The sequence below is a fragment of the Notolabrus celidotus genome, chromosome 16 (genome assembly GCF_009762535.1).
Source record: "Notolabrus celidotus isolate fNotCel1 chromosome 16, fNotCel1.pri, whole genome shotgun sequence".
Lineage (NCBI taxonomy): Eukaryota > Metazoa > Chordata > Actinopteri > Labriformes > Labridae > Notolabrus > Notolabrus celidotus.
Window position 1 is genome coordinate 28,845,984 of NC_048287.1, and position 140,771 is coordinate 28,986,754.

The window sequence follows — 140,771 nt, forward strand, 5'->3', positions numbered from 1 at the left end:
AAATATGGAGAACATAAAAGGTGCCCTCTGGATGCCCCTCAAATATGGAGAACATAAAAAGTGCCCTCTGGATGCCCCTCAAATATGGAGAACATAAAAGGTGCCCTCTGGATGCCCCTCACATGTATATAAAACATAAAAAAAGTGCACTCTGGATGCCCCTCACATGTATATAAAACATAAAAAAAAGTGCCCTCTGGATGCCCCTCACATGTATATAAAACATAAAAAAAGGTGCCCTCTGGATGCCCCTCAAATATGGAGAACATAAAAAGTGCCCTCTGGATGCCCCTCAAATATGGAGAACATAAAAGGTGCCCTCTGGATGCCCCTCACATGTATATAAAACATAAAAAAAGTGCACTCTGGATGCCCCTCACATGTATATAAAACATAAAAAAAAGTGCCCTCTGGATGCCCCTCACATGTATATAAAACATAAAAAAAGTGCACTCTGGATGCCCCTCACATGTATATAAAACATAAAAAAAGTGCCTTCTGGATGCCCCTCACATGTATATAAAACAAAAAAAGTGCACTCTGGATGCCCCTCACATGTATATAAAACATTTAAAAAAGGTGCACTCTGGATGCCCCTCAAATATAGAGAACATAAAAAGGTGCCCTCTGGATGCCTTTGTAGTTAATGATGTTATGTTATGTTAATTATGTCAAGGGTTCCCAAAGTGGGGGTTTAACCCCCTGGGGGTCACAAATGGGGGGTCGTGAGATGTCTTCCAGAATGTTTTTTTTTAAGTTATCTAAAATAGTACCTTTTACCCGTTATAGTAGAAAATATCTAAAGAAATAGTAGCTAACCTTGAAATAAAATCTTGAAAATAGAAAATGTGATGGGTTTTCTGCCATTCTTTTTGCAAGATGACTCTATGACAGTCATCTGGCAAAAGAATACCTATATGACATTCTCATATAGGTAGGTTAATTTTCTGCAGACCTGCTAAATGAAGCCACATTAAAACATTCTGAGGGACAGTGGGTGACGCGAGTCTTTGGCACCTGAATTCTGGGAGTCGTGGGTTGAAAGTTTGGGAACCCCTGAATTATGTAATATAATCAATAATATAGAAATATTGTTTTTCCTTTTTCATAATTCAATTTCCAACAATTGGTCACAAAAATATTCACCACGATGCAGGGAATTAAGTGTTAGATGCTCAACATTTTCTGGGGGAGGACCTCCCTCTTGTTATCTCTGCATCAATACATTTAGATTCACCCTAAACTGAGGACCAGGGTTTTGAAATGAGGTGCCCCTTTTTTTTTCACCCCTGACCTTCAAACAGCCTGAGTACGCTACTGACCATTTGCATAAATTTATGACAACTTTTCCCATTTTAAATGTCAAAATGAGCTTAAAACTTGTTGTAAGATATGGAACTCAAACGTGTTAGGAAACTGCTACGTACTTTTAATCAACAAACTTGAAACACAGCATTTTGCCAACTTAGTTTATTTATCATTCAGCAGATGTCAGCACTGCGGTCGAACCATTTCCTTCACATTTTTCTTTGAGTTATCAAACAATAATTACAACCGCCGTGTGATTAGCTCTACCATCACATTAAAAAACACACAAAATACTAGTTCTAATATTTACATTCATTATTTTCTCTGTATTTACAACAACAGCCTTCTGTTTTGGAGTTTGGCCTGTGTCATAATATTGACGACTTAAATGTCCTGTATCATTTACAAATTTTTTTTATAATGCGTTACTTTAAACCAAAACACAAATATGGCCATTCAGACAGCTAAAAACATATTTGAGAGTGGTAAGAAATCATTATTGGTAAACTGGAGGTGATACTTCAATACTTCTTTAGACGTCTTCTTGCTCTTTACCAGTGTTTGAGACAATATACAACAACAAAGCATGAATCAAGGACTCCAGTATGTGATAATGGTTCTATTGCTTTTACAGTGGAGGCTGAAGGAATGATCACAACACATGTTTTGACCAATTAGAGGCCCTTTACAGAAAATGTTTCTCTTGCAGATTTGAAGTTTGTCTTCTCCTGAGCATCATTTCTATTTGTTTACATTAGAGTAAGCAACACATGATACAGAACTGTATGAGTACAAGCTGAAGAAATTTTCTTCCTGGAACTGTTCACAAAAAAACTCTTAAAAAACACTCACTGAAAAAAAAAAACACAGCATGCGGTAGAGGACAGTTACTTGCGAAACCCCATCCATGAAGAGCAGGTTTTATGGTTGACCAACGGTGGACTTCACTCTTCTTTACTTGTCTTTCTAGAAGTGGAGGAAGTGAACAGTTGTTCATACAAAGAGTCATGCCAACACCAAAGAGCAGGTAGGGAGTCATAAAACAGAAGTAGAAAAGTGGAACAGTTATGTAAACATCTCTAGAACTGCACAGCTTGTGTATTATGATCCAATAAAGTAACATTACCTTGTCTTGTTTATCGCCGCCATCTGAGCCTGTGTACAGGAAAATAAAAGACAGAGCAATAAACAAAGAAGTTAAATTGAGAGATCTTAGTGTAGTTCATTTTAAATACACAGTTTGAAGAAACAGCGCTCAAGCCACATTAAATTCATCTTCATCTCATTGTTCCAAATAATGACATAGGTTCAATGATTCTTGCAGGCTGAAATGAATTTAAATCAAGAATGTCAAATGATTATTACTACTCAGTATAACAGGAGCTATTTGAGTGTTAATGTTTCAGTATATTTGCTACCTGAGCTGATGAAGGTCCAAGAGACAAACTTGATGAGACCGTAGAGCACCAGCGCTACACCGACCATCGCCATCGAGTCCTCGATGGAGGGAGCACTGAACCCTGCAACAACATAAGACAGAATTGAGCTACCGTAATGTACCTTAATGAGTCCTTAATCCTAGTCACTCTATGGTCTACACGGCTTTCACACACTCAGGGATTGTCTGTATCCCAGTGTCATATTAACTCAACTGCAGGGGTGATATGATGTATGAAAAAACTCAACACAGGTAGCTCTGGACAAGTAAAGACACTGACTGTTGAATGTCTGTGGTAGTAAGAAAGGTCACACATTTAGAAAGTGGTATAACTGAAGTGTAATGCTGCCTTGAAACCCAGGAAAAGTGGTCTCATCTCGTATCGTGAGTCACCTTGTGATTCCCACTCCTAATAATGACACAATATTTTATAAAGACCAGAATCCCTATTATATCTGGTCTTATGTAGCATTATACTGACACATCTGTCTTTGGTAGTTCATCAGTTGTTAACTTGACATGGTCCTGATTTTTTTTCTTTCTTATCGGTGTAAAAGTTCATCACCTGCTGGCCTTCAAAGATCATTAACTCTTCTTAACTACATTATTGGTACCGTCACCAGAAGAGCTTGATAAATGACTTCAGCATCAATGTTCTTCCACCTTACCGATGACATTGAGAGTCGCGCTGGCCCGCCGTGTGCCTCCAAGATGAACAGCCACGCAGGTGACCTCCCCTCCTCTGCCCAGGTCCTGCTTAGCCGTGTCGAGCTCCAGCCGGGTGCTCTGGCCGAAGGTACCGTCCCACGCCTGCCTGTGGCCCGTTATGCTGCCTGATCCCAGAGACCTGGACTTCCCGTCTGCACCTTTAAACTCCCAGCTCAGTTCCAGGGAAAGAGGGGCAAAACCTGACGCCTCACACTGAACGACCAAAGTGTGGCCGGGAACAATGAGGGGCAGAGGTGAGGGGTAGATGGAGAGGGATGGCGGTTCTGGGTAGAAGGAGAAAAGACAACACATCAAAGTCACACTTAAGTAAAGGTTAACAGAGCATGGGTCCAAGGTGAAGAAAATAGTGATGAAAGTGAGATCTTTTCCCTCACCAACAATCTCAAGCTCCACCGTCACTTGAGCCATGAGGTACGGCAGAAACACGGTGCAGATGTACATCCCTGAGTGACGCACTTTAGCCTCCTGCAGGATCAGGGAGGCATTTCCCTTCTCGTGCACACCCTCAAAGTCCAGTGTGGCCCCCTCTTCTTGTGTATCAGCCAAGCGGTCTGTCTTGCCGTCGTATGCCAGAACCAGCCGTCCGTCTCCTCTGAACTGGTAGCGCCACTCTACGGCAAAACCAGACCCAGAGAGAGGCGAGGACGGGTCCACCCAGAAGCCACAGTCTAGCAGCACTGGTTCCCCGAGTCTGGACTTAACCGAGAGTGTTTTACTGGTCACACTGAGGATCACTGAGGAAACAGACAGAGACGAGGATGGAGTCAAACTGACACACATGACTGAGACAACATCATGTCCACTTCTCTTCAGTGTCAGATATCCTTACCGTTGTGCTCTTTGCTTGCAGTTGGAGCACGTGTGATACTGGAAATGGTCTGCTCTTGTTTGAAGTCCTGATGGGAGGTTGTAAACCAATCAGCTTGCAGGTATATGGGGCTCAGGGTGGATTCTGTGAGGGGAGCGACCCACCTGAGGTCAGAGGGCTGCGGCAGGAAGGGGTTGATCTCACACTGGGGCTTCTTGATCAAGCCTTTGGGAGGGGAGGGGAGGCAGAGAGTGCCAGCAGGGTCTGAGCAGAGGAGGAGACAGAGAGGGAAGATGTCATCACGATTCAAGAACTTGATAAAAGAAGGTTGAAAAAAAAAAGGAAATCAAAGAGCAACAAGTTTGGATTAAGTCAGGAGCCTAGTAAAGAAAACCCTGGTGCCCATTATGACCAATACACAGCAGATAGAGTGGACCCACTCTCATGCACACATGCAGAATATCACCTCATATAAGCAGAAATAAAAGTCTAAACGTACACTATCAAACATGTAGATTTCAGCGGGGTAATGTTGCACTCACCGCTAAAAAAATAGACTCTGTCGTCAGACGGAGCTCTCTGAGACTCTGCAGTGTGTCTGTGTTCGTCTGTGCTGATGTAAAGAAGGGTTTTTTCCTGGCTTGTGGCTGCAGTTAAACCTCCTCGACCCACCTTCTCCTGCACAAACCAGCACTCCACCACCGGACAGCTGCAGCTGCAGGCTTCAGGAGACAGATTTAATGACAAGTTGATAATAAATATTAAAAACATGGAAAACATCTGAAATGCAGCAATGGAAATACAAGCAATGAGTGTAAAGAACCAAGAAATTAAGACCTTAAGACCTTAAAGTCACACTTTAATTATGGTTCCCCTTTGGTGTAAAAATGTCATGGTTGACATTCCCTTTAGTTTACACACCTTTCTAAGTTCATTCTCCTGAGTTTTTATGAATGTTTGGGACTCTGAACTCAATTTCTGACCAAAAGAAGGAATTGGAAAACTAATCCCCCTCTCTTTCCTCTCTTTATACTTAGACTATTTTGTGTTGATTTCAGTTAACTCTATAAAATTACTCAGTCAACAAACACATTCATTCTGTTTCGATATCAGTTTCGGCCACAAGGGGGCGATATTGCACAGGACGCTTTACACCAAACTACATTTAGAAATATATCATGATTTAATGTTTCACTCTTAAATAAGATGTATCTGATAAATAGCAAATAAAATCATACATTTTTATACATAACTGGACTAATTGTTAAAATCGGCCTGTAAGCTTCATGTTGAATCATGTCTAGTTTAGTAATAGCCCGAAATTTAAATGTAAAGTCGAAGTTAAAGTGGTTTTGAACACTACCCAGGCTGCAGCTTTACAAAATGCACCACTTAAGTCTGTTTTGTACAGTTTATGAGTTTTACTCGTGTATATCAAAGCAGCTCTCCTCGGCATATCATAAAATCGACATAATACCCTAACAATAAGCACATTACCTTGGACTAGGTAGATCACAGCCACCAGGCTCAGCTTGTAGATTGTGGAAAAGTTAGTCATGTTGGTGTGTCTTCTCTTTGCCCTCAGCTCCTGCTCTGTGTTGATATCTCTCGGAGAAAGTAGAGTTTAGGTGGATGGTTTTCCCCTTCAACTCCGACTGCATGTTAGTTTCGCTTTCACCTATAAACTGGTCCGTCAAGGTCTTCATCTTAAAACAGGCACATTCCGGTCCTGCTTTCACAAGAAAGTTTCAATAACCAACTTTGGTGATTATATATGTGGGTGAACCAGAGAGAAGACTACCTGAAAACAGAGAGACAAACCATTTAGCAGAAATATAATTTATATTCTGACAAATTAACTTCAAACAGCAGAATGAGAAGTTCTAAACTCCACAGGTAGATGGAGCTCTCTGCCAAGAAATAATCCAACAGCATTCAGACTGGATTAGTCTCTCTGCATTCTCATGCTGCTGTCTTTGCTTCAGTGGTCTCTTTGAGAGTACCAACCTACCAGGGAATGTTCTCACCTCATTGGCTAACATTCCCATAAGTTCTGATCATGTTTCAAGACAAGGTTTGAGTGTAATATTCAAAGAACATCTTAAGGATGTTTATCAATTTAAGAAATGTTCCTTTTTTTAATTAAGTATTAATGGAAGAAGAAAATGTTGTCTTTAACATTCAGATGATGTTTTTATTATATTCTTTAGGTACTCCATTCCAACTCCATTCGATCTGCAGAGTCCCTCTCTACTTTCATAAGACAGCTAAAGACCCAGCTCTTTAGGAAGCACTATGCACTTAGCTAGACTGTTCTCCACTGTTGTCCCCAGTGGCAGATCATGTCTTCCAGCTACAGTTGACTCACACTGTCCTGATCTACTCTGGGAATCTGTGTTCAGCTCTTGAGTGACCCAGCACTTGGTACTTTGGTCATTATTGTGGTGATGTTAATTGTTGATGATGATAATGGAAGGTCTTAAATGGCTTGGTTGCTTCATTGTAGATGTTCCTTATTAAAAAAAAAATAATTCTTATTTACTTTTTGCATTGCCTCTACACTGCTTGGCAGTACCTGCACCCAAATTGACTTGAAGCACTTTGTTACCCGTACTGATCTTGTTTCCTCTTGTCTAGATCTTTGCTTGTGTTGTTCTTGTTCTCATATGTACGTCGCTTTGGATAAAAGCGTCTGCTAAATGACATTGTAACATTGTAACATTGTAACATTGTAAGGTAACAGACAAGGTTTTGAGTGTAATATTCAAAGAACATCTTAAGGATGTTTATCGATTTAAATAATGTTCCTTTATTGTTAACTATGAATGAAATTAGAACATTTTGTCTTTAACATTCAGATGATGTTTTTATAATATTCTTTAGGTAAAAGATTAATGTTTTCTATGAAATGGTACATAATGTTACTTAATAACAAAGAAGCAACATTCTCAAAGCAACAAGTGTTTTATTTAAGAATATTCAGGTGATACATTAAAACACAGACAGAACGTTTTATCTTTAACATTCAAAGGGTGTATTGATAACATTCTTTGGGTCACAGATTACTGAATGTTTTTTAGAATACATTATCTGAGAACATTTTGTGAACATAAAGAAAACTTCCCGCTGAGAACGTTTCAAGAACATTAGGGCATAATATTAAAGCACTGTTGTCACTTAACATTTTATTAAGGTTTTTAGAGAATGTTATCCAAGACATTCTTTGAACACAAAGCAAACTTCCTGCTGAAAGCGTTAAAGTAACATTCTCTGTAACATTAACAGAACGTTTTTAGAATAAAAAAATGCTAGCTGTGTAGTCGAGACTTATCATTAAGTGGATTTCTAGAGAGACCAAACAATACAGCTGTGAGGGAAAACCCAGTCTAAGAAATGGGGATCATTTAAAAGCTGTTAAGGTCAGATGAATACAATATTGACAAAATATCAACACATACAACCTTTTTTTTTATCTACTGCTTTGAAAGATGAGCATCATCACTCCAGCCAGTATGATCTGTCTTTTGTAAACACATCTATACGGACACTAAGGACCTACGTGCAGATCAAATAGTTTCACATTATTAATAAAATCTTGTTTATCTAGAAGCCAAAGATCCCCGGTTACCCAGTTCAGATCTGGCATTCTTCCTCTGGCCATTGATGTTGGTCGTTTCAAAGATATTCCAGAAGAAAACAGACTTTGTGAGTTGTGTGATTTGGATGAAGTGGAAAATGCTTCCCATTTCTTGTTGCATTGTACAAACAATGATGATCTAAGTGAGATATTGTTTTGTTAATCAAAACCCTGAAATGTTGTGGTGACCAGATACGCAAAGAAAAGAAGATAGTACTCTGCTCAATTAGTTTTTTCTTCCATTTTCTTCTTCTGTTCTATGACATTAAATAGACCTACTATGCACTCTGACCCTGGACTGCTTACATGCATGGTGTCATGTAAGCCCTTCATGCAAGCTGATGATATGAATATATATAGCACAATAAAAGATACAAACCTTTAACTTCCTCTGTGTTAACATTTTCTAAACTAATAAAACTAAATTGGTTGTTTAATTTTGACGTTTTTAAACTTGCTAATTTTGTATCAAAAGCCTGGAAAAGAAGACAAGATAGTCTTTTAAAGTAGTGTGCATTTTTATTTGTATTATTTTATTTTATCCTGTTATAACTTTCTCCCTCAGTTTCCTTACAAGGAATGATCGTGCTGTGCGCTCTGACCCTGGACTGTACAAATTCATGGTGTCTTGTAAGCCCATGTGGACTGGGCATATGATTGTATGCGTGACACAATAATAAAATAAAAACTTCAAACTTCAAAACTTCAAACTTCTAAAAGTAGATGTAACACATGAAATAAATGACCCTCATCTGGGATATCTATATCAGAGCTGCATGTTTTCATGTGTTTATTTCATGTAAAGTTTTTGTTGTGATAAGCAAAACTTATTTCTCTTCAATGTGGCTACATAATGTGATATTCTCCTTTCTATGGAGCAGTTTCTAAAGATTAAAGACCAGATTTACACAATTTATTTGATTTTCTCTCTTTTTAAAAGTATTTTATTTATAGTTTTCTAATTTAAGTGGCAATATATTTTTACAGAAGTTAAAAACTATACAAACAGAGTAAGGTGAATGCAAACAGAACAAACAAACATAATAAAACAAGCAAAAACAAGGTCAAAAGAAACAGGGCTGCCTGTTTATGCAGTTTGTTATCACGGTCACATGGATAGGTGACATAGATACAGTATGTGGTGGAAAAAGTTTCCTGCCGAACATTAGACCCACTCCAGTAACCAGGTTAGTTGCAATTGTTCATTCTCATCATTTAAGCTTTAATGATGTTCCATTCTGATTACCTTTCACCAGAAAGTATTTATATCAGTACCACAGGAATGTGGTGAAGCAGGAAGAACAACAGGGTCAGATGAGGTGATAAAATGCTCCCCTTTCTTCCCTCCAAAATTACAAGTCATGCCATTTCTTGGTGTCGCACTCAAACACCAAAATGAAACCAAACACACACATCAGGTGATTTCCCAGAAACAGCACAGAGGTGTTGTGCTGTTTTTGTCCAGTGGAGGAGCTCGAAGACTGTACATGAAGACTGCCATCATTACTGCTCAGCTGTAGTTTGTATCCTCCATATTTGTAGTTTATATCAGGTTTACTTTGTTAGTCTTTCTCATGACTGCATTCGGTGCAGTAGATTTTGGCACAGAGACAGAAGGGGGAAGTTTACCAAATTGCATTCTGGGTATGATCAGTGTGACTCAGCTTCCTGCTTGCTCCACATTATTCTAACTTGCTGGAGTCTGAATAGTTTCATTTCTGCACAATTGAAGTGAATATGATCCCCAAGTTGATACATAATGTAGGCTGAAAACATTTGTTATCATCTGTATTTTATCTGTACTGTAAAAAACAAACAAACTGTGAGTGCCTGGATTTTGATATCAACGACATGTGTGCCCTGCAGTGACCGCCCACACGGAAAGTATGTGTGTCTGCCATTTCAAAGCAAACAGACACACAAAATGGCAACAAGCGCTCTCACAGTGATGGGTGTGGCAACATGAACTACTGTGCAGCAACACTGTGTGCATCATAACCCAACTTTGCTTTTGTGTAACTTTTCAGTGCAACAAAAGGACTTATCTGTTGACACTCTTTTTTTATGTATGATTATTTTCAGACAGAATTTGTTCAGTTTAAGAAGCTACATTCACAAACTGAGAACTTATGTTAAATAATTGTGCTCATGGTCACTCGTTCCAGGGATTGTTGTACCCATATGTGTGTCAAAGCCATTTAAACGTTTCAGTTTTGCTGACTTTTAAACCCTACCTTCCATATTTTGCTTTGCTTCATAATAACTGAAATTGAAAGCTACATGTTAGCTGGTGTCGGGAAACTCCACTCTTTTCTTTTAAGGTATCTCATTGTGATATTATGTGGTTAACTGTAAGTAAGTTGTACTTGAGAACTGTAATCAAGTGACATTTTTTGAGTGTCTGTACTTTAATTGAGTATTTTTGTTTGGGGAAACTTATTACTTTTATTCTGCTACATTTGAAAGACAAATATCAAACTTTTGACTCCCCTACAATTCTATGAATGTCCTCTTTAGTCACTGCTTTGTCTCTGAAGTCAGAGGATTAATTTTCTTTTCTGTAATACTATATACTGTTCGTGTTGTCCTGCATGTGATTTGTCTAAGTGGTGTTGCCGTACCTTTCGGTCATACGTCTCCATGGTTGAACGGAGAGCAAACGCAGAACAAACATCATCAGATCAGTTCATTTAGTTTTGGAACAGCAGAGAAGGATGACGATTTGAAGTTTTTGAATTGGAGAAGAATCTGAATCATTTTTAATATTCGCTCTCTTTAATTTGCACAAACTTTATCACGGCCTACAAAAATGTTGTCGTCTAACCGGAGAAAGCGTGTTGAGCGATAACGTTGTTTTATTCCAGTTGAACATTTTAAAGGCCTTATAATCTCGATTTCTAAGTAATCACCCAGCAGTGTCAAATACTTGATTCTAATTGGTCGAAACCCCTTGACAACAGTCATTTATTCTGAACAGCAAAGGTGACGCTTTTAGGGACAGCCTGATTACGTACACCACACATATCGAACAATCCACAGAGAGGAGTTATGGCACATCTTGTGTACTGTGTATGATTTCGCCTCTTCCTGTTTCTACAAGCAACACAAATAATGTTTTTTTAGATTATTTTACATTTAATTGGAGAACACAAAACTTTAGATTGATGGTTAATGGCTGAAAGTCTCACCCTGCTGTGAAACTATTTTGCATAACCAACAACTATAACTATAAATCTTACTTGTCCCTTGTTTTAACTTGGTTGCAGTTTTATTTCTGTGGTTGGTTGCTCATATTATTTTGGTGCTGGAAATTGATACTTTATTGATACCTTCCTATCTTAGCTCATTTTAACCCACTTTAAATTAAAATTTTAATGTAATTTTTAATATATTCTAATTTTCCTTTTCTTTTCTGTTTTATCATATTTGTCATTTTAATTATGTTCTTTTATGCCTGTCTGAATGTCTCCAATGCTTTTAATGTTTTAATGTAAAGCACATTGAGTTGCCCTCATGTATGAAATGCGCTATACAAATAAAGCTGCCTTGCCTTGCCTTTATTTATCCCCATATGGGGAAATTTGTTCGTTCCAGCAGCTTACAACACGGGACAGGAGGATACAACAATGTGCATAGAGTCAAAAACAAATCAAATAAAAATAAAGTATAATAATAATAATTCTACACTTCTATCTTATGAATCGATTGTAAGGTATGTAATTGCACAGATAAAATTGCACCAGGTTTCTATGAGCATACACAGTATGAAAAGCACACACAGAGCAAATTAAATCTGTATAATGTGAGTTTAAAAACTGTCAATAATGTCTTCTAAATAAACATAACGTAGCAGAGTGTACGCCCATGTATTCTTGACTGCATTCATGCATTGTGAAGATACAATAATTTTGAGATTTTTTTTAAAAGCAAGTAATATTCAGACTGAGCAACTTTCACTTGTATTGGAGTAATATTTGACCAGGAGTGTCTTTGACTCCAGTAATGAAGTTGTGTATTTTCTCCACCACAAAGCAAATCCTGTACACTCAAAGTTTCTGTTGATATGTGAATAACACTGAGCCTTCTCCTAGCTTTAACTCAGACTGTATTCCCCCTAAATCTTGTTTTGCATATTTGATGCTGTTAAGTTTTCTATAAATGATCTATTTAATATGTAATCATCTACATATCTGCTGCTTGAATCTAGTTTTGAATCTATTGGTGGCCTCTGTGATGTTTTAGTTGATTTTCTGATCCAGTAAAGAGTAACTCCTTGTCTTTGTATCAACACCAAATATTGTCCACTGGTGATGTTAAATCTGTGTGCCTCTTCTTATCACTTAAATCTCTATCAAATACTAAATCATATGACGTTTGTGTGAGGTCTGCAGTTACATGGTGCTAAAACTAAAGCAAAATGAAAACGGCATCAGGTGTCAACACATCAACAAAAGTGTCACATTTCTCTTGTTGTAGCAGTTTTTAGCGTGCAAAGCTTCAAATTATTACAGGGGCATTTAATCTCTCTTACTGCTTCCACTTTACTGCTTTGGTTGTGGTTTTCAAATTAGAATAGTGATTAAAAATGTTGTTTGATTGTCCTGACAGTATAGGCCTTATCTGTGCTAAGACATATAGGCCTCCACTGACTTGTTAAACACAACACTTTAATTAAGTTTGGAATAAACTGATATGGACTTCCAAAAGATGTGAATGTTGTTATTTTGATACAAACATTTTATGGTATGATTGTGAACAAATGCATTTGAAATATAGGATAATAACAGACCACACTGAGTGCAGTCCATATTAATGTACATCACCTGCATGTTTCAACCTCTGGGGAGAGCAGCTCACCACAGAGGAAACTACACCTTGGATTATTTTCTATATTAGGATCAGGACTGCTTCCAATCCCATAATTTTGCAAATACTCTTGCATTAGAACAAATATTTGAGACAGGTTGGTAATCATAGGATCAAGAATGTATTCCCCTTTGTCAACAAGAGTGATACATGAATATTGCATTTCATTTGATCAGCTGAGGCTGAAATGCTCTTCTTATATATGAAGTGAACAACGATAAGAAACAAGAACAAGTCTGTTTGTTTATTTCTCTTTAGTTGTGTCCAGAGCACTAGAATATGATATATCTCTATACAGCTCTAGCTGTGTCATGTGGTGTTTTTTACTTTCACTTTCATTCATAACCTAAGTCAGTGAGTTTTACCAAGATACAAGTGACGTTGCTGCTCAGATTAATTTCCTATTGGCTGAGAAAGAGGCGAAGTAGTCGCTCCCTCCACTCCTCACCTCATTCCACCCCGAGAGCTCGAGTTGGAAGGAGGTTTACTCTCTGTCTCTGAAGAAATATAGAAAACGTTTTGATTTAATCGAACTTTAAGAAGACCAAGGTCACAATGAAGACTCTGATGATCCTGGCTGCCCTGGGATTAGTCCTACATGAGACGACGGCAGGTGAGTTAAGACAGAAAACAATGCTTCATGTGTTTATAAAGTGTACATATGAGGTCAAGATTCATTGGATAGTATTTGATGTTTATCTCCAGGACTTCATCTTATTGTAGAAATGTTATGAGTAAGCGTTTTATTTCAAGTCAGTAAATCTGTCTGTTCGTGTCGTTTCACCATCATAGTCACAAGACAAGTTCATTTCAGAGAAGGGCTTCAAAATGTGCATTTGTCTCTTTTATTCTAAAAGTCATCTTGAACCATTACTTAGGACAATTCATGGATTATTACAATGAAGGACATTTAATGCCACAAGGCAGCATAACTCAGCAGTGAAGCAGTGACACTCAGAGAAAGAAAGAAAATAGGAAGAAATGCATGAAACAAGCTTTTTTTTTATTATCCCAGACTATAAACAGAGCATTCAGTGTATAAGCTGTGAGGAGACATTCTATTATTAAAAACTGAGTTATTTTAAGTTAAAGTTGTTTAAAAATATATGTTGAAATACTCTGTTTTCTTTCTACTCAACTAATTTAAATATGTGCTCACAGAAACAGACAATAATCAATGTTCACCTCCTTATAATGTCATATTGTTCTTTAGTTCATACTTAGTTTGTTGGTTTGTTTCCATCACATGACTCAACAGTTATTACATTTAATCTATTTACAATATCAGACTGTTTAGTACATCTGTAAGGATTTATCTGCTGATATTAACTTAGAGCAGATATTTTGGTATCTGTGTTTGTTGGACTTAAAGAAACAGGACAGAAAACCAGGTTAGAAGTTCTTTAGAAACAGTGTGTCATTACAGAGTTTGTCCACCAGAGGGCAGTCACGAGTTTATTCTTCAACTGTAAAAAAAAAAACACAAAAACAAGTATTTTAATCTCTGAAGTGATTTGATCTTTGAAACTATCCACATCATTGTTGGCCTCTAAAATCCAGCATTAGCTTTAATTGTTGTTTTGATTAAAAAGGAGCAGATTTATTCCTGGAAGAGTTTCATTTTTGATGTGAGCAGTGCTGCAGATGGTTTTAAAGAGTAGTTTGAAAAAGAGAAAAATGATGAACATGTTCAGGAAGCAGAAAAACAGTTCAGGATTATAAAATGATCAGTGACTCTGCTGATACTTTTTTAAAAGATCTTAAATAAATGTTTTAAATTATGACTAAAATCAGTTCATGGTGTAGGCAATGATTTTAGACTTTATTATCAGTTTGCTTTTAATCCAACATATCAGTGATACTTACAGAAAATGTACTGCTTGAGAAATAGTTCTTAAAATTCAATAATTACACTTTTATAAAAGTACGATACACATTGGTCAAAATATGTCTGTGCTGTTTTATTAAAGATATAACTTGTATGCTAAAAAATGACACTCACAGTTCAATGACAGCAACATAAAAATATATATTTGCTAATAATCGACTTGACTTGAAGACAACAACAGCAATAGAAGAGGAAAACAACCCACCTTTGGTCAGAGGTTTCAAATCGTAAAATAATGAGAGTGTAAACTGTGAATGAATCATAACAACAAATAAAAACTCAACTAACAGGAAACTAAACTGGAGTTTATCTTCAGATTTATAAAATGATGAATTATAAGTGTTGGTAAAAATCTCTTCATGACAGTCAGGTGGAAAACTGCTCGACTGAAATATTTGACTTGTTTGATAATTCATGTCAGAAAAGAAAACTACATTTTCTAAAACACGTTCATCAGGAATATTAGAATAAAGAGGGTTTTTTAGATCTTTAAATGTTATTATTTACTGACTGCACAGAGGTTATAATGTTGTGTTGAAAGTGTGTAAGTCTTTGATTGTGTGTGCTGGATGATAACTTTGTTCAGTGATCAAAAAAGTGATGAATAAAAACTGATGAAAGTATTTTGTCCTTACAGGGACTCACTCTTTGAAGTATTTCTACACCGCGTCTTCTGGAGTCCCAGACTTCCCAGAGTTTGTGACTGTTGGGATGGTTGATGATGCTCAGATGATGTACTATGACAGTAACACCAAGAGAGCAGAACCCAAACTGGACTGGATGAGCAGAGTCTCAGAGGGTGATCCTCAGTACTGGCAGGGGGAGACTCAGATCTCTTTGGGTTCCCAGCAGTGGTTCAAAGCCAGCATTGAAATTGCAAAGCAGCGCTTCAACCAAACTGGAGGTTTGTTCATGTTTTAGTTTCTCCTGATTAAATGTTGTTCATATTTTCAGTCTGTATTTTAGTAAACAGAGTTGTTACCACACACACACACACAGGCACACACACACACACACACACACACACACACACACACAGTAAGTAGTGTGTTTTATTCCCGTAGTTTAAACAGTTTGCTGAAGTCTTTTCTGATCTGAAACAGACTCAACAGAAACATCACTGACACTCAGACTGCTGCCTGCTGCTGTACTGCACTGACTCAGTGTTTCTGTACATCCCATAATAACCTACAGAGATTATTAACCCTTAATCTCCACTTCATCATATCAGAGTAACTCCACTGAACCGCCCACAGTGAGTCGGTCCATGTTAACTCTCTTTTTAGAAAACCTGTTTATCACGGCAGCTCAACAACACACGGCTGATAGAGGAACATTACCGCCTGGTTTCTAAAACTAAGGAGCGGGACCGTAAACGGGACACAGGCTGCTTGTGCCGGGTCCGCACATGAGAGGAGGAGCGGCGTGTTTTAATAGAGCTGCTGACAGGACGACAGGACAAATATCACATTCACATCAGAGGTTTGAAAAGTTGAACAGCCAGACTCTGCTGAACTGACAACACTGTGTTCATGATGTATAACAACAGGACTACAGATTAGATTAGATGAACTTGACTACAGTGTTTCTGTGTCATAATAAACATTTTAAATGAATGTGTTCAGTGTTACTGAGACTAAAGAAGCACTTTAAAGAGTTCTTCTCAGCTGTTTGAGAAGTTGTGATGGACTTATTGAACAGTTGTATTGATATTTACTGGATTAAACCATGTATCAGTTCATTTAAAAACAGACATCACATGATCTATAATCACAAACATAATCAGTCTGAGCTCTAAATATGTGATATAAACATGTTTGATTACATTAACTCTACTGCACTGATATACTGTGTCCATCCCATAATATACATGTGTACATAAATACAGATTACATGAGATTAATTGGAGTTGAGCCCAGTGTTTGTTTGTCATAATGAACTCACAGTGCTGAAAATGAGTTGATCACAGAACATGTGTGGACGAGGATTTTGATCACTGAAGAATCATTTCTGTGTTTTTAATCAGAAATGTTAAACGATGTCTCGCTCCAGTTTGTTTAATCTGATAATAATCTGCTTTAATCTGTAAAGTAAAAAACCTTCAGTGTTATTATGAAGCAGTTTGAAAAGTTCCCCTCAGTCCGTCTTCACATTTTGAAATAAGTTCATGGTTAATCTCTAAACTTAGAAATAACTGGATGATGAAAACAGTCTTTAGTCTCAGCTCTTAATATACAGTAGACACACAGATTAGATTAGATTATCTCCACTGCTCTGTCCTCAGTGTTGGTTGGTCCTCTCAGGCAGCATCAATCAAACATCTGCAGGTGGAAACAGCTGTTGGTTGTGTGGAATGATTGACAGATGGATGGACCAATCAGGACTCACAGACTGCCTCCCAGTCTCCATGATGGTCCTGGTGGTCTCTGTCTTACTGTGAGCAGCTGTAGTAACACACTGCTGAACACTGAGGGCTGAGCAGGAGGAGTCTACACACTGATCCTGGACTCAGACTCTCCTTCAGGGGAAGTTTAAGTTTGTGTGCATGTGTGTCTCTGAGGTGAAGATGTTAAATCATCTGATAAAGTAAGATTGAGCTGTGACCTCACTCTGGTTTACTGAACTCTCTCTCTCTTCCTCTCTACTGCTCCCCTCTCTCTCTCCTTCCTTCTCCGTCTTCATCCCTCTCTTTCTCTCCCTCTCTCTCCCCTGTCTTTACCTCTCTTTCCCCCTCCCTCTAATTCCTTCTCTCTATCTTTCTCCCCCTACGTTTCTCTCTCCACTCTCTGTTTCTCTCATCTGTCTTTTTCTTCCTCCCTCTTCCCCCTCTCATTATCTCTCTGTTTCCCTCTCTCTGCCTTCTCTTTTTCTGTCACCCATCTCTCTCTCTGTCTCCCTCTGTTTCCCACTTTCACTACCTCTTTTTCCCTCTCTCTCTGTTTCCCTCTTTTTTCCTCTTTTTTCCCCTTGCTCGCTCTCTCTCTCTGTCTCTCTCCCTCCCTCTCCTCTATATCCCTCTCCCCCTCCCCCCCTCTCTCTCTCTTTACTTTCCCTCTCTACCTCTCTTTCCCCCTCCTGTCTCTCCTCTCCCTCTCTTTCTCCCCTCTTTTTTCTCCCATCTGTTTTTCTTTCCCTCCCTCCCTCTTCCCCCTCTCTCTCTCCCTCCCTTCCTGTCTCTCCCTCTCTCTTTCTTTTTCCACCGCTCTCTCTTTACCTCTCTCTCTCTCTCTCTCTCTCTCTCTCTCTCTCTCTCTCTCTCTCTCTCTCTCTCTCTCTCTCTCTCTCTCTCCCCTTCTCTCTCTTTCTCTCTCAGGTGTCCATATTCTCCAGTGGATGTACGGCTGTCAGTGGGATGATGAGACTAAAGAGATCAATGGTTTCAGACAGTTTGGTTATGATGGAGGAGACTTCCTAGTGTATGACATGAAGACAATGACTTGGATCGCTCCGAGTCAACAGGCGGTCATCACCAAACAGAAGTGGAATAATATCAAAGCTGATTTAGAGTATTATAAAAACTATATCACCAAGGAGTGTATTGACTGGCTGAAGAAGTATGTGGACTATGGAAAGACCTCTCTGATGAGAACAGGTAAGATCACGTGACCTGATTTTTTTATTATCACAATGTTTATTTAATTGTTTATATTTTTTTACTGTGATATTTCAAAAATGTATCCCATAATTCTCTTTTTCTTATTCTCTCTCTTCACCTGTCTGCTCCCTCTATCTTTTCCTACATTTAGTCTCTTTCTGTAATTTATCGTTTATTTTTATATCTCTGTCCTCTTCTTTCCTTTAGCATCTTTCTCAACCACATCGTCTCTCCAATTCTGTTTTCCCATCAGTTCTTTTTAAATCTAATTTTGTTAGGTTGATTTGCTTTGTTTACATACTGTATACTTTTATTGTGTACCTTCATTTAACAAATGACCATCAATCATGAATTTAACTGTAAAAAACAGGATATAAATGACAAAAACTCTAATCTCCCTCTTTTTGTTCTCCAGACCTCCCCTCAGTGTCTCTCCTCCAGAAGTCTCCTTCCTCTCCAGTCACCTGCCACGCTTCAGGTTTCTACCCAAACAGAGCCGTGATGTTCTGGAGGAAAGATGGAGAGGAGCTTCATGAGGACGTGGAACTTGGAGAGATCGTCCCCAACCCTGACGGATCCTTCCAGATGAGTGTTGACCTGCAGAAACTTCCATCTGGAGACTGGGGGAAGTACGAATGTGTGTTTCAGCTCTCTGGAGTGAAGGAGGACTTTGTCACCGTACTGGACAAAGATGTGATCAGGACCAACCATGGTAAGACTGGAATCAGAAGTGATGAATCCTTAAAATAATTTAAAATACTTTTCCTGATTTAAACTCAAAGTTGTGGTTTAAAGGGATTATTGATGCAGGAAATATTGTTGTCCTTCTTTTTTTTGATCAATACATTAAAACTATCAGTAAGAAAACATACAAAACATACATATACAGACCTCTTCTTTTGTTTACAACCTTTTAAACAGTTTTTAGAAGCATTTTTAGTATTCTAGTGTTTGAATCATCTCAGAAAATATTTCAAATGAAACAAAACTAAAGTGATATTTTTAATAAACCTTTTGAATGTTTAGAGATTCTGTGTTGACTTTTCTACTTTTAAGGACAAGAATACCGTTTTAAAATAACTGGACGGATGGATATATATCTGACAGTAAATCATTAATGATTAGTTTTATGTTCTCAGTTTTCTGGCAGTAAAAAGGAGTTTGATCATGTAGTCAAAGTGTCTCATAGTGCCAAACACTAACCTGGTAAAGAAACCAGCATTCAGCTAAACTCAAACAACACAGCTAGAAAATTAAATCAATCAATCAGTCAGACTTTATTTATAAAGTGCTTTTCATACAAGGACATTATAACACAAAGTGCTGTACATGAAAACAACTTAAAATAGGATACATTTTTAAAAAGCATATATATAAGTATAAAACTATAAGGACCTCCCAGATCCTAATCCTAACCCCAGCCCCGACCCCAAACCCACCCCACAATCCTAAGGTTAAGAACACAATATATGCAACAACAATAATAAGAAGAAGAACAAAATAAATAAATAAATGAAAAATAAAAATGAGTTGCTGAATGAACTGAGGAAACAGTTTCATGATATGTTAATGAGGAAACACTGGAGGAAACATAAGATGTTAAAACTCAACACCAGAAATGAAACTCACCAAAATAAAATACATTTCTAAGATAATAAAACACTAAAATATTAAACCATTTAAAGAAAATAATAAGCTATACTTAAAAAATAAGTAAATAAAATAAAAGTGACTAAAATTTGAACTAGATAAGAGATAAATGAAGTAAGGTGAAATAAAACTGTTATAAGAATAAAACTCAGCTTAAAGCGAGACTAAAAAGGTCGGTCTTGAGTTTCCTTTTAAAAATGTTGATGCTCTGTGCAGCCCTCAGATCTTCAGGTAGGGTGTTTCACAGACGTGGGCCAAAATCATAGATCCAGGTTTTATTCACAGACATGTAGAGATAAAAATAAACATCAACACATTAAAGTGACAGTGTTTATTTACAGGATGATACTCTGGTTTGTAGATGTTCTCCTCTGAACTGCTTCATCTCCACAGATTATAACTGTGTTTTTATTTCTGTTCAACAGTGAATTACACGCCCATGATCATCGGTATCATTGTTGCAGTGGTTCTTCTACTTCTCGCCCTCGCTGCTGTCGTTGGATTCAAGTATTGCAGAGGCAAAAAATGTGAGTCACAAACAGAAACTTTGTCTTGTGTGATTTTCTTCTTCAGACGTTGAGTTTCAGTTTTTATTCAGATTATTAAAGTGAAGCTTTAACAGTGTGTGTCACAATGTGTTCCTAACAGTGAACACTGCATTTGAAAACTCTGTCATAATGATATCATAAGATCACAAATTATCATTCACACGTTGATTATTATCAGATATGCTTCTATTGTTCATGTGGTCTGTTTTACACGTGTCTGCTTGTTAAATACATGTTCTTCTATGTTTGTTAGTGAGAACACACTCCTCAATTTAATGTCTCTGTAACTCTGACCAGCAGTTTACCTTTCATAAACACTCTGAGGTAGTTAGTTTATTGAGGTTAAAGAGTGACGTTTACTGTTTTCAAGCTGTGTTTTGGATAATAGTTTGAACTTCTGTTTGATTTTTGTTCAGGAGACAGTGAGCTGTGTTCGTAGAACAAGATACACGTGTCAATTTAAGATTTAATTTCTGTTAAATAAGTGACTAGAGGAGAGGAGAAAAGATACTCTGATGTTTTGAAGTATGTAAGAAGTAAAATGTCTTTGCTTTGTATTTCAGCCAACTGTGATACAGCTTCTGAAAACAGCTCGGAGCTCAACGAGAAACTGAACCCGGTGCCGACAGCATAAACACACCACCCTGCACTGTGAGTTTCTGTATATGGGACATAAAACGCTGCTTTAACTTTGTTCTCTCTGTTGTTTTTCACTGTCAAACTTCTGTGACACATTTTAGCTGTGAAGACAATCTATGAACGACCTCAACAGAAACAAAAAAGTGTCTTTTGTGAAGTTAATCGAGATCATTGAAGTCAGTAAATTCCTTCAGAAACCTTCACATAAGCAGGTCAGATGAAATGTTAGATTAAAAACTTAAAGCTCCTGTGAGGAACTTTTGACGTTGGCGCCCCCTGTGGACAACATGACACCTCTCATCTCTTGTCTGCTTTAGTCCTGTACATGAGAGAGTCGTGTTTTCAACCAATAAATCTCACCCTGCTTTATTTATCCGTCAAATTTATGACTGATCGACAATCACCTAACGCTGCCAGTGGTTTCGGACGTTAAAAATAACTCTATATAAATAATATATTTTTTGTTCTGATGGTCCTGTTTGCTCTTGTTTGTCATAAAGAGACTTCAGTATTAATTTTAGTCTGTTTCATAACCAGCTAAAAACTCCTCACAGAAGCTTTAATCAATAACCTATAAATAAACAGTGACACATACTCATTAAATAAAGATTAAAACGTCTTCAAGTTCAGGTGAAAGTTTAGTTTACAAAATGTTATCACTGAAATGACTGACTCAAACATATTTCAGGTAAACGTCTGTAAACATGTTGCTCTGTGGAATTAATCTCCAAACATTTATAAGGTTCATTATTTTCATTTTACCTTCTTTCTTTCTTTAGGTTTCTCTCGAGTGAGTGATTCAGTGAGTGAGTGAGTGAGTGAGTGAGTGAGTGAGTGAGTGAGTGAGTGTGCGTGTGAGTGAGTGAGTGAGTGAGTGAGTGAGTGAGTGTGAGTGTGAGTGAGTGAGTGAGTGAGTGAGTGAGTGTGCGTGTGAGTGAGTGAGTGAGTGAGTGAGTGAGTGAGTGAGTGTGTGAGTGAGTGAGTGAGTGAGTGAGTGAGTGTGTGAGTGAGTGAGTGAGTGAGTGAGTGTGTGTGTGTGTTTGTGTGTGTGTGTGTGTGTGTGAGTGAGTGTGAGTGTGTGTGTGTGTGTGTGTGTGTGTGTTTGTGTGTGATTACTGGAGTCCCCCTCTCCCACACTGCAGTTGCTGTAATTCTCAACAAGATGAGGCAGGAGGAAAAGGACGGATGAAGTTTTCATCACACTTGTGTTGATTTGTATAAAATACATTGGGACAAAAATTCAATCTGAGTATTTCACATCTATAAAAATCAAACACTTTGAAAACAGCAGCATCAATTCAAGATGTACCTCCCATCAGTGTAAATAGTCTGTAGTATATAATTGTGTTGGGTTTTGTTTTTAAACTGAAGCAAATAACATCTCATGTCCTTCAGTTGTTTTTGCTAACAAATCAAGAGTGTGTGTTTTAGTTTTATGATGTTTCTCTTTTAACGTGTTTGGAAACATTATCTTCTGATTTTGGCAGAAAGCCTTAAATGACTGTAGGACGTTTGAAACTTCTCATCAAGCGAATCTGAAATCTTGTTTTATAGTTCCTGCTTGTTTTCAGGAACAAGGGACGTTTCCTCTCTAAGTTATAGAAATTGAAGATTCTTTCTCAGAATCACTTCTCGGGTGTGGTAAAGTTAAGTTGTGGTGTTGATCTGCTGTTTCATACTCTTGTTCTGTACATTTTCTTTTTAAATAAAGTCCCTCTCACTCTGACAGTCTGTGTGTTTCTTCATTTCCCTCATTCATATAAACGCTGACACAGTTAAAACTACAGCTGTGTGAACACTGTGGCAACATTTTGTCCTTTCTGCCCTTTGTACTGTAAACTATGTGATCTGTAGTTATTCCTTTTATAAATGGATGACTCACATTGTTTGAAGAAGAGACTTAGAATGACCTCTCAGTAACACCTGCACTGTAATGATATCAAAATACAGAAATAACAGAGGGGTCTTTTTGAGCCTGGTTGAAGGAAACCCTGACTTAGCTGAAACAGTTTCTGAATGAACTCCATGTTCTGATAAATGTCACCTAATTTGTTGCTTCAGTATTTTGATCAATTGTTATCTTTTAGGTGAAGTGTAGAGAAATCAGAGCATAATTATTGTGACAGATTTGAGTTGTGTCTTCTGTTCTAGCTTTAATTTCTTCAGAACACTCAGAGGACAAAATCCACATTTTGCAGCGTTTATGTTTTTGTGTAATTGTAAATTAGACTCTATTTGTATTGCACTTTTCACATAATAACGTAGCACAAAGTGCTTGTCATGAACAAAAAATCATTAACAACAGTATGACCACCCCACCCTCCAATAATCCATATACAAGTTAAAATATGTCTCAAATTAAAGACTCAATAAGATACACATAAAAAGACTGAAATATAAAATAAGTGAGTAAATAGAGTTACTTTAAATAAAACTCAGTTAAAAGCCAGACTAAAAAGGTAGGTGTCAAAACATTGATACTCTGTGCAGCCCTCAGGTCTTCAGGTAGGCTGCTGTAAAGTGCCGGCACAAACACAGACATGATAAAAGTAAAATGAGTAAGATGTGGGATGTCTCCAAATTCATATAATGTCCCTGAAAAACTGTTTTCTCACTCTTCAATGGTAACATGTATTTAGAAACATGAACAGTCCTTTGTTGTGTTTTTGCAGATGTTAACAGGAGGTGAAATGACCTCTTCTGTTGGATTCATGAAGACTTGTTTAAATCTACTTCATTCTTTGTCTTATTGTTTTGTTGTCCAGTAAAACGTATAATTCTGTAGACATCTGGCCCTTTTTAGATCCACACAAGTGTTAACTATCTTTAGTAACAGTCCTGTGATTGTAACTTACACCTGTCTCTCAGAGCCTTCATGAAGGTGGTTCTGACCTGCAGATGTTAGATCATGAAGACAGGAGGGTAAAGGGAAACATCTGTATATAGACTCAAACACACATCATAATTTCTCTTGTTTACACACATCTGCCTCTCTGTGTGTCCTCTGCTGTCTCCCCTCTGTGAACTCTGTCCTTACCTGTCTCATCCTGCTCACCTCTGTCTTCATTCACTTTGGTTCAGTTCAAGTCAATAAGCCTCATCTCTGCTCTCCACACAGCTTCTACACTTTTTCAGGCAGCAGCTGTAAATATTCATTAATACTGCATGTTAGCTTTAACTTTGTCATCAATTCATCCTGCTATTAATGCTTTAGACACGATTGTTAATCATGATAACTCCTAAAATTCTGAATAGACTTTCAAAAGGCATGTGACATCCTCAGGTTATTTCCTGTCAACAGCTCAGGGGAAGACAGTTCTACATCACTATTGCCTCCTCAGCATCACACACAATATGAATCATTAATAACTAAGGTTTGACATTGGCCTCTGGAACTCTCTCCCCCAGGATGTACAAAATTCCACCTCTCCCAACACCTTCAAATCCCGCCTAAAAACTCACCTTTTTCGCCAAGCATACTCACTCCAATCTGTCTCTTTGGGACTGGAATGACTTCCCCTCCCCTTTCATTTTTCTAGTATTGTATCTTTATTCTAATGTATTTATGTATGTATTTACTGTTGAGTGTTGCTTTTATTATTGCTATGTTGTAAGGTGACCTTGGGTGTCCAGAAAGGCGCCTACAAATAAAATGAATGATTATTATTATTTGTATTATTGAGTCAGTAATGTAAGAAACGAGGACAGGACTACAGATTCTGATATCAACTTAAGAATTTCTCTCCCTCACTTTGTTGTTAAAGTATGTTTAAAAAATAATGTGGATGTAGCAGACTGTGTGTATACTGCTCCCGTACATTTAGCATAAACATAACTTTATTATGTGAGATAAATTAAGATTCATCCCATATAAAGTAGACATGGAGCTATGGAGACATAAAAAGTGTGTTGTATCAGGTAATTGTTTTTAATTCTGCTGCAAAGATGGACATTGAGATATTGAGCCTGATTGACTCACTTTTGGAGCCAGCCTCAAGTGGCCACTCAGGGAACTGCAGTTTTTGGCACAGTTGCATCAGCAGCTTGTTTTTTAATTTAACATTTGTTATCAGAAATACAACGTGTTAAAGGTTACAGGGTGTTAGGGTCCTGGCTCAGAGGGGAGACAACATTGAGGGATCAAAAGACCTTCAATCAGCAAATAAAGTTTTATTGTAAAATAATGTCAACAAACAAACAGCAAAGAAAGAGAAGTGACGGCTGCTGCCATGCTGTTGATCCTGACTGCAGTGAGAGAGAGAGAGAGAGAGAGAGAGAGAGAGAGAGAGTGAGAGAGTGATAGATAGAGAGAGAGAGAGAGAGAGAGAGAGGGAGAGAGGGAAAGAAAGAGAGAGGGAGGAGCTTGACACTGCTGTTTGTAGCCAGCCCACAGGTGACAGTGATCAGGAACTGAACAGGTGTGGAGGTCAGAGGTTGCTTCAGGGAGAAAGAAAAAATAAACGCTTTTGCACATAACAAATGTATTTCAATATTTCACCTTATCCTTTAAACCAGTGGTGTCCAAACTTTTTTCAAAGAGGGCCACTTTTGATGTTGTCAGACTGCCTCAGGGCCAGCGGCTCCTACCGAGACTTAGGAATGATAAAAGTTATATATGAAATCTCTATTTAATAACAATTATTTTAATTTTTTTCTCAATAAATCAGTAACTAGGTAGTCCTCAGTTCTCCACAAGCCATGTATACATTAGCAAACTTTATCTTCTGGAGGAAAATGGTCAGACAGTGTGAGAAAAATATTGTATTATTGTTTTTCTATGGCAGAATCACGATCTGGATTTCACCACACTTCTTTTTCATGTTGTTTTTAAGACTTTTCTGACCAGCAGACAACATTTTAAGAACAAAATAATTTTTTTCCTGAGTTTGTTTTAAGTTTAGTTTTATGCACCAAATTTTGCCTTTTCTGCACAATTTCATAATTTTGATCTTGTCTTGTGTCCTCTTTTGTGTCTTCTGAACTTTTAGTGTTCATCAAGAACATTTTCACATCATGACATTAATTTGAAAACCTGTCAACTTTAAGAGTTCTTGTGTTTCTTCTTTATTGCCGTCTTGCAGAATTCTCAGAGCTTTGCCTTCATACAAGTAGTCCATATGAAGCTTTGTGAGACATTTCTGGATTGACTTTAGTTTTGTGTGTGTTCTTGAAAGAAACTACAAATGTATAAATGATTCAGAATGGGATTCATTTTTGTGCTATAAATAACACATTTTAATATGGAAGCTTGGGGCCATAAATAAATGGACCTTGGGCCGCAATTGGCCCCCGGGCCGCACTTTGGACACCCCTGCTTTAAACCCTCATATAACATTGGACATAATTTTTGTAAATCTTCTTTTGACAGTTTTTCTGAGATGTCAGTGTGTCTCTGTTGTGTTGAATACAACATTTCTGTTCCAGACATGTTCTCCAGTCTGTGCGTCAGGTGTTCTGAGTGTTAAGAAGAAGCTGTTTTCATGTGATGAACTATTTTCTTCATGTAAATGTGATTTAAAGATGAAGATAGTTGGATAATCTGGAGCCTTAAATTGTATATTTTATTTCTTGTTTTCTCCCTCAGAATGTTTTTATTGTTCAATGTTCTGTCATCAGAGTCGGGTTGTTTGTAGTTTGGGTACCATTGAGGACATCACAGAGAAAAGCAACATCTTTTTTCAGAGTTTAGACCCTAACTCATAGAAAATAGAGATAAGATTGAGAACAGTCAAAATTCCCTTTTAAGAGTTTTTCAACAATTTAGTTTTTCTCTACATGTAGGTCAACTCTTGATTACAAAGAGCAGAGGGGCTGTTTATTTACACAACATACATATTAATGCCTTTTATGAAATTGAAATCATTCTTTATCTGGTGAATAAATATGAGTACGATTATTTAGGCCCAATATGATGTTCTGACATAAACAGGTGGTTTCCATTCAGCAATTCCATGACACATATTTAATCTGACCACTGGGGGGCGCTATGGTGTTACTAACTTTCCTGTAAAGTTAAACTGATACACCACAGTTGGTATAAAATATCTTTTGTTCCTGTTAAGCCAAAGTGACCATGTTTCAACTACAGAGTGTATAAGCGTCATTACATGTCTGTCCTGGTTGACATGTCACAGAGGTTGTGACTGACTCTAAAGCATAATCTGCCTCATGTCATTCTGCTCCTAATGTGTTCATATCTACAAAGCCTTTACACGAGTAATTCAGATCATGGAGTCATTGAGGGAAATGTTTAATTTGAGGTAACAAGTGAAGTGAGGAGTGGGCTCATTTTCATTAACACTTTCATTCAGTCAAGTCTTGTTTTTTTGCAACATTGGTGACTGACAAAGTGTTAAACTGGAGGTGGCTACATCCATGTCTCTCATACAGCCTGTTGCTTTATGATATTTGCTGATTGAAATAAAGCTTGTTGCACAAATTAAATAGTTCATCTCAAATGTCTCACCTTTGCAGTCCAGTTGTTCACCCTTATTTGAAAAACTGATTGGGGACCAGAGGAGGAGAGGAGAGGAGCTGCTATGTTTGAGTCTGATCCCCTCCTGAGATGACTTCCTGTCACTTTGGCAGCCTGCGTTTTTCATCAGGGCTTCAACCAGCAGGAGGTCAGCACACTTACTCCCACCCTTCCTTTACCTCTCCACCTAACACCACAGCATCCATCCTTCCACCATGACAGAAAGAAGACTTGTTTAACACACAGCTAACTTCAGTGACTAGCATTTGTACCTCTCTGTGGCCCTTCTCTGTCTTTCCATTAGCAGGAAATAAATAAACAACAAGGATGTCTTCTTGTTCTTCACATGTTAAACTTCATTCAGATTATCAGACACTTAATAAGTGACAAAACACCTTCACCACTCTGTGTCATTTCCACCAAGAATGCAGGTTTATGTCACTCCTGCAATCAGCTTCACTTTTAAAACACAGGCACTATGTCCACTTTTTATTTAAAGTCTGTGCAACTGAATCAGGCGTAGATCAGCAGTGAGCATGATGAGCTTCAGTCAGCCAGAGGTCAAGTCTCAGTGTGACAAAAACAACAATTTGACATCCAGATAAAAGAACAGCTGATGCTTTGATGCTGTAACAGGCTACTTTTCTGTAACTTTAAAGGTAGTATTTCAAATTGTTCAGGTGAAGAGTGAAAGAGAGTTTACACAGCACCAAAGCCAGAAAATGAAAAACAGCATCAGGTATTCAAACATCAACAGAGGTGTCATATTTCTCCTGTTCAGCAGCGTACATGACTTCACACATCTGATCAGGAGCATTTAACCTTTCAGACAGAGCGGACTTCATCTGATGTTTTTATTCTTCATTTAGACTATCTTTAGGTTTTATTATAGGCTACTAAATGTCTTGACAGCAGGTCTAATATGTGCTAAGACTGGAGTACTAATCTGTACTTAATAGTTGTACACAACACAGAATAAAGCATATTATAACATGATTTTGACTTTAAAACATACCCTCTTTCTGATTTAACATCTTTGAATGTTATGGCTGTGCACAGATTGTATCTAAAATATCAGATAATCACAGACCTGTTCAGGATGAACCTCTAGGGGGAGCACCTGAAACACACTTATTTTTCTGTGACATCTATGAAACTATACTTTGGATTGTTTTTTATTGTTAAGGCTGTTTTCAATCCCAGAACAAAAGCTCAATAAGACTCAACTATATCCTCACAAACTCCAAATTACCTGATCTGTATCTGACCATGACCTCTGACCTCCCACAAGAATTATAACATTTGTATACATTATATCACTAAGTCTAAAATATATAGAAGAAAATGTATCAGTGTAATGTTAGATATTACTTTATATGCAACAAAAGATGATACATTATAATAAAGTCAGCCGTGTCTCCCTGTGTTCTGTCATGTGAATAAACAGAGACACGAGCTGTTCTAAGTTTCACTTTCATTCATAACCTCAGTCAGTCAGTTTTACTGAGTTACTAGTGACGTTATGCTCAGACTAAATTCCTATTGGCCAGAGAGGCGATGACACCAGCTTTCTTGACTCTCCTTAATTCACTTCGACACTGGAGCTCGATCGAGAAGCAAGGCTTGTTCTTGCCTCCTTAAAAGTGAAGAATTATTCAAAGTTTAAGAAGACCAAGGTCACAATGAAGACTCTGATGATCCTGGCTGCCCTGGGATTAGTCCTACATGAGACGACGGCAGGTGAGTTAAGACAGAAAACAATTCTTCATGTGTTTATAAAGTGTACATATGAGGTCAAGATTCATTGGATAGTATTTGATGTTTATCTCCAGGACTTCATCTTATTGTAGAAATGTTATGAGTAAACGTTTTATTTCAAGTCAGTAAATCTGTCTGTTCGTGTCGTTTCACCATCATAGTCACAAGACAAGTTCATTTCAGAGAAGGGCTTCAAAATGTGCATTTGTCTCTTTTATTCTAAAAGTCATCTTGAACCATTACTTAGGACAATTCATGGATTATTACAATGAAGGACATTTAATGCCACAAGGCAGCATAACTCAGCAGTGAAGCAGTGACACTCAGAGAAAGAAAGAAAATAGGAAGAAATGCATGAAACAAGCTTTTATTATCCCAGACTATAAATAGAGCATTCAGTATATAAGCTGTGAGGAGACATTTTATTATTAAAAACTGAGTTATTTTAAGTTAAAGTTGTTTAAAAATATATGTGGAAATACTCTGTTTTCTTTCTACTCAACTAATTTAAATGTGCTCGCAGAAACAGACAATAATCAGTGTTCACCTCCTTATAATGTCATATTGTTCTTTAGTTCATACTCAGTTTGTTGGTTTGTTTCGATCACATGACTCAACAGTTATTACATTTAATCTATTTACAATATCAGACTGTTTAGTACATCTGTAAGGATTTATCTGCTGATATTAACTTAGAGCAGATATTTTGGTATCTGTGTTTGTTGGACTTAAAGAAACAGGAGACAGAAAACCAGGTTAGAAGTTCTTTAGAAACAGTGTGTCATTGCAGAGTTTGTCCACCAGAGGGCAGTCACGAGTTTATTCTTAAACTGTAATGTCAAAAACACAAAAACAAGTATTTTAATCTCTGAAGTGATTTGATCTTTGAAACTATCCACATCATTGTTGGCCTCTAAAATCCAGCATTAGCTATACTTGTTGTTTTAATTAAAAAGGAGCAGATTTATTCCTGGAAGAGTTTCATTTTTGATGTGAGCAGTGCTGCAGATTGTTTTAAAGAGTAGTTTGAAAAAGAGAAAAATGATGAACATGTTCAGGAAGCAGAAAAACAGTTCAGGATTATAAAATGATCAGTGACTCTGCTGATACTTTTTTAAAAGATCTTAAATAAATGTTTTAAATTATGACTAAAATCACATCATGGTGTAAGCAAATGATTTTAGATTTTATTAACCAATTTGCTTTTAATCCAACATATACAGTGATACTTACAGAAAATGTACTGCTTGAGAAATAGTTCTTAAGTTTCAATAATTACACTTTTATAAAAGTATGATACACATTGGTCAAAATATTTCTGTGCTGTTTTATTAAAGATATAACTTGTATGCTAAAAAATGCCACACAGTTCAATGACAGCAACATAAAAATATATATTTGATAATAATCGACTTGACTTGAAGACAACAACAGCAATAGAAGAGGAAAACAACCCACCTTTGGTCAGAGGTTTCAAATCATAAAATAATGAGAGTGTAAACTGTGAATGAATCATTACAACAAATAAAAACTCAACTAACAGGAAACTAAACTGGAGTTTATCTTCAGATTTATAAAATGATGAATTATAAGTGTTGGTAAAAATCTCTTCATGACAGTCAGGTGGAAAACTGCTCGACTGGAATATTTGACTTGTTTGATAATTCATGTCAGAAAAGAAAACTACATTTTCTAAAACACGTTCATCAGGAATATTAGAATAAAGAGGGTTTTTTAGATCTTTAAATGAATGTTATTATTTACTGACTGCACAGAGGTTATAATGTTGTGTTGAAAGTGTGTAAGTCTTTGATTGTGTGTGCTGGATGATAACTTTGTTCAGTGATCGAAAATGTGATGAATAAAAACTGATGAAAGTATTTTGTCCTTACAGGGACTCACTCTCTGAAGTATTTCTACACGGGGTCTTCTGGAGTCCCAGACTTCCCAGAGTTTGTGACTGTTGGGATGGTGGATGATACTCAGATAAATTACTTTGACAGTAACACCCAGAGAGACGTACCCAAACAGGACTGGGTGAAAAACGCGGTGGATCCTCAGTTCTGGGAGAGGAACACTCAGATCTCTTTGGGTGCCCAGCAGACCTTCAAAGTCAACATTGAAATTGCAAAGCAGCGCTTCAACCAAACTGGAGGTTTGTTCATGTTTTAGTTTCTCCTGATTAAATGTTGTTCATATTTTCAGTCTGTATTTTAGTAAACAGAGTTGTTACCACACACACACACACAGGCACACACACACACACACACACACACACACACACACACACACACACAGTAAGTAGTGTGTTTTATTCCCGTAGTTTAAACAGTTTGCTGAAGTCTTTTCTGATCTGAAACAGACTCAACAGAAACATCACTGACACTCAGACTGCTGCCTGCTGCTGTACTGCACTGATTCAGTGTTTCTGTCCATCCCATAATAACCTACAGAGATTATTAACCCTTAATCTCCACTTCATCATATCAGAGTAACTCCACTGAACCGCCCACAGTGAGTCGGTCCATATTAACTCTCTTTTTAGAAAACCTGTTTATCACGGCAGCTCAACAACACACGGCTGATAGAGGAACATTACCGCCTGGTTTCTAAAACTAAGGAGCGGGACCGTAAACGGGACACAGGCTGCTTGTGCCGGGTCCGCACATGAGAGGAGGAGCGGCGTGTTTTAATAGAGCTGCTGACAGGACGACAGGACAAATATCACATTCACATCAGAGGTTTGAAAAGTTGAACAGCCAGACTCTGCTGAACTGACAACACTGTGTTCATGATGTATAACAACAGGACTACAGGTTAGATTAGATGAACTTGACTACAGTGTTTCTGTGTCATAATAAACATTTTAAATGAATGTGTTCAGTGTTACTCAGACTAAAGAAGCACTTTAAAGAGTTCTCCTCAGCTGTTTGAGAAGTTGTGATGGACTTATTGAACAGTTGTATTGATATTTACCGGATTAAACCATGTATCAGTTCATTTAAAAACAGACATCACATGATCTATAACCACAAACATAATCAGTCTGAGCTCTAAATATGTGATATAAACATGTTAGATTACATTAACTCTACTGCACTGATATACTGTGTCCATCCCATAATATACATGTGTACATAAATACAGATTACATGAGATTAATTGGAGTTGAGCCCAGTGTTTGTTTGTCATAATGAACTCACAGTGCTGAAAATGAGTTGATCACAGAACATGTGTGGACGAGGATTTTGATCACTGAAGAATCATTTCTGTGTTTTTAATCAGAAATGTTAAACGATGTCTCGCTCCAGTTTGTTTAATCTGATAATAATCTGCTTTAATCTGTAAAGTAAAAAACCTTCAGTGTTATTATGAAGCAGTTTGAAAAGTTCCCCTCAGTCCGTCTTCACATTTTGAAATAAGTTCATGGTTAATCTCTAAACTTAGAAATAACTGGATGATGAAAACAGTCTTTAGTCTCAGCTCTTAATATACAGCAGACACACAGATTAGATTAGATTATCTCCACTGCTCTGTCCTCAGTGTTGGTTGGTCCTCTCAGGCAGCATCAATCAAACATCTGCAGGTGGAAACAGCTGTTGGTTGTGTGGAATGATTGACAGATGGATGGACCAATCAGGACTCACAGACTGCCTCCCAGTCTCCATGATGGTCCTGGTGGTCTCTGTCTTACTGTGAGCAGCTGTAGTGACACACTGCTGAACACTGAGGGCTGAGCAGGAGGAGTCTACACTGATCCTGGACTCAGACTCTCCTTCAGGGGAAGTTTAAGTTTGTGTGTGTGTGAGTGTGTGCGTGTGTTTGTGTGTGTGTGTGTGTGTGTGTGTGTTGCTCTCTGAGGTGAAGATGTAAAATCAGCTGATAAAGTAAGACTGAGACGTGACCTCACTCTGGTTTACTGAACTCTCTCTCTCTCCCTCTCCCTACTTCTCTCTCTCTTTTCTACTCTTCCTCTCTACTGCTCCCCTCTCTCTCTCCTTCCTTCTCCGTCTTTATCCCTCTCTTTCTCTCCCTCTCTCTCCCCTGTCTTGACCTCTCTTAACTCCCCTCCCTCTCATTCCTTCTCTCTATCTTTCTCCCCCTACCTTTCTCTCTCCCCTCTCTGTTTCTCTCATCCGACTTTCTTTCCCTCCCCCTCCCCTCTCTCTCAGGTGTTCACATTAACCAAAGGATGGTCGGCTGTCAGTGGGATGATGAGACTGAAGAGGTCCATGGATTTTTTCAGGATGGTTATGATGGAGAAGACTTCTTAGTGTTTGACATGAAGACATTGACTTGGATCGCTCCGAGTCAACAGGCGGTCATCACCAAACAGAAGTGGAATAATAACAAAGCTCAGTTAGAGTATTATAAGAACTACCTCACCAAGGTGTGTATTGACTGGCTGAAGAAGTATGTGGACTATGGAAAGACCTCTCTGATGAGAACAGGTAGGATCACATGACCTGATTTTTTTATTATGACAGTGTTCATTTACTTGTTTATATTTTTTTACTGTGATATTTCAAAAAATGTATCCCATAATTATCTATTTCTTATTCTCTCTCTTCACCTGTCTGCTCCCTCTATCTTTTCCTACATTTAGTCTCTTTCTTTAATTTATCGTTTATTTTTATATCTCTCTGTCCTCTTCTTTCCTTTCTAATCTTTCTCAACCCATCATCTCTCCTCTTCTGTTTTCCTCTCTGTCCATCAGTTCTTTTTAAATGTAGTTTTGTAAGGCTGATTTTCTTTGTTTACACACTGTATACCTTTATTGTTTACCTTCATTTAACAAATGATCATCATTTATGGATTTAACTGTAAAAAACAGGATAAAAATGACAAAAACTCTAATCTCTCTCTCTTTTTGTTCTCCAGACCTCCCCTCAGTGTCTTTCCTCCAGAAGTCTCCCTCCTCTCCAGTCACCTGCCACGCTTCAGGTTTCTACCCAAACAGAGCCGTGATGTTCTGGAGGAAAGATGGAGAGGAGCTTCATGAGGACGTGGAACTTGGAGAGATCGTCCCCAACCCCGACGGATCCTTCCAGATGAGTGTTGACCTGCAGAAACTTCCATCTGGAGACTGGGGGAAGTACGAATGTGTGTTTCAGCTCTCTGGAGTGAAGGAGGACTTTGTCACCGTACTGGATGAAAAGGCAATCAGGACCAACCATGGGAAGACTGGAATCAGAAGTGATGAAGGCAGGACATTTAAATCCTTCAAATCTTTTAAATACTTTTCCTGATTTAAACTCAAAGTTGTGGTTTAAAGGGATTATTGATGCAGGGAATATTGTTCTCCTTCTATTTTTTGATCAATACATTAAAACTATCAGTAAGAAAACATACAAAACACAATTATATAGACCTCTCCTTTCTTTACAACCTTTCAATCAGTTTTTCAAATGAAACAAAACTAACGTGTTATTTTTAATAAACCTTTTGAATGTTTAGAGATTCTGTGTTGACTTTTCTACTTTTAAGGACAAGAAAACCATTTTTAAAATAACTGGACGGATGGATATATCTGTCAGTAAATCATTAATGATTAGTTTTATGTTCTAAGTTTTCTGGCAGTAAAAAGGAGTTTGATCATGTAGTCAAAGTGTCTCATAGTGCCAAACACTAACCTGGTAAAGAAACCAGCATTCAGCTAAACTCAAACAACACAGCTAGAAAAGGAAATCAATCAATCAGTCAGACCTTATTTATAAAGTGCTTTTCATACAAGGACATTATAACACAAAGGGCTGTACATAAAAACAACTTAAAATAGGATACATTTTTAAAAAGCATATATATAAGTATAAAACTATAAGGACCTCCCAGATCCTAATCCTAACCCCAGCCCCGACCCCAAACCCACCCCACAATCCTAAGGTTAAGAACACAATATATGCAACAACAATAATAAGAAGAAGAACAAAATAAATAAATAAATGAAAAATAAAAATGAGTTGCTGAATGAACTGAGGAAACAGTTTCATGATATGTTAATGAGGAAACACTGGAGGAAACATAAGATGTTAAAACTCAACACCAGAAATGAAACTCACCAAAATAAAATACATTTCTAAGATAATAAAAAAATGTGATATTCAACCATTAAAAGAAAAGAATAAGCAATACTTAAAATAAATAAAATAAAATGAAAGTGACTATAATTTGAACTAGATAAGAGATAAATGAAGTAAGGTGAAATAAAACTGTTATAAGAATAAAACTCAGCTTAAAGTGAGACTAAAAAGGTCGGTCTTGAGTTTCCTTTTAAAAATGTTGATGCTCTGTGCAGCCCTCAGATCTTCAGGTAGGGTGTTTCACAGACGTGGGCCAAAATCATAGATCCAGGTTTTATTCAAAGACATGTAGAGATAAAAATAAACATCAACACATTAAAGTGACAGTGTTTATTTACAGGATGATACTCTGGTTGGTAGACGTTCTCCTCTGACATGCTTCACCTGAACAGATTATAACTGTGTTTTTATTTTTGTTCAACAGTGAATCACACGCCCATGATCATCGGTATCATTGCTGCAGTGGTTCTTCTACTTCTCGCCCTCGCTGCTTTTGTTCGATTCAAGTATTGCAGAGGCAAAAAATGTGAGTCACAAACAGAAACTTTGTCTTGTGTGATTTTCTTCTTCAGACTTTGAGTTTCAGTTTTTATTCAGATTATTAAAGTGAAGCTTTAACAGTGTGTGTCACAATGTGTTCCTAACAGTGAACACTGCATTTGAAACTCTTGTCATAATGATATCATAAGATCACAAATTATCATTCACACGTTGATTATTATCAGATATGCTTCTATTGTTCATGTGGTCTGTTTTACACGTGTCTGTTTGTTAAATACATGTTCTTCTATGTTTGTTAGTGAGAACACACTCCTCAATTTAATGTCTCTGTAACTCTGACCAGCAGTTTACCTTTCATAAACACTCTGAGGTAGTTAGTTTATTGAGGTTAAAGAGTGACGTTTACTGTTTTCAAGCTGTGTTTTGGATAATAGTTTGAACTTCTGTTTGATTTTTGTTCAGGAGACAAAGTGAGCTGTGTTCGTAGAACAAGATACACGTGTCAATTTAAGATTTCATTTCTGTTAAATAAGTGACTAGAGGAGAGGAGAAAAGATACTCTGATGTTTTGAAGTATGTAAGAAGTAAAATGTCTTTGCTTTGTATTTCAGCCAACTGTGATACAGCTTCTGAAAACAGCTCGGAGCTCAACGAGAAACTGAACCCGGTGCCGACAGCATAAACACACCACCCTGCACTGTGAGTTTCTTTATATGGGACATAAAACGCTGCTTTAACTTTGTTCTCTCTGTTGTTTTTCACTGTCAAACTTCTGTGACACATTTTAGCTGTGAAGAAAATCTATGAATGACCTCAACAGAAACAAAAAAGTGTCTTTTGTGAAGTTAATCGAGATCATTGAAGTCAGTAAATTCCTTCAGATGAAATGTAAGATTAAAAACTTAAAGCTCCTGTGAGGAACTTTTGACGTTGGCGCCCCCTGTGGACAACATGACACCTCTCATCTCTTGTCTGCTTTAGTCCTGTACATGAGTGAGTCGTGTAAGGGATGTTTCAGCAGCCTGCAGTTTGTCACTACAACTGGCACCTACCACCGCCAGTGGTTTCAGACGCTAAAAATAACTCTATATAAATAATATATTTTTTGTTCTGATGGTCCCGTTTGCTCTTGTTTGTCATAAAGAGACTTCAGTATTAATTTCAGTCCGTTTCATAACCAGCTAAAAACTCCTCACAGAAGCTTTAATCGATAACCTATAAATAAACAGTGACACTGATTCTTTAAATAAAGATTAAAACGTCTTCAAGTTCAGGTGAAAGTTTAGTTTACAAAATGTAATCACTGAAATGACTGACTCAAACATATTTCAGGTAAACGTCTTTAAACATGTTGCTCTGTGGAATTAATCTCCAAACATTTATAAGGTTCATTATTTTCATTTTACCTTCTTTCTTTCTTTAGGTTTCTCTCGAGTGAGTGATTCAGTGAGTGAGTGAGTGAGTGAGTGTGTGAGTGTGAGTGTGTGTGAGTGAGTGAGTGAGTGTGTGTGTGAGTGTGTGCGTGAGTGAGTGAGTGAGTGAGTGAGTGTGTGTGTGTGTGTGAGTGAGTGAGTGTGTGAGTGTGTGAGTGAGTGAGTGTGTGTGTGTGTGTGTGTGTGTGTGAGTATGAGTGAGTGAGTGAGTGAGTGAGTGTGTGTGTGTGTGTGTGTGTGTGTTTGTGTGTGTTTGTGTTTGTGTGTGTGATTACTGGAGTCCCCCTCTCCCACACTGCAGTTGCTGTAATTCTCAACAAGATGAGGCAGGAGGAAAAGGACGGATGCGGTTTTCATCACAGTTATGTTGATTGGGACAAAAATTCAATCTGGATATTTTAAATCTATAAAAATCAAACACTTTGAAAACAGCAGCATCAATTCAAGATGTACCTCCCATCAGTGTAAATAGCCTGTAGTATATAATTGTGTTGGGTTTGTTTTTAAACTGAAGCAAATAACATCTCATGTCCTTCAGTTGTTTTTTCTTACAAATCAAGAGTGTGTGTTTTAGTTTTATGATGTTTCTCTTTTAACGTGTTTGGAAACATTATCTTCTGATTTTGGCAGAAAGCCTTAAATGACTGTAGGACGTTTGAAACTTCTCATCAAGCGAATCTGAAATCTTGTTTTATAGTTCCTGCTTGTTTTCAGGAACAAGGGACGTTTCCTCTCTAAGTTATAGAAATTGAAGATTCTTTCTCAGAATCACTTCTCGGGTGTGGTAAAGTTAAGTTGTGGTGTTGATCTGCTGTTTCATACTCTTGTACTGTGCATTTTCTTTTTAAATAAAGTCCCTCTCACTCTGACAGTCTGTGTGTTTCTTCATTTCCCTCATTCATATAAACGCTGACACAGTTAAAGCTACAGCTGTGTGAACACTGTGGCAGCATTTTGTCTTTTCTGCCCTTTGTACTGTAAACTATGTGATCTGTAGTTATTCCTTTTATAAATGGATGACTCACATTGTTTGAAGAAGAGACTTAGAATGACCTCTCAGTAACATCTGCACTGTAATGATATCAAAATACAGAAATAACAGAGGGGTCTTTTTGAGCCTGGTTGAAGGAAACTCTGACTTAGCTGAAACAGTTTCTGAATGAACTCCATGTTCTGATAAATCTCACCTAATGTGTTGCTTCAGTATTTTGATCAGTTGTTATATTTTAGGTAAAGTGTAGAGAAATTAGAGCATAATTATTGTGACAGATTTGAGTTGTGTCTTTTGTTCTAGCTTTAATTTCTTCAGAACACTCAGAGGACGAAATCTACATTTTGCAGCTTTTATGTTTTCGTGTAATCGTAAAATTAGACTTTATTTGTATTGCACTTTTCACATAACGTAACAAAGTGCTTTACATAAACAAAAAATCATTAACAACAGTATGACCACCCCACCCTCCAATAATCCATATATAAGTTAAAATATGTCTCAAATTAAAGACTCAATAAGATACACATAAAAAGACTGAAATATAAAATAAGTGAGTAAATAGAGTTACTTTAAATAAAACTCAGTTAAAAGCCAGACTAAAAAGGTAGGTGTAAAAACATTGATACTCTGTGCTGCCCTCAGGTCTTCAGGTAGGCTGCTGTTAAGTGCTGGCACAAACACAGACATGATAAAAAATAAAATGAGTAAGATGTGGGATTTTCAGACCCGCAGATTTTAATAATAATAAAAATAATGCATTTTATTTAAAGGCGCCTTTCTCAGCACTCAAGGTCACCGTACAGGGCAGAGTCCAAAAAAAGAACAATATAGAAATTAGGCAGATAAAATCAACAAGGCATGATACAGTGTAATTAATAAATACAAACAAAAGTAACAGGATGAGATGTGGTGCAGTGAAGAGGTGTAATCAGAGTGAATATGACAGTTTAAAAAGGTGTGTTTTGAGATGTGATTTAAAAATGGAAAGAGAGTCGATGTTACGGATGTCTGGTGGGAGGGAGTTCCAGAGGCGTGGGGCAGACCGTCTCAAGGCTCTGGACCCCACGGTGGTTAAGCGGGCAGGTGGTGTAGTGAGGTATATAATGTCCCTGAAAAACTGTATTCTAGTATAGGAAATGGACTCAAACACACATCAGAGAATTAAGCTGAAGACTACACTTCATTCATTGCGATCACTGCATGCATGCTTACATTGACACACACATTTTAGATCCAGCTTTTGATTTTAATGCTCATTTTAACAAGGTCGTAGGTACTTCATTTTATCATCTTAGAAATATTGCAAAAATCAGACCTTTTTTAACGCAGAAAGATGCAGAAATTTTAATTCATGCTTTTATTACAAGCCGCATTGATTACTGTAACTCCCTTTTTACGGGCCTACCCAAAAAATCTCTCAGAAAGCTGCAGCTTGTTCAGAAACCTGCTGCCAGAGTTTTAATGAGGAGAAAGAAAACTGACCACATAACTCCTCTTTTAAAAACTCTGCACTGGCTCCCTGTTTCTTTTAGAATTGATTTTAAAGTCCTTTTACTTGTTTTTAAAGCTCTTAACAGCCTTGCTCCTCCATACATTACTGATCTCCTGTCATTTTATGTTCCAGCTCGACCACTGAGGTCCTCGAATGTTTCCCTTTGAAATGTTCCTTGTGTGTCTAACACATAGAGAGAGAGAGAGAGCTTTCTGTTTTTATGCCCCTAGGCTGTGGAACTCTTTGCCTCTGGCAAGCTCTCTGGGTGTTTTTAAAAGTAAAGTTAAGACTTACCTTTTTAATCTAACTTTTAATTTGGAGTAATTTATTTTAGCCCTGGACTGCATTATTATCATTATTATTATTTTTATTATTATTATTATTATTTTTTTTTTATTATTATATTATATGTGTTCATCTGATCTTGTTAACTCTACCTTATTTTTAACTTTTATTTCCACTCTTACTTATTTTATTAATTTTACTGTGTTGATTTTCTTTTCTTTTTTAAGTAATTCTTTTTTTAAATCATGCGTTCTATAATTTTACCATTGCTGTTGTTTTCTTACTGTCTGTTACTCTGTGAAGCACTTTTGGCTACATGTTTTTATGTATGAAAGGTGCTATATAAATAAAGTTGAGTTGAGTTGAGTTGAGATACTTGCACATGTTTCTATTTGTTTATGCATAAATGCATAAACAAATAGATACAAATAGATGAGGGGCGATTGTAGTGAATTGAAAGGAAATATTTGCCCTCTGGAAGCCCCTCAGTGGATGAAATGTGAAACACTGCCCTCTGGATGCCCTTAGCTAAATACATAAAGGGGCCATCAAGATGCCCTAAAATAGTGCCTCATGTACATGTTTACTTTATAGCAGATACAATCTTAAAAAGTGTCCTCTGTATGCCTGTAGATAAAATGTAGACAGGAAAAAAATAAAGTGCCCTCCAGTGAATTTAATGTTAAAAAGCTGATGTCTGAATGCCTTTTTAGAGAATAAAATGTAATAAAGTGCCCTATTGGTTACTTACCTTTATTTTACATATTAAGTTTTCATGCAAGGTTTGTGCATTAAGTTTAAAACCAAAGAACGTCTTTGTTCATTAAAGTGTTTAATCAGTTCATTTTACTATTTGACTTTTAATGAACTCCTAAGTTTTGAATTTAACTTGTGAGAAAAAACAGAAACAATTTTACTAAAGTGTGAGTTTCATGCAGGGAGATGAATTCCTGTTTTTGTTTATTTAACATAATCACTAATATAGTAAATTTAATAATTCAATTTCCAGCACAAATAGTCACAAAAATACTCATCACAATGCTGAGAATTAAGTGTTAGATACTCATTATTTCCCAGGGGAGGAATCCCCAGCCGTCCTTCTTGTTACCTCTGCCTCAGTATTTTGAAAATAAGCCTGAACTGTGAATATTGCATCACGCGTGTTAAAGTCAAGTTACTCTAACTAAAGTTAATCTTAACTTTAACTGACACACCAGACTGTATATGTTTTTTTTTTCTGTTTAGCCTAATAGACCATATTTCAACTACAGGGTGGATAAGCTTAGTAGCTGTGTCCCAAAGCATAACCAAGTCCCTGTAATTCTTCCTTTAATGGGACCATCTTTATAAAGCCTCAGATCATGAACTCATTAAAGGCAATGTTTTCTGAGTGAACAAATTAAATTAGTGGTGGGGTTGTTTTCATATCTGCTTTTATTCAGTCATGCAACCAGTGGAGAAGCCCTTTGTTGGCCATTGCAAATAACATAGGTTTTGAAATGCAGTGTCTGCATCTACGTCTTGTTTGAAGTCTATACAACTGATTCAAATTAACAGTGAGCATAATGAGCTTCTGTCAGCCAGAAGATGTGGGGAAATGTCTCAATGTGTTAACTGATCATCTGACCTCTGATCTCTCAAAAAGGTAGTTTACTATACTGATGCATTACTTAATATTAGCTTACAAAATAACAAAGAAGGGCCAGGGCTACGAAGTCTTCTCCATCGTAACCAAACTGTCTGTAACCACTGAGCTATTCAGTCTCATCATCCCACTGACAGCCGACCATCTGCTGGACAATGTGGACACCTGAGAGAGAGAGAGAGAGACAGAGACAGAGAGAGAGAGAGAGAGAGAGAGAGAGAGAGAGAGAGAGAGAGAGAGAGAGAGAGAGAGAAAGACAGAGAGAGAGAGAGAATGGGAAGGGGGAGAGGGAGGGAGGTAGAGAAAAGGGGAGAGGGGGGATGATGAAGAGCAACATGAAGACAATGACTTGGATCGCTCCTACACAACAGGCTGTCATCACCAAACAGAAGTGGGATAATGACAAAAGCTTTGATAGCACAGAATAAACAGTACCTCACCAAGGAGTGTATTGACTGGCTGAAGAAGTATGTGAACTATGGAAAGACCTCTCTGATGAGAACAGGTAGAAGAACCACATGACCTGTTCATAAGCTCCATTTATTTGTTATACTCTGACATTAAACTAACTGTTTCACACATTTCTCTTTTTCTCATACTCTCTCTTCATCACTATTCTTACCCTGACCCTTTAACACATTGTACATCTCTCTCTTTGTGCCTGATCTTTCTTAATGTTTCTCTTTCTTTTAAGTTCAGTTTCTCTCTGTCCTCTTCTTTTCTAATCTATCTCAACTCCCCCCACATATTATATCTGTTTTTCTACGCTGCCACTCGTTTTTTTTCAAAACAAGGTTCTAATAGTTTTAAGAATTATTTTTAATAAGGTTAATTTTTATCACCTACATAATACATGTTTATAGACTTGTATTAACCAAATAATTAAACAATCAACATCAACAGGACTTGTAATAATAAACAATAAAGTGTAATAAAAAATAATGATACACTGTCATTTATTTTTGTTCTCCAGACCTCCCCTCAGTGTCTCTCCTCCAGAAGTCTCCCTCCTCTCCAGTCACCTGCCACGCTTCAGGTTTCTACCCAAAAAGAGCCGTGATGTTCTGGAGGAAAGATGGAGAGGAGCTTCAGAGTCTAAAAGACTTATCCGGGAGGGAAATGGTGTCATTACAGTTGATCTGATACACAATAATATACTACTTTACATGCCAGCAAAGATGGGACATCAGAATAAAGTGGTTCTGGCATGTAATAAACAAGCTGTTCTAAGTTTCACTTTCGTTCATAACCTAAGTGAGTCAGTTTTACTGAGTTACTAGTGACGTTGATGCTCAGATTAAATTTAGATTGGCTGAGATGGAGGTTGAAGTCACCGCCTCTGTATTCTCCTCACTTCGCTTCACGCAGAGAGCTCGAGCAGGAAGAAGCGTTTTATAATTTGGGTTGTAAAAAAACAAAGTATACATTGAAAGTCTATCAAAGTTTAAGAAGACCAAGGTCACAATGAGGACTCTGATGATCCTGGCTGTCCTGGGATTAGTCCTACATGACACGACGGCAGGTGAGTGAAGATTAATTTAAGACGATTTATTGAAAAGAGAAAATGCGTCATGTGTTTCTAAACTTCTAGAATTTAAGGTTCATTTAATATTATTTGATGTCCAGTTTCGGGAATTTAGGACATTGTAGAACTGATATAAGTCGACGAATGTTCTTGTATGTTTGTTATTTATCTTAGTGTTCGTGTAATTCCTCTCACAAGTAAGTTAATAAAAAGGACACGGTGGTGTTGGCCACTAGGGCGTAGCTACCCACCGCAGCGTCAACACAGAAGTCCAAAGTAAGCATAAGAAGTCACAAGAAACGATTATTCAAAATACATTTGTCCTTTTTTTTTTAAAGATAACTCAAACCATTATTCAGAACATTTCATTAATTATTTCATCTTAGGGAGATGCTGTCAAAAACAGCAGCATAACTACTGAGCTCAAACCAGTGATAGAGAAATAAAGACAAAGGAATAAATTGGTTCAAACTGTGGTATTTTTTTTAAATCAAAAACTATACATAGGGCACTTAAAGTCTGTCTTTAGGTTGTTAAAGACAGTTTATTACTAAAAACTGTGATGTTATGTTAGTGCTATTAATCAAGGTTGTTATCCACATTACTTTAAATATTGAATATTATTTTAATATTTTAGTTAAACACAAGGTACTTGTGCTGAAAGAAAGTATCAAATCAACTTTATTTATATAGCACTTTACAAACAACACGGTTGATCCAAAGTGCTTTACAACAGAATATGAGGAAAACAAAGAGAAAATAAAATTAAAAACGACACAAACAGAGGAAGAGAGAGGGAAAGAAGAGTGGTAAGAGAGCAATATAATTAAAAATGAAATTCACAATGAAAACAACAGTAATGACTAGAAAAACAATTAACAGTGCAGTGAAGCATCTGAGCCAGTGTGGTTAGGGGCAGTTAAAAGCTAATGAATAAAAATGAGTTTTAAGACGACTTTTAAAAGTCTCAACAGAGGGGGAGAACTGGATGGTATGAGTGCTAAGTGAAGAAACCCACCCCACTATGCCCTCTGCTGATAAGTTTAGTAGCCTATCCCGGGGCCCCTCATGTCCCTCAAAGCCAGAGATAGAAAAGACATATGGGCAGCAGAGCCAGCACATCCCTGGGGTTATCACGTGGGCTCCTCCCTTCACTGATGTTTCCTTTAGTTCGGCCCACGACACCTCTGAGAGGCTAAACAGTTAACTCTGGCATCCCAGAGCAACCCCCCCTCCATGCCAGCTCGCACTTCCCATCATATCCACTACAGACCACCCCACTTTATTAACCCAACCCATACAGTATTGCCATGTTCAACAGACCCAGGCTCCGTACATGCAAGCTCCAGGTAGTGACAACACTGATACTACCTACTCTAGCACCTGGACCTGCAGCCCCCACCACCCAACACACAACAAGAAGAGTCAGCAGCTAGATATTAGAAGACAGGGGAGGCAGAGCCAAGATGAGAAGCCTGTATGGGCTAGAACTCATCCCCCCGATCTAGGCTGTTTGCTGTACCTCCCCCCTAATGAATATTTCCCTAATTCTGTTTTGGCCCTTTACTGATATTACTCCTCCTTATCCAGATCCACTGACTAGTGTTAACTGCTTCGTCTGACATTTCCTTTACCGTTGTTCTTTCCACGCACTCCCAGTTCTCCCAGTAGTGAGAGAGTTGATCGTGCTTCAAGCCCTCTATATCCAACTTTTACTGGACAGATCCTAACTCTCCAACCTGGCTGCTCTGTTTTTGTTGTCGACTATGTAAGCTTTTTCTTTTCATACGCCGCCTCCACAGAGTTCTCCAAAGGCACTGTCAGCTCTGTATTAAACCCCCTACTGACTGCTCTACCAGAGCACCATGTCAGGCCTCAGATTAGTGGAAACGATCTACTGTTGCACTACAAGTTTTCCTCCCAAGTCTACCTGCATCTCCCAATCCCTACTACCTTTTAGGTGACCTGACTCATGCATCTTAAAGAGTCTACCTCCCATACATTTCTCTCCTTCAAGGACAAACTGAATGGCTGCACTCTTTCTCTGATTACATCCTGAATTCACCTGTCGCTTCCTACTTTCAATCCCTGCCACTAAGCTCTTCTATGCCTGGTTATGTCTCCATGTATACCGACCTTGGGGCAGGCTAACCTTACAACCTGACATAATATGCCTTAATGTTGCTGTCCCTGCACATAATGGCTATGATTGGTCCCTCCAACCCAACATTTTGTGTTCTGGGGTGATGGACGTTGCCCCTGACAGGAATCTAATGCGGTTATCCTCCATGCACCACAGGTCCCTCTAGCTAAAATGGTACATGGACTTAAATATCACTTTTGTAGTCTTTCTCACCGCTCAAAGAACTTTTACACTAGTTGTCGCATTCAACCATTCACACACTCATGGCTGCTGTATTGTAGTATACATAGCTTAGACAGTAGAAAGGCAAATAATATGGACTTGTTGAAAAAGTCCTCGGTGAACTGCGGGAAGTTGGGGTAGACTGGAGCATCTTGGCAGGGGTCTGGCAGTGAGGTTACTTTAGACTTTATTAAACAATTTGCTTTTAATCCAACATATCAGGAATACTTGCAGAAAATGTACTGCTTGAAAAATAGTTCTTAAGTTTCAATAATTACACTTTTATAAAAGTACGATACACTTTGGCCAAAATATTTCTGTACTGTTTTATTAAAGATATAACTTGTATGCTAAAAAATGATGTTCACAGTTCAATGACAGCAACATAAAAATATATATTTGATAATAATCGACTTGACTTGAAGACAACAACAGCAATAGAAGAGGAAAACAACCCACCTTTGGTCAGAGGTTTCAAATCCTAAAATAATGAGAGTGTAAACTGTGAATGAATCATAACCACAAATAAAAACTCAACTAACAGGAAACTAAACTGGAGTTTATCTTCAGATTTATAAAATGAAGAATTATAAGTGTTGGTAAAAATCTCTTCATGACAGTCAGGTGGAAAACTGCTCGACTGAAATATTTGACTTGTTTGATAATTCATTTCAGAAAAGAAAACTACATTTTCTAAAACACGTTCATCAGGAATATTAGAATAAAGAGGGTTTTTTAGATCTTCAAATGTTATTATTTACTGACTGTACAGAGGTTATAATGTTGTGTTGAAAGTGTGTAAGTCTTTGATTGTGTGTGCTGGATGATAACTTTGTTCAGTGATCGAAAAGTGATGAATAAAAACTGATGAAAGTATTTTGTCCTTACAGGGACTCACTCTCTGAAGATTTTCTACACTGCGTCTTCTGGAGTCCCAGACTTCCCAGAGTTTGTGGCCCTTTCGTTGGTTGATGACGTTCAGATGAATTACTATGACAGTAACACCCAGAGAACAGTACCCAAACAGGACTGGATAAGCAAAGTCACAGAATACCAAGCGGACTACTGGCAGGGGGAGACTGAGAAGCGCAGAGGTACCCAGCAGTGGTTCAAAGCCAACATTGAAATTGCAAAGCAGCGCTTCAACCAAACTGGAGGTTTGTTCATGTTTTAGTTTCTCCTGATAAAATATTGTTCATATTTTCAGCCTGTATTTTAGTAAACAGAGTTGTTACCATACACACACACACACACACACACACACACACAGTAAGTAGTGTGTTTTATTCCCGTAGTTTAAACAGTTTGCTGAAGTCTTTTCTGATCTGAAACAGACTCAACAGAAACATCACTGACACTCAGACTGCTGCCTGCTGCTGTACTGCACTGACTCAGTGTTTCTGTCCATCCCATAATAACCTACAGAGATTATTAACCCTTAATCTCCACTTCATCAGATCAGAATAACTCCACTGAACCGCCCACAGTGAGTCGGTCCATGTTAACTCTCTTTTTAGAAAACCTGTTTATCACGGCAGCTCAACAACACACGGCTGATAGAGGAACATTACCGCCTGGTTTCTAAAACTAAGGAGCGGGACCGTAAACGGGACACAGGCTGCTTGTGCCAGGTCCGCACATGAGAGGAGGAGCGGCGTGTTTTAATAGAGCTGCTGACAGGACGACAGGACAAATATCACATTCACATCAGAGGTTTGAAAAGTTGAACAGCCAGACTCTGCTGAACTGACAACACTGTGTTCATGATGTATAACAACAGGACTACAGATTAGATTAGATGAACTTGACTACAGTGTTTCTGTGTCATAATAAACATTTTAAATGAATGTGTTCAGTGTTACTCAGACTAAAGAAGCACTTTAAAGAGTTCTCCTCAGCTGTTTGAGAAGTTGTGATGGACTTATTGAACAGTTGTATTGATATTTACTGGATTAAACCATGTATCAGTTCATTTAAAAACAGACATCACATGATCTATAACCACACACATAATCAGTCTGAGCTCTAAATATGTAATATAAACATGTTTGATTACATTAACTCTACTGCACTGATATACTGTGTCCATCCCATAATATACATGTGTACATAAATACAGATTACATGAGATCAATTGGAGTTGAGCACAGTGTTTGTTTGTCATAATGAACTCACAGTGCTGAAAATGAGTTGATCACAGAACATGTGTGGACGAGGATTTTGATCACTGAAGAATCATTTCTGTGTTTTTAATCAGAAATGTTAAACGATGTCTCGCTCCAGTTTGTTTAATCTGATAATAATCTGCTTTAATCTGTAAAGTAAAAAACCTTCAGTGTTATTATGAAGCAGTTTGAAAAGTTCCCCTCAGTCCGTCTTCACATTTTGAAATAAGTTCATGGTTAATCTCTAAACTTAGAAATAACTGGATGATGAAAACAGTCTTTAGTCTCAGCTCTTAATATACAGTAGACACACAGATTAGATTAGATTATCTCCACTGCTCTGTCCTCAGTGTTGGTTGGTCCTCTCAGGCAGCATCAATCAAACATCTGCAGGTGGAAACAGCTGTTGGTTGTGTGGAATGATTGACAGATGGATGGACCAATCAGGACTCACAGACTGCCTCCCAGTCTCCATGATGGTCCTGGTGGTCTCTGTCTTACTGTGAGCAGCTGTAGTAACACACTGCTGAACACTGAGGGCTGAGCAGGAGGAGTCTACACACTGATCCTGGACTCAGACTCTCCTTCAGGGGAAGTTTGAGTTTGTGTGTGTGAGTGTGTGCGTGTGTTAGTGTGTGTGTGTGAGTGCGTGCGTGTCTCTGAGGTGAAGATGTTAAATCAGCTGATAAAGTAAGATTGAGCCATGACCTCACTCTGGTTTACTGAACACTCTCTCTCTCTCTCTCTCTCTCCCTCTCCCTCTCCCTACTTCTCTCTCTCTTTTCTACTCTCCCTCTGTATTGCTCCCCCCTCTCTCTCTCTCCTTCCTTCTCCATCTTTATCCCCCTCTTTCTCTCCCTCTCTCTCCCCTGTCTTTACCTCTCTTTCCCCCTCCCTCTCATTCCATCTCTCTATCTTTCTCCCCCTACGTTTCTCTCTCCCCTCTCTGTTTCTCTCATCCGTCTTTTTCTCCCTCCCTCTTCCCCCTCTCATTATCTCTCTGTTTCCCTCTGTCTGCCTTCTCTTTTTCTGTCACCCATCTCTCTCTCTGTCTCCCTCTGTTTCCCACTTTCACTATCTCTTTTTCCCTCTCTCTCTCTGTTTCCCTCTTTTTCCCCTTGCTCGCTCTCTCTCTCTGTTTCTCTCTCTCTGTCTCTCTCCCTCCCTCTCCCTCTATATCCCTCTCCCCCTCCCCCCCTCTCTCTCTCTTTACTTTCCCTCTCTCTTTCCCCCTCCTGTCTCTCCTCTCCCTCTCTTTCTCCCCTCTTTGTTTCTCTCATCCGTCTTTCTTTCCCTCCCTCCCTCCCTCCCTCTCTCCCTCCCTTCCTGTCTCTCCATCTCTCTCTCTCTATCTCTCTCTCTATCTCTCTCTCTCTCTCTCTCTCTCTCTCTCTCTCTCTCTCTCTCTCTCTCTCTCTCTCTCTCTCAGGTGTCCATATTTTCCAGAAGATGTACGGCTGTCAGTGGGATGATGAGACTAAAGAGGTCAATGGTTTCAGACAGTTTGGTTATGATGGAGAAGACTTCATAGTGTTTGACATGAAGACAATGACTTGGATCGCTCCGAGTCAACAGGCGGTCATCAGCAAACAGAGGTGGAATAATAACAAAGCTGATTTAGAGTATAGGAAGAACTACCTCACCAAGGAGTGTATTGACTGGCTGAAGAAGTATGTGGACTATGGAAAGACCTCTCTGATGAGAACAGGTAGGATCACATGACCTGATTTTTTTATTATGACAGTGTTCATTTACTTGTTTATATTTTTTTACTGTGATATTTCAAAAAATGTATCCCATAATTATCTATTTCTTATTCTCTCTCTTCACCTGTCTGCTCCCTCTATCTTTTCCTACATTTAGTCTCTTTCTTTAATTTATCTTTTATTTTTATATCTCTCTGTCCTTTTCTTTCCTTTCTAATCTTTCTCAACCACATCATCTCTCCTCTTCTGTTTTCCTCTCTGTCCATCAGTTCTTTTTAAATGTAGTTTTGTAAGGCTGATTTTCTTTGTTTACACACTGTATACCTTTATTGTTTACCTTCATTTAACAAATGATCATCATTTATGGATTTAACTGTAAAAAACAGGATAAAAACAAATAAAACTCTAATCTCTCTCTCTTTTTGTTCTCCAGACCTCCCCTCAGTGTCTTTCCTCCAGAAGTCTCCCTCCTCTCCAGTCACCTGCCACGCTTCAGGTTTCTACCCAAACAGAGCCGTGATGTCCTGGAGGAAAGATGGAGAGGAGCTTCATGAGGACGTGGAACTTGGAGAGATCGTCCCCAACCCTGACGGATCCTTCCAGATGAGTGTTGACCTGCAGAAACTTCCATCTGGAGACTGGGGGAAGTACGAATGTGTGTTTCAGCTCTCTGGAGTGAAGGAGGACTTTGTCACCGTACTGGATGAAAAGGCAATCAGGACCAACCATGGGAAGACTGGAATCAGAAGTGATGAAGGCAGGACATTTAAATCCTTCAAATCTTTTAAATACTTTTCCTGATTTAAACTCAAAGTTGTGGTTTAAAGGGATTATTGATGCAGGGAATATTGTTCTCCTTCTATTTTTTGATCAATACATTAAAACTATCAGTAAGAAAACATACAAAACACAATTATATAGACCTCTCCTTTCTTTACAACCTTTCAATCAGTTTTTCAAATGAAACAAAACTAACTAACTAAACTATTTTTAATAAACCTTTTGAATGTTTAGAGATTCTGTGTTGACTTTTCTACTTTTAAGGACAAGAATACCGTTTTTAAAATAACTGGACGGATGGATATATCTGTCAGTAAATCATTAATGATTAGTTTTATGTTCTCAGTTTTCTGGCAGTAAAAAGGAGTTTGATCATGTAGTCAAAGTGTCTCATAGTGCCAAACACTAACCTGGTAAAGAAACCAGCATTCAGCTAAACTCAAACAACACAGCTAGAAAATGAAATCCATCAATCAGTCAGACTTTATTTATAAAGTGCTTTTCTTACAATGACATTATAACACAAAGTGCCGTACATAAAAACAACTTAAAATAGGATACATTTTTAAAAAGCATATATATAAGTATAAAACTATAAGGACCTCCCAGATCCTAATCCTAACCCCAGCCCCGACCCCAAACCCACCCCACAATCCTAAGGTTAAGAACACAATATATGCAACAACAATAATAAGAAGAAGAACAAAATAAATAAATAAATGAAAAATAAAAATGAGTTGCTGAATGAACTGAGGAAACAGTTTCATGATATGTTAATGAGGAAACACTGGAGGAAACATAAGATGTTAAAACTCAACACCAGAAATTAAACTCACCAAAATAAAATACATTTCTAAGATAATAAAACACTAAAATATTAAACCATTAAAAGAAAATAATAAGCTATACTTAAAAAATAAGTAAATAAAATAAAAGTGACTAAAATTTGAACTAGATAAGAGATAAATAAAGTAAGGTGAAATAAAACTGTTTAAGAATAAAACTCAGCTTAAAGCGAGACTAAAAAGGTCGGTCTTGAGTTTCCTTTTAAAAATGTTGATGCTCTGTGCAGCCCTCAGAACTTCAGGTAGGGTGTTTCACAGACGTGGGCCAAAATCATAGATCCAGGTTTTATTCACAGACATGTAGAGATAAAAATAAACATCAACACATTAAAGTGACAGTGTTTATTTACAGGATGATACTCTGGTTTGTAGATGTTCTCCTCTGAACTGCTTCATCTCCACAGATTATAACTGTGTTTTTGTTTCTGTTCAACAGTGGATTACACCATGATCATCGGTATCGTTATTGCAGTGGTTCTTCTGCTTCTCGCCCTCGCTCTCGCTGCTTTTGTTGGATTCAAGTTTTGCAAATGCAAAAAATGTGAGTCACAAACAGAAACTTTGTCTTGTGTGATTTTCTTCCTCAGACTTTGAGTTTCAGTTTTTATTCAGATTATTAAAGTGAAGCTTTAACAGTGTGTGTCTCAATGTGTTCCTAACAGTGAAAACTGCATTTGAAACTCTGTCATAATGATATCATAAGATCACAAATTATCATTCACACGTTGATTATTATCAGATATGCTTCTATTGTTCATGTGGTCTGTTTTACACGTGTCTGCTTGTTAAATACATGTTCTTCTATGTTTGTTAGTGAGAACACACTCCTCAATTTAATGTCTCTGTAACTCTGACCAGCAGTTTACCTTTCATAAACACTCTGAGGTAGTTAGTTTATTGAGGTTAAAGAGTGACGTTTACTGTTTTCAAGCTGTGTTTTGGATAATAGTTTGAACTTCTGTTTGATTTTTGTTCAGGAGACAAAGTGAGCTGTGTGCGTAGAACAAGATACACGTGTCAATTTAAGATTTCATTTCTGTTAAATAAGTGACTAGAGGAGAGGAGAAAAGATACTCTGATGTTTTGAAGTATGTAAGAAGTAAAATGTCTTTGCTTTGTATTTCAGCCAACTGTGATACAGCTTCTGAAAACAGCTCGGAGCTCAACGAGAAACTGAACCCGGTGCCGACAGCATAAACACACCACCCTGCACTGTGAGTTTCTTTATATGGGACATAAAACGCTGCTTTAACTTTGTTCTCTCTGTTGTTTTTCACTGTCGAACTTCTGTGACACATTTTAGCTGTGAAGACAATCTATGAACGACCTCAACGGAAACAAAAAAGTGTCTTTTGTGAAGTTAATCGAGATCATTGAAGTCAGTAAATTCCTTCAGATGAAATGTAAGATTAAAAACTTAAAGCTCCTGTGAGGAACTTTTGACGTTGGCGCCCCCTGTGGACAACATGACACCTCTCATCTCTTGTCTGCTTTAGTCCTGTAAATGAGTGAGTCGTGTAAGGGATGTTTCAGCAGCCTGCAGTTTGTCACTACAACTGGCACCTACCACCACCAGTGGTTTCAGACGCTAAAAATAACTCTATATAAATAATATATTTTTTGTTCTGATGGTCCCGTTTGCTCTTGTTTGTCATAAAGAGACTTCAGTATTAATTTCAGTCCGTTTCATAACCAGCTAAAAACTCCTCACAGAAGCTTTAATCGATAACCTATAAATAAACAGTGACACTGATTCATTAAATAAAGATTAAAACGTCTTCAAGTTCAGGTGAAAGTTTAGTTTACAAAATGTAATCACTGAAATGACTGACTCAAACATATTTCAGGTAAACGTCTTTAAACATGTTGCACTGTGGAATTAATCTCCAAACATTTATAAGGTTCATTATTTTCATTTTACCTTCTTTCTTTCTTTAGGTTTCTCTCGAGTGAGTGATTCAGTGAGTGAGTGAGTGAGTGAGTGTGTGAGTGTGAGTGTGTGTGAGTGAGTGAGTGAGTGTGTGTGTGAGTGTGTGCGTGAGTGAGTGAGTGAGTGAGTGTGTGTGTGTGTGAGTGAGTGAGTGTGTGAGTGTGTGAGTGAGTGAGTGTGTGTGTGTGTGTGTGTGAGTATGAGTGAGTGAGTGAGTGAGTGTGTGTGTGTGTGTGTGTGTGTTTGTGTGCGTTTGTGTTTGTGTGTGTGATTACTGGAGTCCCCCTCTCCCACACTGCAGTTGCTGTAATTCTCAACAAGATGAGGCAGGAGGAAAAGGACGGATGCGGTTTTCATCACAGTTATGTTGATTGGGACAAAAATTCAATCTGGATATTTTAAATCTATAAAAATCAAACACTTTGAAAACAGCAGCATCAATTCAAGATGTACCTCCCATCAGTGTAAATAGTCTGTAGTTTATAATTGTGTTGGGTTTGTTTTTAAACTGAAGCAAATAACATCTCATGTCCTTCAGTTGTTTTTGCTTACAAATCAAGAGTGTGTGTTTTAGTTTTATGATGTTTCTCTTTTAACGTGTTTGGAAACATTATCTTCTGATTTTGGCAGAAAGCCTTAAATGACTGTAGGACGTTTGAAACTTCTCATCAAGCTAATCTGAAATCTTGTTTTATAGTTCCTGCTCGTTTTCAGGAACAAGGGACGTTTCCTCTCTAAGTTATAGAAATTGAAGATTCTTTCTCAGAATCACTTCTCGGGTGTGGTAAAGTTAAGTTGTGGTGTTGATCTGCTGTTTCATACTCTTGTTCTGTACATTTTCTTTTTAAATAAAGTCCCTCTCACTCTGACAGTCTGTGTGTTTCTTCATTTCTCTCATTCATATAAACACTGACACAGTTAAAGCTACAGCTGTGTGAACACTGTGGCAACATTTTGTCTTTTCTGCCCTTTGTACTGTAAACTATGTGATCTGTAGTTATTCCTTTTATAAATGGATGACTCACATTGTTTGAAGAAGAGACTTAGAATGACCTCTCAGTAACATCTGCACTGTAATGATATCAAAATATAGAAATAACACAGGGGTCTTTTTGAGCCACATTGAAGGAAACCCTGACTTAGCTGAAACAGTTTCTGAATGAACTCCATGTTCTGATAAATCTCACCTAATGTGTTGCTTCAGTATTTTGATCAGTTATCTTTTAGGTGAAGTGTAGAGAAAGTAGAGCATAATTATTGTGACAGATTTGAGTTGTCTTTTGTTCTAGCTTTTATTTCTTCAGAACACTCAGAGGACAAAATCTACATTTTGCAGCGTTTATGTTTTCGTGTAATCGTAAAATTAGACTTTATTTGTATTGCACTTTTCACATAACGTAACAAAGTGCTTTACATAAACAAAAAATCATTAACAACAGTATGACCACCCCACCCTCCAATAATCCATATATAAGTTAAAATATGTCTCAAATTAAAGACTCAATAAGATACACATAAAAAGACTGAAATATAAAATAAGTGAGTAAATAGAGTTACTTTAAATAAAACTCTTAAAAGCCAGACTAAAAAGGTAGGTGTAAAAACATTGATACTCTGTGCTGCCCTCAGGTCTTCAGGTAGGCTGCTGTTAAGTGCTGGCACAAAGACATGATAAAAAATAAAATGAGTAAGATGTGGGATTTTCAGACCCGCAGATTTTAATAATAATACAAATAATGCATTTTATTTAAAGGCGCCTTTCTCAGCACTCAAGGTCACCGTACAGGGCAGAGTCCAACAAAGAACAATATAGAAATTAGGCAGATAAAATCAACAAGGCATGATACAGTGTAATTAATAAATACAAACAAAAGTAACAGAATGAGATGTGGTGCAGTGAAGAGGTGTAATCAGAGTGAATATGACAGTTTAAAAAGGTGTGTTTTGAGATGTGATTTAAAAATGGAAAGAGAGTCGATGTTACGGATGTCTGGTGGGAGGGAGTTCCAGAGGCGTGGGGCAGACCGTCTCAAGGCTCTGGACCCCATGGTGGTTAAGCGGGCAGGTGGTGTAGTGAGGTATATAATGTCCCTGAAAAACTGTATTCTAGTATAGTATATAGACTCAAACACACATCAGAGAATTAAGCTGAAGACTACACTTCATTCATTGCGATCACTGCATGCATGCTTGATCCAGATTTTAATTTTAATGCTCATTTTAACAAGGTCGTAAGTACTTCATTTTATCATCCTAGAAATATTGCAAAAGTCAGACCTTTTTTAACGCAGAAAGATGCCGAAATTTTAATTCATGCTTTTATTACAAGCCGCATTGATTACTGTAACTCCCTTTTTACGGGCCTACCCAAAAAATCTCTCAGAAAGCTGCAGCTTGTTCAGAAACCTGCTGCCAGAGTTTTAATGAGGAGAAAGAAAACGGACCACATAACTCTTCTTTTAAAAACTCTGCACTGGCTCCCTGTTTCTTTTAGAATTGATTTTAAAGTCCCTTTACTTGTTTTTAAAGCTCTTAACAGCCTTGCTCCTCCATACATTACTGATCTCCTGTCATTTTATGTTCCAGCCCGATCACTGAGGTCCTCGAATGTTTCCCTTTGAAATGTTCCTCGTGTGTCTCACACAGGCACCGGCCAGAGAGCTTTCTGTTTTTATGCCCCTAGGCTGTGGAACTCTGCCTCTGGACATCAGAACAGCAAGCTCTCTGTGTGTCTTTAAAAGTAAATTTAAGATTTACCTTTTTAATCTAGCTTTTAATTTGGAGTAATTTATTTCAGCCCTGGGCTGCATTATTATCATTATTATTATTATTATTATTATTATTATTATTATTATTATTATTTATTTATTTATTTATTTTTATCATTATTATCTGAAGCATTGTTTTAACATGTATTTATTTATCTTATTTATTTATTGTGTTCATCTGATCTTGTTAACTCTACCTTATTTTTAACTTTTATTTCCACTCTTACTTATTTTATTAATTTTACTGTGTTGATTTTCTGAATTCTTTTTTTTAAATCATGCGTTCTATAATTTTACCATTGCTGTTGTTTTCTTACTGTCTGTTACTCTGTGAAGCACTTTTGGCTACATGTTTTTATGTATGAAAGGTGCTATATAAATAAAGTTGAGTTGAGTTGAGATACTTGCACATGTTTCTATTTGTTTATTCATAAATGCATAAACAAATAGATACAAATAGATGAAGGGCGATTGTAGTGAATTGAAAGGAAATATTTGCCCTCTGGAAGCCCCTCAGTGGATGAAATGTGAAACACTGCCCTCTGGATGCCCTTAGCTAAATACATAAAGGGGCCATCAAGATGCCCTGAAATAGTGCCTCATGTACATGTATGCTTTACAGCAGATACAATCTTAAAAAGTGTCCTCTGTATGCCTGTAGATAAAATGTAGACAGGAAAAAAATAAAGTGCCTTCCAGTGAATTTAATGTTAAAAAGTTGATGTCTGAATGCCTTTTTAGAGAACAAAATGTAATAAAGTGCCCTATTGGTTACTTACTTTTATTTTACATATTAAGTTTTCATGCAAGGTTTGTGCATTAAGTTTAAAACCAAAGAACGTCTTTGTTCATTAAAGTGTTTAATCAGTTCATTTTACTGTTTGACTTTTAATGAACTCCTAAGTTTTGAATTTAACTTGTGAGAAAAAACAGAAACAATTTTACTAAAGTGTGAGTTTCATGCAGGGAGATGAATTCCTGTTTTTGTTTATTTAACATAATCACTAATATAGTAAATTTAATAATTCAATTTCCAGCACAAATAGTCACAAAAATACTCATCACAATGCTGGGAATTAAGTGTTAGATACTCATTATTTCCCAGGGGAGGAATCCCCAGACATCCTTCTTGTTACCTCTGCCTCAGTATTTTGAAAATAAGCCTGAACTGTGAATATTGCATCACGCGTGTTAAAGTCAAGTTACTCTAACTAAAGTTAATCTTAACTTTAACTGACACACCAGACTGTATATGTTTTGTTTTATTCTGTTTAGCCTAAGATATCATATTTCAACTACAGGGTGGATAAGCTTAGTAGCTGTGCCCCAAAGCATAACCAAGTCCCTGTAATTCATCCTTTAATGGGACCATCTTTATAAAGCCTCAGATCATGAACTCATTAAAGGCAATGTGTTCTGAGTGAACAAATTAAATTAGTGGTGGGGTTGTTTTCATATCTGCTTTTATTCAGTCATGCAACCAGTGGAGAAGCCCTTTGTTGGCCATTGCAAATAACATAGGTTTTGAAATGCAGTGTCTGCATCTACGTCTTGTTTAAAGCCTATACAACTGATTCAAATTAACAGTGAGCATAATGAGCTTCTGTCAGCCAGAAGATGTGGGGAAATGTCTCAATGTGTTAACTGATCATCTGACCTCTGATCTCTCAAAAAGGTAGTTTACTATACTGATGCATTACTTAATATTAGCTTACGAAATAACAAAGAAGGGCCAGGGCTACGAAGTCTTCTCCATCGTAACCAAACTGTCTGTAACCACTGAGCTATTCAGTCTCATCATCCCACTGACAGCCGACCATCTGCTGGACAATGTGGACACCTGAGAGAGAGAGAGAGAGAGAGAGAGAGAGAGAGAGAGAGAGAGAGAGAGAGAGAGAGAGAGAGAGAGAGAGAGAGAGGGAGAGGGAGAGAGAATGGGAAGGGAGGTAGAGAAAAGGGGAGAGGGGGGATGATGAAGAGCAACATGAAGACAATGACTTGGATCGCTCCTACACAGCAGGCTGTCATCACCAAACAGAAGTGGGATAATGACAAAAGCTTTGATAGCACAGAATAAACAGTACCTCACCAAGGAGTGTATTGACTGGCTGAAGAAGTATGTGAACTATGGAAAGACCTCTCTGATGAGAACAGGTAGAAGAACCACATGACCTGTTCATAAGCTTAATTTATTTGGTATACTCTGACATTAAACTAAATGTTTCACACATTTCTCTTTTTCTCATGCTCTCTCTTCATCACTATTCTTACCCCGACCCTTTAACACATTGTACATCTCTCTCTTTGTGCCTGATCTTTCTTAATGTTTCTCTTTCTTTTAAGTTCAGTTTCTCTCTGTCCTCTTCTTTTCTAATCTATCTCAACTCCCCCCACATATTATATCTGTTTTTCTACGCTGCCACTCATTTTTTTTCAAAACAAGGTTATAATAGTTTTAAGAATTCTTTTTAATAAGGTTCATTTTTATCACCTACATAATACATGTTTATAGACTTGTATTAACCAAATAATTAAACAGTCAACATCAACAGGACTTGTAATAATAAACAATAAAGTGTAATAAAAAATAATGATACACTGTCATTTATTTTTGTTCTCCAGACCTCCCCTCAGTGTCTCTCCTCCAGAAGTCTCCCTCCTCTCCAGTCACCTGCCACGCTTCAGGTTTCTACCCAAACAGAGCCGTGATGTTCTGGAGGAAAGATGGAGAGGAGCTTCAGAGTCTAAAAGACTTATCCGGGAGGGAAATGGTGTCATTACAGTTGCTCTGATACACAATAATATACTACTTTACATGCCAGCAAAGATGGGACATCAGAATAAAGTGGTTCTGGCATGTAATAAACAAGCTGTTCTAAGTTTCACTTTCGTTCATAACCTAAGTGAGTCAGTTTTACTGAGTTACTAGTGACGTTGATGCTCAGATTAAATTTAGATTGGCTGAGATGGAGGTTGAAGTCACCGCCTCTGTATTCTCCTCACTTCGCTTCACGCAGAGAGCTCGAGCAGGAAGAAGCGTTTTATAATTTGGGTTGTAAAAAAACAAAGTATACATTGAAAGTCTATCAAAGTTTAAGAAGACCAAGGTCACAATGAGGACTCTGATGATCCTGGCTGTCCTGGGATTAGTCCTACATGACACGACGGCAGGTGAGTGAAGATTAATTTAAGACGATTTATTGAAAAGAGAAAATGCGTCATGTGTTTCTAAACTTCTAGAATTTAAGGTTAATTTAATATTATTTGATGTCCAGTTTCGGGAATTTAGGACATTGTAGAACTGATATAAGTCGACGAATGTTCTTGTATGTTTGTTATTTATCTTAGTGTTCGTGTAATTCCTCTCACAAGTAAGTTAATAAAAAGGACACGGTGGTGTTGGCCACTAGGGCGTAGCTACCCACCGCAGCGTCAACGCAGAAGTCAAAAGTAAGCATAAGAAGTCACAAGAAACGATTATTCAAAATACATTTGTCCTTTTTTTTTAAAGATAACTCAAACCATTATTCAGAACATTTAATTAATTATTTCATCTTAGGGAGATGCTGTCAAAAACAGCAGCATAACTACTGAGCTCAAACCAGTGATAGAGAAATAAAGACAAAGGAATAAATTGGTTCAAACTGTGGTATTTTTTTTAAATCAAAAACTAAACATAGGGCACTTAAAGTCTGTCTTTAGGTTGTTAAAGACAGTTTATTACTAAAAACTGTGATGTTATGTTAGTGCTATTAATCAAGGTTGTTATCCACATTACTTTAAATATTGAATATTATTTTTTTATTTTAGTTAAACACAAGGTACTTGTGCTGAAAGAAAGTATCAAATCAACTTTATTTATATAGCACTTTACAAACAACACGGTTGATCCAAAGTGCTTTACAACAGAATATGAGGAAAACAAAGAGAAAATAAAATTAAAAACGACACAAACAGAGGAAGAAAGAGGGAAAGAAGAGTGGTAAGAGAGCAATATAATTAAAATTGAAATTCACAATGAAAACAACAGTAATGACTAGAAAAACAATTAACAGTGCAGTGAAGCATCTGAGCCAGTGTGGTTAGGGGCACTTAAAAGCTAATGAATAAAAATGAGTTTTAAGACGACTTTTAAAAGTCTCAACAGAGGGGGAGAACTGGATGGTATGAGTGCTAAGTGAAGAAACCCACCCCACTATGCCCTCTGCTGATAAGTTTAGTAGCCTATCCCGGGGCCCCTCATGTCCCTCAAAGCCAGAGATAGAAAAGACATATGGGCAGCAGAGCCAGCACATCCCTGGGGTTATCACGTGGTCTCCTCCCTTCACTGATGTTTCCTTTAGTTCGGCCCACGACACCTACGAGGCTAAACAGTTAACTCTGGCATCCCAGAGCAACCCCCCCTCCATGCCAGCTCGCACTTCCCATCATATCCACTACAGACCACCCCACTTTATTAACCCAACCCATACAGTATTGCCATGTTCAACAGACCCAGGCTCCGTACATGCAAGCTCCAGGTAGTGACAACACTGATACTACCTACTCTAGCACCTGGACCTGCAGCCCCCACCACCCAACACACAACAAGAAGAGTCAGCAGCTAGATATTAGAAGACAGGGGAGGCAGAGCCAAGATGAGAAGCCTGTATGGGCTAGAACTCATCCCCCCGATCTAGGCTGTTTGCTGTACCTCCCCCCTAATGAATATTTCCCTAATTCTGTTTTGGCCCTTTACTGATATTACTCCTCCTTATCCAGATCCACTGACTAGTGTTAACTGCTTCGTCTGACATTTCCTTTACCGTTGTTCGCAAATTCTTTCCACGCACTCCCAGTTCTCCCAGTAGTGAGAGAGTTGATCGTGCTTCAAACCCTCTATATCCAACTTTTACTGGACAGATCCTAACTCTCCAACCTGGCTGCTCTGTTTTTGCTGTCGACTATGTAAGCTTTTTCCTTTCATACGCCGCCTCCACAGAGTTCTCCAAAGGCACTGTCAGCTCTATATTAAACCCCCTACTGACTGCTCTACCAGAGCACCATGTCAGGCCTCAGATTAGTGGAAACGATCTCCTGTTGCACTACAAGTTTTCCTCCCAAGTCTACCTGCATCTCCCAATCCCTACTACCTTTTAGGTGACCTGACTCATGCATCTTAAAGAGTCTACCTCCCGTACATTTCTCTCCTTCAAAGACAAACTGAATGGCTGCACTCTTTCCCTGATTACATCCTGAATTCACCTGTCGCTTCCTACTTTCAATCCCTGCCACTAAGCTCTTCTATGCCTGGTTATGTCTCCATGTATACCGACCTTGGGGCAGGCTAACCTTACAACCTGACATAATATGCCTTAATGTTGGTGTCCCTGCACACAGTGGGCATGATTGGTCCCTCCAACCCAACATTTCATGTTCCGGGGTGATGGACGTTGCCCCTAACATGAATCTAATGCGGTTATCCTCCATGCACCACAGGTCCCTCTAGCTAAAATGGTACATGGACTTAAATATCACTTTTGTAGTCTTTCTCACCGCTCAAAGAACTTTTACACTAGTTGTCGCATTCAACCATTCACACACTCATGGCTGCTGTATTGTAGTATACATGGCTTAGACAGTAGAAAGGCAAACAATATGGACTTGTTGAAAAAGTCCTCGGTGAACTGCAGGAAGTTGGGGTAGACTGGAGCATCTTGGCAAGAGTCTGTGGCAGTGAGGTTACTTTAGACTTTATTAAACAATTTACTTTTAATCCAACATATCAGTGATACTTACAGAAAATGTACTGCTTGAGAAATAGTTCTTAAGTTTCAATAATTACACTTTTATAAAAGTACGATACACTTTGGCCAAAATATTTCTGTACTGTTTTATTAAAGATATAACTTGTATGCTAAAAAATGCCACACAGTTCAATGACAGCAACATAAAAATATATATTTGATAATAATCGACTTGACTTGAAGACAACAACAGCAATAGAAGAGGAAAACAACCCACCTTTGGTCAGAGGTTTCAAATCATAAAATAATGAGAGTGTAAACTGTGAATGAATCATTACAACAAATAAAAACTCAACTAACAGGAAACCAAACTGGAGTTTATCTTCAGATTTTAAAAATGAAGAATTATAAGTGTTGGTAAAAATCTCTTCATGACAGTCAGGTGGAAAACTGCTCGACTGAAATATTTGACTTGTTTGATAATTCATGTCAGAAAAGAAAACTACATTTTCTAAAACACGTTCATCAGGAATATTAGAATAAAGAGGGTTTTTTAGATCTTTAAATGTTATTATTTACTGACTGCACAGAGGTTATAATGTTGTGTTGAAAGTGTGTAAGTCTTTGATTGTGTGTGCTGGATGATAACTTTGTTCAGTGATCGAAAATGTGATGAATAAAAACTGATGAAAGTATTTTGTCCTTACAGGGACTCACTCTCTGAAGTATTTCTACACCGCGTCTTCTGGAGTCCCAAACTTCCCAGAGTTTGTGATTGTTGGGATGGTTGATGATGCTCAGATAAGTTACTTTGACAGTGACACAAAGAGAGAAGTACCCAAACAGGACTGGATGAGCAGAGTCTCAGAGGGTGATCCTAAGTACTGGCAGAAAGAGACTCATATCTCTTTGTTTGCCCAGCAGAGCTTCAAAGCCAACATTGAAATTGCAAAACAGCGCTTCAACCAAACTGGAGGTTTGTTCATGTTTTAGTTTCTCCTGATAAAATGTTGTTCATATTTTCAGCCTGTATTTTAGTAAACATGATGTTATACTGTGTTCATGATGTATAACAACAGGACTACAGATTAGATTAGATGAACTTGACCACAGTGTTTCTGTGTCATAATAAACAGTTTAAATGAATGTGTTCAGTGTTACTCAGACTAAAGAAGCACTTTAAAGAGTTCTCCTCAGCTGTTTGAGAAGTTGTGATGGACTTATTGAACAGTTGTATTGATATTTACTGGATTAAACCATGTATCAGTTCATTTAAAAACAGACATCACATGATCTATAACCACACACATAATCAGTCTGAGCTCTAAATATGTGATATAAACATGTTTGATTACATTAACTCTACTGCACTGATATACTGTGTCCATCCCATAATATACATGTGTACATAAATACAGATTACATGAGGTTAATTGGAGTTGAGCACAGTGTTTGTTTGTCATAATGAACTCACAGTGCTGAAAATGAGTTGATCACAGAACATGTGTGGACGAGGATTTTGATCACTGAAGAATCATTTCTGTGTTTTTAATCAGAAATGTTAAACGATGTCTCGCTCCAGTTTGTTTAATCTGATAATAATCTGCTTTAATCTGTAAAGTAAAAAACCTTCAGTGTTATTATGAAGCAGTTTGAATAGTTCACCTCAGTTCGTCTTCACATTTTGAAATAAATTCATGGTTAATCTCTAAACTTAGAAATAACTGGATGATGAAAACAGTCTTTAGTCTCAGCTCTTAATATACAGTAGACACACAGATTAGATTAGATTATCTCCACTGCTCTGTCCTCAGTGTTGGTTGGTCCTCTCAGGCAGCATCAATCAAACATCTGCAGGTGGAAACAGCTGTTGGTTGTGTGGAATGATTGACAGACGGATGGACCAATCAGGACTCACAGACTGCCTCCCAGTCTCCATGATGGTCCAGTGGAATCTGAAAGACCAGATTAGGACAGGGGAGCGCGTGTGTGGTTAACTGAACTCTCTCTCTCCCTCAATCTCTCCCTCAATCTCTCCCTCTCTCTCCCTCCCTTCTTCTCTTTCTCTCCCCCTCTCTCTTCTCTCTTTCTCTCTCCCTCTCTATTTTTCCCCTTTCTCCCCCCACCTCTCTCTCTCCCCTCTCTGTATCCTCATCCGTCTTTCTCTCCCTCCTTTCCTCTTCCCCCTCTCTTTTTCTCCCTTTTCTCCCTCTCACCCCCCCTCTCTCTCTTTCTCAGGTGTCCATGTTTTCCAGAAGATGTACGGCTGTCAGTGGGATGATGAGACTAAAGAGGTCACTGGTTTTGAACAGTTTGGATATGATGGAGAAGACTTCTTAGTGTATGACATGAAGACAATGACTTGGATCGCTCCGAGTCAACAGGCGGTCATCAGCAAACAGAAGTGGAATAACAACAAAGATTGGCTAGCAAGTGATAAAAATTACTGCACCAATGAGTGTATTGACTGGCTGAAGAAGTATGTGAACTATGGAAAGACCTCTCTGATGAGAACAGGTAGGATCACATGACCTGATTTTTTTATTATCACAATGTTCATTTACTTGTTTATATTTTTTTACTGTGATATTTCAAAAATGTATCCCATAATTCTCTTTTTCTTATTCTCTCTCTTCACCTGTCTGCTCCCTCTATCTTTTCCTACATTTAGTCTCTTTCTTTAATTTATCGTTTATTTTTATATCTCTCTGTCCTCTTCTTTCCTTTAGCATCTTTCTCAACCACATCATCTCTCCTCTTCTGTTTTCCTCTCTGTCCATCAGTTCTTTTTAAATCTAATTTTGTTGGGCTGATTTGCTTTGTTTACACACTGTATACTTTTATTGTTTACCTTCATTTAACAAATGATCATCATTTATGAATTTAAATGTAAAAAACAAGATAAAAACAAATAAAACTCTAATCCCTCTCTCTTTTTGTTCTCCAGACCTCCCCTCAGTGTCTTTCCTCCAGAAGTCTCCCTCCTCTCCAGTCACCTGCCACGCTTCAGGTTTCTACCCAAACAGAGCCGTGATGTTCTGGAGGAAAGATGGAGAGGAGCTTCATGAGGACGTGGAACTTGGAGAGATCGTCCCCAACCCTGACGGATCCTTCCAGATGAGTGTTGACCTGCAGAAACTTCCATCTGGAGACTGGGGGAAGTACGAATGTGTGTTTCAGCTCTCTGGAGTGAAGGAGGACTTTGTCACCATACTGGACAAAGATGTGATCAGGACCAACCATGGTAAGACTGGAATCAGAAGTGATGAATCCTTAAAATAATTTAAAATACTTTTCCTGATTTAAACTCAAAGTTGTGGTTTAAAGGGATTATTGATGCAGGGAATATTGTTGTCCTTCTTTTTTTTGATCAATACATTAAAACTATCAGTAAGAAAACATACAAAACATACATATACAGACCTCTTCTTTTGTTTACAACCTTTTAAATAGTTTTTAGAAGCATTTTTAGTATTCTAGTGTTTGAATCATCTCAGAAAATATTTCAAATGAAACAAAACTAAAGTGATATTTTTAATAAACCTTTTGAATGTTTAGAGATTCTGTGTTGACTTTTCTACTTTTAAGGACAAGAATACCGTTTTAAAATAACTGGACGGATGGATATATATCTGACAGTAAATCATTAATGATTAGTTTTATGTTCTCAGTTTTCTGGCAGTAAAAAGGAGTTTGATCATGTAGTCAAAGTGTCTCATAGTGCCAAACACTAACCTGGTAAAGAAACCAGCATTCAGCTAAACTCAAACAACACAGCTAGAAAAGGAAATCAATCAATCAGTCAGACTTTATTGATAAAGTGCTTTTCATACAAGGACATTATAACACAAAGTGCTGTACATGAAAACAACTTAAAATAGGACACATTTTTAAAAAGCATATATATAAGTATAAAACTATAAGGACCTCCCAGATCCTAATCCTAACCCCAGCCCCGACCCCAAACCCACCCCACAATCCTAAGGTTAAGAACACAATATATGCAACAACAATAAGAAGAAGAAGAACAAAATAAATAAATAAATGAAAAATAAAATGAGTTGCTGAATGAACTGAGGAAACAGTTTCATGATATGTTAATGAGGAAACACTGGAGGAAACATAAGATGTTAAAACTCAACACCAGAAATTAAACTCACCAAAATAAAATACATTTCTAAGATAATAAAACACTAAAATATTCAACCATTTAAAGAAAATAATAAGCTATACTTAAAAAAAAAGTAAATAAAATAAAAGTGACTAAAATTTGAACTAGATAAGAGATAAATAAAGTAAGGTGAAATAAAACTGTTATAAGAATAAAACTCAGCTTAAAGTGAGACTAAAAAGGTCGGTCTTGAGTTTCCTTTTAAAAATGTTGATGCTCTGTGCAGCCCTCAGATCTTCAGGTAGGGTGTTTCACAGACGTGGGCCAAAATCATAGATCCAGGTTTTATTCACAGACATGTAGAGATAAAAATAAACATCAACACATTAAAGTGACAGTGTTTATTTACAGGATGATACTCTGGTTTGTAGATGTTCTCCTCTGAACTGCTTCATCTCCACAGATTATAACTGTGTTTTTATTTCTGTTCAACAGTGAATTACACGCCCATGATCATCGGTATCATTGTTGCAGTGGTTCTTCTACTTCTCGCCCTCGCTGCTGTCGTTGGATTCAAGTATTGCAGAGGCAAAAAATGTGAGTCACAAACAGAAACTTTGTCTTGTGTGATTTTCTTCTTCAGACGTTGAGTTTCAGTTTTTATTCAGATTATTAAAGTGAAGCTTTAACAGTGTGTGTCACAATGTGTTCCTAACAGTGAACACTGCATTTGAAACTCTGTCATAATGATATCATAAGATCACAAATTATCATTCACACGTTGATTATTATCAGATATGCTTCTATTGTTCATGTGGTCTGTTTTACACGTGTCTGTTTGTTAAATACATGTTCTTCTATGTTTGTTAGTGAGAACACACTCCTCAATTTAATGTCTCTGTAACTCTGACCAGCAGTTTACCTTTCATAAACACTCTGAGGTAGTTAGTTTATTGAGGTTAAAGAGTGACGTTTACTGTTTTCAAGCTGTGTTTTGGATAATAGTTTGAACTTCTGTTTGATTTTTGTTCAGGAGACAAAGTGAGCTGTGTGCGTAGAACAAGATACACGTGTCAATTTAAGATTTCATTTCTGTTAAATAAGTGACTAGAGGAGAGGAGAAAAGATACTCTGATGTTTTGAAGTATGTAAGAAGTAAAATGTCTTTGCTTTGTATTTCAGCCAACTGTGATACAGCTTCTGAATACAGCTCGGAGCTCAACGAGAAACTGAACCCGGTGCCGACAGCATAAACACACCACCCTGCACTGTGAGTTTCTTTATATGGGACATAAAACGCTGCTTTAACTTTGTTCTCTCTGTTGTTTTTCACTGTCAAACTTCTGTGACACATTTTAGCTGTGAAGACAATCTATGAATGACCTCAACGGAAACAAAAAAGTGTCTTTTGTGAAGTTAATCGAGATCATTGAAGTCAGTAAATTCCTTCAGAAACCTTCACATAAGCAGGTCAGATGAAATGTTAGATTAAAAACTTAAAGCTCCTGTGAGGAACTTTTGACGTTGGCGCCCCCTGTGGACAACATGACACCTCTCATCTCTTGTCTGCTTTAGTCCTGTACATGAGAGAGTCGTGTTCTCAACCAATAAATCTCACCCTGCTTTATTTATCCGTCAAATTTATGACTGATCGACAATCACCTAACGCTGCCAGTGGTTTCAGACGCTAAAAATAACTCTATATAAATAATATATTTTTTGTTCTGATGGTCCCGTTTGCTCTTGTTTGTCATAAAGAGACTTCAGTATTAATTTTAGTCTGTTTCATAACCAGCTAAAAACTCCTCACAGAAGCTTTAATCAATAACCTATAAATAAACAGTGACACATACTCATTAAATAAAGATTAAAACGTCTTCAAGTTCAGGTGAAAGTTTAGTTTACAAAATGTAATCACTGAAATGACTGACTCAAACATATTTCAGGTAAACGTCTGTAAACATGTTGCTCTGTGGAATTAATCTCCAAACATTTATAAGGTTCATTATTTTCATTTTACCTTCTTTCTTTCTTTAGGTTTCTCTCGAGTGAGTGATTCAGTGAGTGAGTGAGTGAGTGAGTGAGTGAGTGAGTGAGTGAGTGAGTGAGTGAGTGAGTGTGTGTGTGAGTGAGTGAGTGAGTGAGTGAGTGAGTGAGTGAGTGAGTGAGTGAGTGAGTGAGTGTGTGTGTGAGTGTGTGCGTGAGTGAGTGAGTGAGTGAGTGTGTGTGTGTGTGTGAGTGAGTGAGTGTGTGAGTGTGTGAGTGAGTGAGTGTGTGTGTGTGTGGGTGTGAGTATGAGTGAGTGAGTGAGTGAGTGTGTGTGTGTGTGTGTGTGTGTGTGTTTGTGTGTGTTTGTGTTTGTGTGTGTGATTACTGGAGTCCCCCTCTCCCACACTGCAGTTGCTGTAATTCTCAACAAGATGAGGCAGGAGGAAAAGGACGGATGCGGTTTTCATCACAGTTATGTTGATTGGGACAAAAATTCAAACTGGATATTTTAAATCTATAAAAATCAAACACTTTGAAAACAGCAGCATCAATTCAAGATGTACCTCCCATCAGTGTAAATAGTCTGTAGTTTATAATTGTGTTGGGTTTGTTTTTAAACTGAAGCAAATAACATCTCATGTCCTTCAGTTGTTTTTGCTTACAAATCAAGAGTGTGTGTTTTAGTTTTATGATGTTTCTCTTTTAACATGTTTGGAAACATTATCTTCTGATTTTGGCAGAAAGCCTTAAATGACTGTAGGACGTTTGAAACTTCTCATCAAGCTAATCTGAAATCTTGTTTTATAGTTCCTGCTCGTTTTCAGGAACAAGGGACGTTTCCTCTCTAAGTTATAGAAATTGAAGATTGATTCTCAGAATCACTTCTCGGGTGTGGTAAAGTTAAGTTGTGGTGTTGATCTGCTGTTTCATACTCTTGTACTGTGCATTTTCTTTTTAAATAAAGTCCCTCTCACTCTGACAGTCTGTGTGTTTCTTCATTTCCCTCATTCATATAAACACTGACACAGTTAAAGCTACAGCTGTGTGAACACTGTGGCAACATTTTGTCCTTTCTGCCCTTTGTACTGTAAACTATGTGATCTGTAGTTATTCCTTTTATAAATGGATGACTCACATTGTTTGAAGAAGAGACTTAGAATGACCTCTCAGTAACATCTGCACTGTAATGATATCAAAATACAGAAATAACAGAGGGGTCTTTTTGAGCCTGGTTGAAGGAAACCCTGACTTAGCTGAAACAGTTTCTGAATGAACTCCATGTTCTGATAAATCTCACCTAATTTGTTGCTTCAGTATTTTGATCAGTTGTTATCTTTTAGGTGAAGTGTAGAGAAATCAGAGCATAATTATTGTGACAGATTTGAGTTGTGTCTTCTGTTCTAGCTTTAATTTCTTCAGAACACTCAGAGGACAAAATCCACATTTTGCAGCGTTTATGTTTTTGTGTAATTGTAAATTAGACTCTATTTGTATTGCACTTTTCACATAACGTAGCACAAAGTGCTTGTCATGAACAAAAAATCATTAACAACAGTATGACCACCCCACCCTCCAATAATCCATATACAAGTTAAAATATGTCTCAAATTAAAGACTCAATAAGATACACATAAAAAGACTGAAATATAAAATAAGTGAGTAAATAGAGTTACTTTAAATAAAACTCAGTTAAAAGCCAGACTAAAAAGGTAGGTGTCAAAACATTGATACTCTGTGCAGCCCTCAGGTCTTCAGGTAGGCTGCTGTAAAGTGCCGGCACAAACACAGACATGATAAAAGTAAAATGAGTAAGATGTGGGATGTCTCCAAATTCATATAATGTCCCTGAAAAACTGTTTTCTCACTCTTCAATGGTAACATGTATTTAGAAACATGAACAGTCCTTTGTTGTGTTTTTGCAGATGTTAACAGGAGGTGAAATGACCTCTTCTGTTGGATTCATGAAGACTTGTTTAAATCTACTTCATTCTTTGTCTTATTGTTTTGTTGTCCAGTAAAACGTATAATTCTGTAGACATCTGGCCCTTTTTAGATCCACACAAGTGTTAACTATCTTTAGTAACAGTCCTGTGATTGTAACTTACACCTGTCTCTCAGAGCCTTCATGAAGGTGGTTCTGACCTGCAGATGTTAGATCATGAAGCCAGGAGGGTAAAGGGAAACATCTGTATATAGACTCAAACACACATCATAATTTCTCTTGTTTACACACATCTGCCTCTCCGTGTGTCCTCTGCTGTCTCCCCTCTGTGAACTCTGTCCTTACCTGTCTCATCCTGCTCACCTCTGTCTTCATTCACTTTGGTTCAGTTCAAGTCAATAAGCCTCATCTCTGCTCTTCACACAGCTTCTACACTTTTTCAGGCAGCAGCTGTAAATATTCATTAATACTGCATGTTAGCTTTAACTTTGTCATCAATTCATCCTGCTATTAATGCTTTAGACAAGATTGTTAATCATGATAACTCCTAAAATTGTGACTAGACTTTCAAAAGTCATGTGACATCCTCAGGTTATTTCCTGTCAACAGCTCAGGGGAAGACAGTTCTACATCACTACTGCCTCCTCAGCATCACACACAATATGAATCATCAATAACTAAGGTTTGACATTGGCCTCTGGAACTCTCTCCCCCAGGATGTACAAAATTCCACCTCTCCCAACACCTTCAAATCCCGCCTAAAAACTCACCTTTTTCGCCAAGCATACTCACTCCAATCTGTCTCTTTGGGGCTGGAATGACTTCCCCTCCCCTTTCATTTTTCTAGTACTGTATCTTTATTCTAATGTATTTATGTATGTATTTACTGTTGAGTGTTGCTTTTATTATTGCTATGTTGTAAGGTGACCTTGGGTGTCCAGAAAGGCGCCTACAAATAAAATGAATGATTATTATTATTTGTATTATTGAGTCAGTAATGTAAGAAACGAGGACAGGACTACAGATTCTGATATCAACTTAAGAATTTCTCTCCCTCACTTTGTTGTTAAAGTATGTTTAAAAAATAATGTGGATGTAGCAGACTGTGTGTATACTGCTCCCGTACATTTAGCATAAACATAACTTTATTATGTAAGATAAATTAAGATTCATCCCATATAAAGTAGACATGGAGCTATGGAGACATCAAAAGTGTGTTGTATCAGGTAATTGTTTTTAATTCTGCTGCAAAGATGGACATTGAGATATTGAGCCTGATTGACTCACTTTTGGAGCCAGCCTCAAGTGGCCACTCAGGGAACTGCAGTTTTTGGCACAGTTGCATCAGCAGCTTTTTTTTTAATTTAACATTTGTTATCAGAAATACAACGTGTTAAAGGTTACAGGGTGTTAGGGTCCTGGCTCAGAGGGGAGACAACATTGAGGGATCAAAAGACCTTCAATCAGTAAATAAAGTTTTATTGTAAAATAATGTCAACAAACAAACAGCAAAGAAAGAGAAGTGACGGCTGCTGCCATGCTGCTGATCCTGACTGCAGTGAGCGAGAGAGAGAGAGAGAGAGAGAGAGAGAGAGAAGTCCACACAGACAGAGAGAGAGAGAGAGAGAGGGAGAGAGAAAGAGAGTGGGAGGAGCTTGACACTGCTGTTTGTAGCCAGCCCACAGGTGACAGTGATCAGGAACTGAACAGGTGTGGAGGTCAGAGGTTGCTTCAGGGAGAAAGAAAAAATAAACCCTTTTGCACATAACAAATGTATTTCAATATTTCACCTTATCCTTTAAACCAGTGGTGTCCAAACTTTTTTCAAAGAGGGCCACTTTTGATGTTGTCAGACTGCCTCAGGGCCAGCGGCTCCTACCGAGACTTAGGAATGATAAAAGTTATATATGAAATCTCTATTTAATAACAATTATTTTAATTTTTTTCTCAATAAATCAGTAACTAGGTAGTCCTCAGTTCTCCACAAGCCATGTATACATTAGCAAACTTTATCTTCTGGAGGAAAATGGTCAGACAGTGTGAGAAAAATATTGTATTATTGTTTTTCTATGGCAGAATCACGATCTGGATTTCATCACACTTCTTTTTCATGTTGTTTTTAAGACTTTTCTGACCAGCAGACAACATTTTAAGAACAAAATAATTTTGAGTTTGTTTTAAGTTTAGTTTTATGCACCAAATTTTGCCTTTTCTGCACAATTTCATAATTTTGATCTTGTCTTGTGTCCTCTTTTGTGTCTTCTGAACTTTTAGTGTTCATCAAGAACATTTTCACATCATGACATTAATTTGAAAACCTGTCAACTTTAAGAGTTCTTGTGTTTCTTCTTTATTGCCGTCTTGCAGAATTCTCAGAGCTTTGCCTTCATACAAGTAGTCCATATGAAGCTTTGTGAGACATTTCTGGATTGACTTTAGTTTTGTGTGTGTTCTTGAAAGAAACTACAAATGTATAAATGATTCAGAATGGGATTCATTTTTGTGCTATAAATAACACATTTTAATATGGAAGCTTGGGGCCATAAATAAATGGACCTTGGGCCGCAATTGGCCCCCGGGCCGCACTTTGCACACCCCTGCTTTAAACCCTCATATAACATTGGACATAATTTTTGTAAATCTTCTTTTGACAGTTTTTCCGAGATGTCAGTGTGTCTCTGTTGTGTTGAATACAACATTTCTGTTCCAGACATGTTCTCCAGTCTGTGCGTCAGGTGTTCTGAGTGTTAAGAAGAAGCTGTTTTCATGTGATGAACTATTTTCTTCATGTAAATGTGATTTAAAGATGAAGATAGTTGGATAATCTGGAGCCTGAAATTGTATATTTTATTTCTTGTTTTCTCCCTCAGAATGTTTTTATTGTTCGATGTTCTGTCATCAGAGCCGGTTTGTTTGTAGTTTGGGTACCATTGAGGACATCACAGAGAAAAGCAACATCTTTTTTCAGAGTTTAGACCCTAACTCATAGAAAATAGAGATAAGATTGAGAACAGTCAAAATTCCCTTTTAAGAGTTTTTCAACAATTTAGTTTTTTCTCTACATGTAGGTCAACTCTGGATTACAAAGAGCAGAGGGGCTGTTTATTTACACAACATACATATTAATGCCTTTTATGAAATTGAAATCATTCTTTATCTGGTGAATAAATATGAGTACGATTATTTAGGCCCAATATGATGTTCTGACATAAACAGGTGGTTTCCATTCAGCAATTCCATGACACATATTTAATCTGACCACTGGGGGGCGCTATGGTGTTACTAACTTTCCTGTAAAGTTAAACTGATACACCACAGTTTGTATAAAATATCTTTTGTTCCTGTTAAGCCAAAGTGACCATGTTTCAACTACAGAGTGTATAAGCATCACTACATGTCTGTCCTGGTTGACATGTCACAGAGGTTGTGACTGACTCTAAAGCATAATCTGCCTCATGTCATTCTGCTCCTAATGTGTTCATATCTACAAAGCCTTTACACGAGTAATTCAGATCATGAAGTCATTGAGGGAAATGTTTAATTTGAGGTAACAAGTGAAGTGAGGAGTGGGCTCATTTTCATTAACACTTTCATTCAGTCAAGTCTTGTTTTTTTGCAACCAGTGGAGTTTTTCCCTGAGGGCCATTGGTGACTGACAAAGTGTTAAACTGGAGGTGGCTACATCCATGTCTCTCATACAGCCTGTTGCTTTATGATATTTGCTGATTGAAATAAAGCTTGTAGCACAAATTAAATAGTTCATCTCAAATGTCTCACCTTTGCAGTCCAGTTGTTCACCCTTATTTGAAAAACTGATCGGGGACCAGAAGAGGAGAGGAGAGGAGCTGCTATGTTTGAGTCTGATCCCCTCCTGAGATGACTTCCTGTCACTTTGGCAGCCTGCGTGTTTCATCAGGGCTTCAACCAGCAGGAGGTCAGCACACTTACTCCCACCCTTCCTTTACCTCTCCACCTAACACCACAGCATCCATCCTCCCACCATGACAGAAAGAAGACTTGTTTAACACACAGCTAGCTTCAGTGACTAGCATTTTCATCTCTCTGTGGCCCTTCTCTGTCTTTCCATTAGCAGGAAATAAATAAACAACAAGGACGTCTTCTTGTTCTTCACATGTTAAACTTCATTCAGATTATCAGACACTTAATAAGTGACAAAACACCTTCACCACTCTGTGTCATTTCCACCAAGAATGCAGGTTTATGTCACTCCTGCAATCAGCTTCACTTTTAAAACACAGGCACTATGTCCACTTCTTATTTAAAGTCTGTGCAACTGAATCAGGCGTAGATCAGCAGAGAGCATGATGAGCTTCAGTCAGCCAGAGGTCAAGTCTCAGTGTGACAAAAACAACAATTTGACATCCAGATAAAAGAACAGCTGATGCTTTGATGCTGTAACAGGCTACTTTTCTGTAACTTTAAAGGTAGTATTTCAAATTGTTCAGGTGAAGCGTGAAAGAGAGTTTACACAGCGCCAAAGCCAGAAAATGAAAAACAGCATCAGGTATTCAAACATCAACAGAGGTGTCATATTTCTCCTGTTCAGCAGCGTACATGACTTCACACATCTGATCAGGAGCATTTAACCTTTCAGACAGAGCGGACTTCATCTGATGTTTTTATTCTTCATTTAGACTATCTTTAGGTTTTATTATAGGCTACTAAATGTCTTGACAGCAGGTCTAATATGTGCTAAGACTGGAGTACTAATCTGTACTTAATAGTTATGCACAACACAGAATAAAGTATATTATAACATGATTTTGACTTTAAAACATGCCCTCTGTCTGATTTAACATCTTTGAATGTTATGGCTGTGCACAGATTGTATCTAAAATATCAGATAATCACAGACCTGTTCAGGTTGAACCTCTAGGGGGAGCACCTCAAACACACTTATTCTCTGTTTCATCTATGAAACTACACTTTGGATTGTGTTTTATTGTTAAGGCTGTTTTCAATCCCAGAACAAAAGCTCAATAAGACTCAACTATATCCTCACAAACTCCAAATTACCTGATCTGTATCTGACCATGACCTCTGACCTCCCACAAGAATTATAACATTTGTATACATTATATCACTAAGTCTAAAATATATAGAAGAAAATATATCAGTGTAATGTTAGATATTACTTTATATGCAACAAAAGATGATACATTGTAATAAAGTCAGCCGTGTCTCCCTGTGTTCTGTCATGTGAATAAACAGAGACACGAGCTGTTCTAAGTTTCACTTTCATTCATAACCTCATTGATTTGGTTTTAGCGAGTTACTAGTGACGTTATGCTCAGACTAAATTCCTATTGGCCAGAGAGGCGATGACACCAGCTTTCTTGACTCTCCTTTAGTCACTTCGACACTGGAGCTCGATCGAGAAGCAAGCCTTGTTCTTGCCTCCTTAAAAGTTAAGAATTATTCAAAGTTTAAGAAGACCAAGGTCACAATGAAGACTCTGATGATCCTGGCTGCCCTGGGATTAGTCCTACATGACACGACGGCAGGTGAGTTAAGACAGAAAACAATTCTTCATGTGTTTATAAAGCGTACATATGAGGTCAAGATGCATTGGATAGTATTTGATGTTTATCTCCACGACTTCATCTTATTGTAGAAATGTTATGAGTAAGCGTTTTATTTCAAGTCAGTAAATCTGTCTGTTCGTGTCGTTTCACCATCATAGTCACAAGACAAGTTCATTTCAGAGAAGGGCTTCAAAATGTGCATTTGTCTCTTTTATTCTAAAAGTCATCTTGAACCATTACTTAGGACAATTCATGGATTATTACAATGAAGGACATTTAATGCCACAAGGCAGCATAACTCAGCAGTGAAGCAGTGACACTCAGAGAAAGAAAGAAAGAAAATAGGAAGAAATGCATGAAACAAGCTTTTTTTTATTATCCCGGACTATAAACAGAGCATTCAGTGTATAAGCTGTGAGGAGACATTTTATTATTAAAAACTGAGTTATTTTAAGTTAAAGTTGTTTAAAAATATATGTGGAAATACTCTGTTTTCTTTCTACTCAACTAATTTAAATATGTGCTCACAGAAACAGACAATAATCCGTGTTCACCTCCTTATAATGTCATATTGTTCTTTAGTTCATACTCAGTTTGTTGGTTTGTTTCCATCACATGACTCAACAGTTATTACATTTAATCTATTTACAATATCAGGCTGTTTAGTACATCTGTAAGGATTTATCTGCTGATATTAGCTTAGAGCAGATATTTTGGTATCTGTGTTTGTTGGACTTAAAGAAACAGGAGACAGAAAACCAGGTTAGAAGTTCTTTAGAAACAGTGTGTCATTGCAGAGTTTGTCCACCAGAGGGCAGTCACGAGTTTATTCTTAAACTGTAATGTCAAAAACACAAAAACAAGTATTTTTTAATCTCTGAAGTGATTTGATCTTTGAAACTAACCACATCATTGTTGGCCTCTAAAATCCAGCATTAGCTATAATTGTTGTTTTGACTAAAAAGGAGCAGATTTATTTCTGGAAGAGTTTCATTTTTGATGTGAGCAGTGCTGCAGATGGTTTTAAAGAGTAGTTTGAAAAAGAGAAAAGTGATGAACATGTTCAGGAAGCAGAAAAACAGTTCAGGATTATAAAATGATCAGTGACTCTGCTGATACTTTTTTAAAAGATCTTAAATAAATGTTTTAAATTATGACTAAAATCAGTTCATGGTGTAGGCAATGATTTTAGACTTTATTATCAATTTGCTTTTAATCCAACATATCAGTGATACTTACAGAAAATGTACTGCTTGAGAAATAGTTCTTAAAATTCAATAATTACACTTTTATAAAAGTATGATACACATTGGTCAAAATATTTCTGTACTGTTTTATTAAAGATATAACTTGTATGCTAAAAAATGCCACACAGTTCAATGACAGCAACATAAAAATATATATTTGATAATAATCGACTTGACTTGAAGACAACAACAGCAATAGAAGAGGAAATCAACCAACCTTTGGTCAGAGGTTTCAAATCCTAAAATAATGAGAGTGTAAACTGAATGAATCATAACAACAAATAAAAACTCAACTAACAGGAAACTAAACTTGAGTTTATCTTCAGATTTAAAAAATGAAGAATTATAAGTGTTGGTAAAAATCTCTTCATGACAGTCAGGTGGAAAACTGCTCGACTGAAATATTTGACTTGTTTGATAATTCATGTCAGAAAAGAAAACTACATTTTCTAAAACACGTTCATCAGGAATATTAGAATAAAGAGGGTTTTTTAGATCTTTAAATGTTATTATTTACTGACTGCACAGAGGTTATAATGTTGTGTTGAAAGTATGTAAGTCTTTGATTGTGTGTGCTGGATGATAACTTTGTTCAGTGATCTAAAAAGTGATGAATAAAAACTGATGAAAGTATTTTGTCCTTACAGGGACTCACTCTCTGAAGTATTTCTACACGGGGTCTTCTGAAGTCCCAAACTTCCCAGAGTTTGTGGCTGTTGGGATGGTTGATGATTTTCAGATTGATCACTATGACAGTAACACCCAGAGAGACGTACCCAAACAGGACTGGATGAGCAGAGTCTCAGAGGACAGAGCGAACTACTGGCAGGGGGAGACTGAGAAGCGCAGGGGTGACCAGCAGACCTTCAAAGCCAGCATTGAAATTCTAAAGCAGCGCTTCAACCAAACTGGAGGTTTGTTCATGTTTTAGTTTCTCCTGATAAAATGTTGTTCATATTTTCAGTCTGTATTTTAGTAAACAGAGTTGTTACCACACACACACACACACACACACACACACACACACACACACACACACACACACACACACAGTAAGGAATGTGTTTCATTCCCGTAGTTTAAACAGTTTGCTGAAGTCTTTTCTGATCTGAAACAGACTCAACAGAAACATCACTGGCACTCAGACTGCTGCCTGCTGCTGTACTGCACTGACTCAGTGTTTCTGTACATCCCATAATAACCTACAGAGATTATTAACCCTTAATCTCCACTTCATCAGATCAGAATAACACCACTGAACCGCCCACAGTGAGTCGGTCCATATTAACTCTCTTTTTAGAAAACCTGTTTATCACGGCAGCTCAACAACACACGGCTGATAGAGGAACATTACCGCCTGGTTTCTAAAACTAAGGAGCGGGACCGTAAACGGGACACAGGCTGCTTGTGCCGGGTCCGCACATGAGAGGAGGAGCGGCGTGTTTTAATAGAGCTGCTGACAGGACGACAGGACAAATATCACATTCACATCAGAGGTTTGAAAAGTTGAACAGCCAGACTCTGCTGAACTGACAACACTGTGTTCATGATGTATAACAACAGGACTACAGATTAGATTAGATGAACTTGACTACAGTGTTTCTGTGTCATAATTAACAGTTTAAATGAATGTGTTCAGTGTTACTCAGACTAAAGAAGCACTTTAAAGAGTTCTCCTCAGCTGTTTGAGAAGTTGTGATGGACTTATTGAACAGTTGTATTGATATTTACTGGATTAAACCATGTATCAGTTCATTTAAAAACAGACATCACATGATCTATAACCACACACATAATCAGTCTGAGCTCTAAATATGTGATATAAACATGTTTGATTACATTAACTCTACTGCACTGATATACTGTGTCCATCCCATAATATACATGTGTACATAAATACAGATTACATGAGATTAATTGGAGTTGAGCACAGTGTTTGTTTGTCATAATGAACTCGCAGTGCTGAAAATGAGTTGATCACAGAACATGTGTGGACGAGGATTTTGATCACTGAAGAATCATTTCTGTGTTTTTAATCAGAAATGTTAAACGATGTCTCGCTCCAGTTTGTTTAATCTGATAATAATCTGCTTTAATCTGTAAAGTAAAAAACCTTCAGTGTTATTATGAAGCAGTTTGAAAAGTTCCCCTCAGTCCGTCTTCACATTTTGAAATAAGTTCATGGTTAATCTCTAAACTTAGAAATAACTGGATGATGAAAACAGTCTTTAGTCTCAGCTCTTAATATACAGTAGACACACAGATTAGATTAGATTATCTCCACTGCTCTGTCCTCAGTGTTGGTTGGTCCTCTCAGGCAGCATCAATCAAACATCTGCAGGTGGAAACAGCTGTTGGTTGTGTGGAATGATTGACAGATGGATGGACCAATCAGGACTCACAGACTGCCTCCCAGTCTCCATGATGGTCCTGGTGGTCTCTGTCTTACTGTGAGCAGCTGTAGTAACACACTGCTGAACACTGAGGGCTGAGCAGGAGGAGTCTACACACTGATCCTGGATTCAGACTCTCTCCTTCAGGGGATGCTGAAAGACCAGATCAGGACAGGGGAGTGTGTGTGTGTGTGTGTGTGTGTGTGTGTGTGTGTGTGTGTGTGTGTGTGTGTGTGTGTGTGTGTGTGTTTGTGTGTGTGTGTCTCTGAGGTGAAGATGTGAAATCAGGTGATAAGGGTAAGACTGAGCCGTGACCTCACTCTGGTTTACTGAACTCTCTCCTCTCTCTCCCTCCCCCTTCTCCCTCTCTCTCTCTTCATCTCACCCCCTCCCTCTCTCTTTCCCTACGTTCCTCTCTTCCTCTCTTCCTCTCTCTTTCACTCCCTCTCTGTCTCTTTCACTCCCTTTCTCTCTCATTCTTTACCCCTCTTTCCTCCCTCTCCCTTTCTCTCTCTCCCTCCCCCTCTGTCTTTCTCCTTCTCTCCTTCTCCCCCTCCCCCACTCTCTCCCCCTCTCTGTTTGTCTAATCTGTCTTTCTCTCTCTTCCTCTCGTTTTCCCTTTTCTCCCTCTTTCCCTCTCTCTCCCCTCTCTTTTTCTCTCACCCATCTCTCTCCCCCTCCCTCCCTCTCTCTTTGTTTCCCTCTCTCGCCGTTTCTCTCTCCCTCTTTCTCTCCCCTTACCTCTCTCTCCCTCCCTCTCTCTCCCTCCACCTCCCTCTCTCTTTCCCCTCTCTGTTTCTCTCACCCATCTCACTCTCCCTCCCCTCATTTTCTCTCCCTCTCTTTATCTCTCTCTCTCTTTTCCTTCCTTACCTCTCACTCCCTCTCAGGTGTCCACATTTTCCAGTGGATGGTCGGCTGTCAGTGGGATGATGAGACTGAAGAGGTCAATAATGGTTTCCATCAGTTTGGTTATGATGGAGATGACTTCATCGCCCTGGACATGAAGACAATGAAATATATCGCTCCTACACAACAAGCTGGCATCACCAAACAGAAGTGGGATAATAACAAAGCTGACTCAGACTACTGGAAGAGTTACCTTACCCAGACTTGTCCTGAGTGGCTGAAGAAGTATGTGAACTATGGAAAGAGCTCTCTGATGAGAACAGGTAGGAACACATGACCTGATGTAACTTTATCCTGACAATGCTCATATACCTCTTCTTACTTTTACTATAATAACTTTATTTCATGTTCTCTCTTAATCTCTCTGTTTTCCTCTACTTTCATACACTTTATTTTTATTTCAATTTTGCTGCATATTTGTTTTTCTCAATGTTCCTCTGTATTTTCATTCTCTCTCTGCCCTGTTCTTACCTTGTTCATCCATCACGAACCCTTTTCAACTAATTCTTTTTTTCTCCTCTGCCCTTCTCGTCTCTTTTCTTAATTTAACTAAGGTAGGTTTCCTTTACATTACTCATTTGCTATTAACTTGAAGTCTTTTTTTAACCAAGGCTTTAAATAAGAATAATCAAACAGTAATTTAACAGTAAATAATGATAAATAATCTATAATCTCTCTCTCCCTTTTTTTGTTCTCCAGACCTCCCCTCAGTGTCTTTCCTCCAGAAGTCTCCCTCCTCTCCAGTCACCTGCCACGCTTCAGGTTTCTACCCAAACAGAGCCGTGATGTTCTGGAGGAAAGATGGAGAGGAGCTTCATGAGGACGTGGAACTTGGAGAGATCGTCCCCAACCCTGACGGATCCTTCCAGATGAGTGTTGACCTGCAGAAACTTCCATCTGGAGACTGGGGGAAGTACGAATGTGTGTTTCAGCTCTCTGGAGTGAAGGAGGACTTTGTCACCGTACTGGACAAAGATGTGATCAGGACCAACCATGGTAAGACTGGAATCAGGAGTGATGAAAGTGGGATGTTAACATGTCAACATTAACAGTCATGTTTTGGGATGGGGAGTTTCGTTGTCACTTTCTTTTTTTCAAACCTTCTCAATCTTTATGTGATTTTAGACAAACAGTTAAAAGGTTTTGACCAACAATAAACTCATGCACATGTCCACCTCTGGACCCTGACAGTAAATCCTGAACAGAATAAAAAAGGTCCAACTCCCAATTTAAACTCAAAGCTGTAAAGTGCTCTACAGGGATTATAGGTGGTCAGAATGATTTTGTTTCTGTGTCTGTTCACTCTGAACTTTGATTGATTCAGAAAAATGACCATGATGAAACAGTCAAAACACTGTTTTTATATTTTTATATTTTGAATAAGAACTCTTTGTGCCACTGTAATTTTTGATTGCTCTCTAAAAAAAAATGTTTTTTTTTATTTTGTTTAGTCATAAGATGATTTGTTTAATTAGTGACACTTCCTTCTTCACACCCTGTGTCATTTGTAAGTTCAGAGATTATTGAATAACTAGCTTGTTCTATGTAATTGCCATCAAACACGTGGTATTGGGGAAATTCAATAAGTTCAAGTTTAATAATCAGAAACTTTTATTGTTCCATAATCAAACATACAGACCAAAAACCATCAGACGTACAGCTGAAGAAATAAAACAACTGGACAGAAAACAATCCTAAAAACAGTAATGAAGTTTAGACGTGATTAAAACTAAGAACAGATGGAGAAACAAAGAGTTAAGGATTATGCTCTGGGTGTCAGTAAATGATGAAAAAATTCTTTAATCTTCTTCACGAGTACAGATTGTGATTCTGTTTTCGGGTCAAAGACGAATAAGGATTTGAAAATTGAAAGAAACAAACAAATTGGCTAACCTTATTTGCCTGAACTAGCTCTGCAGGCTTTGCAACTTATTATAGCATAATTATTGGTTCATTTTTGGACAAAAACTTCACAAAAATCTATGATAATGACCAGTGTTGCTATCATTGAATAATGTGAAAAATAACCACAAAAAATGCCACAAAAGTTCAAAAATACATAATATTGTTATTAATATGATATAACAATATCAAGTCAATGCCTAAAAAGCAACATATACTAATATAAATCTGTATTGATTAACATGTCCACTCTGGATAATAGAGGACATGTCCTGGGTAACGGAAGATCTTTGTTATCCAGGGAGGACAAAAACAATATTTTCCCTTTATAATCAGGCACTAACTAGTCCTACTGTGTAAAATGTTAGCTTAACCTTTAACACATCAATGTCATATTTAACATGAAATGGGTCATTTTTAAATATATAAACATTATAAAAGTTTTATTAGCGTTATCCAGAAAGACACATGATTTGAGGACATAGTGCACCTGTGACCAAAAAGGTCAAAATATCAACATTATAAGAGAGTCTTTCTGACCTGGTGATATCTTTTGGGGGTCCTCCAGAAACTGTTGGCTGATGCAATAGCCTGTCACTTGACTATCCAAATCCAAATATGGTAATATGTAGCCACTTTATGTGTGTTACCCAGGAAGGACATTCGGAAATCCAAATATGTAGACAAAAGTATTTCTTGCATAAATATGTAAATAAGCTTAGTGTTGTGACTATATTTGTGGGTATCATTGCAAATATCAACACAATTATGCCCCAGTACATAATTAATGCTTTTATGAAGATTTCTGACATTTTTAGAATATTTTTGTACTTAGATTGTAAGCCCGGACGTTATCCAGGAAGGACAGTTCTGTATTTTTGAAATCAATTGCTCCTTAAATTTGATTTTTTTTATAGTGAAAACTCATATGAGTAGATAAAGTGGAGAGAGTTGAGTACTGTAATGTGGTATTTTTAAATCTTTATATATTTTTAACATTATAATTATGCTTTGGACGACAGAAATGACATGCCATGTCTTTGACCCTTTCTTGTTTTCTGTTTAACAGTGAATCCCATGTACATGATCATCCTCATCGTCGCTGCAGTGATTCTCCTTTCAACCATCATCTGTGTGGCTGGATACTTCATACACAAGAAGAAGAACGGTGAGAGAACAAAGAAGAAACACTTTCTCTGTTTTCAGTCAGGGTTATGTTTTTTATCCACATAGTAAACATTTTAAAAATACAGACTAAGAACCTAAAATATGTTGATGACGATGAAAGGAAGAGTTGATAGGATTGTAAAAATGTTAGATTTAGATTAACAGCAGAGATTTTTTGGTGACTTTGAGTAGCAGAGATATTTACTTTAAAGAAGGTGACAGGCTGAAAATGTTAACTGCGATAGTAATTCCTTATTTATTTCTATTTCAGCCAAACGCCCTCCATCTCGTAAGTAGAGCTTGTTTTTGTTGTTTAATCTGACCTGAAATTCACTCTGTAACTTTAAATGATGGAACGTGTGCTGACGTTATTCTTCTGACCTTACAGCAGTGAACGACCCCACCGTGGAGCATCAAAGAATGCTTCCAAATCAAAGTGCCTAAAGACAAACACACCGCCCTGAGCTCAGTGAGTTGCATTATATGAGTCTTATTTAATCACCTGTTGATGTTTTAAAGCTGCTTTAAGCTGTGTGAAAAATAACCTTTTGAGATTGTTGTTTTATTTTTGTAAAAGTTACAGAACAAAGCTTGAAACTTTTGTATTTACATTGAAGCTAATCAGACAATACCTGTGTGTTAATCGAGTGTGTGTTTTGGACACATACTCTGGAAAAATGTCAACATTTATTCTGTTTGATTTAATGTTTTGTCTCTTCTGGGTTTTTTTTAGGTTTCTGGATACATGTTGCACTGTAACAAGCAGCAGATCCAGCACATGTTTCTGAGAATTTCTTGGTTTTTCATCACATATGTCATGAACTGATCAGGGCTGGTGTGTAGTGTGTGATGCTTATTGATTGAAAGTCAAAGAAGACAGGCTTAAATTGAGTTTTGACAAATGCATTTGAAATCTTCTCAGACATAAATGATGACTTTAGGTTGTTTGGTTTACTTAGTTTTTGAAATATTATCAAATCATATGCCGGTGATTTCTCTTTCTCTCACTTGAAGAGAAGTTAAACAATATTCATCCATGAAAGCATCACACTGCTCTTCATATATGCAGTTTAAATATATTTGTGTTCATCTAAAACAAATCCATCATAGTTGCTGTTTGATACGTCCGGTGTTGGGAGCTTTGTGCTTAAATCAGTTTTGGTTATACATACGTTAAGATACACACACCACAGACACACCTTCACATTTTCTGATCTGTGCGCATAGGATCCGGCAGTTTGTGAATATGTAGGTTTAAATTACAGAGTTTGGTCAACCAGCAGAGTTTATACTGTTTATACTAAGAAAGACATTTTTTGGTACTCTGGTTGTGCTTGATCACTTCAATTAAGACGGTCATCTCCCTGTATTTATCAGTCAATAAACTCGTCCACCAATCCCCTAATGTGAGATTGGTTTGACTCTAGTCCCTCCCTACTTTTAGATCGCCTCTCTCATCACCACGTTGAATTATCTTGATTGAGATTCATATGAGACAAATTTTCACCTGGTTCCAACTCCATCTGTAAACGTTATCTCAATTCAACTTCCAGGAAATGATCAAAGAATTCACAAATAAAAATATACACAATAAGGTATATCAAATTGGCTGCCCCCATGCCTCTCACACACTCAAACTCTCTTTCTTTCACACACACACTCAACAGATCAGTTTTCCAGTTCTGTAAATATTAGTTGTATATTTCTGTAACACAAATGAAATGCTGTATGGATCCCAAAATGCCCCAGCAACATATAATTTAAGTTTTTAATGTTTTTCATCATTCATCCTATGTTGTTGTTTTTCTTTCATAATATCTGATTTTAATTGAGTTTGAAGGCTTCGTGATTGCATCCAAGTTCTAAACCATCAGTCTCATTTCTGAACCGTCATCTTGTGTTTTGAGACTTTATAGTAGTTGAGATGGTCTTATAGGAAGCTGAATGTAAATATTGGTTTCAATCATTGATGATTATTACTGCTCAAAATGACTTGTGCTGGGTGAAGTTTAAATTAGAAGTGAAGTTGCTTTGCTGTGTGATTATTTTTGTACTTTTCTTTTGGGTTTCAATAAAATTCCTAAAAATCCAAATGTGTCTTTTTTTTTTTATTTCACACAAAGGGACTGAATCAATTTGGGTTTTGTTTGCACATAATAAGCTCAGAGTGAGACAAAAAAAAGGAATTTTTGAGGCAGTTAGGAGGGAATCATTTTTCTTCACATATAAAAAGGTAGATTTTCTTTTATACGTTTTTTTTAGAAACTTATATTCATGGATTGGCGCTATCTGATAAGAAAGGTTTACCCACTAAATATAAGAAATGTTAGTAAAAGGAGGCACTTTTGGAATAAGGAAGAGACAGCTTAGTGCACTTGTGCCAGAGTATGCTGACTCATTCTTTCAACCACGTGATGGATTGGTTTTCCCCTTAGCAAACCTGTTGCACTGGAATCTGCCTGGCAACAAATGACAATACAGCTGTATTCAGTAGTTATTTGGTCCACCTAAATCAGTCTCTTTCAGCTGTGGGTCATATGTCAAATACACCAAGAAATACCTTCAATACCAAATATTTTACATAGCTCTCACAACAATACATCCCATAGTTGTATGGAGAGCTGTGATGACTTTTTGTGAGTATTTACAAGTATATGTAAAACAAAAAAAAAACCCAATATCCTTACATTTAACTTCAAGCATTCTGTGATCCAAGGTTAGTTGTAAACAGAAAATAAGCTCATTCTCATAGTCCCCTATACAAAAAGGTTGAACTGTTTTTACTTATGACTACCAAATCCTTTTAGGGTAAAACCTGTGAGGCTGAGTTCTGCACTGAAACAGATGAAATCAAAGCCGTTGTTACAACAGTATTTTAAAAATGTTATCATTTTTAACATTGACAGTATACTGTATATGCAAGGCATTGCAATTTGGTTGCACCCGGAATGATATTGTGTTGTGATATTCTCTGTTCCCTGCTCTTTTTGCCTCACCATGGACCCCTCGTAACATTACAAGAACTTTCTGTGGACTCTGCTTCTAGCCATTTATTTATTTGTGGACACTACATCAATGTATGGACTGACATGGTTGCACATCTTATCTCTTTTCCTGAAAGTGTTTTTTTTTTCTTATTGTTTTTTATCTTTTTTTGTGCATGTATGTCTTATATATGTACAGTATGTTGTTATAAATAAATAAAAATGAACTAAATAAAATAGAAATAAAATATATATTTTTTTAAAGTTATAATTTTATGATACATAACCAACCTTTTAGTTATTTTTTTTAGTTTATTAGTAAATGCTTTATTTATAGTTTTTCATTTTACAAACAAGAACATTTGCCCTATACCCACACAACCACCCATATTACCCACCCACCCTAAACCTAGAGACTAGAGTGACAAGAATGAAAACAAAAAATAAATAAATAAACAACATGAAATAAAACAACAATAATAACCTTTGAGTTATTTTGAACTATCAATTCCAACTCCTGCGTGAAACTGTTTAAATAAATACATTAGCAGGACATGGTAACGCCACTTTTTGTTGATTTAGGACTGATCTGTGCCTCATGAGATATTAGAAAGCAGTTTTAGACTGTCCTGTGTTTTTGTGCTTACATTTTTGACACCCAGTAGAATGATACAAATAACTCTGTCACAAAGAAGTGATTCATCTTTGGAGAAATAAACATTAAACAGTTATAATAATAACTTCTACAATGAAATTTTGATGATGTGATCATTTTGCATTTGTTTGTGGTCGTTAAAACAAAGACAGATCAGGAAGGACTAGAATTTTATTAATGTGTCAGACTTCACCTACGTGTCAACATATTTTTGATAAAACGCTAAAAATGTCTTGCTTTGTTTCAACAAAAAAAAAAAGAAATGGAAAAATATTCTTGTCATTTTGCTGGCATACTCCCTCTCACTCATGGATTTGATGCCTGGCAGTAATATCTTAAAGAAACATAAAAGTGCATATTCATATTTAATACAGGACAGAGCAGAAGGTTGAACAACAGTTTTTATTTGGAGCTTTATGTTGTCTGGTTAGCATAAACCAAACATTTCTGTGCTGAACCATCTATGGTTGAAGACCAATGTTATCAACATGTAGAGTGCCAAGATAACATAACATGGAGACAGTAACCAAACAGAGATCTTAACAGTTTTGTCCTGTAATAAAGGGTCAAACACAGGGAAAGAAGTGGTTCTATGTAGCTTCTCCTACTCTGGATGACGTTTCACTGATCCAAACTTATAACTGGAGCTTACTCACAGACAAAGTAGGGTAATGCATTTCAAAAAGCATGTGTCAAAATAAAAAATCTGTTCTAAAATGTGGATAGAAAGGAATTGTTTGGGGCCTGTGTAGACGTTGATGTTGATCTTTGGTAGAAGGGTCATGCTCAGAACATTCCCTTCCTGTAGCGATGGATCAACTCTGATACGTCTTCCTTACACACCTTTATCCAGCCATCCTCCTGCATGTGGTACACTACACAAACACACAGAGATGCACATTAGGACATATGGATCAGTAATAATGTAAGATAGAGTTAACACAAAAAATTGTTCTTTGAAAATCACATCACATGAACATTTGTCTGTTTAGATTATTCACTGACAACCAAATAAAAACGTAAACACAGAGACAAAGTCAGGGGATCAGATCAGTTCAATCAGCACCATTTGTCCTCCAGGAATAATGACTATGTGCAAAATGTCATGGCTTGTATCTAGAGCTAGGAGATATGCTTAGATAGTATACTCACTGTTGACCGACCCTCCTGAGTAAGCATCCCTGTGTGTAGCGTGAGCGATGCCCCGACGACCCAGCTCGTACGCCTCCTCCACTGTCATGTCCTCTCTGTAACCACTGTCCACCACACCATAGGCGTAGCTGTTTCCACAGCCAGTAGAGAACATACGTCCAGACAGACGCGTCCCGTTATCATCCACATAGTACAGACCAGGACCCTGGAAGGAACCGAGTCATAATAATTCATATGAGGAAATTGCTGTTTTATACACGGAGAACAGCTTCTGATAAGCATCCAAACACAAAATATAACAGTGCTTCCACACAGAGGTGAAACAATATCAAACTGCAAGCTTTTGGGAAAAATATAACTTCACAGTGAGTGATAGAAAGCACACATTTTTGGGCTCTGGTTAGAAAGTCCTGCAAGTTTCCCTCTCACAAACATGCGTCTACAGCTTACCTCTTTATCCCATCCACAGATCATGCTTCCCATAGAGAGACCCATGCCTCTGTAGCCCAGCATCATGTTGGAAAGCAGCTTGGAGGCAGCAGCCACAGAGATCCTGTGGTTGTTTCTCAGTCTATACAGCCTGGACCAAATCATAACAAAACAAAGTGAACACGTCAGTCTTATTGTTATGCAATCAAAAAATAGTTCAGTGTACACATTGTCCAGGTTGGCCTGAACTTGTGGCTTGTCAACACTAAGAAAAAATTGCTCCTGTAAAATAAAACTGATGTGTTGTATTTTATTTGGGTTGTGGCTTCTGATATGTAGTATACACACAGGAAGGTCCTATGCATCTGACCCATGTGGAATTGAAACATGAGACATTAATGCTATAAAGTTACGGCTCTGACCACTAATGGTCTTTAATCCACTCAAAGTGAGAAAGGCACTGCAGTAAAGTAACAGTCTGCAACTTTCTTGACACAACTAAACATTTTTTCAGTAGGTCACGACCTTGATTACTGGAGTAGGTTGAAATGCTTCTGGATTTTATAAAGCAAACAAACAATGGCATTATATATCGCCAATCCCAGAAGTACACATATGGATGCTGGTTAAACAACAAAGGGTGTTGACACAATGGGACCATATTCAAAACACTGTGTGACAGACCTGCACTCTTTGGCCAGGAGTCTCTCCCAGTACTGACAGTCTGCAGCGCTGCCTGACATGGTGCCCAGCAGGTAGGGGTTGATCTCTATGACCTTGTTGACATCATTGGATGCTGCAGAGCCGTAACACATGTTGGAAAAGGAGAAATTTAGTGACCAAGATTAAAGGGTAAGAATTATATCACTATGAAGAAGCCCAGCCCACAAGAAAATAGGTTAAGTGTTTTCTTATTTTACATTTCATAACCATTTAGAACATGACTCAAGAATCTGACAGTCCTAAGCTACAAGACCTTGAGTTATTTCAGTGATCTGTTAGATATGAGCAGTGGGGAGGCAGTATGATTGACTGGATCATCTCCCCCTCATGAGTTTTTACTTTTTTCAACAGAAGCTTAAATGAACAGAAAATGGCAAGCTTGGTATAACATAACCTCATTTTAACAACGTTCACCAACTTATTGTGCAGTCCTACTTCTTCTTATCTAATAATCATCATAAAGACATGTGACACTTTCTCAAATTTTCCAGGCATGCGTATTTACCCAAGTAACGACCAGCTGAGGCTCTGGAGTCCACAGCTACGATGACTCCATGTTTGAACGTAAAGGCCAAGGTGGTGGTACCGTGGTTCAGTTCTATACACACTCCTCCATCGCTGTTGCAAGACTTAAGAAACCCAGAGGGCTGGAATGACACCAAAGAAAGCGACTCAACAGTTTGCATTATGCTACAATGGCACTTTATGTGTTTAGTAATGAGATAATAGGTGTAGAATATCTACCACAGCTTAATCATGTTTGAAAATAGTTCGTTTGATCTGGAATAAACGCATATGATATGTGATAAGAAGCAAAGCGCACTCCATCCTGAAAACCATAGACGCGTAAAAGTGCACCAGCCACACCGCGTGACGCTTTCATGCTTGTGGCAAGTTTACCGGATAGAATTCCGTGAATTAGTTTCTGACTGAAACGTGGTGAAGCATACTCACGTCCACTCCCAAAGGTACAGCAAACTCTTGAGTTTTGGCCCCGAAATTGTAGTGATTGGTCCGGTCGATGAGATGCGTCTGTCCTGTCGGAAGAATCTGTCGCCTGAGTTCAGAATAAGACTTAAAACCACTTACATCGAAAAGAGCCATCGTCTGTTACAATAAATGATCTAGATTGTCTAGAAGTGTTTTCTGTATTTAAGAGGTTTAGTTTTTCAAAATGAGGAAGGTGAGTGACAATCCGTCAAGGATAATTTCCTTGTACGCAACAAAGAATTCGAAAGTGAAAGGGTTTGAAAACTAGTTTCATGAGGTTCGGTCCTGACCATGATCACAATCAACATTTGTCATTTCAAACAAATGAAAGCGCATCTAATAAGAGGCCAGACTGTTGCTGTTTTTAGTTCATTTTTAGAATTGTATTTTGAAATTATACTTTTCAAGACTCAAAACTCAGTTATCAGTTTAAATAAATAAAAAACGATGAAATCCGCATAAACCAATAGTATGCCTTTACAGGTATGTCGTCATCAGTCTCTAAGCTGAAGTACAGCAGTCAGGTTTGGTCAAAGCAGCAGGGGTACATTAAATTCCATTAATAATTTGTGTTTTCATACTTTAATCAAATGTTATTAAACAGTTTAACTTCACATGTAAACACTTATTTTCTGCTTTAGTCTTGTCTTTGCTTCAGGGCTCCTGTTTGAGGATTTGATTTGAATTTGATTTGAAAGTGTATATTCCGAACATGTCAAAAAAAAAAAAATACAAATACACAAAAAGACATAACCCCATTCAAAATTCAAAACAAAGCTGTTTCATCACTAATATAAATTCTGGATTAAGATATTTAAGACAACAGGTAAACAGTATAAAGTTACACTTTATAAAGAGAGTTGATAACACGAGTCAAACTGTTTTTATTATCATTTTTATTCCATATTGTCAAAACATGTTGCAATCTTCTCACTATGGCCTAACAGCAATCTTCCTGCTTACAGGGGTACTGCATATGTTTCTGAAATAATCAACATCACAGTGAAGCAGCAGCAGAATTGAAACCATGATGGCAGTATTATTAAACTGTTATTAATGTTTTATTACTCATACTCAATATGCTGTGTAAAACATAGGATGAAATAAAGATTTGTGCTTTACTACTAGATGTTACAGAGCGATAGTTGAGTTATTGAGCATCAAGCTTCAGGCTGTATCCATCCGCTGCACCTTCTCCTGCACAACCTCCAGCTTCAAGGGGACTATTTTCTCTGTCAGGACCGGTGTCGTGCCGGGGCGATACCTGTATTTGATTTTCCTGACAGACAGACAGACAGACAGACAGACAGACAGACATATTGTAATTAAATGCAGAGTTCTTTTTTGACACTGATGTAAAATTGACTAACTTTCAAGGCGCCATTTAAAGGTGCTGTGAGGAACTTTTGTTTTGTATCAATTCTGGCGCCCCCCCTGTGGACAAAGTGATACCTCTTATCTCTTGTCCTATACATGCAAAAGTAGTGTTTTCAACAAAAGCCTCATCCTGTTGTGTTCAAACGTCAACTTTATCAGGCAATGTGATTATTTTCCATGAAAACAGTCAAAGAAAGGCTGTTTCTGAAGCAAGATATCCATCATCTGGTCTGGCACCTACCCCCCCAGGGCGGTTTCAGGCATTAAAAATTACAACAGAGAAGGTGTCAGTGTTGCTGCTGATGGACTTGTTTGCTATTGAAGGTCATAAAGAGGCATCAGTATCATTTTCAGTCTGTTTCTCAACCAGTTCAAAACTCCTCACAGGGCCTTTAAGTTTTCTTATTTATTCAGAAATAAATAAACATACAATTCTGAATAATTAATCAAACTACCAATGACAAATTTAAGATATACTAAATAAAAACATGTAGTATCCCTTTCTGGATTCTTTTCAGACTATGTTCAGGTTGCACATCTTGAATAGAGTCACAATAATTCTTGCCTACCTGTCATCTTTGAACTCAGACTCCTGAAAGGGTCTGATGTAGTCTGCTCCCTCTTTGGTGATGACACAAATGTCGATATTGTTGCCTGAGCCGAGGTCACTCATGATTCCTGCATGGATGGCAAGACGCACAAGCCCCTTTGCCTCCTCCAGCTGAGAGCGTTAAGAATAAATCAGAGAAAGAATGGAGAGAGGGCAAAAAGAAAAGCATTTGTCAGTTTTAAAATCCATCCATAACAATACCATTCAGGAAATCTCTCTGTGTTTTTTTGGGCCTCATGTAGGCTTATTTGGCTTGCAGTCTCACTTCACTGTTCTAAATTAAAAAGTAAATTAAAAGTGCACAAGTTTAACCATAATAGTGAGCGTCATAATGTCTGAGAACAGCTGTCCTTGTTGCATACCTCCAGATTGGGTCTGAACCTGTCCTCTAGAATCCCAAGAGCCGCTAGATCACCAGATCCTGCGTGGACATAAAGATACAGAAAGTCTGGATGAAGTCCAATTATAATGTCTAACTGAAGCAAGTTAAAATGCTTGTTGTAATTTTAAATGTAGATCTTGGAATTGCTTAATCATTTCTAAACATTCCAGTTCAATTAATTTCAAATAACTTTTTTAGTTTGAGGCAGCTTGTCCATGAAATACATAAACACAGCAATGAAAAGACAACTATAAATTAAACATAAGAGCTAATATTAATCAGACTGCTAAATAATTAAAATAAAAAAAGAGATTAGTAAATGGATACAAGGAGCAGTCTTCATATAAAACAGAGGAAAGTGCATCACAGAAACTCAAACTTCAACAAAGGATCCAAGAGACTTTTGGCAAAGTAACAGTCCTGCAAAATCTTGAAGAGTAACGTTACACATACAGTATAACTGTTCACATACCCATTGTAAGGTAGGGAACCTTATTTACACTCCCATAAGGCCCAACTGAGTACAGATGGTTTCCGGTGCAATCTACTCCTCCCAGTATGAGGTTGGCACCAATCTGACCGTGATACCTGAGGGCCAAGAGGTCAAATCACAGATTGACTGATTAATAACATTGTGATTGTACGAGCTGAGTCAGTAACTCCTTTACCGGCCTTTATTACTCAGGTACATTTGTATGTGTAACACAAACCTGTACAGCATGTCCTGTAGTATGCTGACAGCCATGACAACACGTGGGTTCCTCCCGCTGTTCAGAGAGAAGATGGTCAGGTTGGAGGAGAGCATGTCTGTGGTCTTCTCTGTGTCTGCTGCTGTACCCGCTCCACAACAACTGGGGAGAGACACGGCAGGAACAGAGAGGTTGGGAAAGACCAGATGAATAAGGGGGAGAAAAATGATTGCAGATGGGGACAAAAAGGTTGGAACAAAAAGATAGTGTGGATTACTTTCCGTCAGTAATCGTTGGTTTGTAGGAAATAACTGTAACCGTACAGGACCACAGAAAAGAGATGACTCAATAATAAAAATATGAAAACAAGTGTCTCATACAGTATAGACTGATGAGTGAGTATGTCTTACAGTAGATTTGTCTACTAATGGCTTCACTGTACCGTGCTCAAGACTTACTATATATTTGGAGCGATGTAATGGATCTTGGCGCACATTTTGTCGGCCACCACTTCACTGGATGTGGCTCTTGTGTCTGCTCCGAGCACCACTCCATCCTGCACCAAAACAAAAAGAATGTAATGTAATTCATAACTGATTATATTTATCTGCCTGACATGAATTAAGAAACAACTTTACATAAGAATTGTATCATTCTTATATAAGTGCTGAAGTCTCAGTCAGTCGGGCTATCAAGGTTCAAGGTTACTTTATTTGTACCCGTAAGCAGATTTGTTTTTGCAGTGAGTCATCCTCCTTTTAAGATCAAAACAACAAACAGCACAGGGCAATACATGACAAACAAAGTGACAAAGGGCTTAGTGCTTCAGAGGTAACCCTTGATAAAAACAATAAAAACAGGAAATGAGCAATCAATAAGAGAAAAATCAATAAAAAAACAAGATAGGCATAAGATCAACCATTGGTCAATAAAGATAAAGATAATAAGAAAGAAAGAAAGAATGAAAGAAAGACCCACCAGTAAAAAACAAGATAAAAAGGTCCATAAATACTTAATAAATAGTGGAGAACTTGTAAGGTGCCTTGCCAAAATGACTCAATCATTCCACTGTTCTCATTATTGTCTTTCACAAAATTAAGAACTTGATGTGACAAAAGAAAAATGTGGGAACTAGTGATTAAAATATCTCCTTGTTGTCATGGATTCTCAGTCTTATATAGATTGCCTGCTAAATGTATAAGGTATTTGCAGGTTTACTGTAGTCATACAGGACTTCATTAGGCTGGCAGGAAGATGAAAACTTGCTGGTACACTTCAATGAGTTTTAACTAGTTCCAATTTCTAGTTCCTGATTTGAAAAATGGATGGTCGATTTGTATTTGTTGCTTAACCTCACCTTGAACACCACTCCTGCTATCGTGGTGCCTGTTTTCAAAGGTTTAGGCTTCTGTCCCTCAAAGAGACCGTCTAATGCAGCATTCCTAGTATGGGGGAGACAGTGGACAGGAGGTGTAAGAGAGGAGGATGCAACATACATCATTTTATATCCATTGTTTTATCCTCACAATGCTGTTTCCATGATTTAACTTATAAACAAGGAAGAAAAAGTTACTTTCACTTTTGATCTCTGTGTGAGCTTAACGCCACACAGGGTTAGTTTTATATTTCTGCCATTACTGAAAAGGTCTGCTGTTAAAGAAGACACACACACAGAAGCTCATACCTCGCTGCGTTGTCGAAATTAAAGCCGGCTGCTGAAGTTTCGAAGACAGTTGGTCGCGCCATACTGGATGCGTCTGTGGCGTCTCTGTGCGTCTCGGTGCGCTTGAGGTCGCTGTTCTTGGCGTCACCTCTCTCTTTTCTCTTTCGATTTTGGAGTAAAAATGGAGAAACACTACACGAACTCACAAGTCAAAGGAGTCAGCACAGGGGTGAGTAAATCCCGACCGGTTCACCTGTATATTTATCTCTAGAGGCACAATTACAAACTGTGAAGCGTTAAAGAGCAGATTACCACTTCAGAGAGGCGCAGTTGATGCTGTACCTGAATCCTAATGTAACACAAAGTGAGATGACATCGACTTGGTATTCCACGTGTTTACTGACAGTGCATGTATTACTTCTCAGATTTCTACAAAGAAAACCACGAGATAAACTTTGGTTTCCTACGGAGCCTGATAAATTTCCTCTAAATCCATTCATACTCTGAACTCTATATCCCATAATTCATTGCCGCTCTCAGTCAGCATGAATGAACACGCAGCCATGTTAAATAAGTATGCCTGTGATGCTGTATTGTAGTCTTTCACTTATCTGACTAGTCTTCCTTCATGTGTGTGTGGTACGCTTACTCTTAAATGTTGGTTAAGGTAACATCTTACTCTCCTCCTCTGCCTCCCCTCAGACCACCATCCTGGCTGCCACCTTCGATGGAGGGGTCGTGATTGGGTCAGATTCCAGAGCTTCCATGGGAGGGTGAGGATAAGGACAGTCCCATAGGAAAAGAAATTCAGAGAGGAGTGTTTAAATTTATGACTCCTAGACAACAATGAGATCTGTTTGAAAGCAAAATGAGACTATAGCTTATGTCTCCTGTTTCTCATTCTTGCCCCCAGAAAAAAAGTTCAAAAGTCTCAGCTTAGTCTCCCTTTCAGTTCAAAGGGAGATCTGGTCAGAATCTGAAATGGTTCTCAGGTATTTCTCAAGTGTTGTGACTCCTTTGAGCTCAGGTGGAGAAATCAGGGAGCTCTCTCAGATGTCTCAATCTAACCTCATCCCTTTGTTTTTGTCAGACTGTCAGACTGTTTTTGTGTCTCAAGCTGAGCTCAGATGGAGCAAAGAAAGAGCCTGAGCTCATCTTTTCATGAACAGTTATAGTGCCCTGCAAAATTAAGATTTCAATGTAATTGTCCACAAACTTACAATTCTCATTAAAACATTTGAACAACTTGCAAGATCAGCTATTTAGATGTCCAATGATCTCTTCTTTGACTTCACAATATGGTCCTTACTTTAAAAGTCTGTTTGGAACAAAACAACTTCACAAAGATTTAGTGGATTTGAGAGAAATTGCAAAAGATAGAGATTTCATACCAGGTAGGACCGACGATTTATTGAAAATATGGGCAGCAAAAGGGCCGACCGGATTTAGCCAGATTATTATAATTAAAGGGGTGGATTCTTTTGGGCACTGGTGGCCTAGCGGTCTAAGCGCCCCACATACAGAGGCTACAGTCCTCGTCGCAGGGGTCGCTGGTTTGATTCCTGGCCGGTCGACCATTACCTGCATGTCTTCCCACGCTCACTACTCCCCACATTTCCTGTCTCTCTTCAGCTGTCCTGTCAAATAAAGGCCAAAAATATATTTTAAAAAAAGAGAAGAAAATTAGCCATTAATGAGACCTCTCATTGAAGTCTCAAATAAGACTTATGTCATGGTCTCAACTATTTCTCCTAGTGAATTTTAGGAGAAACGAATGAGAAACGAATGAGAACAATTTGAAACTTGAATGAGGCTGAAGTGAGAATCTCAATTTTGTCTCCGGACACTTAGAAGAGAAAGCCTTGAGCAGTAAAATGTTCCTCTGGGGTGTGACAACTCACTGTAGTTACATTTTTCTGAGCAGACTCTATTCAAGCAGAGATGAACTCCTAAAATTAAAGGGCATACACAGAAACAGAATCTGAACACAAGTAAGGTGATATTTAGTGGAAAATCTTTGAGATGTAAGTAGTTCAAAGTGTGACTTTATAATATTTTTTCCACATCTTTCAAAACAGAATTATTAGTTATACAAAGTGCAAAAAAATGGGTTTCTGGTAGAAGATAATTACATTTTTATCGTATTCAAGCCTCCTTCAGTCACTTATAGTAAGACAGTTCTTACAACTAGACCAGTGTTTTCTGTTTAACTTCCTGAAGTCTTCCTCAGAAGAAGAGTCACTTGGTGTTTCTGTGACTTGTCTGTCAGCTGATTTATAGAGGTTTGGTGGTCCTACCTGAGGCAGCAGGACCAACATGCCCCCTGTTGTCCAACAGTCTAAGGACAGCATCCCAAAGCTGACAGACAAGTCACCGCAACATCATGTGACTCTTCTTCTGAGGAAGACTGCTTGAAATTTGTAGTAAAAACATGTCAAGGTAAAACTGAAAACCCATTGGTCTAGTCTGGTCTTAAATTATTTATATGTGATGCTGCAAGTTGCTAAACAAATTAAGTGTATATATTTGCATGTATTCTTACAGATTAAATTACCCAGCATTGAAATATAGGCTCAAACATGGATACATAAGTATCAGTTGTACAATTATATATTTTAACGCCCACAAAGACGCTTTTTCTGCAAGAAGCATTTTGGTAAATGGTAACTGGACTGTATTTTATAGAGCATTTTCTCTCTTCTACAGACCACTCAAAGCACTTACTCACATTAAATGCCACATTCAGACATTCACACCACATTCATACACTAATGGTAGAGGCCGCTTTGTAGAGCATCCATCGATCTTAACTATTCCCATTCACACACCCATGGCACAGCCACCGGGGCCAGCTGAGGGTCAAGTATCTGTCCAAAGGACATAATGGCACTTTGGGCAGTCGGGCCGGGGATTGAACTGCCAACCCTCCAAATGAGAGCGGCCTACTCTACCAGTGAGCCTTTCTACCACTGAGATACAGAGACCCCCATTTTTATGCGTGATAGTCTGGGTAGAGCGACCATGCATAACATTTAATGTAGAATTGTTACTTATGATGTCTTTTCATGGTATGATATTGTTAAAAAATTAGGGATCATAATATTTCATCCAACAGTGCTAAAGATAGACTGACTTGTAGCATCCCGTAAATTTAAACTTGGATACACCTGTTTCAACCTTTATGTGAGTGTGGAGTCTGTCATAAGGTTTCCTCTCACTGCTTTGTTTAACTTTTCTTTGTCTCTCTTCAGGGAGTATGTTTCATCAAAGACCATCAACAAAGTGATCCAGGTTCATGACCGCGTCTTCTGCTGCATGGCTGGCTCGCTGGCAGATGCTCAGGCCGTCACCAAAGCTGCAAAGTTTCAGTTAGCCTTCCACAGGTGACCCACAACAATAAACACATTAGTGTAGGCACCCTGAGAGAGCATGTTCACATCACATTCCAGCCTGTATCATTTCATGAATCCTCATTAAGAACAGAGTTTCATGAATGCACACTAACATACGTATGCTGTTTGTATAGCAACTGTTTCCACACACATACAGTATGTTACATATATTATTCTCTGATACAGATACATCGGAGTATTCCGTATAAAAATATAAAAAGCTATATTTCTTCTGCTTTTAAGAGCATAAACTTTAAAAGTTGGTCTCCCCCTGATCTTCTCCATCTCTCTCTCTTATTCATAGTGTGCAGATGGAGGCCCCTCCTTTAGTGATATCAGCAGCATCAGTGTTAAAAGAACTGTGTTACAAAAACAAAGAAGAGCTTCAGGCCGGCTTCATCACAGCAGGATGGGACAGGAAGAAAGGTCCACAGGTAGGTAGTGATTGTAAAATCAGCGAAGCATCAAATTAGCAATTATGATGGCAGTATGGGATTTGTCCACTTTTCTGCATTAAGCCGCATTACTCATCCTCTCTGTCCTCCTCCAGGTGTACGTCGTGTCTCTTGGCGGGATGATGGTCAGGCAGCCGGTTACAATCGGCGGCTCTGGCAGCACTTACATCTACGGATATGTTGACGCCAAATACAAACCGGACATGAGCAGAGACGAATGTCTACAGTTTGCCACTAATGGTACTTTTGTGAAACTTTATTTTCGTATACTTACCTAATGAGATTTTACTTGATTCGCTGGGAACTGGTTGGGATTTTTTTCCACAGATATTATCTCGTAATCACCAGCCTCTCAAGTCCAATGCTTTTAAGATAACTGATGATTTTGCATTTATGTAGTTTCAAATTCTCATAACTTGTAGTTCATACACACCTGAGGACAAGGAAGACAGAATTGTAGTGAGAAAACTCATATAATATAATATTGCTAACCTCTTGAACCATTGCTCAGCATCTTTTTCAATTTTCAAGGTTTGTTATGCGAAAATATCTGATTTTGTCTAAGACAGGTTGTAGAAACTGAGAGCTAACGTTTGTTATATGTTTGCTGGCTTTTTAATGGGAGGGCATATAAATAGGAACCTAACATAACAGATCTTGTATACACAGCATGTAGACTTAAACTATTGGGTTTCTCAGTTATCCTCTGTGTGATAATTTAACCTGAACCTAGCATTGGACTCACATTCAGAGGAACAATTTCAGACTTTAATTCACAGATTATAAATAATGTGACTTGATATCAAATTATCTGCAGTGTTGACTGTTACAGCTCTATTATAAAAGATGCACAAAAGAAAGAGGTTGATGAAAATCAAGATCTAAACTAATAAAATCTTCTCTCATGAGTTGTGGATGTGAGTTATATAAATGCTATTGTCTATCAAAACTTGTTTAACTTGACCTACATTCCCCCTGTCTTTTTTTTCTTCCTCTGCCCGCCCTCTTCCTTATCCCTCCATCTCTGTGCTCTCAGCTCTTGCCCTGGCCATGGGCAGAGACAACGTCAGTGGGGGCGTGGCTAACCTGGTGGTGATCACGGAAACGGGGGTGGAGCATGTGGTGGTACCTGGCAGCAAGCTACCCAAGTTCCATGATGAATGACACCTTTAATGAATTGAATATACTTTTGTATCACAAGTTAAATGTACTCAGTTCTTCAGTAACAGTTTAATCAATCATTTTCTGTCATAATGCTTGTTGAACACATGAAACTAAATGTAATTGCCTGGTAATGAGACATTTGTGAAAGGGAAATATGTTGTCTAAAAACTGTTGGGTCTTTATTATGTGATTTAAATGCATATTCTGCTTCCCCCTCTCTTAAAGTATGCAGAAAGTACGTTTATGAAAGCTCTTTTTGTGGAAATAAAAAATGATTATAAACCAAATTGTTATCCCCTTTCTCTCCTTGTGTGAATTATTTTGTTCAAAACAACTAAAAGGACTTTTGAGGTGTTTCAAGGAATAACTCCTCTCATTGCAGCTGTCCCATTAATCTTTTTAGGTTATAATAAATACGCATATACTGTATCATACTGAATGCAATACCATTACAACATCTTAAACACATTCCAGAAGCTGCGTATATTCACCCAGCTGAATGGAAATGTGCGTACATGGCGGTGGAAGTGTTTGAAATACAGACTGGGACTACACATTGCAGGGGTGGGACGTCAGCTTGACTTTCAATTTCGATTAAACATGAGGAAACATGGCGTCGCTCTGCTGATTTGGTAATCCTAACTTGTTAGAAACTGAATCTTTTAGAGTCAGAGTGGCTTTTTTCCACCAACAAGGTGTTGAAACATCAGCAGCGTTCCACTGAGCGTTTGGGTTTACGTCTAGCGTCACCTTTACGCTCCTGGCACACAGACTCTTTGTCGTCGTTACTCAGTCTCAGAGTGTATCTATCAGCAGCATGTTGGAGGAAACGGGCCCTGGGTGGTTGTCCGAGGAGGTGAAAACCGGAGTAAGTACATGATATTTACGCATTTGGAGACTTGGTGAACTGTTAATGTGCGCAACTCTGCAGCAGCCAGCTGTGTTGCATCACATGTGGACTTGCTTGTTTGTTAAATAAATCACGAGTATTGATCCGAGTTTCTTTGTATTCTCTGTCCATAGACCACTATCATTGCCATCGAATTTAAAGGAGGGGTTGTACTTGGGTCCGATTCCAGGGTGTCTGCAGGGTACGTAAGTGCATGCGTATTCGCGTGCGCGTCGAAGTCGAGCTTTCCTTCGGAATATCTATGATAAAACACCTGTCACTCTTAAACTTATTAACATAACAACTCTCCATCTTTCCTAACAAACTGTTTACCCACCTTCTCTCTCACTGTATGAATGTCTGCACCACATAATAATATCCTCCCCCTCCTTTCCTCCATCCAGGGAAGCAGTGGTAAACAGGGTGATGAATAAACTCTCTCCCCTCCATGACAAGATCTACTGTGCTCTGTCAGGCTCTGCAGCAGATGCTCAGACCATAGCTGAGATTGTCAACTACCAGCTTGATGTTCACAGGTAAAAACACTGTAAAAGTAAATTAAGTTGCCTTCTATTAAATATCACTAAACAGCATGACAGTCACAGACGTTATTCATAGGCATATCTCTTATTTCATCGACACTAAAACAGAATACAAAATGAGCAGTAACTCTGTTTTGTTGAAAGTTTGAATTACTATTGCTAGTACATCGTGAGTACAGATGTTGAAACATTATTCACTGCTATGTTACACCAAGTGGCTGCTCGAGTCAGAAGATAAGAGTATTTTACAGGCTTCGTGTGTCTAAATAACAGTGCACAGTGTTTGTCTTTGCATGGTAGACAATGGATTTTAAAGTGTTTCTGTATATGTAAATACCAACCACACATGTTCAGGTGAAGGTTTGATGAGAGAAAAATGAAAACAGAGTCAATTTCCTGTTATTAGTTTACTTTCTTTAGGCTCTGTGACCTTTGACCTTTGACAACTTTAATCTATCAATACATTTTTTAGTCCAAGTGGTCAAATATACCAATTTAAATTCAAAAACAGCTTTTATCACATACACAGTGAGGTGATTTTAAAATTTAAGTCACTTGGGGTGCCGTTGGCCTAGTGGTCTAAGCAAGCGCCCCATATACAGAAGCTATAGTCCTTGTCACAGGGGTCACAGGCTCGACTCCCCACCTCGACCATTTGCTGCATGTCTTTCCCCACTCTCTACTCCCCACATATCCTGCCTCTCTTCAGCAGTCCTATCTATTAAAAGGCAAAAGTGAAGTTTAAGTCACTAGCCTGAAAATCAATTAAAGGAATGGCTTGTAGAAACTAATTGGTTCAGTTTCCTGAGATTTACTAGAATCATCAGTATTGTATATATTTCACCTTTTTAATGTCTACACATGTCAGTACTGAGATAGGTGAGGACCCCCAGGTTTGCTCAGCTGCCACTCTTGTGAGGAACATCTCGTACAAGTACAAGGAGGAGCTGTCAGCGCATCTCATCGTGGCCGGCTGGGACAGAAAAGATGGAGGACAGGTCAGTAAATACAAGTCTGGATGGAAGAAGATACCTCTGACATAGATATCATAATTGCAAAAATCTTTTGTCGCTGGATGCTTTGAATAAAAGCTTGTTTTTAGCCAACAATCTTGCTGCTACAGGTGTTAATATGGAATGCCATTCACTGTTGTTGCTGTTCTCTTTGACCACTTCCAGGTGTTTGCAACCCTGAATGGTCTCCTGACAAGGCAGCCGTTTGCCATTGGTGGTTCTGGAAGCTCTTATGTTTATGGGTTTGTGGATGCAGAGTATCGCCGGGACATGAGCAAAGAGGAGTGCCAGCAGTTTGTTGTCAACAGTAAGTTTTTATTTCTCAAAGCTTTCTCTTTGTCAGAGAAATAAATGGATGTTTGAGGAGCTGCTGCTTTTTACTACCCGATGAGAAGAGGGAACCCATCTGTCAACATCTGTGTTGTATTTAATGTAACTCAAACTAAACCTCCTCACCTGTCTCTTATTGTGTTTTAGCTCTCTCTTTGGCCATGAACCGGGATGGCTCCAGTGGTGGCGTGGCCTATATCGTCACCATCGATGCACACAAGGCAGAGGAGAAAGTCATCCTAGGAAATGACTTACCCACCTTCTTTGATCAGTGATCATCACACAGTTTTTTTCATTTCCCGTCTGCAGAGACACTATTTTTCTGGATACAATTATGTATTTGTTTTCCTTATTTTTACAGTAACACCTTTTGATGCAGCTGAACATATTTGTAGCCCATCATTCAACACTTAAGAATATAAAAGAGGATGATTGTCTCAATAGTGGGATATTAAATGTTTGCAAAGCACAACCTGAAATAGGTTTAGGACAGCTTCAAGAGGACTCTTTCTTACACATCAAGGTCACACAAGGACACTTAAAGCCAATACATTTGCTGCAGGACTTATTTTTCCGTCAACTTACAGTTCACTGGTACTGAGTGGGCGAGTAAAAACTTAAACTACATTTGCATCTTTGACAAAACCTGTAGACCCATTCAAGCATTCATGTACTTTCTCTTGTAGGGAAATGCAGTAAACTGTGTGAAGTACTCAGTCGGTCAAACACTGCAACAAAAAGTGAAAGTCAGATTTGTTGCACAACCACAGCACATTGTGACATTTGATTTCTAACTTGAGTGTTTTTGTCCCAGTTGTAAGATTAAGATTACTTGTTGATTGTTGTCATCTGTTGACACTGGACACGTTGACTGCTTTGTACACTCTCACAGTAGAGACACTCGCACATGCTTTTTTGTTTAATGTGTGGAATTTAAAATGAAATAAAATCTCATTTTGAAAAATGTTTTCTGTTTTCTCTTCTTGTGAACCATGCAGATTAATTTCATTCAAAGCTGTTTTGAGTCCTATGTAAGAATCCTGTCTTAAACAATGTTAGTGTATTTTACAAGTGCAATTAGATAACGATCGGGAGACATTTTAAATCAAAATCAGTCGCATGTTTAAACATTCAGTTTGAGGATCCTTCTAATATTCTAGCTCTTAGATTTCAGGGAATCCCCTTGTCTGATCAGAAAACGAAACTGAAAGTGGATGAAAACTTAAACACTGGTCCTCACGGCAGAAGAGGTCATACGAGGACGAGTGTGGCTGTAAAATGGCAGGCAACACAGAAACAGTCCTGCGTAAAGCTGGTACTCTGATAGCAGCAGCCTGCGTGGACCTGTCCTTATTTTACGCATCGGGATGTCAAGTGTCTCTCGCCTTTGGGCATCTTGCGCGTCTCTGGGTTTCCGCGGCTCTCCGGTGTTTTGCACTAACTTCCGTGACCCTCCTCGGTCTCGGGGTCCCCAAACCGCTGCTGATTCGTGTTATAGTGGCGCACAGTCTACTGCCGGCTGTGCTTGAGACCGGGACCAAAGTGCTTTATAATGAGGAGACACAATGCGGCGTGTTGGCGGACATGCGCTGCTGGCTGTTGTGCGCCGGAGCGTCGCTGGCTGCTGCCTTGTTTTGGGAAACAACCATCCCGGACACTGATGATGCAGCCGACGGTAAAGAGAAGCAAAAAGCCAGAGTTCTGCTTCTGAGGGTCCTGTACCTGTACAGACCCGACTATCTACGGCTGATAGGAGGAGTTGTGTTCCTAACGCTGGCTGTTCTTTGTAAGTACACTGATGATGATGATGAGGAGGAGGAGGAGGATGATGCTTATTTTATTCTCTATATAAAATATGGCTGTAGTGATACCAAGGAATAAGAATTTAATGTTGGTTAGTTATAAGCAATGATCACACACAAGACAGACATTTAAATTTCATCACTAGCTGATACTTAAACTTATCATTTAGAAACAGCAGCAAAAGTAATTATTTCCTCAGTGATGATGATGATGATGATGATGGTGATAATAAAAATGTAATGTTAATTTGCCCTGCAGATGTGTCATCATCTGTGTGTATCTCATTATGCATACCTGTGTGTCTGTCTCTTCACAGGTGAGATGTTCATCCCGTTCTACACTGGAAGAGTCATCGACATCCTGGGCAGTCAGTACCAGCACACTGCATTCAAATCTGCACTGCTCTATATGGGCCTCTTCTCTCTGGGAAGGTATTAGTCCCTCGACATACATCCTCAAGCATGTGTTGTGTGGCTTGACTGTAAAGTGTAACTGACTTTCCTCTTTGATTGTTTGATTGATTGATTCTTTAGCTCTGTGAGTGCAGGCTGCAGAGGGGGCCTCTTACTTTCTGCCATCAGCGCCTTCACATGCAGGGTGAAAGTCAAACTGTTCGGGGCTTTGACCAAACAGGAAATTGGATTCTTTGAGACTGTAAAGACAGGTAAGAATGCTTTATAAACAGAATATACATTTTCGAAAAGTAAAGACAAACAGGGCAGAACCAAATAGCATGGAGAGGTATACCATTGCAGGACAGACATAACTCTGATTTATTATTTTCTGTGTAGGTGAAATCACAGCCAGGTTATCTAGAGACACTAACCTGATGGGAAGAACAGTGTGCCTGAATGTCAATGTGCTGCTGAGGACATTCATCAAAACCATGGGCATGATCTCTCTGATGATGAATCTTTCATGGAAGCTCACGTTTCTCGTTTTGATGGAGACGCCATTAACAGGTCTCATCCAGGTCATCTATGACACACACTACCAGGTAAAGGCTGTAAAGTAAGGTGTGTTAGATATTAAAGCCTGCAGACTTGTGTGTATGTGCTTTTCATGACCAAGAAACTATAACTCTGTAATTTTTAACATTTCAAGTTACTGTTTATAATAACTTATAAGGTCTATTTGAAGGTTTGTAAAAAGACAAATGACTCTCAAAAACAGAAAACTACTACTTCAGCATTTGTTGCACACATCTTGCTGCCTCGTAAATTAAACTGTCTTTTGAGGTTCTGAAGTTCTGAGTACAAAATGTAATTTTCTTTTCTTCTTCTTCCCCCCTCAGCGGTTGTCTCTCGCAGTGCAGGATTCAATTGCCCGGGCAAATGAAGCTGTCAATGAGGCAGTGTCCGGTATTCGCGTTGTTCGGAGCTTTAACACAGAGAAACATGAGGCTGGTCGATATGACAACTGTCTGATGGACACACACAGGCTCAAGACCAAACGAGACATTATCAGTGCTGTTTATCTGCTCGCACGGCGGGTGAGAAGTTATTTTTTTGTATGATGAATTGTGTGGAGATGAGGACGTTTTCTACAAAACATTTACATATCACATTGCTTAAAAAGATTTGTTTCTGTGTGTGTGTTTGAATGTGTGTGTTTCTGTGTCTGTGTTTTTGTTGTTACAGGTGACAGGGTTGGGCATGCAGGTCTTCATCTTGTACTACGGTAGGCTGTTTATCCAGGGTGGACAGATGACGACTGGAAACCTGGTTTCCTTCCTGCTGTACCAGTCAGACCTTGGAGACAACATCAGGGTACGCCATGATACTCTGTGAATTTTTGTTAGGCGGTGGTGATTGCAAGCATCTAAAAGTGTCAACTTTAAGTTAGTTAACAAATAGTTCTGCAGTTAGGCAAAGGAAACTGAGCCTATAGCATATCACACTCATAGAAAGGTCAGGATGCAGTACATGTGCATAAACAGAAGAGAAAAAAGGGCATGCTATGTATAATTGGGTTGTGGAAAACAATGAAAAACTATGATTATTTTTTATTTAATGCTTTTTTGTTATTGTTGAAAGATGGAAGACAATTTCATCTTTTATTTTCCCTGCAAGGCTTTTCTATTGTCTCAGCGCGTTAAGAATATTTAGAACATATTGTGTCTGTTTTGAAATTATCAATCAAAGATTACTGAAAATATTTATAGATTGTACAAACTAAAAGTCTGACTGTCTGGCTATAACTTACATTTTCCAGACCCTCACCTACATCTTCGGTGACATGCTGAACTCAGTGGGGGCTGCAGGGAAAGTGTTTGAATACCTGGACCGGAAACCGCAGGTGAGCACAGAGGGCACGCTCAAACCTGATCAGCTGAGAGGAAACGTCAGCTTCTGTGGTGTCAACTTCGCCTATCCTGCTTGCCCCAACAAAAAAGTGCTTCAGGTGAGGTTTAAAGGTAGACAGGTTTATAAGAATAGGGAAAAAAGCAGTAAAATGTATTTTGTAGTGTAACTTCCTTTAAACCGTGTGCCTCCTTGTTTCAGGACTTGTCATTGGAGCTAAAGTCGGGTCAGATGACGGCACTTGTGGGTCCATCTGGAGATGGAAAAAGCACCTGTGTGAGTCTGCTGGAGCGATTCTATGAGCCACAGGATGGAGAAATCCTACTGGACAATGAACCACTGAAATCATATGAGCACCGTTTCCTCCACAAGAAGGTTTGTAATCTATATGCCATTTTTAAGTGATGTACACCATACTTTGTTGTCCCAAATAACTGCTGTCTTATATATGTCTTACCACTGTTTTTTTTATCTACACATGCAATTTTGTAAATAAACTATCATAAAAAGTAAGTAAAAATCAGAATTCAATATTTTAGCCTTTTTAGATCAAAGTAGAGCTCAATCAAGACACATGGTGAATATTGAGTAACAGGTATGATAGGTTGTCTGTTTCAAGGGAATCTAAGGTTTACAGCACTGACACATGTTAAACATTAAGTTCATACCACTGAAAAAAGTCTGTATTTTTTATTGAATTTAACTGTCTCCAAAGATCTGAGTGTGAATGAAGCTGTGAGCTTCTATGAGATACTGTTCAGTCGAGCTAATGGGACTTGTGTTCAATAGATTGCTGTGGTGAACCAGGAACCCGTGCTCTTCTCTGGCTCCATCAGAGACAACATTGCCTACGGACTTGCTGACTGCTCATTGGATGAAATCCAGGAAGCAGCTCGTAAAGCCAACGCCCATGACTTCATCATGCAGTTGGAGAAAGGCTACGATACAGGTAATCTCATTCAACCAGTTGGTATGCTGTTTTACATGGCTGTGTGCCTGCATAAAAACCTGCCTGGTGTGTTTGAGGTGTGTTGATGCAGCTAGATTGACAAAACATTCCTTTTTGTTTTCATTCTTGTATGTTCAACATGTATGTTGATTCTGTTTGTGCATAAAGGCTAAATGCACATGTAAAATACTTTATTGGTTTGTGTTGACCACAGCTCTATACTTGATTTATTACACCTCCATATCTTTTGTATCTGGCAATATTTTTAATCATACTACTCTGTTTTGGATTTTTCAGAGGTGGGCGAAGGTGGCGGACAGTTATCCAAGAGTGAGAAACAGCAGATCGCCATAGCTCGAGCTTTGGTCAGACAGCCACAGGTCCTCATTCTGGATGAAATAACCAGCTCACTGGACACAGAGAGTGAAAATAAGGTAACTTTGTGTGTCATTAAGGGATGTAAATCTCTGAATCAGGTTTGATACCACAAGTTGAAGAAGACTTAGAGTTAATGAAACCCCAAATGTTCTAGTGTTCACTCATAACCCCAACAGTAAGTGAAAAAACATGTAGTCACTATATCATAGATTCACTGAATAGGTGCTGCATTTGAAGATATTCCAACAAACATAATGTCTGTTCTAGCTAGAGAAGGCCTGATGGACAGCTATCAGTGATTTATGTTTGTAATGCCCAGAACACAAAGAAGAAAGAAAATCTTAGTGGTCAGACAATCTTTCCACACAGCATTTATCTAATCCATCCGTTAAATTACTGGCATGCTTTTAATTCTCCAAAGTCATGAAACAGTCAAGACATTGTTTCTGAACGGAGCTACTGAAGTGCAAAGCTGCATCAGTCTGGTGAAGCTATCATATGAAAAAGTGTTTTTTTAATATAGACCAATAATATTTCTCTCATTAAATTCACAGGTTCAGCAGGCTTTGGCTAACTGTCCCAACCAGACCCTGCTGGTGATCGCTCACAGGCTCAAGACCATCGAAAAGGCAGATCAGATTGTTTTTATCGGTAAGGGCAGAGTTCAGGAGCGAGGGACTCACCAGGAGCTGATGGACATGAAGGGGGGCTACTTCAAACACAAAGAGATGGAGACTCACCGCAGTGATAGCTGATGCTCTGTATGATGATGGAACATGACTCAGTAACCTGGTAAACAGTATGAGAGAGGAAGCTGGAGTTCATGTAAATATTTTGTTTAGATATAAAACCATTTTTTTTCAGACATTTCTGAACTTCAAAACATGCAGGCCAAAAATCTGCTTTATTTCTTAATGAAACACACCTGTCTTATTTATTCTGCTGATGTCCATGGCCACTTTCTCAAAGACTGTCATGTCATCTCCTTATGTAGCTGTAAGTCATTTTTAATTGTATTGTGCTATTTGTAGTTTTCTTTTCTGTTTCTCTTTTCTTCTTTTTTTTGGTTTGTGTTTTGATTTCTCCGCTCCCTTTTGTATCTTCATTTTATTTTACTTCATTTTTTGTTAAATCTTGATCTTTTTAGGGAGCCTCTTTAACATCTGGCAAGGGACTACGATGTAAACTAGCCTTTTGGCTAATTCTGGCATATGTACAAAAATGTTAATTAATATGCACGGTCCTTTTAAATGAAAAAATAAATAAAGGTGCTGTAAATTGCTTTCATTCCATTTTTGAGTGGAATGTATCTCTTTTGTATTTTTTCATTTCATGTTCTGCTGTTTTGTCAAGGATAATAAAAGTCTGACACCATAAACCTGTATTTATAATCATTGTGTCCAAAGGTTGCTTTATGAGTATAACCCAAATTAAACATTGATCAATATTATCAAGACTCTTGATCGTGTACAGTGACTTCAGTTGAATCTAGCCAGAGTACCATCAAACATTAAATATTTTCAAATGTTTCAAGCCTTGGGTTGTATAATTACAGAGTACTGTCTCCAAACACATTCATAAATTGTCCAAATTTAAAGTACAAATGTTTTGAAGACATTTTGCCTATGTTCTTACAAGGATGTGGTGGAAATCAGCAATTTTGTTTCTGTACACATAATTGGGTTTTCACCAGTAATTTAAACGTTATTATAAGCCTAATTCGATTGCCTTGATTCCTAAGGGGGCGTTAAAGGATGCAGATCACAAAGTCAATCAAATAAAAATGGCATATGTATATAACAGCTTTGTCATCTGTGTTTTTTAGTCTCTGTAAGACTTCTGGTTTCGCGCCCTATGACTGCCTTTGATGGTGGTGCATTAACATTACAGAGTTGGGTTTATTGTTTGATTGAACTGGAAAGTCCCTGTTGCGCAGCATGTTTCATTTTTTGGCACTGAAGCTATTTGGAAGGTTGCCTGCTGTTATGCGTCATAAACACCAAATGTACTGTAGAGGCGATTTGCAGCATGATGCTGAAAAACACCAACTCCCTCTATCGGCAAAAGTTAGGCTGAGCCGAGGCAGCAACCATCACCATTTTGTGAAATCTTCAAAATGGTGGCTGAAGTCACGTGGTTCAGACAAGCTTGCATGTTTCCCTTTCATTTCATGATTTAAGTGCAGGATGTTTTTTTTTCTGTCAAATACCCTGTAAAGGTTTTTGTGTCTAAAATTTGCACGTTACTGCTAACGCCAAGGAGCAAGTCGATTCAGACCAAACGGCAGGAGAAGCTGCACACTTCACCTTTTGGAATTAGAATACTACAGAAAAAAACCTAACTTTGTAATTATTCTTTAGGCATTTACTTCCTTTAATGATAGGACTATGAAGAAAGACAGGAAATGTGATGGGTAGAGAGAGGGAGGAGACATGCAGCAAAACCCTGAAGAGAGCGATCACTGCAACAAGGACTATAGGCTCAGTATTTGGGGCAGGTGCCCCAACATTACTGTTGTTGTATACATTGAAAATATGTCAAGTTAAAGGAGATTTTCTTAAGAAACAGAACTTCTGACTGTACTGCTGAGAATAAACAGCCCATCAGGTGATCATCAGGTGATGATATTCAAATAAGAATGAATAAACAAGGTGTGCATGGTGGATGAGAGGATTAGATTGGCTTGCTGGAAATACACAAAGGGCATCTACAGGACAGGTGAGGAAATGAAGGTCTGAAGTACAGAAAAATAAATGAATGAAAAGGAAAACAAAAATTTTGGGAATGACTTGACAGAAGACACCGGTGTCACACCAAATTCTTCCTGCCTGACCTTAAAATGTACAGTACCTATTGCTGTCATTAAGGAAAGAAATAATAAAATGCCTTTGGATCATCCTACAATAATGCTTGACCTTCATCAGAAGGTTACGTTCCTCTGTGTGTGAAATTTAGATTTTGCATGAGTTGGTCCAGCTGAACACTAAACCATTTCTGCTCAGAGACTCAGGGTTGATCAGACACAGTGACTCATCACATCAGTTCACTCGCCTGTCCTCATCAGTTGTTGTTCGCCACCTGCAGGTCACAAAAGTAGGAGGGGACAAAATGGGAGTGCAAATGTCAAAAGCGCCACCATCTTAGGGGAGCGCTCCAAAAGCATAGATGTAAAATGGCCGGCAGCGTCTACTGACTGTTAGAATCATGGGACATTATTGCACATTAAATATGATATAGTGACTCTTTCGCTCTGTCAGCCACGGTGGTGTACATGAATTATCCGTGTGCATCTTTAAACCTCAGTCTGCATTTGGAAATACTGTACATGTGTGTGTGGTTGGGTGGATGTGCCAAGAAGTGTTTGCCTAACCAGTTCTGCACCATACTACTGCAGCACCACGCTGCCAGGCTGGAAAGTCCCCTCTTAGCTTTCTTTCACTTTCTCTCTTTATTGTGTTTTGAGCTTGGCTTGTGCCTGACTCAGCCAAACAACAGCCAAACCCAAAGTCTTGTGACTGAAAGCATTCACCTACCTTTTACATTATCAGCTTCTTGTTTTCCATTTAAGGAGCTGTCTGTGGTAAAATATTAGATGTCATATTTAGCATCTGGCACACTGTCTGTCATACGGTAAAAAGTGGAGTCTAAGGATACTCTTCTGTTATTTCTTTATTAACATTCAGGATTGTTAAGTGTTGATCTCTTCCAGACTAGTTTGCTCATTTGGTTTAGTGGTCTTAACCACAGACACACATGTGAGTGATGGAGATACTTAAACATTTGTGATGATTAAACTGATGTCCTTTCAGTTACAGGATATCAAGCCCTTCCACCTGCCCTTGTAGGATATCTTAAAACATGTTTTAACGACATCAAAGGGCCAGACTTCCTGCAAATATGCTGTGTTTGAGAATAATGATGCTTTGCTTCAGTAATAATACCGATAAAGCAGTTCGAAAATACTCAGTTATTCTGATATATTACTCCCTTTGTAGTGTTTTCAGTACCATCTGGCTTGTGTGCCCTATAGATTATTATACTGGACATTTTTAAACTGTTAATTCTGTTAGATAAATATTGTTTTAAGAGTTTTATTTTGAGATATCTTTTTTATTAGAAATTAGTTTTTTAGATAATGTATTTTTCTATTTTTTTATTTAGTGTAATGTAAGAAATGATTGTATAGTCCATAAAAATATAACAGTAATATGATATAAATACAATAAAATGGCAAATATTTACGTTTTCCTGTGTCAAAACTGTGTTCCAGTGCAGTACTTGAGCATATATACAAAGTTACTAAAGCCATCATGATAAATACTGACCTAAAACTGCCTCAGTTACTGAGTCATGAGAGTAGGAATCCCATTAGGTGAGATGTGAAACACAATTAAAGTAAAATCTTATAAGAATTGAGTCAAATTTATGTTGCTCTCTGTCCCACCAGATCTACTAGTTAGTTAAACCTTCAATCAAAAGGGAGTTATTTCAAGAGGGAAAGCGTAACTGTAGAAAAGTGTCTCTGTAATGTAACACTTGCTTCTCTTCTTCTCTTTAGAGCAAAAGTAATACAGGAACTCATGCAGCAGAAAGCCTAACTAACACGACACCAGTGTAGCTTCTTCTCTACACCTCATCTACTTTTGTTTGACTGATTCATGAAAAATGAGTTTGCATTGAATACAATTAAATGAAAGAGAAAACTACAGACAGGGTGTTTCATTTTCCTTGCCAGTATCATGTTGTAACTGATCTTGGAGAGTTAAGTGATTCAAAAGCATCACATGAAACAGGTAAATATTTTGTTTGCTTGCATAAAAGGTACCGTATGCCTGCAGTCATTGTCAGTTGAGGCAGGCCCTGTTTTGTATTGTTTTATAAGAAGGTAATCCCCCGTCTTTTTTGTGAATCCCCCAACTTCCCTGGGGAGTGTGGCATCACAACATTTATGGCGGCTAAGTTTTAACGAATCAGACTCAGAGCAGTTAATTATGGGGTTTCCTCTATTCATCATCGAGAAACAAAAGCACCCAATCGAGCACTCCTCCTTCAGTGTTCAGGAAAGTCCCTGTTTGTGACACTAAAAGCTGATCTGACGCCAGTTTTAGACACGGAAGTACAAAACTGGGTGAGCCAAAACTGATCTTGTGTCAGCTGAAAATACTTTACTGACCTGATCTATGATAAAGCTTTTAATCAGGGCAACAGCACCCCGGCTGGTTGTATTTGGTACATTTACCAGAATCCATGTGACTTCTTGGAAAACGAGAGTCAAGCAGATTTGTAGACACTCTGCAGAAGGTGGAATCATTACCTTTGAGTGCCATCTAGCGAGATCAACCAAATAAGGCACACGTTAGAGAAAGGGTTATCAGCAAGGTTTTATGTAGCAGCTCTTTAAGCTCTTTGGGCAGTGAGAATGTGTTGTTTGAACTCTTTTGTGCAGATCTATATGAAACAACAAGCTTGTAAATGACTCCTGCAGGCAGAGCCTTGAGAAATCTCCATAAAAACCTTTTTTATAAAATCAAAACTGTGGTTGACTTAGCATTGCATCAGTTCTCAGAAATACTGTATCAGATCTGTCCTGGATAGTTCGTCAGAAGGTTCAAATTAAAGAGATAACATTAAAAAAGGGCCGTTAGAGGGGATTTAGGTTTATTTCAGTGCCAGGTCATTACCTCTCTTCACCAAACTGTTGTTCAGTATTAGAAATTTGAAAACTTGATTATAGCTAACACTACTGCAGTCAAATTCTCTTCAGGAATGACATCATTCACTTCAAACAGAGCTGGGATAAATGGCAAAGGTAACAGCAACAACATCCTGATGTGCCTATCTCAGGCATTTTCACTGTAGCCAATAAACCATGTGATTTCCTTGAGCTCACCCATCTGGTGAACTGGCACTTGGCTGCTTGTAGTCCTTAGAAGACACAATGATGGGTCTTGAGTGCCCTCAAGTGGTAAAAAGAAATAATAGAATAGATTGTGTTGTTATTAGACATGCAGTAGCCAGAATGAAATAAATGAACTTAGAAGGTTGTTGTTAAAACTTGGCTGTGCTTGCACAACAGTTAATATATACTAAACTCTTCTAACATGTCAACAGATCCCTCCTCAGGAAACAAAATTTTGAAAGCAAAGAACTGCTTAAAGTCCCTTATTTTAAACTCTGCCCCTGGTCCCATTGGTGTATAATTCACCCCAACAAGCTTGTCTGAGGTTAGAGAGATAATCAGGGTTCAATTGTATTAAATGCAATATCACATATCTGATGTTGCTTTATTTTTTGTATGCGTTTCCCAATCTCTTAGTTAGTTTTCTTTTAATAGCAGAAAGTACGAGGCAGTATGGCACTTTAATGAAATGGCAAAGTGTCTGCAGTAGAATTACAATCCCCTCCACAATGTGTCATTCTTCTATCTCATCCCACCCTGGCTGGTCAATTTTGTGTTCTTTTTGTGCCTGTGTACTATTTCTGCAGACTCTCTGCAGACTTCAATTCACATTTCATATTCAAGTATGTTCAGATATTTATTGACTGCTAGTCTGGCTTATATTCTGTTATTTATCATTAGTGCAGAGTACCTGGTGGAGTGTGCACACCAAGAAACCACAATCCAGAGGTGGGTAGTAACGAGTTACATTTACTCCGTTACATGTACTTTTTCAAAAAATTGTACTTCTGAGAGTATTTGTTTTGCAGAGTACTTTTTACTCCTACTCAAGTACATTTGTGTTAAAAAATATGCACTTTTACTTCGTTACATTGGGCTGTCCAGTCGCTACTTTTACCGTTCATTTTTTTCTTCATTTTATGTTTTATACTCAGCCATCTCTCACGCAGCTCCTTCTGATCCAGAGCTATAAATAGCCTCAACACTGGATGAACGGAGAAGTAGCTCCGCCCCCTCCTCCACCTCCAGCTGGGGAGAGAGGCTGCGTTATACCTGCGTCCCCTTTGGAGGAACATGTTTACCCTGTACCCAACATCCAGACTCTCTCATAACTTCTAAATGACGAGAAGGAGAAACAGTCACATTATGCGATGCTTACTTTGTCTATACGGTGGAAATCTTGAGCTTATAGAACAATTAAATCTTAAAAAACATGTCATGGTGAGTTATCAGTTAGGTAAGCTTAGGATCATACTGGTTAATATTAAATCTAAAAAGCATGCTATAGTTAGTTATCAGTTAGGTAAGCTAAGGATCATACTAGTTAATATTAAATCTTAAAAGCATGTTACAGTTAGGTATCAGTTAGGTAAGCTAAGGATCATACTGGTTAATATTAAATCTTAAAAGCATGTTAGAAATGTTGGAAAGTAATCTAAACTAACTTATGAGAGCAGTAATGTAGCATGCTAATAAAAACAGCTGCTTCTGAAGCTCAACAGTCACCTCAGAGAGATTCTTCAGGACTGAGTTCATGACCTTTTTAAACACTTCCAAGTTGTTTTAGTACTTTCAAATTATGTTTTTCAGTAAGATGTACTGAAAATAAGTTAAAGGTTAAAAAAGAAAGTGTGGAAGGCATAGATGCATTTTTTATTGTAATGTTGGAGTATTGATGTTCTGGAGTTCTGATGACATATCAGGCACAGTTTGAAGTTTCAGCTTGTTTTAAAAAATGAAAGTGGGTACATTAGTTTGTGCACATTGCAGCTTCTCTTTCTTTAATGTTTGAAAGTAAACCATGCTTAACAGCATTCATTTTGGCATTTTCCTGTTTATGTCACTTTATTAAAGGCAGTGTGTACTTCACATTGTTATTAGCATTTCCAATACAGTATAATTTTATATATGATACTACTCACAAGTTACTCACTACTTGAGTAGTTTTTTTTTAGGCACTTATTAACTCTTACTCAAGTATTTATTTCTATGAGTACTCTTACTTCTACTTGAGTAACTTCATTAGAAAATAACAGTACTTTTACTTGAGTACTGTTTCGGTTTACTCTACCCACCTCTGCCACAATCCCACTTACCAGGCTGTGCCTATTACAGGAAACCACAGGTGTGAGTGAGGGAAGGCAACTGTGAAGCTACAGTACCACATCATTCACATAAAAAGTACTGTGAACTCTACAGAGCACCTGTACTCACTATCATAAGATGTGACTACTTGTACACAAATATATTTTAAAAGATTTTTTAAATGTAGTATCTATAAGAAAAAAACACCACGAGGAACATTGTATTTGTCTTATAGGTTTACAATTTTTTTCAAGTCTGTCCTTATTAAAAATAATTTATTGGGGTATTATTTGCCTTCATGTATATATTATGGGCTGAAATGTTATAGGAGAAAGGAGTAGTGGACTGAGTCAAACCCTGGATATTAGTTTATGGTCTCAGCCTCTATGACTGAGGCTTTTCAGAAGCAGGACAGCCTCTCTCTTCACCAAACTTTTGATTTAGGATAAAAAAACGTATAGATCTGAGTTATCACTAATAGTCATATTCTCTCGTGTCAGGAGTCTCTTGCTGCGACATAATTTACTTAAACAGAGTTGTAAAGAGCTTCAACAGCACCTCAATAAAAAATATCAGGCATTTTCACCATTAAGCCGCCAGGAAACCACATGATTTCCTGTAACACCTTTGTTTGGTGAACCTGTGAAAGACACAATGATGGATCTTTAGCGCCACCAAGGGGTAAAAACAAAGAATGGAATGAGTTGAAATAGGATAGTGAGGAAAAATGTATGTAAGCTGCTGCTGCTCACATAGTATATTTAGCTTTAATGCTAATTGAGTGTTTTTTTTTAAGCTTTGATTTAACTATTTATTATAACCCTGTAAAACCCACATAGTGAGAACTACTAACCTGTTGAACTAATTTAACATTAGCTGGAGAGAAGCACTACTGTAGTTATGAGTGTGTTTACATCTTGAGAAAAATGAACAACTGAACTATAGCTAATGCCACAAACCTACTTACAGCAGTGATGCACACTAAATTAAATTCCCCACCATTTAGTTAAACTGCACACAACACTTTCTTCCCTTTTGTAGCTCATCAGGACATTGTAGCCACTAGGTGGCGACATAACACAACAAATGTCAATAAACTGAGAGGTTGAAACTAAATAGTCTGTGGTTGGAACCTGGAATGGTCACTAGATGGAGCCTTTAACCTTTGTACTGAAATGTGTTTTTTATGTTCATACAGTAAAATACTTGGTGATAAAAAAATAAAAAAAATTCTTAAAGCATCATATTACAACTCCTTATCCATATCATCTGGGCAGATGTTCTTTCATCAAGCTTTTACTAATTAGGAGTGAATCCCCAATCAGAAGATCAACCTTAGCTAAAAGTAATCTTAATTCCGGGACCAGGTTCCAGATAATCTGTGTGCTCGGAAGCAGTATTTGACACTGTCTGCTAAATCCTGATCCAATCAACAGCAGGGGTGGTACGCCGGACTTGCTTTGGTCTTAATGACATCCATCCTGAAAAAAGGCAGTTGTGTCTTAAATGAGGACTTCATTGGTCTTCACTGACACATATCAACACTTTTATTCAAATATATTCCTTTTTAATTTTAACATATTTCCGATCATTTTAAACCCATATTTTAACGCTAGCGTCATTAAAGTGATATCTCAAAAGAAAGGAATTCCTTAGACATGAAATCCTGGATTACACCTGTATTCATCCATTGAGATTAAGGAAAACAGTGAATTATTTTGTCCTACATGTAACTACCTTCAGATAACAATGATTTCCCCTCAGTATCAAATCATATTTGCTATTGTTACTGCATTAAAAAAAAAATCAGACAGGATACGAGAAACAGTCAATCACTTACAGAGACCTCTTTGATTTTTGTGAACATCATCCTGTAGATTATTATTAATGAATAACAATATGTTGAAATGCTGACTCAGCATTTCAACATAATTATTATTAGATGAGATAAACAGGCTGGGAGATGGGACACAACAGGAGAGGAAGCCAGACTTTCACACCTGAGAGCTTGGGATATTAGTGTACAAACAAACACACACACACACACACACAGATTCCTCTCCGTCTATTTGTGTCTATCTATGCTGTGTTACTCTGTTTTTCTTATTTCCTATTCATGTTCTCTCTCCATTGCTGCTCCACTGTTAACATTGAATCAACTTCATGTGTTGCACTTCAAATACTTTGAGAGCACTTCAATACAACTACAAAGGCGCAGACATATGCTACGAAGAGATTAGGATTAAAAAGCATGTTAATCTCATCTCCATTTTAACGATTACCTTTGTTGTTTTCATGCGCTCATCTTAAGAAGGTGGCTGGTTGCACAGCGGCTGCCCTAATGCAATTAAATAAGGGATACCCGTAAATACATCGTACATACATGATACCACATAACATCTTTATTTTATACTCTTCTCCCTCACTCTACGCCAACCTCACAGAAGAGAAAATCCACCTCCATTCAGATGGAAATCACGCATCTCTCAGTATCTGCTCCTCTTTGAGAGTAAAATGAAGTGTTCCTACTCAGGTTCACACATTTACAACTCATTTTGCATGACTGCATAATTAAACAGCTGTGGTTATACTCTCACTTTCCAGAACCCATGAGCTTTGAACGTTCAGAAAACAGCAAACAGAAAAGCATCTGTTAAAACACCATTAAAGTGTGATGCTCTGTCAGCATTAGATTAGATGATACCATAAAAATGATCTTCTCCCATAAGACCCACTGTTTCTGTTCAAGATGGGATGTTCCAAACACAACACCACCACCACCACCACCAAATAAGAACGTTTCAATCAATTTCCATTGTATTTCCTGAAAACTTCTGCATGCTTAAGCTCTGGTAGGAACTGCTGTTGCTAGGGATGGTTTGCTGAGACGGAGTAAAAAGGCTGAGGCAGAGTCTTACAGCGAGTTCTGTCAAGAGGGCAACCTCACGATATGTTAACAACCAGTAACTTTATGTTTTTCTATTTCTGACATTAGCAAACCAGTTTAATAGATTAATAAAATGTGTGATACCTATGACTTAGTACTGAGGAGTTGTGAGGGGGAGCGCTTTCTTGGCAACCATCTCTGGACTTATTGTCATCATGTGACGAGTGGATGCAGCCCAGCACTGAAAAAATAGAGAGACACACCGAGAGGGGAAGAGAAAGAGAGAGAGAGAGAGCTTGTGTATTGTGTATGAGAGAGAAAGAGCCCAGCTGATGAGTCACAGGAGGCTGATTCTGATGTAATCCTCCAACCCCTCCCTCCCTCTCTCCCTGCGATTCCCCTATCTGCCGTTTCAGGATGTTCAAGTTGGAGCCTGTTTTCACACTGTGAACAGGAACCAAACATATCATATGCTATTATTTATTCTAATTAAAGACCTGGACATTATGTCTAATCCCATCCGTGCAAAACCACACATACAACAGTGGGTTATAACTCAACAGCTTGGCACTGGAAAAACATACTCATATGAAGAATATAACAAAATGTTTGTTGCTCTAAGGGGTATGTGTGAAAAAATTAAGCATGACTAGAAATCTAACTACAGAATTTAATAGTTTTTCAAGGCCCTGATAACCACAGTGGAGGGTTAATTTCTACATACTGAGACAGATATAAGTAGGACTTAATAGGACACTTTATCTATTATTTAAGTACTGGAAGGGCATCCAGAGATAACTTTGTTTATGTTGATTCACTGGAAGAGATCCTGCAACTGCATTTTATCACATGATTTCATCTGAGAGGGCACAATAGATGGCATTTTATGATGATCTACTACAAAAGCATCCAGGAGGTCACTGCTGCTGTGTTCTTAAAAAAGGCAATCACAGCTCTAATAAAAAATGTGTCACTAGAAGCAGAAAGAAAGCAATTTGTATCTGGCCTTAAAATGTATTAGGTTTATATTTCAAGAAAATGTATTTTCCAATGAAGACTCATTCCTTAAGATCTGGCATCCTGTTCTGAATTATTTACCTTCAGATCTCAAACATACACTGTTGAAAGGCCAGTACCCTTCAGAGTGGAAAAAAACGGTGCCTAGAACTACATGAGAGATGACAAATCCAACATCACTTCTCGTGCGTTCTTCATGTCTCTCTGCTTTTTGTTTGTCTGTTTGTTTCTTTCCTTTGTCTTTGCCAATCTTACTTTTTGACATGTGTCATGTCTTTTTGAGTCAAAGGTCTGTTATTATTATCTTATTCATTTTTTATTTATTTGTTTTTTGTTTTTTTCTGTGCTTGGGGCAAGGGGTGAAAGTACATATCTTTGTCTGAAAATCTGCTTTGCACACAAAACGAGCCTTGAGTTTTCTTGTTTTGTTCTGAAAATTATAAAATAATAAAAACATGTATTGAAAAAATAAAAAAGTTTTTTATTTGTATAGGTCTTTCATTATCATCCTTCAAAAATCACTCTGGGTTACACCACCCACCCCAAATATGAGAAAATAGATAGATAGATAGATAGATAGATAGATAGATAGATAGATAGATAGTGGCTTATTCTACTCTCAAATCCTTTTTCTTGCAGGAAGCACTAAAACCAAGTGGTGTGGTTTACTCATTACTAATGCTTAAGCCTGGAAACAAGTAGTCGTCAGCTCTTCTGCAGCCTTCATCCCCCCTTGGTCACACTAAAAACTGCAACTATTATATGAGAATCTCGAAACTGCTCTTGGATCAGCCACTTACATTCTCAGTGCGTCGTAGTCAAATGCGTCTTCATGGATGGGACGCATGCGCCATGCTTCGTACTGCAACAGACAGACGCGATCGACAGCCACCGTCATCTGGAGAAAACAGACATTTCTGAGACCCTTTGAGACAAACCAAGAAACAACACATGAGCTTTAATGGATAATTACGATCACAGATGGATTGAGATAGAGGAGATTTGGATATAGCAGGTTAAATAACCCTACGTTCGTTTTTTTGTCACGTGGTCAAGCTTGGCCAATCGGGGTCGAGGGAAATGTAGCTCAAAGTATGCTCTTTGTTCGTGAGTTTTGGCCTCCTTATCCACTACATTGAGAAACATATCTTGTAAAAATGCACAGGACTTGGGGACGGCGTGGACTTTTATCGGAGGAGTGTGTATTGGATTCGTTTTATTACCTTTTTTTTTTTTAACGCGATGCCACGTGTTCAACTTTTGATAAACAGCTGCGCCAAAGCTTATCTTGTCACATGATTCCCCTCCCCCACCCGGCCCAGGGAATGGGGGAGAAGGCGGACATGTTTGAGGGAAATGTGTTGGTTTAAAGTATCGAGGTGGAGGACGAGAAGATAATTTGAAGAAAGGTTTTCGCATCATTTGGGGATTTACCAGGCGACATTTGTGTTTGTTTTTATTTTAAGGTTTTTATGTCATACTTTACAAACAAGTAGTTCTGTTTTTGAGGTTATTTAACTCCTTTTTTTTATTTATAGTTTTTTTCTTTTTAAACTTGTTTAGTGTTAAAATTGTAACAAGTTAAGTTAAATTTAACATTGGATGCATTTATTGTTACTTTGTTTCAGTGACATTGTAGGGTATTTGTAACCTTGGTGTGGGGGATGGGCGCATGTGGTTAGGTAACAGTTCTTGTGATTGTCAAACTTTATATATAATCCGTTTTTAAAGACAGTATTTATGATGTTGCCGCTTTCGTTAATTTGTAATCCTGTTTTCTAAACGGTTTTGGTTAAATTTAATGTTGCATTATCAAAGTTTAGGAATTTCATTTTTCAGTTTAATTAGGATAACTGTTCTGTTTTTTCTTTACCCCAAAAATCATTTGTGTAATGGACACATTTTCTGATAATTTGGCTTAGGATAAAAAAAGGAAATACTTTTACTAAAAGTGGGGCGAGGTCAGTGTGAAACTGCTGTGTCATTCAGTAGGTGTTGGTAGTTATAAGAACTGCTTGTTTTCTCTTCCTATTTGCGTTCTCTACGTTTAATTAACTAGTCTACAGTTTTTCCTCGTTATTTAATAGACTTGATTTGTTTTAAATATATTTAGCTCAGTACTTCTTTGTGGTTCATGAGCCAAGGAGGCCTTGTTTGGCTTTTGTTCCCTTTTTTTAAACGAGCTCATATCTGCGGCGGATTAACGCGGTTTAATCCCACTGTCTGGACGCGAATTATGTAGCGTTTAGTGCGATTTGGTGTCACAGAAAATCTTTAACTTTTTGTGAGAAATTGTAAAGATAACACTCGGTGTCATTGTGCTCAAAGATGGCGGCTGTGTGGCTCCTTTGAAAGACAGAAATGCGGATATTCTGGTAAGTAGAGAGACAGCTCGTGGGCGCTCTTGAGGGGTGCGCGTGACCTGGTGGAAGAACCAATCACCTTCTTGGTATTCACTCTGGAAGCCCGCGTTACAGCCTGATTGACCAATCAGAGCAGTCGTGCTGCACGCGTTGACGTAATGAAGTATTGCAAAAAACGACGGTTGGCTTCACTCCCTTCGTATTTTAGATTGTGGAACCGGTTTCCGACGGTAGCTGTATGATACAAAACACCTAAGAACAGTAGTGCCTTTTATTTTCATCCCCGATATTGTACCTTTGCTAAACCGTTGATGCAACAGAGTGCAAGTCCACTTCCGGTACTGTAGGGGTGTGACGACTTTGACAGACACCATGAGCAGCCAATAGAAACTGAGAAGGCGTGGCCAGTAAGCGCGTGTCTATCCAATAAGGTGGATGGTCTGTCTATATAAGACGGGGTGCGCTCGCTCAGTCGCCATTTCAACGAAGCAGATGAAAGGATTTCGCCGTGGCGGGGAGCCGGGAAACCCTTGAACAGAGACGGATCCAGGTTGAGCCCTAAATAAAAACAGAATCCGGATCCATCCTTATGGATATGGCTGTAAACCCGCTCCTTGACAGGTATCTACCGGTATAATTGACTCTCAGCTATCCATCAGGGGGGATATTGTGAAATTTAATTCTTTATTTTCTGAATCATCGTTACGTTACTGGCAGCCTGTGTTTTGTTGAGGAGGAGAGACATGGACACTCAGTGTACTGCATGAGATCCGGATCGGGTTGTTTCGAGCATTAGAAGGGTTCTACACTCCAAGGAAATAAAGTGTTTTGTGTTAATAAGCTGCGACTGTTGTTCGGACTAAGCCGGCGCCATCTTCGGAGCTCGGCGGTGTTAGCATTAGCTTCTTAGACTACAGCAACCGTGCCTAACATTGTGGGATCACTCTGAGTGAGGTCGGTGTATCTTGGACTGTGGTAGGAAGACTGATCTAACACAAGATCTGGTAGTGTGAGTTCTGGTGACAGAATATCTGAATTAATATGAAGCTATTGACGACACTGAAGAAGCAGGGGGGCATTTGGCACAGCAGCATTATTGCTCGTTTCGCCTTGTTTACATTGTTACAGTGTAATGCTCAGGTGTTTGTTTTGATCTCGGATGTATGGGCAGAGTAGCGCACACAGTATCCATGTGTGCAGGGTGTTTCATTCTGTGTCACTCACAGCTAGAAGTCACACATGCTCAGTGTGTTCAAACTTATCTCATAAGAAAGTTGTGTATTTTATTTAAACCTGGTTTATTGGGACTAAGTATAACTTCAATAATAAACTAGTTTTATTTTATTTATAACTATAATTCAAATGTGTCTGATTTTTTTAAACTTTATTAACTCAAGCCTGTCTGTTGTTTATATTATGTACATGATTACTTTTTCATTTAAATAATAAAGTACACTAACTGTCAACTGTGTTTCCAAAAGTTGTATCATTCAAAAAAAAAAATTGTACTTTTGATTTAGGTTGCAGCTGCAGAGAATGATAAATTGAACTAGTGTAAATTGAGTGTAGAAGACCATGCAAACCTGTTACTAAAACCTGTAGTAAAGAGTTTATTTGTAAAAACATAAGTTTGTTTATGCATCTCAAAAAACATATTTTTTTATATAAATTCTTAATAAAGTTACATTTTCAAGATACATTTGATTAGTAATGTCATTTTGGCTTAGTCAAAGCCACCCAACCCTGAGTTGATTGATGATACCAAAAGCTAATAACTGTTTTTCGAAACCTTTTTTTACGACACCCAAAAGGGGATTTTGTGATGCAAATACGAGTAAAATATAGCGTGCACCAGTAGCATCAGAGTTACTTGAACAAGACAACATCTTTGGAAGTATTGTATTACGGTAAGACTTGCATAATTGCATAATCCAAATGCAAAACATTGGATTCTCCAGCAGCAACCAAAATTGTTTGGATATTTGAGGAGGTCAGAGGGGGCCATGGTGAGTTCAATGGAGGAAGAGGACACCTGTAAGACCCAGAAATCTAACTGGGGTGGATGTTCATTTTATTTAGAAGACAATTTATTTATCATAGCACCATTCAAGTATGAAGTAGTTGTACTGCATTTAAAAATGAGGGATATCCCCACTTACAGAGGTGTGACTTATGCTTGGCATCAGTTCCCATGTGATGTTTTTAACGCTATCATACTGTAACACCCTGCTGTTGATTAAGGTCGGTGGAAATGTAAACAATAACGGTGCACAGTGTAGTTAGTGCCAGCCAATAAATCAGTCACTCCGTATAGCACACTGTGTTGCTTACCCTTTGGAAACGGCACATTAATCCTCCAAGTCGTGGTGCCCACGGGGCCAAAGGGCTGCGTTTACAATATGACCGGGGAGATGAGGGCAACACGGCAGGTTTATCAGTGCGGCAGAGTGGCTACGGTTGCAGAGATACAAAAGCCTCCATGTGCTGAGAGAACAACACCCAAAAAGCCCAGTCATTAGAGGGATGTGTCATGAGAAGGTTACTCGAAATCCTCAGAGGGGAGGGTTCCTTTAAGGGAACTGGGGGCTGAGTAACTGTTCTGTTAGCAAGGAGGAAGTTATTCCTGTCATCTTAGGATGGTGGGGCAATGTTCTCATAACTTAAGAAACCTGGTGGAGGCTTACTGTTTAACACTCATAATGTGTCACTGAGGGACATGGGGTTTACCTTGGTGCTTGTGAGAGATTATCAGGGATGTCAGGAGGCATGTAATTGATTGATAACATTTAATATTATCTATAATAAATATTGTTTTTAATAATGAGTTTGGGGGCACAGTAGATCATCATGAATGATGCCACAGGAATATAAATAAGTAGTGATACAAGACGGTAAATTATTTACAGTAGTACAGCTGGAAGGTTTGACTGGTTTGAATCAATCATCTTCTTATTTTGTTGAATCTTAGGCTATGATAATATTCCATTATCACATGCTTGCTCTGGGATCACGCCAACAACTGAAGCCCGGTAGTTAATTTGTCTTTTAACTACTCTTTTCAGCACCCATGTCGGGCTTGATGTTGGCTTAATGGGGGTCACGTCAATGGAGCAGAGTTCCGGCGCAGCTGGAAAGCGCATCCGAAAACCCTCACTGCTCTACGAGGGCTTTGAGAGCCCCGGGATGCCGCCCCTCAATCAGATGGCCCATCTGGGACCCCCTCAGCCCCCGGTGAAAGACCCGAGCCGTCAGGGAAGGATGACCAACCAACTTCAGTTCCTGCAGAAAGTCCTGCTTAAGTCTTTGTGGAGGCACCACTTTGCCTGGCCCTTCCATGAACCCGTGGATGCATCCAAGCTCAACTTGCCTGTGAGTGGGTCTAGAAATTGGATATTTCCTCCCCCTCTGTCCAGAGTAGACCCCTCCCTACCTCCACTATGTAGTCAGAAGTTTTTCCGGTCCTGAAAGTTTGTTTTTCTCTTTCTAGGACTATCATAAGATCATCAAAATTCCTATGGATATGGGCACGATAAAGAAGAGACTGGAAAACAATTACTACCGCAGTGCCAGCGAGTGCATGCAGGACTTCAACACCATGTTCACAAATTGTTACATTTACAACAAGGTAAGTGTTTTTGGAAAAAAATGTGTTCTTGTGACATTCTTCCCAATTTAAGCCAGTTGCTGCATGTCCAGACAAACATGAACCCTAGGGCCACAAAACAAGTTTCATAAAATCAAATACAACTGAACTCCCCTCAGTAACATCAGATGTCAGTGATGGGTACCAGAACATGAAATGCTAAGTACTCATCACATCATGCATTTGGGTTAAATTCTATTTTTTAAACACGCTGGAACCTCTGAGGTTTAGTATTAAGAGTCCCCAAAAGTTAGTTTTCAACATTATTGGTTAAATACTGTAAATAATTCTGTTCAAACTCCATCCTCTGCAGCCTACTGATGACATCGTACTCATGGCCCAGTCACTGGAGAAGGCATTCCTGCAGAAAGTGGCCCAGATGCCTCAGGATGAGGAAGAGCTTCCTCCTCCTCTTCCGCGGATGAAACCTGGCAAACCTGGGAGAAAAGGCAGAGGTAATGCATGTGGCTGCAGGACAGCTGACACAGATAGACAAATAATATCTGCACTTATCCCAAATGCTACATTTACAGCATGTATATAATGTTTGAAAATGCAAACACACACATGCAAGAATTTACCACAAATCTTAATACAGAATATTTTCCTCACCCTCTCTTGCAGTCTCCGGAGGAGTGACGACAGCTCATCAGGTCCCAGCTGTCTCTCAGTCAGCTTACTCACCTCCCACTCCAGAAACCCCAGACTCAATCCTCTCCACCCCTCCGCAGACACTTTTGACCAAGAGCCTGCCCCCCTCCCTTCAAATTGATCAGAGCATCCCTACCATAACGGCTCAGCCCCACACACAGCCCACCACTACGGTATTGTTAAACACTTCACACATGCCTAGTGAGGATTTAAAGGTGTTTTGAATGAAGTCAGCAAACACCACACTCTGCGTATCGTTTTCAAACTTGTTCCATCTTTGTCGTCTTCCTCAGAAAAGAGGTGTGAAGAGGAAAGCTGACACAACAACCCCGACTACCTTGGCCATGCCGATCATGAGCACCATGGGCGTTAGCCTGGGGATGGGTGGTGGACATGACTCCCCGCTCACCCTCACCTCTCTGGGGATGGACCACAGCTCAAGCCTGGGAATGAACCAGGGCCTCAGTCTCAATCAGGGCATGGGGATGGGCATGGGGATGGGAATGGGGATGGGCATGGGAATGGGGATGGGCTGTGGACCAGTTATGATGGGAAGCAAAGCATCAGCCGGGGCCAGGAGAGGAGTTAGTGGACGACCCATTAAGCCTCCTAAGAAGGATTTGCCAGACTCCATGGTTGCACCGCCGGTGCGCCGCAGCAAGCTGAACCCTCAGCTGCGCTACTGCAACGGGGTCCTAAAGGAGCTGCTGTCAAAAAAGCATGCAGCGTATGCCTGGCCGTTCTACAAGCCTGTTGATGCCTCCACACTCGGTCTACATGACTACCACGACATCATCAAGCAGCCAATGGACCTCAGCACCATCAAGGTACTTGTCTACACAGGTGACACCAGAGAATAGAGACAGCAGTGTTGTTGCTTTGTATTTCTTCTTACAGCACTTTAATGAAATCCTCTTCTCCCTTATCTTTAGCGGAAGATGGACAGCAGAGAGTATCGTGACTCCCAGCAGTTCTCAGCTGATGTCAGACTGATGTTCTCCAACTGCTACAAGTACAACCCTCCTGACCATGATGTGGTGTCCATGGCCAGAAAACTGCAGGTAATGTTCTTATTCCATTGGTTAGAGCAAACATTAATAAATGTACGCTCTTCTTCGCTGTCACTGAGTTGGCTTTGATTTCAAACCGGCTTTTTTGAAATCCTTTTTAGGATGTGTTCGAGTTCTGCTTTGCTAAGATGCCTGACGAGCCTCCAGCTCCGCCTAGCTCCTCATCCTCCTCCTCGTCCTCTTCGTCGTCATCAGAGAGTGAGCTCAGCAGTGAAAGCGAGGAGAGTGATAGCAGCCCGAGCTCTGACTCTGAGGAGGAGAGAGCGAACCGGCTGGCAGAGCTGCAGGAACAGGTTTGTAATCCAGTGAATAAACATAAACATCAGAGCAGGAAACTGGATGATCGAGTACGAGTCTCAGCTGCATTCATATGTAAGACGTTTCCCTGACTCTTTATTTCTTCTGCCCTCAGCTTAAAGCCGTACACGAGCAGCTCACTGCACTCTCCCAGGGCCCCATAGTCAAACCCAAGAAGAAGAAAGAGAAGAAGGACAAGAAGAAGAAGAAGAAGGTGGAAAAAGAAAAGCACCGGAGGGTCGAAGAAGAGCTGCCTCCTGTTAAACCGGCAAAGGTCCCCAAGGTTTCCAAAACCCCTAAAGCCAAGACCCCCCGAGCACCGGCCTGTCCTGTTGTGCCAATAAAGAAAGCCCCGAGCAAGAAAAACAACAAGAGCAAGTACGTACTGACCCCTCTTACACACAGATGCTGTGTTGTGTCCTGTTCTACTATCACACATATTGTATGATCTCTTTAAACAGACCCGTCCTTTGGTCATCCAATCACACTCTTTCTCTCTCTTATCGTTCCCATCAGATCCAAAAAGACCAGCATGACGTTCAGCATGCCTCAGCCGGCCATGGATCCCATCGTTAGTCATTTCGACTCCGACGAGGAGGAGGAGACGTCACCGATGTCGTACGATGAGAAGCGTCAGCTCAGCCTGGACATCAACAAGCTGCCCGGCGAGAAGCTGGGCCGCGTAGTTTACATCATCCAGTCCCGCGAGCCCTCGCTCCGAGACACCAACCCAGAGGAGATCGAGATAGACTTTGAGACACTGAAGCCGTCAACACTGAGGGAGCTGGAGAGATACGTCATGACGTGTCTGAGGAAGAAACCTCGGAAGCCCTATGGTAAGGAAGCGCAACAAGGAAACAATTACATTTAAAGAAGATATTATTCTTCATGCACAAAACAGATTCATCATGTCACGTTTTAATCAAACATTAAAGGTTGTGCTGATGTTTTTAAAGCTAGGGTCTGGGATTTTTGCATGCTGTTGCTCTTAAGTGTTAATACATGTTGTTCTGATATTTAAGACTCGATCCTGAACGTCAGTGATGCAGCTGAAATATTCAGTAACGTCGACCACAATCAGATCACTGACATTGTTTGTTTTTGTTTCCACGCAGCGAATAAAAACAACATCGCTGGCAAGTCCCGAGAAGAGCTGGCTCTGGAGAAACAACTGGAGCTGGAGAGAAGGCTGATGGACGTGAGTGGACAGCTCAACTCTGGGAAGAAGCCTGCTAAGAACAAACGTAAGCCCCCCCCCCCGCACAGACCTCTTCAGGTGTTCTGTTTTATGTTGATGAAGTGTTAAACAGAGGATTGTGTGTGTGGTACAGAGTGGTGTCAGTCTCAAGTTCTATGTCTTTATGCACATATACAATAATGTTTCACAGCTATGCTCAAGTTATGATCTAGAAGAATCTAATCTAAGGAAACATGGGACTGCATATATAAAGTTGCTTTATTACCTGAAACAGCCGCTGACCATGCACCACGTTATCTTGACTGTATGTTTGTTTTCTCCAGCAGAGAAACCCGCAACAGAGCAGAACACTCAGCCGTCACGCCTCAGCGCCAGTAGCTCCTCCTCAGACTCCTCTTCATCCTCTTCCTCCTCCTCATCCTCAGACACAAGTGAATCAGACTCTGGCTGAGAGGCCGTGTGAGTGATAAGGGTTCATGCAAGGGGCCCAAAGCATTTTTTGCTTTGAGTGGACTAAACTGCAGCAGAGCCTGAGCCGCAGGACGGATCAGACGAGAGCGGCGCTGGGCAGACCTGGTCCGACTCCAGGTTCAACCTGAGGAGGAGGAGAGAGAGAGAGATGGGGCTTTCCCTGCACTCGTTTCATTCATCCAGTCCTGTCCTGGACACACAAGACAAGCTGATGATGGGTGAATGGATGGAAAGTAGAGTGGTCTAGTGAAGTCCTAGTGTTCTCTAAAGAGATGGCCTTTGTTCAGCGGGGCAGGGGATGCTCCACCTCCTGCTGAAAGAAGAGTGGTGCATGCGTTTGGAGGGATAAGGGTGCTAGAGCCAGAATCTGTCTTTTTTCTGGAGATAATTTCCCTTCTTTCCGTGCTCCCTGACTTTATGCTGTATAGTTAAGGTGTACAGTTATAAAAATATGGATTTTTCTTTTATAAAGAAGCATTTTATGGAGCTAATTTATTCCCTCTTTCTGGGAAGGACTGGTGTGGGCGAACTGGTGTTTTAGTTTTTGTTGAGGTTTTTTTCTTGAGTGCTAGAAGGTCGAGGGAAACCACGTTTGAGTGTAAGTGCGTGTGTGTGTGTGTGTGTGTGTGTGTTGAGTTGAGTGTGTGTGTGTGTGTCTGTATACCTGTATGAGTGTGTCATGTTTGCATGCACATGTGTGAGTGCAAGATCCAGCACCACAAGTGTGGCCTTGTGAGGTTCCTCATCGTTTTGACGCAGGCGTTGAAAATCAGTCCGCACGCAGAAGCACCTTGGTTCATAGAAAACAGAAAGCATGCAATACAGAGGAGCCGACCAACATCTGCACACTCATGAACTTCTTTACTGCATCCTTGTGTACTCATGTACTTGTTTTAAAGGGTTGGCCACTTGTACAGAAATGTGACATAGTTACACGATAGTTAAAACATAAATATTTCTGTCCCCATGTGTGCTGTCTTTCTTCATTCATTTCTCTGTACACGACGTGTTGCGTTTTCTCTTCTTGTGACCAATCTGCTAATAAATCGTGAGGACTTGTTGTGTCTGCTCACCTGTGCCCAAATAACATCTTCGTTCTTTTGATTTCTTTTGCTCTTTTCACTGAAGTCACCGAACATCAGGCGACACCGGGCGTATTTAACGCTGTCAGGGTTGCTGTCTTTCGTGGAGGTGAAGCATCGTGGGTTGATTTTTTTTCCCCATGAGCCATCACTTCTTTAACACCACAGTGTCACTAAAAATAAAACTCTTGTCTTCTAAACAATCTGGCCTTTGAGATCTACGGCAGCTGAGAGTTTGATCGGCTCTGTTTTTGGTTAGTTTACTTCTTTGTGTGATTTTAAAGTTTAGTGAAAGGAGGTTCAGGTCAGGTGATCTTTTTTCTTTGTTTTTAAAAAGCGATGTGTCCTTAAAGGATGTTTTGGTTTTCAGGATCCAGCAGCTTCTTTTCCCATCGACATGTTGTGAGTGATTAAAAAAACCACTGTTCATGAAGTGAAACTCTGAAACACTTTTGTGATGGAGGTGAGATGTGTGTGTGTTTTCTCTCTGATTCACCTTTGACTGGAGCTTGGACGACTGTTCGCTGGAACTGATTATTTATTTAGAAAATAATTGACTAGAGAAATCGAAAGTGGTGAAAGTAATCAGCATTGTTCAGTGGACTCTGCTTTATGAAATATGCACAGACTAACTGTCAGGATTGTAGAGGTGTACATATATATCAGTCTCAATCTTTGGAGCATGTTTTTGTTTTCCTTTAGTCACTTTTAGACGAGCTTTTGATCTGCAAAGATTTTCTGTCACTGTTTTAAAGGAAGAACTCCAGAGCTGTGAGTCTTTATCTGAAGCCTCTGTACTTGACTCCATCTTTTCACCTGAATTTCTGTACATAAATAAACTGAGACATGTTCATCTTTTCTCTGACTGAGGGGATGTTTTGTGACATGTTGGTAATTTTGGATCATTCTGCTTTCAAACAAGTTAAAACACAATGAAATAATCGGTTTATAACTCATGCAGGTTTTAAGATTTAGCTCGGTTCCTGATTGACAGGGTTTCTATTTTTATTGTCATGAACTATTATTGAGAGGTTTAACATCTGACAGTATTTCTGGTAGTAGACCCATTTCTTCAAGTTAACTTTAGACTTCTCCTCATTATTGACATTTACTCTCAATCTTCTCTTTTATCTCTCATGTGAAACTCTCTTCAGTTTGTCAGATGGGACCTAAACAAAACATTTACACATATATTTACCCTGCACACTTCAAAGTAAACAAAGGCTGACTTAATCTTTTCTCTCACTCGTGCTGTGAGAGACTAACCTTACCCGTCTCCATGGTTGTATTAGGTTCTTCTGACAGTGACGTTTATAAATGTGCTGAATAGATTTCAGCTACAAATGAAGTCAGTCCTTTCTACTTAACGCCTCATTATCACATCTGAAGACATTTAAAACCTGTTTCTGACATTAAAAACTTGATGTCAGAATGAATGCCGCCTTACCCTCATGCACTTTATTATTATTGTTCATCTGCGTTTCTAAAGGGCGGGTGAGTTATTTTAACTTCACACGTCTTCATGTGTTTCTATCATTCCCGAGGAAAGAAGAGTTTTCAACATCCAGAACACATCTCTTTAATGTGTCTGCTGTTTGTGAGTTTAAAATCTCTAATGACTGCATATCTGATGCTTTCTATATTTCCTGCACACCTGACAAATGTGACAGCACCTTGTGATTATCAACAAATGTTGAAGCAGAAAGATGAAAGTTAAAAAATACCAATATAACTCTGGTTCACGCCAAAGTTTGCAGTTAGAAAACCAGCTCTTAAAATGTAGACGGGTGAATTATCAATCAATCAATCAATCAATCAATCAATCAATCAATCAATCAATCAATCAATCAATCAATCATTTTTTATCCATAAAGCACCTTTCATACAAATCAAATGCATTCAAAATGCTCTACAGTGACAGAAAACAGTCAAAAAGCAGAAATAAAATAGTAGAAAAACATTCAACATATTAAAAAACAAAAATTGATTTTTAAATGGAGACTAATGCAAACCAATAACAAAAAATATATGTACTTAAAAATAAGTAAAGCATCAAAATAATAAGAATTTCTCCAGATCTTCAGGCAGGCTATTCTAACGTCTTGGCGCGTGGAGCTTTACCCACAAATAATATTAAAACAACAACTTTGTATTAAATTTAATAAAATATGATAAATAAAATGAATCAGATTAAATAAATAATTAAGTTTTAATCTGGTTTATATTTAAATATCATCGTTTAGTGGACAGGACGATCACTGTTGAGCTCGAAACAGGTTGTTTGCGGTTGTTTTAAGCATCAAACTGGGACATGTCGCCCTCTAGTGGTCACAGCCAGTAACTGCAGCGGAAGTAGAATCAAGCTAGACAAGTTGAAACGGCAGAACTTCCGGGATAGCTTCCAAAATAAAAGCATTTAAATTGAGGCCGTTGTAGTGTCGAAGAAAAAACGATGAATTGAAGTTTACAGCGGAAATATAAGCTCTAAAATTGTTGAAAGATTAATTATTTACCCACAAATAATATATATATTTCTGTCTTTTTGATGAAATCACTGAAATATGACACACCGAGAGGATATCTGTCTGTATAGGTGAGTAAATAAGAAGTCTCTTAGCACAGCATGTGAATGAGTGTCTGCAACGTGCTTGTCTTTCAGCGGTGCACGTGCTGTCTTTTGCCACATAGATATGTTTGTATGAATCTTTATTAAAAAGTTTAAAGCATTATAAGACAAACACAAATTATAACACTTTATAAAACTCTGTCTCAAATTCAAACCGGAAGTATTTCAGTTGCTTTCTTGTAAAATTGCTTTCAATGATTACAAACTACGTGATACAATCTCATTCAATCATAATTTTGTATTAAATATAATAAAATATGATGAATAAAATGATTCAGATCAAATAAATAATTAAGTTTTAATCTGGTTTATATTTAAATATCATCGTTTAGTGGACAGGACGATCACTGTTGAGCTCGAGACAGGTTGTTTGCGGTCGTTTTTAGCATCAAACTGGTACATGTCGCCATCTAGTGGTCACAGTCTGTAACAAACATGAATCATTGTCGAAGAAAAGACAATTGGGAGTTTACAGCGTGAATATAAACTCTAAAAATGTGACAGATTAATTCTTTACCCACAAATAATATATAGATCTGTCTTTTTGATGAAATCAATTAAATATGACACACCGAGAGGATATCTGTCTGTATAGGTGAGTAAATAAGAAGTCTGGAGCATTATATGCATAATAAAAAATGTGAAAGCTTTATAAAACATTAAACTCATTGTTTGCATGCTTTGACTTCACTCTTTCTCATATTCTGACAGAAAGTGTTGAATTTACATTCATTTATTGAAGCTTTTTTTGCAATCAAAAAATCCTATTTGAGGGTTCAAAAAGTGTTCAACAACCGCAAACAACCTGTCTCGAGCTCAACAGTGATCGTCCTGTCCACTAAACGATGATATTTAAATATAAACGAGATTAAAACTTAATTATTTATTTAATCTGAATCATTTTATTCATCATATTGTATTATATTTTAATACAAAGTTGTTTAATGAGATTGTATCACGTAGCCTGTAATAATGGAAAGTGCTCGTATTGTGGACTTCCTGATTACCTCGTTGATGTATTTTATTCAGGTGGCTTCACTAAAACCAAAACCTAGTCCACTTAATCAGAAGTTCCTTTGAGCTGAAAACTGGATGTAGTTCAGCTGTCACTAAAAATCCTGTGACTGATTTTTCTGCAGAACATGAGAGGATTCAGTGTTTCTACTATTCAGCTGAGCTCTATTGTCTTTGCCAAGTAATGATGCTGTTCATTTATCAACTTCTGACTTTACTTCATCTGATTTTACACTTTATGAACCCTCAAAGAGGATTTGATTGCAAAAAAAGCTTCAAGAAATGAATGTAAGTTCAACACTTTCTGTCAGAATATGAGAAAGAGTGAAGTCAAAGCATGCAACAATGAGTTTAATGTTTTATAAAGCTTTCACATTTTTATTATGCATATAATGCTCCAGACTTCTTGTTTACTCACCTATACAGACAGATATCCTCTCGGTGTGTCATATTGAAGTGATTTCATCAAAAAAAGACAGATCTATATATTATTTGTGGGTAAAGAATTAATCTGTCACATTTTAGAGTTTATATTCACGCTGTAAACTCCCAATTTATAGTCTTTTCTTCGACAATGATTCATGTTTGCAAGTACGTTTAACTCAAATCTGCCCTCTGGTGGCCACAAAGCGCAACTACAATGTCCTCAATTTAAGTACTTTTATTTTGAAAGCTACTCCGGAAGTTCTGCCGTCTCAACTTGTCTAGCTTGACTCTACTTCCACTGTAGTTACAGACTGTGACCACTAGAGGGCGACATGTACCGTTTCTGTGCTGTAAACAACCGTAAACAACCTGTCTCGAGCTCGAGCTTAACAGTGATCGCCCTGTCGACTAAACGATGATATTCAAATATAAACCAGATTAAAACTTAATAATTTATTTGATCTGAATCATTTTATTAATCATATTTTATTAAATTTAATACAAAATTATGATTGAGTGAGATTATATCACGTAGTTTGTAATCATTGAAAGCAATTTTACAAGAAAGCAACTGAAATACTTCCGGTTTGAATTTGAGACAGAGTTTTATAAAGTTTTAAAATTTGTGTTTGTCTTATAATGTTTTAAACGTTTTAATAAAGATTCATACAAACATATCTATGTGGCAAAAGACAGCACGTGCACCGCTGAAAGACAACATTTAAATACTTTTATTTTGAAAGCTACTCCGGAAGTTCTGCCGTCTCAGCTTGTCTAGCTTGATTCTACTTCCGCTGTAGTTACAGACTGTGGCCACTAGAGGGCGACATGTACCGTTTCTGTGCTGTAAACAACCGTAAACAACCTGTCTCGAGCTCAACAGTGATCGTCCTGTCCACTAAACGATGATATTTAAATATAAACCAGATTAAAAGTTAATTATTTATTTAATCTGAATCATTTTATTTATCATATTTTACTATATTCAAAACAAAATTATGATTGAATGAGATTGTATCACGTAGTTTATAATCATTGAAAGCAACTTTACAAGAAAGCAACTGAAATACTTCCGGTTTGAATTTGAGACAGAGTTTGGAAAACATCACTTGAATTGTTGTGATCTTAGTTTATAAGTGATTGTGGCTTAGTTAAAATAATTTAATATTTATTTATTTGGTTTAGTGTTTGTTTGTTTTAATTTAATTTATTCTACTGCCCAAAATCTCCTGTCCCACACTCCAGTCCAGTTGGTGGCGGTAATGCGCCCATAAGCTGGTTTGCCAACCTCCAATAAACTACAACTAAGAAGAAGAAGAAGAAGAAGAAGAACCACCTAGTGGACAACATGAGAACTGCAACAACACAGAGGGGGAAACATGGCGGCTGCCGTGAGGCTCACATCAAGGTTGACTCTGGTCACTGGTATGTGTTTTTTATTATTACATGGATTGTTTAAGTTTATAGGGAGATAAATAAAGCAGCATTCAGCTCCTGCGTCTCTCTTCAAGGTGTTTGTTTGTAAGAAGTCTTTCTCAGTGCTCCAAATCAAACAGATGTCTTACCTTCTGACAAACTAATGTCTCCTCTTGAACTGTGCAAGATGAAATAAAGTGTGGCATTCATTTTTCTAACTCAATCTACAAGTGACATTTAAAAAGTAATACCTCTCTTCCTGCAGTTCATGCATCTGGGTGAGTTTCTATGATATGAATGTAGAGTAAAGGTGAAACAGCTGATTGGACATCAGGTTTTTTTATGCTGTCGACATGAAGTTATCTTTTTAACAAACTGGTCTGTCATAAAGTTTTTGGATTTGACTTCTTATCAGTGAAATTACCATTTAAAAGGGAAAGACATGGCAAAATGTCCTGAAGTATAAAGTCTATGTCTTGTTTTGTTTGACCAAAACTCCCCAATTATTTCTCCTCACATTCATCAACAGCAGAGAAATGAAAAAAATCTACATTTCATTTAAACATTTGCACAATAATGATCTCACTTCACTGATTTAATAAACAGTAAAGCTTTAAAATGAACGATAAAGTATGTTTTTGTCCTCCTTCATTTCTGATGCTGAACTCTAGAAACCAGCGTTCTTTTAAGGACAGGAGAATCAGGCAAAGAGAAGAGTTTCATTCACATTATTTCTAGCTCACATGATTCATATCTGCTCATTAAACCTTAAATTACTGCACTAATCAAACTGAAAATCTGACCCACCAAGTCAGCGCCCTGTCTTGTGTGTCTGTTCTTTCAGGTACGTCCAGAGACGGACTTGTTGCACACACACAGTCTCCCCTCTGAAGTGTTTTAATCTGCACATGCTGTCAGACTCTCATGTGACATCCTGCTGCTCTTTTCTCATCCAGGAGGAGGCAGTGGGATTGGGCGGGCGGTGTGTCAGCGCTTTGCTTCTGAGGGCGCCTCGGTGGTGGTCGCTGATGTCAACGAGGAGTCTGCCAACGAGACCCTGGTGAGCCTGCAGAATGACCTCAGAGGACAGGGTCACATGGCGGCCGTGGTGGATGTGTCATCGAAAGACAGCGTGAAGAAGCTGGTCACAAATATACAGGTGTGTGTGTTACAGCCTGAAACAAACACCTTAACACAACCTGCGTCTCCATTGAAGTCAGAATCTGCAACACATTTGTCCTCTCTTGTTTGTTTGTTATCGTGCTGAAGGGGTGAGTTTGTTTCTCCTTCTCTAAATGTTGTTGCTCTGTTCCTCCACAGACTCATTACTTTCAGCCTCCCTCAGTTTGTGTGAACGCAGCAGGCATCACTCAGGACGACTTCCTGCTCAACATGGAGGAGGAACACTTCGACAGAGTCATCCAGGTCAACCTGAAGGTATGAGGGTGAACCAGTTATCTGCAAGGCTTCAGGGGATGAAATTAAAACCTGTTAACCACTTACTACTGACCATCAGCTCACTGGAGCCACAGTTCCTACAGGATCCTGACAGGGACAAAAAGCCTGACTCTGTATTTAAGTGATTAGTAATAAGCAGCAGTATAAATCTGTTGGTCAGTAGAAATATGTTGGTGCTCAAGGTTTTCCATTTCAGCCGGGATCTTAAACTTTGATCAAACACAGTCAGAGTTCGTGAAGAAGCGTGCAGAAGTCGCCCCGGCTTAGAGGAAACAAAGACATCGTGTGTATTTCATAGAGACAGATAGTCCTGCTTCAGCCTGTTTCTCCATCTTAATTTCAAAACCTTTATTTATTCTCGAAAAGACATTGAGGTTTCCCTCATTTCCAATGTCGTCGAGATCACAGTTAGATTAGAAACAACAAACAAACAAACAAACACAATCATATACAAAATAATAGATTAATTAAAACAGATACAGTTTGAGACACAGTCGTCAGAGATCAAGGTCTTGAACTCTGCAAGAGATGGAAAGGATCTCAGCTTCAAAGTCTGTTGGAGGGTATTCCATGATTTAGGAGCATCAATGGAGAATGCTGATCGACCCAGTTCAGTATTTATTCGTGGTATTTTCAGAATGAGCCAATCGGAAGAGCGAGTCCCATAGGATCCGCAAATCCATTCCAACAAGTCTGTGAGGTAGGTGGGGAGCTTTCCAACAAGCGCTTTAAAAATAAATAAAAGCCAGTGTTTGTTCCTCCTTTGCTCAAGAGAGGGCCAACCAACCTTCTCATACAGGACACAGTGATGAGTGTCATATCTGTCACCAGTTATAAATCTGAGAGCAGAGTGGTAAACAGAGTCCAAGGGTTTTAGTGTTGAAGCTGCAGCATGTCTATAAACCACATCACCATAATCTAAAACAGATAAAAACACTGCTTCAACAACTCTTTTTCTACAAGACAGTGGGAAGCTGGATTTATTTCTGTACAAGAAACCAACTTTCTGTTTTAGCTTGGTGGCAAGAATGTTTATATGGCTTTTGAATGTTAGATTCTCATCAAGCCATATACCAAGGTATTTAAATTCAGTGACTCTTTCTATTTTAACTGCATTTAAAGTGGATATGTGTACATTTTCATCATCTATGTTTCTGGCCCTGGAGAACAACATGAATTTTGTTTTACTTTCATTCAGTACAAGTTTAAGATTAATTAGTGACTGTTGGAGAGTATTAAAAGCAAGTTGCAAGTTGTCCATGGCTAATTTTACAGAATCTGCAATGCAATAAACAACAGCATCATCTGCATAGAGATGGGCCTGACAACCATTCAAAGAGGAAACAATGTCATTAATATAAACAGTGAACAAAACTGGACCCAAAACATTTTGACAGGAAACACTGAACTGTAAATCAACAACATCAAACAGAACTGAGAGAAATGATTTGTGGATCTGTGTCTCCTCCTGCGTCTCTTTCAGGGCTCCTTCTTGATCACTCAGGCTGTCGCTCAGGCTCTGGTAGCCTGTGGAGCACCCAAAGGATCCATCATCACTGTGGGCAGCATCGTGGGAAAGGTGAGATAACTGCAGGTGTACAGTTCCTATTTCACAGTTTTCATCCTAGTTTTTTTAAGTGGGAGTGTCCCCAGACATTAGAAGTTACTCAGCTTTATTTTCAGCCCAAACTCCAAAGAGGAGTCGAATCCAAAAAAGATAACTGAACTACAAAAAAATCAATCCTGTAGTCTTTAACTTCTGTCTTAGTCGTGTCACACAAATAACAGGATGCTTCCAGGATTGTTTTGGTAAACCTTTCGTATCAGCATCTTTCCAAACATAAGTTACAAAAACATGCTGGAACAAATAAAAAAGTCATCTTTGCATTCTTAAAAACACCATGAACTCTGAGAAAGAGAGAAAAACCTTGTTATTGAGTTTTGAATCTCCTTTCCTTCATTTCTTATTTCCTTGTGTCTGTGTGGTTCATGTTTGCAGGTGGGGAACCTTGGACAGGTGAACTATGCCGCCTCTAAAGCTGGAGTGGAGGGTTTGACCAGGACGGCAGCCAAAGAGCTCAGCAGGTGAGGAGAGAGTGAAGCTCGGGGGAAACATCCTGACGCAGAGGATGTGAGAAAGTTTAAAGTACTTGAAGAAAAACAGGCGGAGGAGTCATTCACTTTCCTTCTCTCTGTTCCTCTAGGTTTGGGATTCGCTGTAATTGTGTCCTGCCCGGTTTTATAACGACTCCGATGACGGAGAAAGTTCCAGAGAGGGTCATAAGCAGGGTACAAAACACACACACACACACACACACACACACACACACACACACACACACACACACACACACACACACACACACACACACACACACACACACACAGGGAAAGATGGATGCATGCTTTGATAAAGTTTTAAATTTGATCATTATTCACCTCTTTTAAAAAGTTGACTTTTAATTACATTTGCATTTAAATTCGAATCAGGATCAGAAAAAGAAGTCCTTCAGCACAGAGACAAACTCAAACCCACCGTCTACATGAAGAACCTTTACTCTGAAGCACTTTGAAGAATGTAGAGATTGTTTTTGTTAAGTTTAAAAGTGAAGTTGCTTTACTTTGACTTTTTTCAAGATTTAAACTTAAGTTGAGAACTTTCACCTGCTGAGTTTTGGTTATGGGTGGGGCCAGCAATTACACAGGGCAGGAGGCACAGGTGTGTGTGAACTGTTTCTTTGTTTGGGTTAGTTGGAGCGTCATGATGAATGTTTCTTGACAGTGACAGAAAGGCTTAAATTAAGCCTGTTCTGAGTCGTTCTTTGTGGAAGATTTTAGAAAACCGAAAGGAGTGTTGGAATTTCTGACTAATGGAATAAAACTGAGAATGAGCTGTGGACTGATTATTTTTTGTGAATGACAGTGGACACGCGTCAGGACTATAGAGCAGCTCTAACTAGCAAAGTGACATTTTTAAAGTGAGCCAAGAAATCTGCCACTTCAACTAAGGTATAAAAACAGTTAGTCGCTCCAGTAGATGGCACTAAAGGGTCTGGAACAGGCGGAGCGAAGCCCGTGCACAAACCAATCAACCGATCCAGGCATGGAGAGACAATCAACCTCCAGATTCTGCAAAGTTAAACAGCTGTTTTTTCTTTGGTTTCAGACAAAACACCCACGCAGACTGAAGATCTTAGCCTGATAGAATTTGAAATAAACACCAGGTACTTTTGCTCTGATGAAAAGGAGAAGCTACCCCGCCTTCATCCTAATGTTTACGCTGTACTTCTAATTTATGCAGCTTACCACATGACCTTTAATGACCTCCACAACCCAGACATGAAGATGTGCAGAGCCAGTACATCAAGTGGGCACCTCCCTTCACTCGTGTTTAGTGTCTTAAACATGCACATGCATTACAGTGTGTGTATTTCACAGCCCGTCTGTATGAGCATGTGGCTCATTAAGATCTTGAATCTGGTGGATGCACTGCTCAGGGGCAGGGATCTTG

The 140,771-nt window shown here is 38.3% G+C and overlaps 13 protein-coding genes across 15 annotated transcripts in view; 10 read left to right on the top strand and 3 right to left on the bottom strand.

Annotated features, from left to right (window-relative positions):
• Positions 1-1,454: 1,454 nt before the first annotated feature.
• tapbp.1 (TAP binding protein (tapasin), tandem duplicate 1) lies at positions 1,455-6,279 on the bottom strand. The gene is made up of 8 exons (XM_034705740.1): positions 5,781-6,279; positions 4,826-5,005; positions 4,305-4,547; positions 3,850-4,209; positions 3,415-3,738; positions 2,727-2,828; positions 2,435-2,463; positions 1,455-2,274 (listed from the first exon to the last, which is right to left on the bottom strand). Exons 1-8 carry the CDS (start codon positions 5,839-5,841, stop codon positions 2,263-2,265), a joined length of 1,311 nt encoding a protein of 436 aa, XP_034561631.1. The 5' UTR covers positions 5,842-6,279; the 3' UTR covers positions 1,455-2,262.
• Positions 6,280-13,212: 6,933 nt separating this feature from the next.
• LOC117828542 (H-2 class I histocompatibility antigen, Q9 alpha chain-like) lies at positions 13,213-22,834 on the top strand. Its single transcript, XM_034705754.1, has 7 exons — positions 13,213-13,399; positions 15,312-15,578; positions 17,988-18,266; positions 18,685-18,981; positions 20,345-20,446; positions 21,031-21,118; positions 21,886-22,834. The coding sequence occupies exons 1-6, from the start codon at positions 13,342-13,344 to the stop codon at positions 21,099-21,101; spliced, it is 1,074 nt and encodes a 357-aa protein (XP_034561645.1). The 5' UTR covers positions 13,213-13,341; the 3' UTR covers positions 21,102-21,118; positions 21,886-22,834.
• A 6,341-nt stretch (positions 22,835-29,175) lies between these two features.
• On the top strand, positions 29,176-38,224 carry LOC117828539 (major histocompatibility complex class I-related gene protein-like). Its single transcript, XM_034705750.1, has 7 exons — positions 29,176-29,321; positions 31,234-31,494; positions 33,512-33,790; positions 34,221-34,544; positions 35,844-35,945; positions 36,532-36,619; positions 37,344-38,224. Exons 1-6 carry the CDS (start codon positions 29,264-29,266, stop codon positions 36,600-36,602), a joined length of 1,095 nt encoding a protein of 364 aa, XP_034561641.1. The 5' UTR covers positions 29,176-29,263; the 3' UTR covers positions 36,603-36,619; positions 37,344-38,224.
• A 3,935-nt stretch (positions 38,225-42,159) lies between these two features.
• Positions 42,160-53,956, top strand: LOC117828538 (major histocompatibility complex class I-related gene protein-like). Its single transcript, XM_034705749.1, has 8 exons — positions 42,160-42,274; positions 42,743-43,291; positions 46,550-46,816; positions 49,254-49,532; positions 49,964-50,287; positions 51,592-51,696; positions 52,282-52,369; positions 53,094-53,956. Exons 2-7 carry the CDS (start codon positions 43,234-43,236, stop codon positions 52,350-52,352), a joined length of 1,104 nt encoding a protein of 367 aa, XP_034561640.1. The 5' UTR covers positions 42,160-42,274; positions 42,743-43,233; the 3' UTR covers positions 52,353-52,369; positions 53,094-53,956.
• A 4,545-nt stretch (positions 53,957-58,501) lies between these two features.
• Positions 58,502-68,660, top strand: LOC117828541 (H-2 class I histocompatibility antigen, Q9 alpha chain-like). Of its 2 annotated transcripts, XM_034705752.1 has the most exons (7): positions 58,502-59,024; positions 62,289-62,555; positions 63,818-64,096; positions 64,527-64,823; positions 66,186-66,287; positions 66,873-66,960; positions 67,728-68,660. In XM_034705752.1, exons 1-6 carry the CDS (start codon positions 58,967-58,969, stop codon positions 66,941-66,943), a joined length of 1,074 nt encoding a protein of 357 aa, XP_034561643.1. In that variant the 5' UTR covers positions 58,502-58,966; the 3' UTR covers positions 66,944-66,960; positions 67,728-68,660. The 2 variants fall into 2 exon arrangements, with proteins under 2 accessions (XP_034561643.1, XP_034561644.1); XM_034705753.1 differs by lacking the exon at positions 66,186-66,287 and having other exon boundaries at positions 58,678-59,024; positions 67,728-67,779.
• Positions 68,661-74,656: 5,996 nt separating this feature from the next.
• Positions 74,657-84,878, top strand: LOC117828540 (H-2 class I histocompatibility antigen, Q9 alpha chain-like). Its single transcript, XM_034705751.1, has 8 exons — positions 74,657-75,146; positions 77,062-77,328; positions 79,698-79,979; positions 80,416-80,712; positions 82,688-82,786; positions 83,057-83,074; positions 83,174-83,254; positions 83,519-84,878. The coding sequence occupies exons 1-7, from the start codon at positions 75,089-75,091 to the stop codon at positions 83,227-83,229; spliced, it is 1,077 nt and encodes a 358-aa protein (XP_034561642.1). The 5' UTR covers positions 74,657-75,088; the 3' UTR covers positions 83,230-83,254; positions 83,519-84,878.
• A 1,929-nt stretch (positions 84,879-86,807) lies between these two features.
• psmb8a (proteasome 20S subunit beta 8A) lies at positions 86,808-90,151 on the bottom strand. Its single transcript, XM_034705758.1, has 6 exons — positions 89,683-90,151; positions 89,234-89,375; positions 88,690-88,801; positions 88,027-88,156; positions 87,577-87,781; positions 86,808-87,299 (listed from the first exon to the last, which is right to left on the bottom strand). The coding sequence occupies exons 1-6, from the start codon at positions 89,830-89,832 to the stop codon at positions 87,211-87,213; spliced, it is 828 nt and encodes a 275-aa protein (XP_034561649.1). The 5' UTR covers positions 89,833-90,151; the 3' UTR covers positions 86,808-87,210.
• A 445-nt stretch (positions 90,152-90,596) lies between these two features.
• Positions 90,597-94,918, bottom strand: psmb13a (proteasome 20S subunit beta 13a). The gene is made up of 8 exons (XM_034705759.1): positions 94,461-94,918; positions 94,134-94,218; positions 93,235-93,332; positions 92,798-92,938; positions 92,560-92,675; positions 92,068-92,126; positions 91,665-91,816; positions 90,597-90,997 (listed from the first exon to the last, which is right to left on the bottom strand). Exons 1-8 carry the CDS (start codon positions 94,520-94,522, stop codon positions 90,886-90,888), a joined length of 825 nt encoding a protein of 274 aa, XP_034561650.1. The 5' UTR covers positions 94,523-94,918; the 3' UTR covers positions 90,597-90,885.
• On the top strand, positions 94,546-99,737 carry psmb12 (proteasome 20S subunit beta 12). Its single transcript, XM_034705761.1, has 6 exons — positions 94,546-94,668; positions 95,142-95,212; positions 97,691-97,822; positions 98,136-98,265; positions 98,382-98,526; positions 99,323-99,737. Exons 1-6 carry the CDS (start codon positions 94,621-94,623, stop codon positions 99,448-99,450), a joined length of 654 nt encoding a protein of 217 aa, XP_034561652.1. The 5' UTR covers positions 94,546-94,620; the 3' UTR covers positions 99,451-99,737.
• A 279-nt stretch (positions 99,738-100,016) lies between these two features.
• Positions 100,017-103,192, top strand: psmb9a (proteasome 20S subunit beta 9a). The gene is made up of 6 exons (XM_034705762.1): positions 100,017-100,318; positions 100,474-100,541; positions 100,744-100,875; positions 101,750-101,879; positions 102,060-102,201; positions 102,372-103,192. Exons 1-6 carry the CDS (start codon positions 100,268-100,270, stop codon positions 102,497-102,499), a joined length of 651 nt encoding a protein of 216 aa, XP_034561653.1. The 5' UTR covers positions 100,017-100,267; the 3' UTR covers positions 102,500-103,192.
• A 222-nt stretch (positions 103,193-103,414) lies between these two features.
• Positions 103,415-109,034, top strand: tap2a (transporter associated with antigen processing, subunit type a). The gene is made up of 11 exons (XM_034705726.1): positions 103,415-104,010; positions 104,344-104,458; positions 104,561-104,691; positions 104,819-105,024; positions 105,322-105,519; positions 105,668-105,796; positions 106,242-106,430; positions 106,532-106,705; positions 107,120-107,279; positions 107,577-107,713; positions 108,212-109,034. Exons 1-11 carry the CDS (start codon positions 103,503-103,505, stop codon positions 108,410-108,412), a joined length of 2,148 nt encoding a protein of 715 aa, XP_034561617.1. The 5' UTR covers positions 103,415-103,502; the 3' UTR covers positions 108,413-109,034.
• Positions 109,035-120,339: 11,305 nt separating this feature from the next.
• brd2a (bromodomain containing 2a) lies at positions 120,340-131,178 on the top strand. 2 transcript variants are annotated; one of them, XM_034705722.1, is made up of 12 exons: positions 120,340-122,529; positions 124,971-125,277; positions 125,396-125,533; positions 125,865-126,006; positions 126,176-126,375; positions 126,496-127,029; positions 127,135-127,263; positions 127,374-127,565; positions 127,685-127,947; positions 128,086-128,405; positions 128,685-128,813; positions 129,091-131,178. In XM_034705722.1, exons 1-12 carry the CDS (start codon positions 122,498-122,500, stop codon positions 129,216-129,218), a joined length of 2,514 nt encoding a protein of 837 aa, XP_034561613.1. In that variant the 5' UTR covers positions 120,340-122,497; the 3' UTR covers positions 129,219-131,178. The 2 variants fall into 2 exon arrangements, with proteins under 2 accessions (XP_034561613.1, XP_034561612.1); XM_034705721.1 differs by having other exon boundaries at positions 122,498-122,529; positions 129,094-131,178.
• Positions 131,179-132,783: 1,605 nt separating this feature from the next.
• The window catches only part of hsd17b8 (hydroxysteroid (17-beta) dehydrogenase 8), a 9,244-nt gene continuing 1,256 nt past the window's right edge, over positions 132,784-140,771 (top strand). The window contains exons 1-7 of the mRNA XM_034705760.1: positions 132,784-132,913; positions 135,632-135,811; positions 136,759-136,961; positions 137,123-137,239; positions 138,744-138,839; positions 139,260-139,345; positions 139,465-139,549. Coding sequence (XP_034561651.1) covers positions 135,766-135,811; positions 136,759-136,961; positions 137,123-137,239; positions 138,744-138,839; positions 139,260-139,345; positions 139,465-139,549 — 633 coding nt within the window. The 5' untranslated portion in view covers positions 132,784-132,913; positions 135,632-135,765. The remainder of the gene's footprint in view (positions 132,914-135,631; positions 135,812-136,758; positions 136,962-137,122; positions 137,240-138,743; positions 138,840-139,259; positions 139,346-139,464; positions 139,550-140,771) is intronic.

Coding starts and splice junctions, on each gene's coding strand:
- tapbp.1 (XM_034705740.1), bottom strand. CDS start 5,841: ATGACTAACTTTTCCACAATCTACAAGCTGAGCCTGGTGGCTGTGATC. Junction 5,006..5,780: donor TGTGATCTACCTAGTCCAAG/GTAATGTGCTTA, acceptor TGTCTCCTGAAG/CCTGCAGCTGCAGCTGTCCG. Junction 2,464..2,726: donor TTGGACCTTCATCAGCTCAG/GTAGCAAATATA, acceptor TCCTGTACACAG/GCTCAGATGGCGGCGATAAA.
- LOC117828542 (XM_034705754.1), top strand. CDS start 13,342: ATGAAGACTCTGATGATCCTGGCTGCCCTGGGATTAGTCCTACATGAG. Junction 15,579..17,987: donor GCGCTTCAACCAAACTGGAG/GTTTGTTCATGT, acceptor TTTCTCTCTCAG/GTGTCCATATTCTCCAGTGG. Junction 18,267..18,684: donor GACCTCTCTGATGAGAACAG/GTAAGATCACGT, acceptor TTTGTTCTCCAG/ACCTCCCCTCAGTGTCTCTC.
- LOC117828539 (XM_034705750.1), top strand. CDS start 29,264: ATGAAGACTCTGATGATCCTGGCTGCCCTGGGATTAGTCCTACATGAG. Junction 33,791..34,220: donor GACCTCTCTGATGAGAACAG/GTAGGATCACAT, acceptor TTTGTTCTCCAG/ACCTCCCCTCAGTGTCTTTC. Junction 35,946..36,531: donor GTATTGCAGAGGCAAAAAAT/GTGAGTCACAAA, acceptor TTTGTATTTCAG/CCAACTGTGATACAGCTTCT.
- LOC117828538 (XM_034705749.1), top strand. CDS start 43,234: ATGAGGACTCTGATGATCCTGGCTGTCCTGGGATTAGTCCTACATGAC. Junction 46,817..49,253: donor GCGCTTCAACCAAACTGGAG/GTTTGTTCATGT, acceptor TCTCTCTCTCAG/GTGTCCATATTTTCCAGAAG. Junction 50,288..51,591: donor TGGAATCAGAAGTGATGAAG/GCAGGACATTTA, acceptor TCTGTTCAACAG/TGGATTACACCATGATCATC.
- LOC117828541 (XM_034705752.1), top strand. CDS start 58,967: ATGAGGACTCTGATGATCCTGGCTGTCCTGGGATTAGTCCTACATGAC. Junction 62,556..63,817: donor GCGCTTCAACCAAACTGGAG/GTTTGTTCATGT, acceptor TCTCTTTCTCAG/GTGTCCATGTTTTCCAGAAG. Junction 64,824..66,185: donor TGTGATCAGGACCAACCATG/GTAAGACTGGAA, acceptor TCTGTTCAACAG/TGAATTACACGCCCATGATC.
- LOC117828540 (XM_034705751.1), top strand. CDS start 75,089: ATGAAGACTCTGATGATCCTGGCTGCCCTGGGATTAGTCCTACATGAC. Junction 77,329..79,697: donor GCGCTTCAACCAAACTGGAG/GTTTGTTCATGT, acceptor ACTCCCTCTCAG/GTGTCCACATTTTCCAGTGG. Junction 79,980..80,415: donor GAGCTCTCTGATGAGAACAG/GTAGGAACACAT, acceptor TTTGTTCTCCAG/ACCTCCCCTCAGTGTCTTTC.
- psmb8a (XM_034705758.1), bottom strand. CDS start 89,832: ATGGCTCTTTTCGATGTAAGTGGTTTTAAGTCTTATTCTGAACTCAGG. Junction 88,802..89,233: donor CTCAGCTGGTCGTTACTTGG/GTAAATACGCAT, acceptor ACGGCTCTGCAG/CATCCAATGATGTCAACAAG. Junction 88,157..88,689: donor CTCCTGGCCAAAGAGTGCAG/GTCTGTCACACA, acceptor GATTTGGTCCAG/GCTGTATAGACTGAGAAACA.
- psmb13a (XM_034705759.1), bottom strand. CDS start 94,522: ATGGCGCGACCAACTGTCTTCGAAACTTCAGCAGCCGGCTTTAATTTC. Junction 92,939..93,234: donor TACATCGCTCCAAATATATA/GTAAGTCTTGAG, acceptor GTCTCTCCCCAG/TTGTTGTGGAGCGGGTACAG. Junction 92,676..92,797: donor CTACAGGACATGCTGTACAG/GTTTGTGTTACA, acceptor CTTGGCCCTCAG/GTATCACGGTCAGATTGGTG.
- psmb12 (XM_034705761.1), top strand. CDS start 94,621: ATGGAGAAACACTACACGAACTCACAAGTCAAAGGAGTCAGCACAGGG. Junction 94,669..95,141: donor TCAAAGGAGTCAGCACAGGG/GTGAGTAAATCC, acceptor GCCTCCCCTCAG/ACCACCATCCTGGCTGCCAC. Junction 97,823..98,135: donor TTTCAGTTAGCCTTCCACAG/GTGACCCACAAC, acceptor TCTTATTCATAG/TGTGCAGATGGAGGCCCCTC.
- psmb9a (XM_034705762.1), top strand. CDS start 100,268: ATGTTGGAGGAAACGGGCCCTGGGTGGTTGTCCGAGGAGGTGAAAACC. Junction 101,880..102,059: donor ACAGAAAAGATGGAGGACAG/GTCAGTAAATAC, acceptor GACCACTTCCAG/GTGTTTGCAACCCTGAATGG. Junction 102,202..102,371: donor CCAGCAGTTTGTTGTCAACA/GTAAGTTTTTAT, acceptor ATTGTGTTTTAG/CTCTCTCTTTGGCCATGAAC.
- tap2a (XM_034705726.1), top strand. CDS start 103,503: ATGGCAGGCAACACAGAAACAGTCCTGCGTAAAGCTGGTACTCTGATA. Junction 105,025..105,321: donor TCTATGACACACACTACCAG/GTAAAGGCTGTA, acceptor TTCCCCCCTCAG/CGGTTGTCTCTCGCAGTGCA. Junction 106,706..107,119: donor ACCGTTTCCTCCACAAGAAG/GTTTGTAATCTA, acceptor TGTGTTCAATAG/ATTGCTGTGGTGAACCAGGA.
- brd2a (XM_034705722.1), top strand. CDS start 122,498: ATGGATATGGCTGTAAACCCGCTCCTTGACAG. Junction 125,534..125,864: donor ATTGTTACATTTACAACAAG/GTAAGTGTTTTT, acceptor CATCCTCTGCAG/CCTACTGATGACATCGTACT. Junction 127,566..127,684: donor TGGCAGAGCTGCAGGAACAG/GTTTGTAATCCA, acceptor TTCTGCCCTCAG/CTTAAAGCCGTACACGAGCA.